The sequence below is a fragment of the Typopeltis vanoorti genome, chromosome 25 (assembly GCF_054136105.1).
Source record: "Typopeltis vanoorti isolate ZY-2024b chromosome 25, IOZ_Tvanoo_1.0, whole genome shotgun sequence".
Taxonomy (NCBI): domain Eukaryota; kingdom Metazoa; phylum Arthropoda; class Arachnida; order Uropygi; family Thelyphonidae; genus Typopeltis; species Typopeltis vanoorti.
The window spans coordinates 6705135-6814544 of NC_143573.1; the positions used below are offsets into that span (position 1 = coordinate 6705135).

Sequence of the window (109410 nt, forward strand, 5' to 3'; positions counted from 1 at the left end):
TCACTAGTTTCCAGAGCACACAAATTCTGCTCCTCTGAAGAATCTTTAAACCAGGAATTAGAAGTTATCAAATATGCAGCCATCCTAAATGGATATAATCCCAAAACAACTCAAAAAATCATCAGTCACTTCTGCATACATCAAACCAGACAGGAAGAAGTGCATAGGATTCCCATACCTTACGTTAAAGGCATCTCAGAAAGTTCCAAAGGACAAATTCTCACCCTTGATGTTACCTGGTGTTTATGAGATTCCATGCTTTGGACAGACAGGTAGGTCTGCTCAGAAACGCATCTCGGAACATCAAGACCACATTCGTCTTCTTAAACCGCAGAAATCTCGCCTCTCTCAACACGGAATTGAAAATCCAAACCATAGGATCCATTGGGAGAAGGCTAAACTTTTACATAGATCTTTATTTAAACATGAACGTTTATTCAAAGAAGGTTCTGAAGCCCTACTACACAGACCAGACCTAAACCGCAACGACGTTCTTACTATTCCTAAAGTATAGGAAATTATCATACAAAACTGTGTTAAATAATTAACGGTTTTTTTTTGTACTACTTTAGCACGTTATGCACGTTTTCATGAGATTCTATTGTAATCATGCGGCCTAACTGTATGTTATTCCTAATTTTTGTTTAAATACTGTACTGATGATGTCCTAAGATACTTAGGATGAAATATTTACAATTAAATAATTTTCACTGTGGTTTATACGTGTGTTTCTTCTAATTAAGTACAATCTGCTCCTTCATTTTGAATAATCCTGTATTTTTCACATATATTGCATTGCATATAAGTGCTTTTATGTATATAGGAGCTAAATCTTTCAGTTTGTATAGGTTGCTTGCTTGCTATTATCCAGAGTTTAATTTGTAGTTGTAGGAGGGCAGATATTGGATTGTTATATACTTATTGCGCACTGTATGGCCGAGTGGCCCGAAAACTCGATTTTTTCGTCGAGTTTTCGGGCAAACCCGCCTATGATTACATGCATCTACAGACGTAGGACATTCTGGGAGGCATAGAACTAATCACCTTATCCTCGTGTTGCGGTTGTGAAGTCCAAGAATACTTAGAAAGTTCATGGGCGCTTAAGCGCCTGCAAGGGCACTGATAGGATGGGATGGCCGAGTAGGTTTCTGAACATCATAGATTTTGTCTTGCCAGGGATTAGGAGAGTGGAGCTTAGGTTGGGTCACCTGGTGACTAGTTTGATATCGTATTGCATTTGCTTATGTGGTACTTATGTTGGTTTGGATGAATACCATTCATTCCTGTCATTTGAGTGCTGGGAAGGTGTTGCCTTTATTAGGTAGCTGATTGATATCGTGCATGTAGATACTGAAGAAGAAAAGAGAGAGAGAGAGAGCAGTTCTGTAGAACTCCGCAGGCTACTCGTACCTCTTGAATATGGGAATGATCAGATGAATGTCATTTGTTTTTTCTTTCGGATGTAATTTTTAAATCAAGTGTACACAAGGCCACCTATTCCAGTATGTCTTAGGTTTGCTAGGAGTGTTTTGCGTTTTATTTTATGAAATGCTTTAAACTGGTCCAGAAAGACCACCATAATATTTTTGTTTTTATTTAAGCTATATCTTCACAGCTCTGCATTTGTATTTGTATTAATGTCTGTCATTAATATTTTTCGGTCTCTGATCCATAAAAATTAACTTTTTATTGATTTTTTTTTCTAGCCTGCTACAATAGATTTTGGTAAAATGGCGTTAGATACTCAGACAAGAAGATTGGAATATTATTGGAATATTTAGATCTTTTGCAACTAGCCTTTCACTCTGCTAGCTCTTAAGTAACTGTCTATTGTGCACTTACTTGTTAGACGAACTATGACAAAAGCGGGTAGCGGCAAACTTTCTTGTTTCTGCTCTTTTTTTTTTAGGGAGCCGATTTACGGACTGAATGTCATTTAGCTACAGAAGTTCGCCAATACAATGCCCTAACTTTTGAAATGTGTCTATCAAATTTTCTATTGGTGTAGTTTCATGGAGACCGTCTATGATAATATCTTTCTTATGCTGTTGTTAATTTAAGTTCGTATTACAATTTTGAACAGTTAAGTTCTTGGCACAGTACAGTAGTCTCTTATTAGATTGTGTTGTCTGTCAGTTGTAACGTTGACACTATTTTTAATATCACTTACTGTTTGTCCGTCTTCTTCCACTGCTAAATTATTTAAAAAAATTAATATAAAATTTTTCTAATAATAATAATAATAGTAATTTTAGATATCAAATGTATTGTGTTTGAGAAAGTAAATTTAAGAGACAATTCTAAAGTTAAGGCAGAGAGAGTATTTTACTTGGCTATGTTTGGGCTACTTATTATTCTTCCGTTATTAATATTTCTTTGAATCTCTCTGGTGTTTGAAAGTTAAGTTTTAGCTTTTCCGAGCTACTTTGTGCGACCTTTGAGAGTTGTAGGATTATCAAATAAGAATTTATATTTGTCATCGTGACTTTGTTACTTTAGATTACTAAAAAGGTAATTAAAAGATTTTAATTGATGCTAATATAAGAAAGCTGAATAATTTTCGAAGTGGTAGAAAATATCTATAAAGGATGAAAACGTATGCTTGCCCTTAAAAATTCGTATTTTTAACTGTTTATTGTTTATAATATTGTGTTATTTTAGTACTGTATTGTGGTGTGTTTCTAGAAAGCATCAAATCGTGTTGTTTGCATAAAACATTTTTATTGAATACGTGTGCGTGCATGCATATATATATATATATATTCGTAGTAGTGGTTGAGACAGTTGTAGATATCCTCCCGCGATGAGTCTTCGGACTCCTTGGAGGTGTCAGGAATAATAATAATATATGTTTACCAGTATATCCTAGGTTTTGACAATTGTTTCATGATATCACTTCATTAAGTATAAAAACTTGTTGAACTATAAACCAAATATTTTTTTATTATTATCTGTACCAAAATAATATGTAAGATTTATTATTACTTGATCATCAGTATGAAAGTATATCATCTAATAGTTATCACCTCCAAAACTAGTCCTGCATCTAGAACGTCTTTGCTTCTCATAGGTCTTATGGGGCCTAACGCAAGAGTTTAAAGAGGTTGCAAATTATTATTATATCAACACCTCCTGGAGTTAAAACTCATCAAGGAAGGCAATAGTAATATTATTGCCTTCATTAAATTGGTTCAATGTTTGTGCACTTTCCACCTCATCTGACAATAAATTCCCCATACCAACCACTCTCCATGCTAAAAAGCAATGCTACACACTCTTATATATACCATACCTTTATATGACTTCCAAGAATAACCTCTTGTCTCTGCACCCCCCTCCCCCACCTCCTTCAACCCTTCGAAAAATATCTTGGGTATCTATTTTGATAAGTACCCTCTTAACAATTTATGTCTCAATCATGAGTCTTTGTGCTCCTTGGAGGTGTCACGTAATAATAATATCGCTTCTCTTCTGCTCGTTTGACTAGAATCTTAATTTACATTCTCTCGACCTGTCTTCATAGTCAGTATTCCACAATCCTGATATTGTGGAATACTAAAATAATATGTAAGATTTATTATTACTTGATCATCAGTATGAAAGTATATCATCTAATAGTTATCACCACCAAAACTCTAGTCCTGCAACTAGGGAGTCTTTGTTTCTCATAGGTCTTATGGGACCTAATGCAAGAGTTTAAAGAGGTTGCAAATTATTATTATATCACCACCTCCTGGAGTTAAAACTCATCAAGGGAGGCAATAGTAATTGTTATACATTTGTGAGTATTAATGTCGAGTTCTTTTCTAGTATAATTTTTATATGGTTCTGCCATCAATGTCATCTGTTTTTTTTTCCAAATTTTTTTCAGAATTCATATTTGTGGTTTCTATTTTGACCAAATGCTCTCTAATACAGATTTTATGCTAAAATTGGTTTGAACACTTGTATACTGCCAGTTTAGTGTTTTGGCTGATGTTTCCAGCCAATATCTTTCCCACTGTTGGGTCAAGACCTCTCCCATTGCCGGAGGGCTGGGTCCACTTCTCCCATGTTGGCCTTTTCCATTTTGGGAAAGTGTTTTTATAGTAGTTGTATGAATGAATGTATGAAGGTGAAAGACAATCACAAATATCTATATCCACAGCAGGATGTTTGTTATTGTTAAACCTGCCTCCTTTTGGCTTGAGAGTGGATACCCTGTCAACCAACCAGGCCAGCATGTATCTCTTATACCAGTGCTTTCCAAACTTATGGATGCCATGGCCCCATCGAAAAAAAAATTATAATATAGACATATATTATTATAATATTTATTGTATTTATATTCAATATTTTGCGTTTGTAATCTTTTTTGTGTTTCTTATCAATACCCCCTTTGAAATGAAACTTATATAAATAAGCATATATTTACTAATATTCATTAAACGCCAAAATACGCAAGAAGCAAAATTTGTCAGCCAACAACCAATGTTTTTTTTTCCATTAAAATATAAAAAAGAACTAAAAAGGAATAATAAAAATTAAATAAGTTTTTTTTTTTTTTTATTAAAAAAATCTACTTAGTCTTAAAACATTTTAAATTTGTTTTCATTATTTCACGGCCCCCCTTAACAGAACTTACGGCCCCAGGGGGCCGTGGCCCACAGTTTGGGAACCGCTGTCTTATACCATATAAATATGTTCAACTGCTTCCTTACCATACTAGCTTTTAAATATTTTCATATATTTAGTTCTGATGCTGATATCTGAAGACATCACTGATGTTGATCAGTAAAATTTCTTTTTTGTGCATGTTTTCTCCATGTGAATTTATGCATATTTTACTGTTATTATTAGCTTCTTCCTTTTCTCCAAAATTTTCTGATTTATCTTTACCTTAATGGTAATCTGTTTGGCTTGAATGCATTGGTCTTCACTAATTTTTTTTTTTTTTCACACATCAGTTTCTTAAGTATATGAAGAGAGTTCCTTATTGAGTGTTCTTTTCTGGAACACTCAATAAGGAACCCCTCTATAATTCTCACATTGTTTTATTTCCCTTTTTCTAAATTGTTATGATGAGGCTTCATCTTCAGCTATTTGGAATTTCACCTTGCAGTCGAGCCTTTTGGATTATCCCATATAGCCATTGCAAACTTCTGTAGTACCATAATTTAGGTAAACTCTCATTCGCTTTTGCTGTTTTATCAGATTTAAGGTTTCTGATGGCTTTTTCTATTCCAAGTATTGGTTTGCATTCTTTGGTAGTTTTTGTCACTTCACTTAATTTTTCTAAGTAATTATGCCTGCCATATAGTAATATCTTATGTTTTACATAACTTTATGCTAATTTCAGCAATACTAAATCAGTAATGCAGTTTGTTGCCAATGAGAGGATCTTTTTCTAGCAATTTTCTTTACGCTTGGTTTATGGTTTGGTTGAATTTTAGTGCTAGCAAATGGGGATATATCTAGCACTTAACCAATGAGGCTGGCAAATAGATATTTCTTTTATATCACCTTTAGAATCCTTGATTCTTTTGTGGTATCTTTCAATCATGTCTTGGCTTGCTAACTTTAATAAACTTTATTTTCTGCATTTTTTTCATGATTTATTTATATATAAGTAACTTTTCTACATTTATTAACTAGAACCTCTCCTGGGCTGCTTGTTTAACTTCTGTTCAGTGCTCAGTCTTTTTTCTCTTTACAGTATAACATATTTCCCTGTCTGAGTATTTTCCAGAATTTTGTCACTCTTTTTTAAAGGTTTGATTACTGTTTTAAAGCTCCACTCTTTTCCTGAGTATGTTTATGTTTGAGTTTGCAGTTCACATCTAAGTGTTCAACTTGAATGCTTAATTTGAATTTTAACAAGATATATTTATTCTGTCCACTCGTAATAGTGACTTCTTTTTAAAATCCCTTGTGTGCTTTAGTATCTTGGACAGATTTGATGATATTGTTAAGAGTGTAGGATCAAAAAAAAAAGACCTTTCTTCTTTTGTATGTTTCTCTACAGATAAATGTATTATTATTTTAGTTTTGTCCTGCCATGTGGTGAATGAACAAAAATTGCAAAATCTAGTCTCTCATACAACAAATATCAAATGGACTAGTCAATTCAGGGTGGCTGGAGAGGCCTAAGGGTTATGCTACAGTTTCTATATACTAGCATGATAAGCATCAAGAATAAGAGGGAGGGTAGGAGAGGAGTTTTGGACTTCGGGTAGTGTAACCTCACCACAAGTTACAGGCATTACTGAGATTTGTAACAGCAGATGACAGTGATAGGGATAGAATAAGATTAGTATTTTCAGGGAGGATAGAGAAGATAGGATGGTGGGATAGTGTATTGCTGATGATAGAAGATGAATTGCAGTGAACAAGAGCAAAATTCAGTTGAGCAGATAGCAGCTTTTCTGGGGCAACCTGTTATACAGTTGAGGTCAATAGGACAAAATATAAAATTAGTTACTGCTGTAGACTGGTTTGCCTGAGATGATGTGGAAGACATGCATCATCATTCAGTACAATTAGTGCAAGTTGCGTAATTATTATGAGGGACTTTGGAGGCATAGACTGGAAGGAGTAAAGATGCTATGCAGGAAGGAAATGACATTGATGCACTTACTGAGAGATTACTTGAAGCAGCATGTGATGGTGGGCACTCAGGGTTAGATGACCTATCCATAACTAAGATAGCCACATAGCCTCCAATTAGAGTAATCATGTGGTCTTGACCTGAGTGGCTGTGAAACAAGGAATTTTCACTTAAGAAGGGATATATATGGAACTACAAGGCAGGTGATTATGATAAGTTTGGGAGATAGCTTGAAGTAGTTCCATGGCATAAAATTCTGCAAAGGAAGAATGTTTACAAGGCATGGGGAATAGTCAAGGGGTATCAGGAGGAAGCAACATCAGACTATACACAAGGTCAGGAGGGTAAATCATCATGTAAAAGTTAGATGATGATTGAGTAGTATCAGGCAAGAAAGGTGACCAACATGGTAAGGAAGACAAAATTAGATTATGAGAAGAAATTAGTTGACTAGGCCAAAGGAAACCCCGGAATTCTTTCGTTATGTGGTAAGTAGGAGGAAGAATAAATTTGAATGAGTGCTGATGTTACGTAGAGAGGTGACAGGGACAAATGAAATGGTGAGCTACTGAGTGACCACTTTGCAAGGTTATATCATCCATGTGAAGTCACAGCTGTGAGATATGTGACAGGGACTGATGTGAGAACAGAGCTTGATAAATTGGAAGTGCTTAACATACTGCAGAAGCTCAATTCAGATACAGTTGTGGGATATCAGCTCGCATTTTATGAGAATGTGAAAAGAAACTGGTGACACCTTTGATTTTGACTGCTTAATTTAAAAACCTAAGCTCTGCCAGAGCTGAGGCCTAATCAAAGGCATCCATCTGCTCCCTTGAGACTAGTGGGAAGAGGACAAAATAATTGCTTTATATAAAGGAGGACTAAGTCTGTGGTAGCAGATTATAGGCCAATCAGTATCTCAAGACTGTTGGTAAAAGTAATGGAAAAGTTGGGCAAATGAAAATTCAGGAATTGGGTGGACTAGAATATGATATTCAGTTAGGGTCAGCATGTCTTTGCTAAGTGTCGGTCATGTGTTAGTAATTTACTAACTTGAAAGAATAGAGTGGCAGCTGAGTTGGATAAAGGGAATGGCTACGATAATACAGGTAGTCGTCGACTTACGACCACTTTAGGTTCCGACTGACTGGTGTCGTAAAGTTGATCTGGACGTAAGTCGGACCAGTTTAGGTAAATCAGACACTGTGTACAACACAATTTGTTTACTATTTACAAAAATAAAAAATATTATGAAAAAGATATCAAATACTGTATAAAACCTTTAAAATATTTTATTTTAAAGAACTAAACAAAACATATGTAGAAAATAAATAAGAAAGATTTTATCGACCACTCGTGCTTGGCTGTGAGTCAACAATACCGCCAATTGATGTACTAGGAGTTGTTTTTCTCGTAAACATGTTGAGTTTTGTCTGAATTGTTTGTTTCCGTTTCTGCTAGTAAATTTCACGGTATGGCGCTGAAAAGCATCTTGTACCATTCGTTCAATCCCTACAAATCGTTTGATGTTTGGGTCCATTTCCTCAAAATGTGTAAGAAGTTTATTTAGTAGAGAAAAACTTTCAGATAACCCTCTAGTGATGAATTTTCTTTCTGGTTCTTCCTCATCTTCATTTTTCTCTTCTTCAGCCATCTTTTCCTCTTCCAAAGCGATAAGTTCTTCATTCGTAAGTTCTCCAAATTCTTGCGCTAGCAGCTCCTCAACATCTTCCACTTCAATGTCTAAAGAAATTCCATTTGCCAGTGTTACAATATTTCTGTAACCATTTCAAGTTCATGTTCACTATCAAATTCATCATTAACAAAATACTGGACACAGTTTTTCCAGATTCCATTCATACATTTCTTTGTTACAACCTCCCACAATATTTTTGATGCATTTATAAATATCGTACGGTTTTCAAAACTCTCGCAAAGATAGTTCTGGGTCGGTGTCTATTGTGGCTATAACTTGGGCGAAAGTTGTTCGAAGATAGTGCACTTTAAATGTGGCAATTGGTCTGTAGGCTGAATGAGTGGAGTTGTATTTGGCGGCAAATAAAAAACTTTTACATCTGGATGGAGGTAGTCTAGGTCAGTGCTTCCCAAACTGGGCTGTGGGCCGTGGCCCCCTTGGGGGCCGTAAGTTTTGTTGAGGGGGCCGTGAAATAATGAAAACAAATTTAAAATGTTTCAAGACTAAGTAGAGTTTTTTCTAATCTTAAAAGAAATGCATTTAATTTTTATTATTTATTATTTCTTTTTTGTTCTTTTTCATATTTTAATGGAAAAAATCACACATCAGTGTTGGTTCACAAATTTTGCTTCTTGCGTATTTTGGTGATTAATGAACATTAGTAAATATATGCTTATTTATATAAGTTTAATTTCAAAGGTATTGATGAGAAATGCAAAAAAAGATTATAAACGCAAAATATTGAATATAAATTGTATTGAATATAAATACAATAAATATTATAATAATATATGTCTATATTATGATTTTTTTTCGAGAGGGGCCGTGAAATATTTTAATTTTTTCAAAGGGGGCTTTGGCATCCATAAGTTTGGGAAGCACTGGTCTAGGTGAGGTGGATGGCCAGGTGCATTATCTAAAATTAATACAATTTTGAAAGGAATTTCTTTCTTGAAACAATATTCACGAACTTGAGGTACAAAACAATTTAGAAACCAGTCTTCAAACAATGTTTGAATCATCCAGGCTTTTCAGTTTGAACGGAAGTATACAGGCAGAGTGTGCTTGTTTACATTCTTCAATGCACGGAGATTTTCAGAATGATAAATTAAAAAAGGCTTCAGTTTAAAACCTGCGATGTTCCTGCCAAGGAGCAAAGTCTACCTATCTTTAAGTGCCTTAAAACCACGCATGCTTTTGGCTTCTTGGCAAATGTAAGTGCGTTCTGGCATCCTTTTCCACAACAATCCAGTCTCATCCACGTTGAAAAGCTGCTCTGGTTGATACCCTCCTTCCGTAATTATTTCATCCAGACTTTTAACAAACTCTTGAGCTCCTTCCACATCTACACTTGCTGATTCTCCAGTGACTCGAACCCTATGAAGGTTGAACCTTCTTTTGAATCTTTTGAACCATCCTATACTTGCTATAAACGTCTGAGTGTAATCTTTTCTGGTGTGTTCCTTCAGCGTCTGAAAGAGACTTCTAGCCTTCGACTGTACTGTAAGAAGGCTTAAGGGTGTTCGTTTCGGTATTTGATCTTCCATCCAAAGAAACAATTTTTCCATTTCATGGATGGGCCCTGTATGTTGTTTCATTATCACTGTTACCCACATGGGTACCAAACCTTCAACAACTTCACAAATTCTTTCTTTGTCTTTCAAAATCGTCGACACTGTAGAATGAGATAACTTAAAATCACGTGCGATCGTGTTCACCTTCTTTCCTTCTTCTTGCTGCTTGATCACTTTCAATTTTGTGTCTAAATCAATGGCCTTTCTTGCTTTCTTGACAGGTCTAAAGTAGACAAAGGCACCTTCCTTTTGGTTGACATGTTTAGGGGTTTTAACAAAAATGCTAATTGTAACACAAATTATAACTGAACCAAAAATAGTGAACATAATATGTATGCAAACAGAGATCGACATGCATGAACCGTGCCAAACACACATTACTATGTAGTGGACTGAAGCTATGTGCACAGCTGTTTCCATTAGGCTATGGGGACCACACGGATAGGGCATGTGAGTGTAGTAGAAAAATCTGTTACAGTAGTTCATACTGAAACACAGTGCGAGATGCAGTAGCAGTCATAAAGCGCATAGGTCATAAGTCGACGACTACCTGTACTGGGTTCAGGCCAAACAGGCTGTCAGGATCAGATTTTCACTTTAAGACAAATAGTTGAGAAATCATGGGAATATAACAAGGCTCTCTATTTAATTTTTATATATTTGGAAAAGTCATATGACAAGGAGCCAAGACAAAAGCTGTTCAAAATGTTCTAGTTATATGGTGTAAATGGGGTATTATATCAAGCGATATATGACGGTGGTCTGAAAAGTTCTCAGCCTAACAATGAAAACACGAATTTATAATTTAAAAATTATTTTTAATTTTCAACATAATCTCCCTTAAGACTGATACATTTATTCCAGCGATGCCCCAGTGCCATCATTCCGTCCCTATAGTGTTCTCAGGAAGATCTGCAAAATACCCCTCTACAGCTTTAATCACCTCTTGATTAAAAAAAAAAAAAAAACGCTGACCAGCAAGGAAGAGTTTTAGTTTTGGGAAGAAATAGAAGTCAGAGGGAGCCAAATCTAGGGAATAGGGTGGATGTTCCAACAATTCATAGTGCAGATCCCTTAATCTTCCCATTGCCCAAACACCTTTGGGCAGGTGCATTGTCCTGATGAAAGATGATTTTTTTCTTCTGCAAACCAAGTCTTTTCTCACAAATTTTTTCGTCTAGTCAGGTTAAAAGATCAGAATAATATTCCCTGGTTATTGTTTTACCCTTTTCAAGATAATTAATAAACAAAATGCCTTTAGCATCCCAAAACACCGATGCCATAACCTTTCCTGCTGATGGAACCGACTTTATCTTCTTTGGCACTGAACAACCGGCTTCTGTCCACTGTTTTGACTGCCATTTGGATTCTGGTGTGTAATGGTGAATTCAAGTCTCATCTATAGTAATAAATCGATGCACAAACATTCTTATTCTTGTTTTATTCTTGTTAAAATGCTCCAAGCACTGTTCAGAGATTTTCACGGAGTGCGTTTTTGATCTGCTGTGAGCAAGCGCAGCACATCTTGCGCAAAGCTTTCATTTGCATTTCTTCATGCAAAATATACCCTACACATTCTTTTGAAATGCCTGTAGTCTAGTCTCAGCAATTCACACACTCTAACTCGTGCTGGTCATCCAATACTATATTGTGCACTTGATCGATGATTTCTGGTGGTGTTACACTTTTTGGACATCCTTCACATGGATCATCTTCAAGGCAGGTATGGCCATGTTTAAACTTGGCAGCCCATTTCTTAATTGTCGAAAACAAAGCAGAAGAGTGCCCATAAACTTTTATGAACTTTGAATGAATTTCTTTTGCCATTAAATCTTTTTTTACGAAGAATTTTATAACCACACGATACTCAATTTTATCTATTTCAAGGGATACAGACATCACTTTTGCTTCAGACAGCTGTATAAAACAAACTACTGGATAGAATGACTTGCAATTTCATAGGGATGCTTATGACAAATGTACCAACTCAGAAAAAAATCTTGCAGATAGTGCTGCCATCTGTGGTCAAGACTGAGAACTTTTCAGGCCAGCCTCGTATATAATCTCTATTTGAGTATAAATCAGCAGTTAGAATTGAAGGAAGATGGCTGGTTGTTAAGTCAGGTGTGCTACAAAGCTGTACATTATGTCCACCATTATTCATCATTCATATGGATTACATTATGAAATAAAGTGGTATTAAACCTGATATCAAAATTCGAGATGCTAATCTCAGTTCTTTACTTTATGCATATGATATTATTATTATTACGCAACATAACACCTGCAGGGAGTCCAAAGACTCATTGAGGAAGGACTCCTACTCTTCAACTCTCCGTCTCCACCAATCTGTCCACCGCAACTACCTTCCTCATCTGCACCAATGCCATCTACTGCCCATCACTACCACTAGTATTTTCACAGACAATCACAGACATCCATGCCCATGGTGGGATTTGAACCCACAGCATTTTATCTGGAGAGGGGATACGCTAACCACTCAGCCAACTTGGCCAGCAGTTATACTACTAAATAAATCCAAGACAAGTCTGCAGGATTCCCTAACAAAATTGAATAAGTGCTGTAATAAATTTCGTATGAAAATTGGCGTTAAAAAGACAAAGATAATCAAAATAGGCTGAAACATTGAAAATATCAACTGCATCCTGAATAGAGAACAAGTAAAACCAGAGAATTATTGGTCAAAACACTAAATTAGCTGTATATAAGACAGTGTTCAAACCAATTTTAACTTATTGACTGAGAACTGGGTTAGAAATAACTCTTGATCAAAGGTTTGAGACTACATATATGAGAGTCCTGAGAAAGATTGGGACTGAACAGATGGCATCAATGTTAGTATCATATTAAAAATGAGGATATTAGGAAGGAATGTGATATTGGTAGCATAATCCCAGGTGGTATGGCCACTTGAACAGAATGGGAGAGGAAAGATTAGCTAAAGAAGTATTTGTAAGGATGGCAGGAAAAAGATCTAGAGGAGACCAAGATGTAGGTGGATTGATACAGTAAAAAGCGACTTAGAAGCAGAAATATAAGATATGATAATATTGCAATGTTGGCCGATAACAGGCCAATCTGGATTAAATTGTTGATAGGAAGAAAGTAATGTTGGAAGTTTTTTTCACTTGGTTATACTATAAATGTCACCTGCCTGGTTGGCCAAGTCGTTAGCATATCCGCTTTGCAGCCAAAGGCTGCAGATTTGAATGGGCATGGATGTTTGTGATTGTCTGTGAAAATACTAGTGGTGGTTGTGGCTGGTAGATGGCATTGGTGTAGATGATAGTTGTTGGTGGATTGAGTGCTGGAGATGGAGAGTAGGTGCCCTCCCTTACTGAGTATTTGTATTCCTCGGTGGTGTCACATAATAATAATAAAACTAAAGATGCAAAAAAATAATATTCTTGGTTTCATCATTTATCCAAGTGTAAGCAAACGAAGTTTGCACATGAAGTTATTTCACAACTGGACTACTTGTATATAGAGGCTAATGACTTCACATCAATTCCCTCAGTATCCCATAATGCAAACGCGTAACCTTACAGACATGCTTAATGCTAAGCATTAAGCTACCCAGATACTATATACTATAAATGTCACCTGCCCGGGAATCAGACTCAGAACTGATCACCAAGGTTGAAGTAATGCAGAAGTCATATTTCCATATACCATATGTCACACCTTATTACTAAAATACTCTGGATTAGAGATAAATGTTGAAAGTTTTTTCACTTGGTTATGCTATAAATTAAAGATGCCAAAAAATTATATTCTTGGTTTCATCCTTCATCCAAGTGTAAGCAAACGAAGTTTGCATGTGAAGTCACTTCATGACTGGACTACTTGTATGTAGAGGCTAATGACTTTATTGGCTTCTTCTGATGGTTTCCTATGGATCTTCTCATAATGCTTATCATTATACTTGTCTAAAGATATGTGCTTTGCATTATGGAACACTAAGGCAATTGATGTGAAGTCATTTGCCTCTACATACAAGTATCCGAGTCGTGAAGTGACTTCGCTTGCAAACAAACTTCGTTTGTATACACTTCATGCACTTTCTGTATACTTTATCCAAGTGTAACAAACTTTGTTTGCACTTCGATAAAGGATGAAATGAAGAATGTAATTTCTTCATCATCATCAAATTCCTGACATGTACCCTCAAGGGGTGTACAGGGTGTACATAGTGCTACATGAAAAAGTTACATCACCACTAACTTCCTATCTATAATTTTCCTCCAAAACAATCTGTTACCTGTCAAGACACCAACATTATCAGATCTTATATTTCTGTCTTCTAAGACACTTTTTACTGTATCAATCCATCCAAAATCTTGGTCTTCCTCTAGGTCTTTTTTCCTGCCAATCTGGCAGAGAACACTTGTTTTGCTAATCTTTCTTCTCCCATTCTGTTGAAGTGACCATACCACCTGAGATTAGCTCTACTAACACATTTCCAAATGCTAGCACTGTCAAGTTCTTTCCTAATATCCTCATTTTTAAACTCCCAACCAGCTGAGGTGGATGAAATAGTCAGACCACCCTAGCTTTTTTCATAGATTAAAACTTCATCGGTATTCTATTCTACCTTTCATCATGCCATTACCTCCCTCCCCTGTTAATCTCTTTACAGCTATTTTAGAGCTGTTAGTGGATTAACTGTTGCCGAGCAAACTTTGTGTCACCTGTCTTTATGTGTACTGTGTTACTTGGAATTTCCTTTACTGTTCTATGATATTTGACCTTGTTTTGCCTCCCAATTGATTTACTGTGTCTCTTCCCAAAAATTGAAATGAATTTCACATGTGCAAAAATAATCAATCCTGAAATGACCACCAGTCAGCCTTTGCAGTGAATCTATTTAGTAATAGTAAATTCGCTGTATTTTATTCTTGAAATCAGTGCAATGGAACAGTTGCACAGATTCTTCTTTCACTTTACTTACAATATAGAAACAATTTTTGTTTTGAGAATTTTCAAATGTTTTGCATTGAAAATATTATGTCAAATATTTATATTTTTAAATAATATTTATTGAAATAAATATGAACTTTTGCTTTATTTCCTAGCAAAATACCATTATGTGGATCATCACTTTTCAGTTTTAGAAACAATTTTTAATTTTTTTTTTTTTTTTTGAACAACAAATGATATTAAATTGCATTACTCAGTTTCCGATTGTGACTTTTTTTTAGTATTAAAAATTTCCATCTAATGATATTTTAGCAGGGAGGACTCTACATTGTTTTTTGTAGGATGTACATTATGTTAATTTCCAGCGCATAGCCACTGTAGATATATTGAAAATATAATATGAAAGATGTCATATATGGAATGATTCAAAATTTATGCTCATTTTGAAGATTTTGTAATGCTTTCCCCCTTCCTTATCCTCTCCTGGAACTCACATAACTACTTTAAATTTCTACAGGTTTGAAAGCTTTTCCAGACAGCATTCAAAATCTATTACATATCACTGTTTTGACAAAAGAAATAAAGCAATAATATTATTGTACCGTGAAACTTCTAATTTTGTACTATTACTTTGCAATCTAAAATCAGATGTTCTACTGTCTGCTGAAATTATTTGAAAGTTTCACCATGTAAAACTGTTATATGCATACCACACAAAAGAAAGTTCAGTAGTATTATTTTTGTTCTTTTTCTTTAAAAAAATCTAAATATTACTACTACTACTGCTGGTTGCTATTTCTGAAATAATCTACATCTTAGAAATACTTGATAATAAATCTCTTAACTGGAGGAAAAGCTCTAAGCTTAGATTACTCTCACAGCTATTGAGAAAGAAAAGAGAGAACCTTTCCCAGAAGTCACACTAAAATGCCTCAAGCTGTAGTGCAGAATACATCAAGAATGTCTTGTTTTGTTTTGAATTGTTGATTAGCAGACATGCTAACACAGAAATACTGATATTTCTTTTACATGCTGATACATTATTTATGTCAAAATAATTTCTTAAATTTATAATGATCAGTTTTACATTTATTATTGAACAGTTATAAATTGTTTGATACAATTATCTTGAAAAAGAGGATTTGAATTATTTTAGAAGAAAAAGAGCATATGCATTACATAATCTCCTTTTGGAGGGGTGGATATAGACATATTCAATCTGCAGATATTTCAGAGAATTTATTTTATAAATCATTCGCAAGACAACTGTTACAAATGTAAATCACTTGGGGAACATGCCCATTCATTTTAGTGTAAAATAGTAGCAATGGTTTAGCTACTTCAACAATGCTATGTATCTAAACTAGAAGAAAATGTCGTTATATCTGCTGATGTTAGAACTCTTACATAAATAATTTTTTCTGACGTGATTTCTATATTAATTATAATGTAATCAATTTACGGATTTTTGCCCTCTTACATTTTCCCATGTTATATGCATTGATCTCTTCTTTGTACTACAGGGGAAAAAAATCAGATAACAGAAGAAAAATATGTAGTATTTTGTTTTTCATTGGGTGAATTTACAATGTTCTTTCTTTGTGTTTTGAAAAGAAAGTGCAAATGAGTTTTTCTTACTATTTTTACATTATAACATGATATAATTATAAGAGTAACATTTTGCGGTTTTTGTAATAAAAATTTCCACATGTGGAAATTTTTATTACAAAATTTTGTCATAAATGATATATAGAAAAAAAATTTAGTGATATGATTAAAGAATGTGATGTATAAAGCAAAGTAGCCCAAGCACGTCATTCAGGAAATCTGGGAAGTATGCTTCGAAATATGATTTTGAACAAAAATGAAAATAACATAATCTAGAACGCCGGCAGCCAGTTTTTTTTTCAATAATATTTCAAATAATTATCTTGAATTAATTTCTTCAAGAACAAAGAAAATGTTTTGTCAAGTAAGCAATTAGAAAAAAATTAGTGCAAAAAAATTTAAAATGACATTGGTTCTCCAAGGATAGTCAATATTTAAGTGCAAACTATGCAAGGATCTTTATTTTATCCAGAGTGCCATCTCCTATCAGAGGTCGGCGACCACCTTGGCAAATTTTGAGTGATTCTTAGCCACTCAAAACAGTCTTCAGATTTCATGCCAGTCTGATGTCTGCCATCCAAGATTTTCTTCATCTTCCTTGTCCTCTTCTTCCATTGTCTTCCCTTTTATAATCAATTGAAGTATGTTATATTTTTCATTATGAAGTAGATGACCAAGATATGCATTTTTCCTTCTTTTTATGGTATCTAAAAGTTCATGTGATTTCCCCATTGTAGAATAAAAAGAGAAAATAAAAATAATTTCTATATTTTTAGTCTATCCAATATAACTAAGATCCTGTTGCTAAGCATAGAACAAGGAGCTGTGTTTCTTGTTATAGGCAACTGAGACGCATCAATGTGAGCTATGAATGTGAGATAATCTGATTAAGTGTTCTCTTTAGTGTGAGGAATTATCACACTCTCTAAACAACATGAAGGCCAAATTGCACTTCTTATCCATGTTCTTTTAACAGGTAGTCTGAACCATATCCAGATTTAGCTGGACATCTATAGACGTCCGGTTGGGAGATTAATATGATATTGCCATTGATGCCATCTGTTCATGCCCTTAATCTTTCTCAGGACTCATATCTACTGGCTCTAGTCTTTGGTCAAGTGTTTTATTTCTAACCCAGCTCTCAGACCCATAAGTTAAAATCGGCTTCAAAGCTGTCTTGTATACAGCTAATTTAGTGTTTTGACTAATTTCTCTCTTGTTCCACATAAATTTATTCAGTTGACTTCTTACCATGCAAGCTTTGTTGATTCTGTTGTCTATTTCCATATTTAATTTACCATCTTCACTTGTTCTATAGTTCTCCATTCACAACAGTATATATCTTTGATACTTCTGCCTATTTTTATTGTCTTCGTCTTGTTATTGCTGACCTTCGTACCATATCTGTTACAGCAGTTATGCAGTTTAGTCAGGGAATCTTGCATTATATTGGGTTTATTTAAGAGTATAACATCACCTGCACAAAGTAAAGAGCTGAGATTAACATCTCCAATTTTGATGTCAGGTTTAATACCACTTTCCTTCATAATGTGATCCATATAGATAATAACAGAGGGGATAATGTCCATTCTTGTCTGACACCAGATTTAATATCAAACCATCTTCCTGTACTTCCTTCATTTCTAACTACTGACTTACAACTCAAATAAAGACAAAGTATTGCTTGATATAATGCCCCATTGGCACCATACAACTGTAGTGTTTTGAATAGCTTTTCTCTTGGCACCTTCTCATATGCCTTTTCCAGATCTACAAAGCTTAAATACAAATCTTTGTTACATTTCCATGATTTCTGAACTATTCATCGTAAAGTGAAAATTTGATCCTGACAGTCTCTATTTGATCTGAATCCAGCTTATTCTTCACCAAGCTTTCCTTCCACAATCTTTCCAAACTGTTTCTCAAGTATACTTGCATAAATCTTACCAGAAACACTCAGTAGGGAAATTCTTCTGTAATTATCACATTCAGTTTTATTTCCCTTTTTATATATGGGTACTATGAGAGCTCTGCTCCAATCATCTGGAATCCCTTTTCTGGTTCATTTACAGCCAAATTAATGTGTAATAACATCAAAAAGATTGAAGAGGGACATTTGGCGCATTAAAGTTCCTTAAGAACTGATTGCCCAGACAAAACAAATGCTGAATGAGGATGGTGTCATCAGAGATGTTGAATTTGCTGAAACTCAACAATTTCTATGATATTTTCCTAGAATATGTGGAAAACTGAGCCAACCCTTTTGCAGAACGATGTGACCTTAAATGAATTTTGTTAAATATCCCTCCATCTTGGTGTGTGTGTTCAACAGTGTCTGAAATTTGACATCATCATACTAAAAGTAATAGATGAAGATGAACTGAGCCTCCATAGCTCAGTCGATATAGACAAAGTCCTTTGGTCAGAAAGACCTGGTTCAATTCCCATCCATTGCGTGAGAAACCTTTATCTGGTCTCTTTCAACTAAAGGTGAGTTAACTAGTCTCATAAGGAGGTAGAGGGTTTTCTTGTCCCTGAGAACAGGCAAACTGGCCCCATGAACACACACACACACACACACACACAGATCTATAGCAATGAATAATTGTCCTTAGGGGATGCAGCAGACGAGTGATGAACCAGCTGCATTAATTCATTGTAAATGCTGATTAGGGGACTCAACTCATCCTAAGGGATGGATGAGAAAAGAAGAGGAAGATGAACTGCTCACTGAAGGGAATCATGTAAAGTATATATGTGAATTTAAAGTTGATCATTGGAAGAAATATTGGAAGATCATTGAGAGGTGAAACTGAGACAATTCAGATCATGAAAAATTGAAGGCATTAGTTTTCTGATCATAATACACATTGCGAGTTTCGTGTTGGAATGATGAAAATGCATCACTAGAGTGTTTTCTTTAATGAATGCATTTTGGACATCATGATGAAAGAAACCAGTTATCCTAATAAATTTAGTTTAATTCTTTATCCAAGTGTAAGCAAAAAAAGTTTGCGCCTGAAAATATCTTCAGGACTGAGGTAAGGTGGTGCAACTCCAAGCAAAGGTGACTAAGCGATCATCACTCCTTGTCTCAGTATCTCCCATAATGCAAAGCACATCTCCTTGCGGACATGTATACTGCTATGCATTAAGGGAAGGGCCACTACCCAGACCGGTTTCCCTGTGTTTAAGTGTGGGGATACCTTTCCAAAAACTTGTAAAATATCCCGAATCACTCAATAATGAGCGACCCCCAGGATCAGAAAGTCAGAAACGCTCATTTGCTCATCTGGAAGGGCAACAGCAACGGTCGTGCCTCAGTCAACTTCACAGGCTACAGCATTGCCATTCATTACCCCACCACACAGGTCCTGGGTGACAGCAACAGTCGAGCCTCAGTTAAAATTTCACGGGCTACAGCATTGCCATTCATCACCCAAGCTTCTAACCGGTTTCGACCTTTATTGAGGTCTCGTCAGTGGAAGGCAGACCCAAATGTGGAGATACTAAGGCAGAAGCAATAGGAGAGGTCATATTCACCTATACAAGTTTCCAACAGGTGTACCATCTTATTATTGAATTACTCTGGATTTAGAGAAAGATGTTGGAAGTTTATTTTGCACTTGGTTAAATTATAATAAATTTAGTTTAATCCTTTATCCAAGTGTAAGCAAACAAAGTTTGCACCTGAAAATATCTTCAGGACTGAGGTAAGGTGGTGCAACACCAGGCAACTCCAAGCAAAGATGGACCAAGACAAGGAGTGGTGAGAACTTAGTCCACCTTTGCTTGGAGTTGCCTGTTGTTGCACCACCTTACCTCAGTCCTGAAATATTTTCAGATGCAAACTTTGTTTGCTTACACTTGGATAAAGGATTAAACTAAATTTATTATAATTTAACCAAGTGCAAAATAAACTTCCAACATCTTTCTCTAAATCCAGAGTAATTCAATAATAAGATGGTACACCTGTTGGCAACTTGTATAGGTAAATATGACCTCTCCTATTGCTTCTGCCTTAGTATCTCCACGTTTGGATCTGCCTCCCACTGACGAGACCTCAATAAAGGTCGAAACCAGTCTGGGTAGTGACCCTTCCCTTAATGCATAGCAGTATACATGGAAGGAGATATGCTTTGCATTATGGGAGATTCTGAGACAAGGAGTGATGAGAGCTTGGCCCACCTTTGCTTGGAGTTGCCTGGTGTTGCACCACCTTACCTCAGTCCTGAAGATATTTTCTGGCACAAACTTTGTTTGCTTACACTTGGATAAAGGATTAAACTAAATTTATTATAGTCTAACCAAGCGCAAAATAAACTTCCAACAAAACCAGTTTTCCATTAAAATGGTTCAGGCATTATTAATAACAAAAACCTTTGGAAGAAATTCAGTTATTTAAAAATATGCAAAGATATTAGCATCTTTTCGATAAACATTTGTATAATTTCATCATGTGAGACTGGCACGTCTGTCTAGCTGTATGGCTTAACATACATGAGGAGATTATGAGAACCAAGTAGCTATAATAGCACTTCACAAGGTTGGAATGCAGCCAGCTGTTATTTTCAACACTCCAAAAACACTCAGGAGCAGTAGGATGTTTATGTATCAGACTATTAACTGTTATAATGATACAGAAGACATATTTGACTGGCAAAGAACAGGTTGACCTTGCTGCATTAGGATGCAACAGTTTGTGAGGGCTGTGAAGGCACGCCTCCAACGTAATCCTGTGAGAACACAAAGTGATGTTGCAAGAGTTGAACATTTTGCAGAGAATGATGTCACATGTAATAACTGATGACCCGGTAGTGAGAGCCGATTGTTGTTCTGCTGGACACTTCATAACACCACATCTTATGTGGCAGAAGGTTATAAAATCAAAGGCACTTCTGTTGGTAGAACAACAGACACAGATATCCTCTTCACAGTTGAGAAAATTTTCACAATTGAAGAGTCATTTCCCCCCCCCCCCCAAACGTTTGGATATATGTCCCCAGATGGTTGCACAGTATGTGCAATACCACCTGGGATTCAGAGAGGTCATCACCCTGCATCAGTGATGTTTCAGGGGTATCCAAGTTACATTTCTGTAAGGGGTCAAAACTTCTGCCAAAGTGCTAGGACCTGTGGTATGGCCCCTGAACAATACCTTGTTTCATGGTAGGACCATACAACAATGGTTGCAGGCAAATGTGTTTTTACCACATTGCTTCTATAAGGGGGACCAGAAAGTAATCAATTTTTTGAACTACATTTTTAATATAAATTTTATTAAAGCACAGATTAACATTATTCATTTCTATAATTGCCATTGTTAATTATAACCTTATTCCAACGATCTACTAAGTTTACAATTCCTTTTTTGAAAAAAGTTTTTTCTTCGGACGCAAATAATGATATCAAACTCCTTTGGACATCATCTTGCAAATGGAAGGTTTTATTTCTTATGCTGTGTTCTAAGGACCTGAATAAGTGATAGTCACTAGGGGCAATATCCGGAAAATATGGAGGATGTGGTAAAAGTTCCCATCCTAACTGCCTAATTTTTTCTTGAGTCATTCTTGCATTATCTTGCTGCAAAATTACCCCTTTTCGATTGACAAGTGCAAGACGTTTGATTAACAATGCTTGATATAGTCACTCTAATTGTTCATAGTAGATGGCTGCTGTGATAGTCTTACCTTGGTCCATGAGTTCTTAATGAATAATTCCATGAATATCCCACCAAATGCACAACAGAACCTTTTGTGGATGAAGTCCATCTTTGGGTGTTGGAATTGGAGTTTGATTTGGAGAAAGTCGCTTTTTTTTGCGTTTATTATTCTTATACACCACCCATTTTTCGTCACCAGTTACGACTTATTCCAAAAAGGGGTCATTTTGTTTGGTCAACAATGAATTGCAAATCGCCCATCTCTGTGCTTTATTGTTTTCTGACAGTTCATGTGGTACCCATACACCCTGTTTAAGAACTTTGCCACTCTTATCTAAGTGCTCTTGAACAGTTGACTATGATGAATTAAGTTTCTCTGCTAATTCTTGTATGGTTGGTTTTGGATCTGATTCAACGAGAGTCTTAGGAGCATCGTCATCTAGAGTAAGAGGTCTTCCAGATCGACGACGATCAGAGAGATCAAAATTTTTTTCTGCAAATCTCCTAAACCATCGCTGACATTTGTTAACCTTCAATACATCTCCATAAGTTGAGCAAATGATTTGGTAGCCTCGGTAGCATTCTTTCCTTAATGAAACAAAAACAGCATACAATGATGTAAATGGAGCTCTTCAACTTTAAAGTCTGCCATATTAAAAAAAAAAAAACAATCTAAAATTAAAAAAAAAAACAGATTTTTTAAATAGACAAGTAATGCTGATATTAAATAAAAATCAAATTGAATAATTTATGTGTTATTTAAGAAAAAAACAATTGGCTAAAAATGACCTATTTAAAATAATTGATTACTTTCCGGTCCCCCTTATACATATTAACAGAAACCGTGCTAGATATTTTTTGCCATTATTAGTATTATTCATTCGTTTATATTCATTTGAAGAATATAAACTAATAGTTTATGTATAATGGTTATATTAAAATGTGATCTGATGTCATGCTACATACTGAAGGATGGAGACTGGCAATCTCCCTGGGATTCAGAGAGGTCATCACTGATGTTTCAGGGATATCCAAGTTACATTTCTGTAAGGGATCAAAACTTCTGCCAAAGTGCTAGGATCTGTGCTTTGGCCCTTGAACAACACCTTGTTTCATGGTAGGACCATACAACAGTGGTTGCAGGCAAATGTGCCCAACCACATATTGGAATGTGATTGGCCATCTGGAAGTCCCGATTTGAATCTCTTGGACTTCAAATTGTGGTTGGAGCATGAGAGAGTAGCCTGTAAGAAATGACACCCCAACATCACCAGTCTGAAGATGGATTTGGAGCAAGCAGTGGCAGTGTTTCCATTGGATGTTGTCATCATCGCACAGATTTCGGGCATGCCTGAAATATATGAACATTGAGTGCTGTTATATGCACTTGTCAAATTATACATGTTCTGAAAGCTGTAAATGATTTACTGATAGATTAAAGGTTTATGTGCTGTTCAAGTTGTAACAGTATATTATTATTAAGAGAGACTTCCAAGGAATCAGGGATTGATCAAGGGAGACCACATACTAAATGCACCAGCTATCATACTTATTCTTGAATTCATTCATGCTGCTTGCACTCACACCCAATGGCAATCCATGCACTCGTGCACCACCCTATGAGAGAAGAATCTAGCCCTCACTGGAAACATTGATTTCATTCTCATTCTCAGCTTCCAAGGATGCCCTCTTGACCTTTCCCTACCCTCCATAAATCAAAAAATTCCATCAACTGAAATCCTGTATGACCCTTTCAGAAGTTAAGTCTCAATCATATCATCCCTCTTTCTTCTGTTTGCTAGTGTCTGCAGTCTACAAATTCTTAATCTGCCTTCAAAATCAGTATTCCACAATCCTGGTATCATTTTTAACATTCTCTCCACTATATCAGAATCACAACGGAAACCAGGTGAGCAGACCTGCACACAATAGTCCAAGTGAGGTCTTATCAAGACTTTGTAAAGAGACTAAACGACATTCTTATCTTTACATGTGAATGTTTGTTTCAACATTGCAAATATCTTTTCAGTTGTATTTGCAATCTTTGCTACATGGGCCCCTGAACTTCAACTTCCTATCCACTAACACTCCAAGATCCCTAGCCTCATCAGTTTCTTCTAGCATAATCCCACCAATATAATACACTGAAATGAATGATTTTACATTTACTGACATCCATTTTCCCATGCCTGCAATTCCAGCCTATTCAAATCATTCTGCAAGTAATGCAGTATTCTGATTACCCTGCCTATCTTGGCATCATCAGCAAATAGCTGTATGTCGCTTGTCAAATCCTTTCCAATATCATTAATGTACAGATTGAATAACAGTGGACCAAGTACTGATCCATGTGGTACACCATCGGTTACCTTACATCTTGGAGACTCACATCCTCCATAGACCACTTTTTGATATCTGTTCAGCCATCCTCTTATCCATGCTAATATGCTATTATCCAAACCCATATTCTCCAATTTATGCAACAGTCTACCATGCTGTAATCTGTCAAAAGACTTAAATTCAAAATGCAAAATTCAAAAGTATCATGGTGTATTCATTCTCCTTTTCTAACATTGTTATAGAATGTGAACAAGTTGCTAAAACATGGCCTTCTCTTAGTAAACTCATTTCCGAATGCAAACCCTAACCTATTATCCCAAAATCTTCACCACCACCACCACTCCTGAGATACGATTTGTGATTAGTTGGATACATCGGTTTTTGCATCAACTCTTGTGCAATGGAATTACCATACATTCTTTCCATTCCTGTGGAATCTTCTCTTTTCTGAGACTCATATTAAACTGCCTGCTCAAAGGAATAGCCAGTTCAGTCGAACACTTTTTTAGCACGTGCTGATATCCCATCATCCCTATTGCTGAATTCTTATTCAGTTTGGGCAACATATCTAATACCTTGTCCTCATACACCTCAGTTTCTTCATCCAGTGAAGAGGTAGCAATGAGCTCAATCTTGCATGCACCAGGTTGATAGCTTTTAATAAAATGGGCACTCATTAGTCCAACAACATCTTTTTAGAAGAGTTATTCTTTCATATTCATTCTTTTACTTGCAGAATATTGATAGAATTCTTGTGGGTTGTCTTTGGCACGCAGAGCCAGTTTCTTTTCATACTCAGACTTTTTATACAACAGTTGTGACTATTGTAGCCTACTGCTTATTTTCATAATTTCATTGTCAGTTTTCATAATGGACATCATCCTTATGCATGTGATATTCCTTCCACATCATCCTTTTTATTACAAATCTCTTGCTTAATAAGAGTACACATCCATTTGACTTCTACCTTATTTGTTCTTCGAACTCTCAGGACACATTCTGATATCACAACATTTATTGTTTAAATGCTTCCCAGAAATGCAGTGTCAATATTCTTCCCATCCAGCAACCAATCCCATTCCACTGAACTCAGTGTACTCCTCAGTTGGTCATAATTTCCTGCTTTGTAGTTCAGCATGTACTATTTTCTGAATGGAACATTCATAAACTTAGTCACTTTCCAAGTGAGTACTGCATGATCACTGTCACCCACCGGAGGCAGAATACATCTTTAACTGAAACACTGTCTGACACTAATCAAGTAAGGTAGAAGTTGTCATGCAACAGCTCAATAAATTCATTTTCCTTATGAGATTCAACTACTACCCAATCAATATTTGGATAATTAAAGTCTCCCATTATAATTACTCTTTTCATGCTCATTTTTTCTCTTTTGTGATGCATTTTTTCATTATTAGCAACCAACCCACCAGGCCTAACAAAACTCCACTATGTAATTGATCTTGTCCACCTCATGCCAGATTGTCTTTGGACTCATTGGAGATGTCAGGAATAATAGTAATACCAGATTGCTTCAAACTCAATGCCACATTAAATACTGTTAGTAGTAGTACTACAATCATTGGTATATGTGGCTAGACTAGGTACTTCTTCCGGTAGTCAGTCAGTCAACATTAATGACATGGTCAGTGACTTACCATGTCACGAGTATTTACACTCTGAAATCTATCACCATTGTGATTACTTTTATCAGTAATGTTATCGTTGTTGTAATGATGAAAATGTATATGCATAGTCATTGGATGGAAGATGGATCTTGAAAAACTGTGTGTGTGTGTATCAGTGATGAAACAGAAAACGATTTTCCCCAAAAGTATCAGCACTATAACAGTTTGTATTCTTGTTATTCAATCCTTGGATGGAAGATGGATCTTGAAAAACTGTGTGTGTGTGTGTGTGTGTGTGTGTGTGTGTGTGTGTGTGTATATATATATCGGTGATGAAACAGAAAAAGATTTTCCCTAAAAGTATCAGCACTATAACAGTTTGTATTCTTGTTATTCAATCTTTATTCAGTGTTATTCAATTGCCATCAGTAATGGATTAGTATTCATGTGGAGATAATCAGAGAGAACTTCTTAAATAAGAGGATGCCTAATTCTCATCTCTACCTGTCTAATGTGCTGTTATTTATTTCAGAGTTATTTTTATTAAGAAATGTTGAAAGAGGCAAATTACTGATTTCATATAAGATTATTGAACTTATAATAAATTTAGTTTAATCCTTTATCCAAGTGCGAGCAAACAAAGTTTGCGCCTGAAAGGACTGGGTTAAGGTGGTACAACACCAGGTTGGTATCTTGCTCCACCTTTGCAACACTCGTTGCAAAGGTGGAGCAAGTGACCAACACTCCTATCTCAGTATCTCCTATAATGCAAAACACATCTCCTTGCGGATATGTCTAATGTTATGCATTAAGGGAAGGGCCACTACCCTGGGTTAAGGTGTTGTACCACCTTAACCCAGTCCTGAAGATACTTTCAGGCGCAAACTTTGTTTGCTCACACTTGGATAGAGGATTAAACTAAATTTATTATACTCTAACCAAGTGAAAAATAAACTTTCATCATTATTGAACTTACTTTTAAATTTTGATAATGCTCAACATTTGAAACAGTTTTGTCAGAAAGTATTGGCAGCTTGTGAAAAACTTATTGAGTTTATTATATAAATAAATACTCAATAAATACTTATTGAGTATAAGAAGAAAAGATTTTGCATCCATTCTCCGGCAGTTTTGTGATTGTCACCTTGCATGGATGTCAGGACACATTTTTTAAGTATTAGAATTTATATCCAGTTCACATTGCTGATATCATTCCATTTTTATCAAAATCTGTTGAAATAATTGAACAGAAAAGAGGGGTGGGTTTGAATCATTCTTTACTTCAAAGACTTTTGAAATTACTTAGCAAATTACAGTAATTAATTACTAATTATATGAAGAGCCAAAGCTTCAATTCGGCAACATGATCTTATTTAGGTTAAGGGATATTACATCCCATATTATTTCTTAGCCAAATAAGAAACTCAGAGTTTCATGCCGAATATAGAATATAGGTATTTGCTTACGCTTGGAATCGCCAAACTTTATATAGTTTCTTATTCGGCTAAGAAACAATATGGGATGTAATATCCCTTAACTTAAATAAGTTCATGTCACCGAATTGAAGCCTTTGGCTCTTCATATAATTAGTAATTTATTAGGACACCTTCTTGGCAATTCTCATAATAGGATAAGTCAGTTCTGTTCACTACAAACTTGGTATTAACTAGGTCTACCTACTCACTGATGAGACCTCAATAAAGGTTGAAACCGGTCTGGGTAGTGACCTTTTCTCATAATGTAGAACAGTAATACAGCTCCTAGGAGCTAAGTTCACATTATGGGTAAATACCAAGAATAGTGATTGGAGCTTGCCCCACCCTTACTATGAGTTGCCTCAGTTTGCCCTACCAAATGGGTCAGGTGTTGCACTATCCAGGTATTTGCTTACGCTTGGAATAGCCGAACTTTATATAGTTTCTATATTCAGCTAAGAAACAATATGGGATGTAATATCCCTTAACTTAAATACAGTAATTAATTTTGACAAGTAGGAAGTGAGGAATATTCTTTCTGATAAAGAAAACTGTATGAAATTGTTTTACCACATTACTTCTACATATTAACAGAAACCATGCTAAACATTTTTTGCCATTAGATATGAGTATTATTCATTCGTTTATATTCATTTGAAGAATATAAACTAATAGTTTATGTATGATGGTTATATTAAAATGTGATCTGATATCATGTTACATACTGAAGGATGGAGACTGGCAATCTCCATCTGAGCATCAGAAGAAAGATCTTCTCATATGAAAATATTGTTAAAAATATTCATGTATGTTTTATAATGAACAGAAATTTATTTTCATGTAAGATTTTACTGCTAGTGAATGTTCATTACTTAATAATTTCTTATTGCTAATTTCTGTAAAGAATGTCACGCCACAGGGAATGGAGTCTTGAATGCAAAGTATTTGTTGGCAATTTGGGTAGTGGTGTTGCAAAGCATGAACTGGAAGCAGCATTCAGCAAGTTTGGACCACTGCGTAATGTTTGGGTTGCTCGCAATCCTCCTGGATTTGCTTTTGTTGAATTTGAAGATCCTAGAGATGCAGAGGATGCAGTATCAGCACTTGATGGCATGTAAGTAATAAGTTTATTTTATTATTCTTGTTGATGCTGTTTTCTTTTTTTTATAAGTTTTATATATTTATACACTTTCATAATTACAGTGTTTAGTTTGTCAGTTAAGTATACTTATTTGTTACTGTAATGGTATAATATGTAAAATGTTGAATAAAATTACTGCTAAAAAGTTTTAATAGAATATGGCTGTATTCAAAATTCTCTCTTTTAAGCTTACACGGTGATCCGAATACATTTTTGAAAATTATGGAGACAACTACCGTGTTTGAATAAAAATTTTAGTTGAATATAACTAAAATCTACATTCGACGTTTCGTCCTTTATGTCAAGGTCATCTTCTGGAGCATATAACTATATACAGAAAACAAGCTACACTACAATCAAACTAATATATATATAATATATAATAATTTAGTTATATTATACTAAAGTTTTTATTAAAACACGGTAGTTGTCTCCATAATTTTCAAAAATGCATCAAAATTCTCTGTTTGTTAATTTTGTTTTAAGTATATGTTTATACATCTGAATTATTATTTTTTACTTATTTTTGAATTGTGAAAAAAGTTTTGTCATGATCTTTTTATCTCCAGTATATTATTTTAGAGATATGCTGATTTCAGTTCGTGATCTAAATTTAATGCTGATTAATTTTAAACTACTATAGTAATAGATAATTTTTTTTTAAAATATTGATCATATTAAATCATTAGGATTAAATTTTTGGAGAAATTAGTTTGAAAATGCTGATCCACAGGGGGGGAAAAAGTAAGAGATGGCAAGTTTCCTTGGTTTTCCTTGTGCATTGGACCTATCTCATTATAGGCGAGGAATAAAAATTATAAAATATTAAACTATGATGGGGGAAAATAGTAACCAGTGTTACAAATGTTTTTTTGTATATCCATAAAAGAAGCTTCCTAATGTTATTTGTTATGAGATTAATTGTATTATTTAATCTGTTTCTAACAATTATTTTTTTTTATTTTTGAGTGTACCTATATATGCACAAGGGTTCACTCCGATTGGTGCAGTGACTTTAACTCTTTCTTTCAGAATCCAAAAAAAATCAGACTCAAGACTAAATACAAAATAAACACATTTAATAAAACACAAAACAATATATACACTTCAAATAAAGTTACATAATTAACTACAAATTAATTGGATCCAAAGGCTTTTTAAATAAACTTAGTTAAGAGAATCGCCATTCTCTGACTCACTCTAATTACTGATTTGTTTAACATATACTTCATCTCATTTTACTAGATTAAACACTTTGTTTACACAATAACAAAATGTACCTAGCCAGTTTCTCTGTTAAGGCCTCATGTAGTACACATTAATTCTTCTTGACACTGAAATGTAGATATTCTGAATTCACCTAAGTATAAACACTTTCACTTCATGGAATTCTTTCCAATCAGTGTTTCTTCGAACATTCCTTTAGAACATCATTAACAATATCCTCTTTTATTTGCGAATACTTATTGACAGTCTTCCACCTTAAAACTCAGTTCTACAATTCTCTTTTAGGAATCCACTATTAATCTTCCAATCAGCGTTTCTTCGAACATTCCTTTAGAATGTCGAATGCAATATCTCCCTTTATTTACTAACAATTGTTGATAGTCTTAAATCTTTAAAAACTCATAACTCTACGATTCCCTTTTCGGAATTTATTATTAATTTTCCTCCAACTGTCACATAAAAACATAAGTTCCTCCTAACCTAAATATTTACCAGCCAGCATTCTCCTTTCTTCCCAAACGCTCTCTTGTTTACTTGCTGTTACCTCAATACTGAACGCTCTGTCAGCTGTCAATCATCCATTCAACTCCTCGGCGAGCATGCACACTCCATGAAAGTGGCAAGCGAGAAGCTAAATATAATGACTGACATGTTGTCTCCGTTAGCGACAAGAGAATGTCTTCATAAAACACAACACTTAATATTTTAAACTACAATAAAATTTCTGAAAGTAACATAGCTCTCAAAATCCAGTAAGTACATAAATTTTTTTTAACTGCTTTACATTTCATTTTGACAAAATAATATCAATAACGTGCACATCGCAAGTGCCGACAGTACGTATTATGAAACCAAAACTAATAATGTCCTAACATAAACAATTTGTAAAAATATCCAGAATTTTAAATTATGATTATTTTTACACTAAGATGCACACTTTTTTCAACTATGGAACAAATACCTGTTACTCAGTTTTGAAGACATTACAACATTTGACTAGGTTGGAAATGTGATATGAGTGCAAAGAGAGCTTTATAAGGGCTTTTTCAACAGAATGTGAGTTTGCTAGCCTCATGTACTTAATTATATCAATCAGAGTTTTATTCTCCTAGCATTTTGGTGTTTTATTCTATAATATGTACAGACTTGCCAGAGAATATGTGATGAATAGACACAATATGCTGGCTTGTTAGTTTTTCAGAAATAATTTAAAAATAACTGCATAGTAATTAGAAATACCCGTAAATCAATAATAATAGTAGTGTATGCATTACCGAAGGCAGTTGAAATGTGGTTTGAAGGTGATAGTGGTGGGAAAGTGTGCCGAAAATGCGATGAGAGTGAGGATCAAAAGTATTTCTCAGGTCGTGAGATTGAAGTAGTGAATGAAACTCAGAATACGATTGAAAATGTGTGTGAAGTAACACCAGATAGAATTGAGAGAAAGCAAAAGTGTTGAACAAAAGAATAGTATGACTGATGTAAAGAATGAACAGTTGGCTGCAATGAGGGAGATAGCTTGGTTGCGTGGAGTGAAATACAGGGTGAAGTAGGAGCTGGACTTGACTGCAGAAATGTCTGGCGAGTGGGTCAGCTGATAACAGAAAGAAAGACATTCAAGATAAGAGAAATGAGGGCTTGACCAAGAGAGAAAGAAAAATCAAGGAGCGAGTGTTTGGCAATTCAATCATAAAATGTGTGATTGTTGAGAGTTTGACAAAATCATGCTTTCCATGTGCAAAAATTAATGATTGTTAGTGAGGCTATTAGAGCACGAAAGGGTAGGGTGAAAGAAATAATCATAGTGGCTGGAACTAATGATTTAAAAGGAGACAAGTATGGCATGATAAGGAACATGAAAGAATTACTGGAAGTAGCAAAAGAAAAGAGTGAGAGAGTTAAGATAGTGAGTCTGTTGCTGTGGTATGACAGAGTAGAGCTGAGAAAGAAGGCTATAATAGCGAATGACTCGATGCATAGATTATGCAGGAGGAGTGGTGTGGAGTGAGTTTGGGCGAAAGGATTTATGCAAGAAGGATGGTTTGCATCTGAATAGATTTGGTGTTTGGAGACTGGAAAAAGTGCTGAATGAAGTGAAAGTGGATGCGCAGAATCAGGGAAACTAGAGATTTTAGAGGGGGGAGGTAAAGCTGTTGAGTGGATATGCAGACATTAGTGAGGCAGTTGAGTGTAAGAATATGCCTAAGTCAGTACCACTGGTAATAAACCAGAATGGGATAGTTAGTATTAAGCGGCAGGATAGCAGTGGGCCTAAGGGGCGAGGCTTTGGCACTTTATATACACTAATGCCAGGAGCATTCAGAACAAGCAGCAGGAATTTTTGGCATTGGTTGGCTCATCCTGGACAAAGGTTATTGACATTAGTGAGACATGGCTAACAGAAGATGTTATAGTTAGTGAAATGGATTGTGAAGGATATAGTGTTTATGGAAGTTTTTTCACTTGGCTATGCTACTAATTATATATTGGGTTTTATCCTTTATCCAAGTGTAAGCAATCAAAGTTTGCGCCTGAAGTACTCTCAGGACTGGGGCAACTCGTGGTATAAGTTCTTATCACTTGCCTTAGTATCTCCCATAATGCAAAGCACATCTTCTTGCGGACATGTATAATGCTATGCATTAAAGAAAGGGCCACTACCCAGACCGATTTCAACCATTATTGAGGTCTCATCAGTGGGAGCCAGACCCAGAGGTGGTGATACCAAGGTGGAAGTAATGAAGAAGTCATATAAAGGATAAAACTCAATGTATAATTAGTAGTGGCCATATCAGCCTATCAGTATATGGAGTGGTGGGGAAGATTCTGGAAAAGTCTGTAAGAGCTTACATACAGAAATGGGTTTATTAAGGGAAGGTCATGTTTGAGCAACTTGCTCATATTTTATAATAATGTTATCGTTGAGTTAGACAAGGTAATGGATACATCACACTTTTGGACTCTGCTATGGCTTCTGACAGAATACAGCATCATTAGACACATCAATCTTTGCAGCAGCACTGCACAGTGAGATTATCATACATTCATTCCATTCTTGTGGTAATTTTCCCTGTTCTGAGACTCAAATAATATAATCTAGTCAAGGAAATAGCTAGTTTTGCTGAACACTCTTTAAGCATTCATGCTGATATCCCAATTGTCCCTATTGCTGAATTCTTATTCAGTTTGTGTAAGAACTCTTCTACCTCACACACTTGAGTTTCTTCATCCAGTTGCACACACCAGTTGATAGCTTTTAGCAATATGTGCACTCATTAGTTGAAAATCTCTTGCATCTGCCACCCACATAACATCGGCATTCAGTCAAGTTATTCTTTTATGCTTATTGTAATGATAGAAAAGTATAATGATAGAATTCTTTTGGGAGTCTATCATTGTTTGGCTCTCTGTACATAGCTGTAGTTAGCTGTTCTCATGCAGGAGAGCAGGGTTTTTCATTCAGCAAAACAGAGAAACCACCCAAAAAGAACACACAATTTACAAATATAATATACTGGCTTCATAGCCTGAGTTGATTTGGACGTTTAAAAAAAAAAAAAAAAAAAAAAAACAGTAGTTGTAACTCTTCTGGCCTGCTCCTTATAATTTAAATGACTGACATTCTTATGCACATGGTATTCCTTCCACATAATCTTTTTCTCGATAATCTCTTGATTAATAAGAATGCACATTCTGATATTTCATAAGTACTTTTTAAATGCTTTCCCAGTACTGCCAATCTAGCAAGTGATACCATGGGACAGAACCTTGCATAATCCTCAGTTGGTCATAATTTTCTGTTTTGTAGTTAATCATATAGCCTTTTCTAAATGGAGTCAATTCCCAAGTCAATACAAAATGATCACTGTTCATCAACTTGAAGTCTTCAACTGAAAACCTCCTGACACTATAATCAGATCTAACGCTCTTTGACCTCAAGTTCCTTCTGTCACATGCTGCTTGAGAAAGTTCTTAAGAATTTATTCAGCTTCATTCTTCTCATGAGATTTCACTGCTGTGTCCATTCAGCATTCGGATAATTAGCCATTATGAGGATTATCTGTTTTGCATCATCATCTTTATTTGGTGATGCGTTTCATCACCTGCAACCAAATTAACATGTTTGTAATAACATCCCACTATGTATTTGATTTTGTTTGACTCCATCTCATACCAGATAGCTTCAAATTTGCTGCTATAGAAAAATTGTTACTAGTATTGCAGCCATAGCTTTCTACCTTAACTGGACTCATCATCCATATTATTAGCAGAACATCTCCTCCTCTTCTATCGTGTTTATCTCTTCTTCTTCCCCTCATGCCTTATCCAATCTAATTTAGGATCAACCTTCTTACATGATGCAACCTTATGCATGCAATCCTAACCAGCTTGTTGCAGAGCCTGATGTTGGGGGGGGGGGATATTTTGGTCTCTAGAAGTGTATGTTCATGGGGAGAGTTTCTGGGAGGGGAAAAACCCTCCATCTCCATATGAGACCGGTTAACTCACCTTTAACTGAAGAGACCAGATAAAGGTTACTCACGTCATGGACGGGAATTAAGCCCAGGTCTTTCTGACCAAAGGGCTTTGTCTGTACCAACTGAGCTATAGAGGCTCTCTCTTCTATCCTGTCTATCTTTCCTAAAAATACTGTACCCTTTACACTCATTACCAGTTAGTATATTTACTTCTAGTAGCCACTAATGCCTGCAATCTGAGGCTCCAGCATATTTACCAAGACAGCAAACTCCACCTCCTTAGTTTCTGATACTCATGGCATTTGTGCATACTTGTCATATAAAAGTGAAAAACTAAATGTGAAAATGGCAGAGGAATTTTCCTACTAGTGTTCTGGGTAAAGTTTATGCATCGTATTTAAAAAAAGGCTAAGAAAATTTGTGGAAGGGAAGCTTGGAGAAGAGCAGGCTGATTTCAGACCAAATAGAGGTTGTCCAAATGAGATTTTCACTTTAAGACAAATAGTTGAAGACAAATCATGAAAATATAACAAAAATCTGTATTTAAGTTTTGTAAATCTAGAAGGCATATGAAAAAGTTCCAAGAGGAAAGCTGCTCAAAACATCGTATAGTGTAAATGAGGCATTATGAACAGTACAAAGTCTGTTTCAGTTGTAAGTCAGCAATTAGAATCGGAGGTACAGGAAGATGGTTTGATGTTAAATCAAGAGTGAGACAAGGTTGCACATTATCTCCACTATTATCATCTGCATGAATCATGTTATGAAAGAAAATGTCATTGTATCTGATATAAGAATTGGAGGTGTTAATTGTGCTGTTTACTTTATTACATATGATGCTATACTGCTAAATTAATCCAGAACAAGTATGCAAATTCCATAACTAAATTTAATAACTGCTATAATAAGTTTGGTAAGCAAATCGGGAGTAAAAAAGAGACGGACAGAAAAGTAGGCAGAAACATTGAAAATATCAACCATGTCTTGAATAGAGAATTACAGAACAAATAAAACATTTTAACTATTTAGGCACAATTTTTAGTGAAGTTAAATTAAATATGGAAATAAGCAACAGAATTAGTCAACATGTTGAAGTTTTAATGGGGTATTGACATTGCTTACTGAAAAAGGATTATGAACTAATTTTAATGCTTCCGATATTTCATCTGTTAGCGAGACATCTTCAGGGATTGCAAATAACACTTGTAACACACACACAAAGACAACACAATATTCAATGAAACAAAACGTGTTTGACTTTAAAGTCCTATATAGGTGCCTACAAATGCCCTCTATAGGCATTTGTAGGCACCTATAGATATTATTGTTTCCCAAGTTTTTTGCACCCATGTTTGTTTAAATTAGGTTGATTCCAAGTACTGCTGAAGATTCCAAAAATAGTCTTTCTTTTTTAAATTTACTATGATGGGGAATGGTTTTCTTCCAGAAATTCCTGTGAGTAGTATCCAATACACAGTCTGCAAGACCAAATTGATCATAGTCATGATTGCAGATGTAAGTTTTGTGTTCATCTAAAAGGATGGTGACTGATTTACTTGGTTGTCTGAAATAAGCCAACTTGCAGGAACAGGTACTTTATATACTCAGAAGGAGCATATGAAGTACCTGTTCATTTCTGGTAGAACGGATAAGGGTAGCAATTTTCCAGTGGGACTTAAAGGATTGCAGAAGTACTTTTTTAAAGACCTGGATATTTTGAACAATGTACTTCAGGCATAGGCAGTGATGGCATTTCTGAAGGGATGGCTGAGGAGTGGGTGGATTGATTATTTTTTTTTAATTCTGTAAGCACTGTAGCCATTGGATAGGGGGATGTTGTGTATATGGTTTAGTTCTGTGGAAAGAGAGATTCCACTGGAACAAAGGTTATAGGCTCTATTGGTTAGTTTTAATGATACCATATTGTTGAGATAGGTAGTGGTAGGAAAGTTTGGGAATGTATCTGTATGTGAGTGGGTTTTCTATATACAGTGCAGGAGAGGTTACTATTTGGAAGGATGCCACTAAGTTGTCTAGGAGTGCAAACTATTGTTATTTTCCTTTCCATTATAAACTGGATTCTTGGATGCAGACTATTGAGGTGACTGAGGAAGGATTAATGTGTCTGGGCCATGAGGCTAAATAGAGAACACATCTACCTATGTTAGCCACACAGAAGGTTGGCAGGGGGTTGAATCTGTGACTTGTTTTTTGAAGTTTTTCATTTAAATTTGGTAAGTGGAGGTGAGAGGGGGAAACCCATAGCAGTTCCCTCTGTCTGTAAATTTTTCTCCTCCAAGAAAAATAACCAGAATTCATGGCATAGGGAAAGAGATCTAAGATATCAGAAGGAAAACCATTTTTTTATGTTAAGGTATCATGCAAGGGAATATTGGTAAACAGTGAGGTGATGTCAAAGTTTATGAATATATCTATTATTTAGTTAGATTTTCAATTCAGGTTTTAAAATGGGTAGAGTTTTTTTTATATACGATGTGGTAAGTCCAGCGAAGGGGATAAGAGAGTTTGCCAGCTATTTTGACAATTTTGAAATCAGAGACATCTACTATAGGTCTTGGGGTGGTGAAATTGGATTTATTATGGATTTTAAGTAAAGCATATATCTGGGGAGGGGGACAAGAACCAAATGGTTTGAGTTTTTTGTGATGTCAAGTGGCCAGTAAAATACTTTTTTTAAGTAGGAATTTTAATTTTTTTAACCTGCATGTTAGTGGAATTGTATTCTAATAAGATGTAGATAGAGCAATCTCGGAGAATAATATCCATTTTCTGATTATATTCTGTGGCATTACTGTTATCCACTCTGGTGTTTATTTATTTCATATGATGATACGATGGCCGTGAGCCCCTTTTACAGGAAATAGTACGACACCATTTCAATCCTCCCTAATTTTATCTGGGCTTGGGACCAACATAGCTTAAGGCCAAGCCGTAGGCCTGATGAATCAGGCCTATGACTTGGCCTTAAGTATTCCTGACTGATTTCATGGATGGGAATGAAACCCAGGTCTTTCTGACAAAAGGGCTTCGTCTATACTGACTGAGCTACGAAGGCTCAGTTGTCGACAATACTTTTATCTTTTTGTAACTTTCTGAGAGCAGCAAGTTGACTAGAAGATAGATTACTTTTCAGAGGGAAAGACTGGGAGAGGATATTGGTGACATCAAACCTGATGTCGGCTATTTCCAGAGCTAAGTGACAGATTCCATGTTCTACATTGTATGTTAGTTCTAGCACTTCTTCCAGTACAGTTGCAAAATTGTGGCTGAGGCTTAGGGTGCTGGCAGCATCTTCTTTGAACCTTTTTGAAAGCAGATTCACTATGGTATGGAGAGGTTGAATTTGCAGTTGTGATTTAGAAGTGCTCAGAATATTATATTTTTGGATATGCTTATTTTTTATTTTTAGGAATTTCTTTTGTGCAGATGCTTCTGAAATGTCTGAGAGAATGGACCATACCTCAAGGTTGAGGATTGCTGAGAGCTCCGATTATAAGAGAAATTAGTGAAATACTATGCCAGTTCCCCCACCCCAAAAGGGAATCTTAAAAAAAATCTTAGAAGATAAACTGTACATGAGCTATATTCGTAGCAATTTTAATGTGTGGATCTGAGAGCTAGTTAGAAATACAACCCTTGATCAAAAACTGGAGAACATAGATATGATATTTTTGACAAAGATTAGGAAAGTGAACAGGTGATATCAGTGGTAGATCATATTAAATATGAGAATATTAAGAAGGAACTGGCTAATATTGAGCAACATGTGAGCAGAGCTATTCTCAAGTAGTATGGCCACTCAAACACAGAAAGACAGACAAAAAGGTAGCAAAATAAGTGTTTGCCAGGATGGCACAGGAAACCTAGAGGAAGATCAAGATCTGGGTGGATCGATACAGTGAGAAGTGCCTTAGAAGACCAGAATATAAGATCTAATAATAAGAGTCCTGGCAATTATCAGATTAATTTGGAGGGAAATTTTCAATAGGGCATTACTAATTATGTAAACTTTTCATGTTGTGCTATCAAAATATCTTGTACACCACTGAGAATACATGTCAGGAATTTGATGATGAATTGCCATCTTCAGTAATTTTCCCTAAATAGCTTTACTGGTATAAGTTCTCCATTCAAGATGCAGTGATGTCTTCAGTGATTCTTCCTGTTTTCATGGTCTTTGTCTATTTGTAGATTAAATTATTATAAATTGAAATTTTAAATGCATTATCTATCTATCAGTGACTTTAACAGGCACTTAAGTGCCCACAGCCTTCCAAGTATACTTGGATTTCCTAACTGTAATACGAGGATAAGGCGGTTACCCCATGCTTCTAAGTATTCTTGTCTGTAAATTGTGTGCGTTCTACTGGCCAGTTTGCCGGTTCTAAGGGACGAAAAACCCGAATTTCTGTGAGGGGAAAAACCCTCTACCTCTGTATGAGACCGGCTAACTCACCTTTAGTCAAAAGAGGCCAGATAAAGGTTCCTCACATCACTGAGGGGAATCGAACCCAGGTCTTTCCGACCAAAGGACTTTGTCTATATTAACTGAGCTACGGAGGCTCTTTAAATATATTATAAAGGGTATAAATTTGCACATCAGGGACATCTTGGAGGCTTGGTGATTTTAATATTGTACTCAGTTTTCAATTGAGACAAAAATTATTATAAGATTGAAACTTGTTGGTATTAGATGTTTATAAATCATGGTCAATTAAAGATCAATATACATATCAATTTAATTATATGTTTGAATGACCAAATATAATCTAAACAATGAACTAAACATTTCTCTTGTTTTTGCCTTTTAGAAGAATGTGTGGTACTAGAGTTCGTGTGGAGATGTCCCATGGCCGATCTCGAAGAGATGGGGGAGGAAGAAATCCCCCACCCCAAAGGTAATCTTAAAAAAAAAGGCTTCTTGGTATTTATTTATTTACTGTTTATCAGAATTTGATGAATTTAATCTTTACATGCATTCATGCATAAAATAATTTTTCCTGAATTATAAGTTCTGTGATTTCCAATATAAAAAAAAATCTAGTGGAATGGCAGTATTATGTTTATAAGTTTTATTTCATTATAATTATATATGCTTTGCTTTAATAAAGAAATGTTTGACAGTCATTATCCCCCAAACTGATGCCAGTGTCATGAAGATTTTTCCTGAGACAAGATTTGTTTGCTCTTTTTCTTTAAATTTTTGTAATTATCTACTAGTGTATGCATTTAGTAACAGAAATTCACTGCAGATGTAATTTATCTAAATATCAGTAATAACTTGTAATTTTAGCTTTCAGCAAAGATGTATGCATCCTTCTTGGGGAGCATCTTCTCCAATGAATGGTAATATTATTCTTTCAGATAAAGTTAATTAGGTTGGGTTTATCATACTTATGGTGTTCATTAAAAGAAGTTAAGCAATTAAAAGCATACATTGGTCAATAGAAAGACCCCATAAACGCAAATATTTTTGCAAATATGTGTTGTTTAAAAATTGGTGAATAACGAGCTCATTGAAAATATTCTCATAATATTCTCATAATATTTAGTTTATATACATAATTAATGTATATAAACATAATATATACATAATATTATCTGAAATATTATTATGTATAATAAAAAAAAGTTAATAAATGACTGAACTCTTGCACTTTCATTTGAGTGTCATGCTTGGTTCTTTATCAGTGACTTCAAAAAATTACTTAACAGGTTTGCTAGAAAATTGAGCATCTCAGTGCTTTTATTCCTTGATGTGAAGAGATGCTCTCTTTAATTTCTCTCATGTTGATGTTTAGTGGAGAAAACACATGTTCAATGATAATAAGTAACTAAATGTATTTGGCTGATTAGGTTATTAAGTGAGTATCTTGCCTTGGTCACCAAGGCATCTTCATGAGCACAAAGAAATGTATTAAGTACATATATGTAGCCACATCACAAGAAGACAAAGGCAAACTAATTGCAAAAGATGGACTCCAAATGTCCTGTTTACTGATGGGTTGCAGTTGAACTTATTTACGTTTGGAGACTGTTGTATTTACTGTGGCAGATTCCAGAAATAGTCTGTCTGATTTATATTTTGTTTAATGTTTAAAAAAAATTATGAATGAAACTGGCTGCAAACCATAGCTTGATATGTTCTGCCACTCAGGCTGTAATCTAGTGGACATAGTTGTGTTTTTCTAGATAGATAGATAAATATTAACTGTTGACCATTAGCATGAAAATGCCTTGGTGATCAAGGCAGTATTGTCTTAATCGAATTAGCTAAATAAATTTAGTTAATTATAATCTTTATGTGTGTTTTTCCATTAAATGTTGACATGTGATAATCAGCATCTAAGCATCCATACCAAATTAGCAAGCGCTTTAGTTTCATCTAGTAATTGGTGGTTGGCTCCAAAAGATAACTGTATAGAAAGGAATCCATTGTTACTACAGCAACCTCAATGATCTCAGGAAGCGAATAGTTTCAGGATATTGTTTAGAAGATCACTTGCAGTCCTCTGAAGACTTCTATTGTGTAATTTTAGGTGCTTAATATGGAGTGCATGAATTAATTTTTATTATCAGTTAAATTACTTTAATCTTTTTCATTCATCTTGCTAAGCAAACTATAAATTTAATTTCAGTACATTTGTTTTATGTAATATAATGTGATTGCTTTGGATCTCAGTTGAAATAATGCATTTCAGTTTATTTTATAAACTGAAATACATATTTACTGTGGAATTTATCTGTGTTATAAAACATTAACATTATAAATTATTTTATATATGTTAGCATTATAAATTATTTTAAGGAAATGTTATGCTGTAGTAAATTCTAAGTCAAACATATCCTTTTGAAATGCATACTTTCTTTTTGTATATATACTGTTTTCCATTTTGTTATGTGAATTCTTAGAATATTAACAGTCTTGGTATAACTATGATAGTAGGCTTTTAAATGACACTTATCAAGATATTTATTCAGTTGAAATTGATAATTTTATATTATAGTTTAAATACCTAATCAAGCAGTATTGTTAGCTTTTGACTTCTCATTTTCTTTTGGATAGTATTTGTTAATTTTCTTAAGTAATACCGATTATGTGATTATTAACATTCTTTCATCAAGGCAAGTTAAAAACTTGTGCTGCAAACTTGACTTTCTGGCAGGACAAGGAGCATTATCTTGTCCCACCACAATTTGATGTTTGTGTAATAAATTAAATGTGCCATATATCATAATGACACATTTAATTCTTTGATTGTGACCAAATCAGTATGGAGGAATGGGGGGTGTTTTGTTTCAGTATTTATATTAGAAAACAATAGTTAAGAATAATGCTATATTTGGTTAGCATATTTAAATTACTAAAAGGTGTAAATATGTGAATCAATATGTGTGCCATGTGAAAATGGTAAATATAACAAGAGAGGTTAGGTGTGATTAGTTGTGGCATTTTTGGCATCTTCCATTTCTAGCAAATGAATTATTAATAATTTACAGTTACGATATCTGTGTGTGTCCAATAAGTTCAAGGGTGGAGTGAATTACACATGATCTTATAAACTAATCATGCATGTTTGCATTTATGATGGACATAATTTAAAAAAAAATATGAGGAGAGAAAAAGAGATATGTTTGCAAAATATAAATATAACCAATAATAAATAGCAGCTGTATACATTGGTAGCTTACCGAATTGCAATACGGAAGGGTTTATCTAATGAACTAATAATATTGGTTCATATAGGTGTAGCGGGAATGCATGTCAGTTAATAGGAGAAACAAGCACAGGAAGTCATCTTGTACAATTTATTGTGCTTGTTACATGTATTTTTCTATTTTACCTTGTTTTCTAAGAATTTTATTTTCTAATGATAAATGTATTTTTTTACATAGTAATATAATATATACATAAATAATTTCTTTCTTTATGCACAGAAAAATTGTATTTATGAATACTATTACATTTTACAAGTAAATTATTCATATGTATGAGTGACATTAACACATGTTAAACACATGTGAGGCTGCCCATCACAGTTTGATGATTAGGTGTGATTAGTTTATATTCTGTGTATAAACATCAGAGTTTATACACAGAGTATAAACTCTGATGGGAATCACCTTAGATTTCTACCAATCCTTGAAAATTATTGATAACACTTATTGACATTCCATTTTTCTCATCTGGTGAATTTTGGGCCTTTTCACTGTAACCTCTTTAGGTATAGTCTCCCCTGTATCTAAAAATTCTTTTATGATTATCTCCCTGAATTGTAGAATGGAAAGATTTTCTTTGGAACTGGATTTTTTGTGAATTCCATGGCATTTTTTTATACCACTTGTGATAGTCTTTCAATATAATAAAAATAAACTTCCTGAGTCCACCATGGAATTCTGATTTTTCTATCCTTGAGAAAACCTAACTATATACCTCTGACTGAGTCATTCAATGTTTTCTTCCAGGTTTGCCACTGAATCTTCAAAGTTTGGTTCCTGTTTTTAGACTTATTTTTTCTTGAATAATGTTTGCATATTATAGTCTACTGTTCACATCTGAAAGTTGCTCAACTTTGATTCATTTTAAAACTTTCTTACACGCTCTTCTTTTCAGTATGAAATTCAGTTTTATCCTACTTAACACTAAATAGTTCCATTTCTTTTCAATTTCAAATCCTCTGTATATCTTGTCTCCTGAACCAGTATCAACTACAACATAGTCAGTGAGACTTTTCTTATTTCTTGCAAATTATCTCCATGTGAATTTGTGCACATTTTTATGTTGGAACATTGTGTTAGTAATAAGAAATCCAACAGGTAATTTGCCATTATTATTAGCTTTGCTCTTTTCTCCAAATTTTCCCAATATTTTTCTGTTTGTCTGGCAATTTTTCATTTTCTACTCTGCTATTTAGATCTCCAACAAGGACCAACTTTTCCTTTTTCATTGTGCCAGTTGCTTTCTCTAATGCTTCAAAAAATTCTTCCACTTCTTCCTTAGCAGAACCTTCTGTGGGGACCATAGGCACAAATGTTTCATTGTCTGTCCAGCTTTACCCTTTCTGATGTATACCCACATCACTGTACTTGATATTGCCTGCCATTCAAGATTATCCTCATATTTAGGGTTGAATACTATAGCTACTCTTTCTTTTCCCTGATGATTATTTCCTGAATATAACATTCTTTGTTTGTTGCTTAAAAAGATCTCACTTTTTTTTGTTTCATGACATTTATTATGTCAATCTGGTATTTATCCAGTTTTTCTGCTAGTTCCATTTCTTTCCCATTGATGCTTTTTATGTTGATAGTACCAATATTGAACTCTATTGATATTGAGTTGGGATTTGTTCTAGTAGCTGACTTTTTTGCTGTTCATCCTGCTTCCCTGATGAAAACAACAGGGAACCTTGTTTAAGATTCCAAATTTAACCAAGCATACTCTTCAGTTAATTTGAAGAGTATGCTTGGTTAAATTTAACTTGGTTAAACATGAAATTCTGTTCTTTTCATCATTTTGCACTATAGTTTAAACCAGTAAGAATACTATTTGGTCAGCTAAATCCTGGTTCTTCATGTTCTCATTCTAGTAGACTACATTACAGTGAACTTGCTCACTGTAAAAAAACTAATGAAAAGTCTCTGCACCATTACTGCTGTGTTAAAGAAAATTCTCCATAGAAACTATCCACCATAATAAATTATTTCTTTGGTCCTAATGAATTTTGTGTGTTCAGAGTTAACTATCTCTAGGCCATTGCATTATAAATGTATTATATAATGTAATATAACACTCCATAAGTTTTGGAGTGCATTAGAAACAAACATTCCTCAAACATCAACAAGTGTAATGATGCATTCGTGTAATTAAATATTACAATGCGATATTCTTTTGCTATCTCTTAATAGACTATCACAATTTGCCACTTATTCTTCTGTTGGATGTTGCCATTGCAAAATCCAGAAAAAATACTGTAAATGCATCTATTCTTTCTGCTGACGTCATTACCCTGTTATAGAATGTAAACAGATTACTGAAACAAGACTGTCCTTTAACAAACATGCAGAGATTCAGTTTTCACTCCTTCTTTGTATCCTTACCATAACTGAGTTCACAGGCACTCACCACTACCTAGATTGACACTGTTTTGAATTTCCCCTTTGAAAAAACTCAGGAAGAACTTGCCCATTTCTAAGTCTCACTGAACAACCAAGGGACCTTTTGTTCTTTATGTATTCTATTAATGCATGTGGCAGTATTCTATTCTTTTCAGTAACCCTACTAACATCAAGATAACTTGATCAAACGCTGATTTCAATGTTTAGTCTTCTGTTATCTTTACCTACTGTTAGATTGTACCACCCCCTAATATGAAGTATATTGATATATTCATTGAACATTTCCACTGTATCATCTGATGCCAGCATCCTAGTACAATCTTCAGCACTCAGAGCCATTCTTCCCTATTCACCCTTTTATTATCTACATTATGAATAAACTCTTTAGGATTGCTCTTGGCCTGTTTAGACAGTTTCTTTTCTTATTCCATTTCTTCTTCTTTACCAAACTCATTGTTTCTTATCTGTTGTTTTATTCATATCTAGATGCTGACAGTTTCCCTGCTTATGCTCCAAGGATCATCTTCATTTGCATCTTATTCAGTCTCATTATTCATCCTTTCATTCCTACTCTCTCTCGACCCTCCTAGCACTAGGAATGCAGTCCATTAACTGCGTACAAATGAACTTGAGCTTGCTTCCAGGTACTGTTGATCACCTTCCTAACTAGTTACTCATGCCATGATATATCCCCAAGTTCTAATTAGTTTGTTGTAACCTGGTTTTGGAGTTCAGCATAGCTCCCATTTCTCACTGAATCATGCACCTACTTTGTCATTCCCATGTAAACTGCATTATCACTATTTTCCACAAGAAATAGTATGGATACTTCATTTACTGTCACTTACTGTGTTGGGTAATAATCCTTAAAAAATATGAAAAAAAAACAACAACTCATGAGTCCTATCTTTATGCACTCTATTCAGTCAGTGTCACCGTAATTAGAATCTCCCATGACCATATGCTTACCCCGTAATCATATCTGCCTAACTCTATATCCATTCTCAAGCATATAGAAAAGGTACAGATGTAAAATATTCAAACAGAACAGACTACCTATGTAATTATAAAATATTGTAAAATTTTGTTTTAAAAAAAAAAGCAATAACTGTATCCAATAATTAATATTTATTAAAGGAATTTGTTTCATTTTGAAAATTTTACAAATGTTTTATTTTCTTCACTTCAGCTTCATACATCAACAATCACATAGTCTCAGAGCAGTTTTCAGCATTGCCCTATTGGATCACTATTCTAACAGGATGTGACAGTTTCATTCCTCTCTGTAACTTCAGTTTTTGCTGTGCATCGTCTCCCCATCCTTTACAAGGGAATTGTCACATAGTGCATCATCAGTGTTCTTCACATTCTGAGTGGGATGGAAAAAGCTCTTCATTCTAACCAGGATATTTTGGTAACTCACCTAGAACAAGTGTTTAGATCAGGAAAGTGGAAACAGTAATCTGACTATAAAGAAGATTAAAAAAATTATAGTATTTCCAAGTGGTCAGCATCTTTGCTTACCCTCCTACTGGCCATGCATTGAAATTCCACAATGATATACATTATTGTGGGATTGGACAGAAGTGGCTAAAAAAGTACCATGGTTGGTCTTTTAGGACAAGGAGACCCGCTTGGAAAAAATATTGCTAAAAAAAAAAAAAAAAAACTAGTAATACCATCTTGTATTGGATTATCATAGTACATAAGTTATATCTTTTGAAGATGTATTTCGGAAAATGTCAGGATTTGTTTAAATGATAGGTGCTTTCCTAAGTGGCTGCAGAATTTTTTCCCATAATGTTTGTCATAGAAATATTATAATTTGCATAAATTAATACTTCATCTAATAGTGTTTTTCTTTAGAAAACTTAGTTTCTTAAAGAAAAATCCCATTAAATTATGGAAGGACTGAAAATTCACTGAATTCAATTGTTATAACTTCAGTATAATTTGCTTGCTTAATTCTTACCCATTCTAACCATGAGAAGTGGTCAGATGCACAAAAAACGAGTGAAAAAGTACCATTTTATAAAAAAAAAAAAGATTCCTCTTTGATTGTTGTTATTGGCCTGCCTTTATTAAGTGTTACTGAGGCTTTTATAAATTAAAGGTTTATATCTATAGATACCCCTCCTCCATTCAACACGGGTTCAGCTATGTGAAGCTACACTGATGTTATGAAATTGGAATTTTCTAGTTTGTTATTTTGAAGTAACACCCCTTGAGGGTACATATCAGGAATCTGATGATGATGATTCACTATAACGATTGTTATGAGTGTAGCTATGTTAACACTGGCCATTAACTTTTGATCATTTAACATGTGAAATAGTTGAGTATGTATTTCCCCATTATAATGTAAAATTAGCCACTTTTTCCTGTAGCACATCAGTTGGATTTTGAAGTCCTACATATTTCTATCATTTTTATTAATATGAATGTATTAAATGTTTATATGAAACAATTTTGATCAACTTTGACTTTCATTTTATTTATTCACCAAACTGACAGTGTGGATTCACCGAAGCACAGGGCAGGCACAGTGTTGACTTATTTCCATTTCTGAATTGATGACTTTTTCAACAGATTCTCGCATATTAATTATTGCTTACTTAGGACTTACGATAGTGTTATATAAATAAGAAGCAATATAAAAATGTGCTGGTTTAGATGTGCTGACTGAGCAGTCTATTTTGACAAGCCTAAACTGTGTGCTAACTATTTTTGACTTAATAACTGCCAATATAACTGATAAGGTATATTGGTAGTTATTTAACTAGTTTTTTTTTTTTTTTTTAATTCAGAATCATACTAAGATGAAATAGACATAAGTTAGGATGGGAGGAGAGATGTTTATTTTCCAATTATATTTTAGACTAACGAAATATTATGGTGAAATGGAGAAGTTCTTCAAACATACAAGTTTAAATGTAGCTGTTTGGTGAAATAAGTATCAGTAGAAGACACGTTAATAAATAAAAAATTGAGATATGCATTTTAAAACATAACTTAGACAAAAGTTATTCATTACTTGTGATATTCATATAATTATCACCTGTTTTCAAAATATTCTTACAAAAAATTATTTTTCCATCCTAATTATTACGGTGATTAATATGAAATCGTTATTTTATTTGAAGTATGGTCAAGTGTTTTGCAAAATTTAACTGAAGATTACAGGTTAGCTATATTTTTACTGGAAAAAGTTTTCCATAGTTCTAATCATAAGACAATTTTTTACTGTAATTTTACACTGTTTACTGTTCTTTTAGAATTATCATTTGTTCATTAATTCCATAGATGTTATAGGTAGCTTATGTAAAGCTTTCAGTTTGATGGTTCATTACTAATACTGTTAAGTGTAAGCATTTAGAACAGTAAACATTGTTACTTGAAGGTGACTACTGAGAATTTTAGCAGATAGATATAAAGAAAATGGTAATAATTGTACCCTTGCAGGATATGTCCAACTTTCTGCTTCTCATCTCAGTGGGCCATTCTGGCTGACAGCTTCGTATAATCTCACTTAGCCTCCACCAACATATGCCATTGGTCCTTACGAGGACCATTCCATCAGTCAACTAACCAGCTTGACTCCAAACTTTGGACGCAGCACCAACCAAATAAAGCGATCGATCAGCTGAGGTGTGTTTGCTGTCCTCCAATTCCACCACCACCATCACCACCACCAACAACAACCACCATCACCACCACCACCACCAGTTCACTAGCAGCTTGCAACCAGCCAGCAAACATCTATCCATCCATACGTCCGTCTCTTGAGTTGTAGACATACAGTTGATCACTAAGGGTACTTCTGCCATATCAGTCCATTCACCTCACTTCCTCCTCCTCCTCTCCTCCTCCACCATGACTGGCAGATGCTTTCTTCAGTAGCTGTCATTCACTCCTCATCCAACAATTGGTTTCTTCTCTCCGTGTATGAAAGCTTAATTTCTTTCATCATGTCACCTCCATCAACTCCGCCGTTTCCGAGGTATTATTACATTCTTACAATTATATTACAATAATTTTAACATATTTCGCATATATATCACGAGACAGTTTAAAAAATGTTTATAATTTAGTTGTTTTAATTAATCCATCTGTCTCAGATCTACAACTAAAGAATTGTGAGTTTCTGATTGTATATTTTGAAATAAATATATATATTTAATAAATTTTTTCCCAAATTTTGTATGATATTTGTGTGTTTATTGTCTGGTAATGTTATTATATTTGTTTGTATGTGAAATATACTTGAATGTTTTGAAGTTATATTTCATCACCTATATAGAATATGAGTATTGCATATCATTTGGACTCTAGTTATTCATCATATCAGTTTTAGTTACTGTAAATCACAAGTATTTTAGAAAATAGTATGCTGTTTTCTAATAATTCAAATATTCATAGATCTCGTTCTCCAAGAAGACGCTATTCACCAAGCAGAAGTCGTTCTCGCAGTCCACGCAAGAATTATGGCCGTTCTCTTTCAAGAGATAGAAGATAAATATATGAGGTATGTCCATGAAATTTTTTGATAATAGTAAGCATTGCATGTAAAATTTTTAGGTTTGTCACAAAAATGAAAAAAGTGACAGTTTATTTTCAACCTCAAATGAGATATGGTCATTAATTTTATAATATAATATAAAATATGGTCATAAGGGTTTAAGATAGGCAGATGTATCATTATTTTTATTAAAATAAAAGTCAATATATATTCTTACTTCTGCTTAGGTGTTAACATTTCTTTGCTGATATATATTCATAGTTAACATTGAAGCTTGGAATAAAATGTTTACTTCTTAGCTGTTTGTTTGTAATCACAGCTTGTTTTTGTATTTTGTGTTAAACCTTTTCTTAATGATTGGGGACAGGAAAATAACTCAAAACATTTTATTCAATTTTAATCCTTGTTTTTGCATTACACAGCGGACTCAAGTTTTTCATGTAGTGCTCCCCAGACCTTTACATTGAATGTAAAGGTCTGCTAACTCTTTTAACCACCCAGTTATCATTAGAGTGTCAAAAATAAATAAATAAATAAATCCAGTATTGAAAATGTTTATTTTAATAAAGAATTTTGAAATTAACCCATATTAAATATATCAAAATACATATACATTTAAAAGCATCCTTTACATAAGTAACTATTGCTGAAGTTTATATATATAGTGTTTTTTTGGGATAGTATGGCATATTGGTGCCATATTAACAGTGAATTAGTTTTCTTTTCACATCATCTTAATTTTCAATAATTTTTTGCTAGCATTTAGAAGAAAAAAAAAAGCAATGTACACACATAACTGTTTTCCATAAATTAAGGAACAAAGAGAAAAATTGCAATAACTTGGATGGTGGAAGAAAATTTGTGAAAGTCAGGTACATTTTATAAAAAGTGATGTTGAGTCTAGTTATCATATGCAAATGAGTGGCACTGTCAGTGGTGTATACAAATGAGCCATAGCATAAAAGCAGGCATTTTGCAATGGTTTCTATTTTAAGTCTAGAGTGAGAACAAGACATCTAACCAATGAATTTGAATGGCAGGTCATTGTAAGACTACAGGCCAGCCAAAGTCTTTACTGATGGCAGAACCAAATCTAACAGTCACGAACAGCATCCTGGATTTACAGTGAAGGGGTAATCCTGTCAGTTGTGCCATTATTATATTACTCCCTCCATTCCAAGTGAATTAACCCTGAACTTCAAAATAAATAGAAAACACTGAACTGAACTACAAATTAACCTCGCATCCTAGGATATCGCATATGTAACTTAACCTTTTGATTAACCTTAATAACTATTTAACTTTATTCATGCATATGTTATGTAAAGTTCTGGAGAGCACTACATGAAATTTTTTCAGTAACATTAACATAAAAGATTATGTTAATTGAAATGTATCAAGAGATTGACTCTTCAGTCATAACCAAAAGAAAAATTTTTAATTTACAAGAAACACAAATACAGTCAAACTTTGTAAAGAGCATAGAAATAACAAGGTCATGGTTGTGACGAGCAAAAAGTCATAATGATTTTAATTTATGCATATTCCCATACTGTTGCTCACTTTTATAACACAGATATACCATATAAATTTTGGTAACTGCAAAATTCTTACTTTTTAAAAACAAACTATGCTAGCAATTTATTCTTAATTGCTAGGGTAGTTCTTGGAATACCCAATTTTCAGAAAAGACAAAAATGAAAGCAGTGACTTAGCTTTTATGATCATCTGCATCGGATTATGGACTGTTTTATAGCCTAATCTTGTCCTTGGGCATCATCCCCACTCTGCCTAGCTTCTGGCCTTCTTATCTTACTTTACCCAAACACTGCCATGAATCTAAAATCAGTTGATAATGAACCCTTCCATCGGAAACATGTCTACTAAAATGAAAGTCTCTCAGTTCAGGAAAAAGTCAAAATTATTAACGAGCTAGAACATGGTGTGTAAAAAAGTTTTCTTTGCTCTCTTCAACACTGTCACATTGTGGAGGAATACAGATGCTTACATATCAGCACTGGCAAGCAACATAAAAAAAAAATAATAGAAAGTGTAAGCTTGCAAATGTCAATGAAGCATTGCTTCAATGGGTCGTGACACACAGAAGTGCTGGATTCTCAACAGAGTCCAATCTTGAATACTCGAGTGGAAAAATTTGTTAAACAATTTGGATGTGATGATTTTGTGTGTTGCAACAGCAGTTGGCTGGGTGATTGAAACTGTGTTTAGTATTAAGTGTATGGTTTTAAAATTATGGAAAAATAAATTTTTAATGTACTGTAGTTTATACAAGCATATTCATACATATTAATCTAGGTATATTATTTCTTTCTAATGCTTTTGGTTTTTGAATCTATTTTTTTTATTGAGTTAACGAGAAATAAAAAAAAAAAAATAGGAGGCAGATTTAACTCATCACTGATATAGCGAGTAATGGTTATAATTCGAAATGTTTGTCAGTCCCCTGGTGCTCATTATAACAGTTGAACTGTATAAGCACACATAAAATCAGTATAACTCAACTAACAAGCACCAATGTATTCTTCAGATCATAACATAAAAAAAAAGTCTTGTCTACACAGTTTCTCTTCAATTATCATAAATTAGCAGTTCCTATATGGACAAAACTTCTGGAATTTCAGTGTCTTGTTTCTTACAGAAACTCATTCTTTCTTGAATTTAAACAGAAGGAAAACTAATGCTTGGTGGCAACATAAGTCAAATTCTTCCTGCATCCTGAATCACAGATTACTGACTTTCATTCAAGACACTTCAATAATTAACTTTTTATATAAAGTTAATGACAACAAACTCCACTGACTAAACTATTAAAACTATACCAGCATTTTATCACTGATTGAATTCACTCTCTATATGAATGTCTCATCATACCTCACTGAAGAAAATAAACTATATCAACAGTTTCAAATCATTTATCAGCTGAGAATCCTAAATCAGTCTGCTAGGTTAGCCTAGTGGCTGTGCGCTTCGCAACCATATGCCTGGGGAAGGAATGTCCTAGGTGCTATTCCCGTTGGAGACGTGAGGAGCTGAAGGATCTTCCTCACTATAGCCAAGTTAGCTGGTCTTGGGCGTGGGCAGTAGGGTTTTTCATCCCACAAAGCAGGAAAATCGGCCTTGAAAACTCAACACCACTGTGTATCCTATGTCCGCAGTGGTGTTGAGTTTTCGGCCTTGAAAACTCAACACCACTGTGGACATAGGATACACCGGGGCGTAGGGCTTGACCACCTTATCCTGTGAACTGTTGAGGTCTGATGATTAATAAACTCTCGACACTGCAAGGTAACAGAGGGGGAAAGGAAATGAAGGGAATCCTAAATAAATGGGTCCATTTGATATGAACTGGTCAGCAATAAAGTTTCCTCCAGTTTTTACTGAATAAATCTTATGGATTATTGACCATAGAATTTCACTTTCTCTTTATCAAAGGAATTCCTCTTGCAATCTTCCATTTCTAACTGTTCTTCTAATATCTGCTTGGTCTTCGGTATTGAAGAAACTACAATTCTCCTCTGCTGTGCTCTCTCTCCTCTTTTGAACAGCTGGATGCCTAGTGACATTCAGTAATATTCTTCTCACTTCTGTGCATGTTTGGAAATACAGTAAAGCAACTTCCACTCCAGTCCACTATTGTGGATTGCCATTACTGGTTTCAGTACTGTGCTTAAAACACTGATGAATATCTTCATAGTAGTTTATTTATAATTTTATATGAAACAAAATTTATAACAGTTCTTTATTTTTACAATCTTTTATGCACTGAGGTGAGTTCATTTAATTACTTTCAAGACATGAATACAGCAGCAACTTTGCTTCTGTTAAGTGATGTTTTTTATGTTTGTCTGGATATAAACAGCATGAACATTTCAACATTTGGCAGCTCGTTCACAAATATAATTATGTTTGAATATCTAATTTAAATAATTTTATTTGTATCTAAGCAATACTTAGTTACCAAAAATAAAATTAACATATCAAAATGTCTTGCTCATGACACATACAAAAAGAATCAAGTTTAAATAACTATAGAATAATACCATTCTTAGCTTTAAATTCATTATTTTTAATTAGTGAGATATCTGAAATTTAATACAGATATCCTATAATGCACTTCTCAGGTTGGCTCCAGGTGCCCATTCCATCACCTTACTATTCTGAAATGTGGTATTTTTATGGTAAATCCAGTGTTCTACCTTAAATTCAGATCCTCAATCCATTTATTATTATTATTATCTGAACCTCCAGGGAGTCAAGGACTCATCAAGGGAGGCTGTAAATCATCCAAACCAGCTATCATACCTTCCCTTAAATTTATTCACACTAGATGTGCTCACTACCCCTAAGGGCAAATTATTCCACTCACTCACTGTTCTCTGGGAGAAAAACCTAGCTCTTACCCCTTTCTTGACTGTGAACAAACTGAACTTCCACGGAAGGCCCTGTTCTCTCCCCATCTTCCATATAACGAAAAATTTCGTCAGTTGATATCCTATAAACCCATTCAAAAGTTTATAGACCTCTATCATATCACCTCTCTTTCTCCTCTTAACTAGAGTCTGCAATCCACATATTCGCAATCTGTCCTCATAATCTAAACCCATAATTCAGATATAATCTTTATAACTGTTCTTTGCATCCTTTCCACAGCTTCTTTATCTCCTTGGAACCCAGGAGACCAAATCTGCGCACAATAATTCAGGTGTGGTCTTATCAAAGCCTTATAAAGAGGCAAAATTGACTTCCTTATCCTTACATGTCAAAGTTCACTTCGACATTGCGATTATCCTCTGAGTTATATTTGCAACTTTTGCTATGTGACCTTTGAACTTTAAATTCCTATCCACCAATATGCCAAGATCCCCTGCTTCAGTTTCTTGTAGCATAACCCCGCGAATATAATATGCCACTCGAACTCTAATCACGCCAAAGCTTGACTTAACTTTTTTTAATCTTAACCAGTACTCTGCACCCAAGCCACTTACCAGACATATTGTTCAAAGCTGAATTTGCTCTATATTCTCATGCTAGTTTGTCAGCTTGTCACCTTCAGTGGGACCAGCAAACTTGCCTTCAGTTTAAAAGCCCTTTTATTTCAGAGAAGAAAAACAATCCTCATCCTTGTCATCTTTCACATTAAAAAATCTAGAAACACTTTCATTGCTTGCAATCTACAGGAAAGCTAGATTTTTGGCTTTAACGAAGCAGATCACTAACAGATCCAAAAACTGTGGACATATTTCTTTACCTTGTTATTTCTTAAACTATATGACAGGATGATCCTAAACAGATAGCCTTTCCTTGAGAATTATTTTATTCCAGAAGAATCTGGTTTGACCTGGAAAATCTCGCACATCACAGATGAATTTTACACTGTACATCGAAAATGGATTTTCAAGAGAAGCTTAAGAAAGGAGTTGTCCTGGTTGATCTCATTGCTGCCCATGATACTATCTCTCTCTCACACACATACACACATGCGATTCTCTTTCTCACCAGCAGCAAGGTGTACAGCATTACCAAGAACTACAAATTCGTGCACCTTTTTGCTATAGTTATTGGAAAATACATGGTTCTTTGTGAGTTTATTTGACAAAATAATCTTGTATATACAAACAGAATGGACTACTTCAAGGAGTGTGTTAACCTCTCTTCTTTTTTAACATTTATAATATTTATTATATTTATAATACTTATACTAACATTTATAATTACCGGAATATTTACATATTCCGATAATTGGACCACATTTTTTTATTAAGCTAAAGACACAAAGAAATAAAATCCGACAAGTTTCGTAAGTCGTTTGACTTACATCTTCAGGGGTAAAAGGTAACTTAAAGTTTAAAACACAAAAAAGAGAAATTATTCAAAAATAGTTCATACTATACAGTTGTAGCCGTCTGACTGTTCATAAAATTAAAAAATCAGAATGCAGATTCAAAGCAGTGCTAAGTTTAAACAATGCTGGATGATGCCACGTTCTGTTGTTCACATTCATAATGTCTGAGGTATACATTATGAACGTGAACAACAGAACATGGCATCATCCAGCATTGTTTAAACTTAGCACTGCTTTGAATTTGCATTCTGATTTTTTTAATTTTATGAACAGTCAGGCAGCTACAACTGTATAGTATGAACTATTTTTCAATAATTTCTCTTTTTTTGTGTTTTAAACTTTACCTTTTATCCCTGAAGATGTAAGTCAAACGACTTATGAAACTTGTCGGGTTTTATTTCTTTATTGTGTTTTTAGCTTAATAAAAAAAAAATGTGGTCCAATTACCGGAATATGCCTTATGAAGTGTAACTGTATCAGGGTGAAACGACTGCAACAATGAAACTGATGGAGTTTGAAAGAGGCATTGTGATAGGATGCCATGTTACAGGCCTATCTGTTGTTGACAAACTGGGCCATTCCAGGTCAACAGTCAATGATACCATACTGAGATCTAAGAACAGGTAAACTACAATTGCTGTCCACAGGGGGCTACAAAGGATAATACGAAAAACCGTCATTCATTGGGCAACATGTTGAATGTGGAGTTCTGGGCATTGACTGGAACACAAATCTGCACAAAAACATTCAGAACCGAGGCTCACAACATGGGTTTCCCATGGTAATCCCTCATCACCCAAACCAACATGCTGCATCTTCTTCAGTGGTGCAAAGAGCATATATACAGTGGGACTTAAAAGCTTTGAAAATTGTATTATGGAGCAATGAATCATGCTACACCCTCTACTGAGCAGATGGATTGTCCTGGTGTGACTTCAGACCTCTGTTTGTGGTGCCACAAACAGTTAACTCTGATAGATATTCAGACAATGTAGTTCTTCCTGCTTTATGGTGTTTCTATGGAAGTGACTATTGTTTCTTTCAACAAGACAATTCACTGTGTCATAAGGCTACTGCTGTGACTGCATGATTTGTGGACATGAACGTCACTGCACTTGACTGGCCTCCACAGAGCCCTGATTTCAAACCTATTGAACACGTGGGATGAACTGGAGCATCAGGTGAGGTCAAGGGACACAACAGTTCAGGACTCTGTTCACTTACAAGAAGAATGGTGTAAAATTCCTATTGATCGCTGTCGAATGCTTGTGGAAAGTATGCCTCATATGATTGCTGCAGTCATTGCTGCTAAAGGAGTTCCTACATCTTATTAAGGTGGGCACCATGGCTGTTTGTTCCTCACACTCTGGTGCCTGTTGTCATACATTTCTTTCCAAGTAGTGTACATTCAGTGCCTTACCCTTTGTCATATTTTTCCATCTTAAGATGTCTGTGGTACAGAATGGATGCTTTACTAAAATTCACGCATTTCCACGATGAACCCATTTTCGAGTCTTGGTTTCTCCATGATTGCAGGTTGCAAAGATGCCAACTTTCTCATTTCCGCACCATCTCCCTCCATTTCCCTCTTGCTGACTTTAATATACGATCCTCCCATCTCCTAGGTGGTCTATTAGGTTTTCTTTTTATATTTCTGGGATTGCCAGTCTGTTATTCCTGAAATCCATCTATTCTTTCACACATGCTATATGTCCTGCCCACCTTTTTTTGTTATAGATAGCTTTTGCCACATCTTTAAATTGAGATTTTTTTTCTTTATTTCAACGTCTTATGTGGTCTTTCTTGCTTATATTACAGACTTTTCTTTTTGTTGTCTTTGTTTGTTATTAAGCATTGCTCTTCCTTATTTGTTATGTTCCATTTCTCGCTGCTGTAGGTCATCTGGTGTTAAAAAGGTTTGATCTTATTTTGATATCTATTTTTTGGCTTTTATGATAGTGTCTTATATCTTGTTAGAAGCTTTTCAAGATGCAACCTTTCTTAATCTATTAATTTCATCTGATATATCACTCCATTTTGATTGCTTGTTCTAAGTAAATGTAGCTCTCCACTCTGACTATTTGCAATTTCATTTGTTGGTCATGATAGCATTCATTTTTCATCCACTTTGTCTTGTCAGGTGGATTTGTAATCCTGCCATCAACATTATTTCTTGTTCAGTTTGTTGAGATATCAGAACCCCATCATCAACAAATAGGAATATTTTAAGATTCTCTCCATCTGTATTTAAGCCTCCATCCAGGTTTTTGTTTTTGAGAATTTTCTGGAGTTGCTGTAAAGAGATTTTGACTGGAGTTGACTGTAATGAAGAGTAAGACAAAGAGATTACATCTCTTTGTCTTACTCCTCTCCTGAGCAGCATTTCAAAGAATTTATTAAAAAGAGTAATCTGGGTTTTGCTGCTTGCATATATTTTGAATTAACTTGATATATGGTTGCTCAGTGCCTTGATCTTTTAGCGCCTCGAAAACTGCATATGTTCTGTGTTTAATGTTTTTGAAATCAGTAAATAGCAGACAAAAGTGGAAGATGATATTCTTTACATTTTTTAGTTGATTTATTGTATGTATATGATCATTTATGATTGAATCCTGTTTGCTCTTTGTTGCTATTTTCATTTAGTGTCCTTTTGATTGTATTTAGTGTGGATCTTGTGAATGTTTTATAGAGGTAGGACAGGAGACGTTGGTTCAAAAGATTTTCATTCCTTGGATATTCTACTTTCATTTAGGTACCAAGTGGACCTTGTTTCTGGAGCTTTATAAACAGTATTTCCTCCTGCCTATTTCATTTGTTCCTGGTGCTCTATCTACTTTCATCTGATTGACTGTATATTCTCCCTCTTCTGGCAGTATTTTTGGCATTTTATACTCAAAATCGACATCGACATGGTGTAGCTGTAATAGTAGATGAAGAAATCTATAAATCAGTAATAAATTGGATTCCATTTTCTGAAAGGATAATGCTGTTACAACTTAAGGGAAACCCCGTTAACATAAATATCATCCAAGCTTATGCACCCACAGCTGACAAAAGTGAAGAAGATGTTGAAGAGTTTTATGAACACCTAAAAGAGATTAAAAACCTAACAAAGAAACATGATATAAACATAGTGATGGGTGACTTCAATGCAAAAGTAGGAAGAGAGGGTGATGGAAAAATTGTTAGCGAACATGGCTTAGGCACCAGAAATGACAGAGGAGATCGCCTAGTCCAGTTCTGTCAGGAAGAAGATCTAACAATAGCAAATACCTGGTTTAAACTTCCACCCAGAAGACTGTACACTTGGAAATCGCCTCAAGATAACCAACATAACATTGTCCGAAATCAAATTGATTATATACTGATAAATAAAAGATTCCACAGTAGTATAAAGAGTGCAAAGACTTATCCTGGAGCAGATATCTCATCAGACCACAATCCCATAGTTGCAGAAGTACGTCTTAGATTAAAATCAGCTAAAAAATCACAAAAGAAGAAAAAGAAAATTGATGTAGAAAAACTGAAAGACCCGAACATAAATAAAAGTGCCAAGACACAACTTAACCTGCGATTACAACAGATTAACATAGAAGAAAATAAAAGTGTGGAATCTCTTTGGAATAGCTTAAAGAATGCCATCGTAACAACAAGTATTGGAGAGGTAGGTTATGTGAATAATATAAAACAACAGGAATGGATGACAGATGAGATTCTTTCTCTTATTGATACAAGAAGAATGTACAAAAACAAAGACCTAGCCAGGTATACAGAAACACATAACATCATCAAGAAAAAAATAAAAGAAGCCAAGGAAAATTGGATGAAAAATTTATGTACTGAAATTGAACTGCTTCAGAAGAAACATGATAATTTCAATCTGTATAAAAAAAATCAACGAAATTTCCGGAAAACTGAGGAAAAAGCAAATAGTGTTTCTAAGAGACGAAAATGGAAAAATAGTTCTAGAAGAAGAGAATAAAGCACAGATTTGGATAAAATATGTAACAGAACTTTTCAATGATACTAGACAGAAGCCTATAAATATAAAAGATAACATTCAAGGACCAGCAATCATGAAATGTGAAATAGAGAATGCTATACGAACAAGTAAAACAGGAAAAGCCAGTGGACCAGATGGTGTGCTAACAGAATTTTTAAAATTAATAGAACCAGATAACATCAAACTTCTTGAAAAACTATTTAATGAAATATATGAAAGTGATGAATTTCCATCAGATTGGCTCAAATCTACATTTATCACTATCCAAAAGAAACCCAAAGCGAATTCCTGTGGTGACTTCCGACTTATTAGTCTAATGAGCCAAACATTAAAAATATTTTTGAAAGTAATTCAGAATCGCATTTATAGAAAAAGTGAAGAAACTCTAAGTGAAACACAATTCGGCTTTCGGAATGGTTTTGGTACTAGAGATGCCCTTTTCTGTACCCAAATATTGATACAAAAATGCATAGAAAAACAGAAATCTGTCTTTATGTATTTCATAGATTTTGAAAAAACATTCGACAAAGTCAGACACACTAACTTAATAGAAGTCCTTCACCAAATAAGGCTAGACGAACAAGACATAAGACTAATAACAAATCTGTATTGGAATCAGTCAGCTACCGTTCAATTAGACAACATTACCACCAGTGATATTAACATCAAAAGAGGAGTGAGACAAGGATGTGTGCTCTCACCACTCCTGTTCAACATATACGCAGAGGTAATCTTTAAAAAAGCATTGGAAGAATGTCCAGAGGGAATCACAATAAATGGAAAGATTGTTAACAACCTACGATATGCAGATGACACGATGCTAATTGCAGATAACATTATGGATCTCCAAAAACTCATTGACAGAGTATACATAGAAAGCCAAAGAATGGGAATAAATATAAACATCAACAAGACAAAATACATGATCATCAGCAAACATCCAGCCTCATCAATGAAACTGACACTCAATGGGAAAAATATCGATCAAGTGTCAAGATATAAATATCTTGGTTGTTGGCTTAATGAACGGTGGGATCCAGAAATAGATATAAAGACAAGGATTGAAGTTGCACAGCAGTCCTTCATGAAAATGAGAACACTATTCTGCAATAAAGACCTAAACATGGAAGTCAGATGCCGAATGCTGAAATATTACGTGTGGTCTATTCTGCTATACGGAGTTGAAACATGGACATTGAAGGCGACAACCATCAAGAAAATCGAAGCCTTTGAGATGTGGCTATACAGAAGAATGCTAAAGATATCATGGACAGAAAAAATTACCAATGAAGATGTCTTAAAATCCATTGGCAAAGCTAAACATCTTGTACAAATAATCAAGACACGAAAAACATCATATCTTGGCCACATCATGAGAAACAGCAAATACCAACTTCTACAAACTATTTTGGTAGGAAGAATTGATGACAAAGGAACTAGAGGAAGAAAAAGAATATCATGGTTTGACAACATCAAGATGTGGACAGGAAAGAGCAGTGCACAACTGCTCAGATTAGCAGAAGACCGCAGTTTGTTCGCCAAGATGGTCGCTGACCTTCAATAGAAGATACTCAAAATATAACTCTGTTGGAGTGACAAGAGTTATATTTTGTAGTAATTCTGGACTGTTCTTTCCATTTCTCTTCTGTTTGGTTTCCTGATATTATGTTCATCCAAGAGAGCTGGTATTATTTTTTGTTTCATCTTAATTCCATTTCTACCCTTTTTCTGCTTCCTCTTGTAGTTTGTTTACCATATCTACTCGAATATAATTTGCCCTCACGTATACCTCGCACCCCTGATTTTACTTTATGAAAAAGAAATTAAAAAGTTTTGCATATAGTTCGCACAGAAAAGAAATTTAAAACTTTAAGAAAAAGATAGTGAATGTAGTTATGGCAGTTTCAGATATTTTGGAATTCGGTTTAACAGAATCAGCATTTCAACTCAACAATCATCAGCTTGCCTTTGTCGTTGAGTTGCACGATCTTTTGTTAATACAGCATTAATCATATGCATAGAGATGGAATCAACCAGTAGAGGAAATGTGGGAGTGAGGGCATTGACTTCTTCTCGATCTTGGATTGCATGAGGGTAAATTAAGATTTAGAGACCATCATTAAAACTGTTGTTTAACTGGATTTTGAGAGCTTGGGATATGATTTCACCAGAAATAATTAAGTTAATTACGGAAGCAATATCTCTAAAATATTCAGATCAGCTAACGTTATTTACTCGATTCTGATCGTAAATAACATTTATAATTAAAATTTAAATGCATTCATTTCATAAATAATGCAAGCAATTATAAATTACGAATACTGAGGATTTAATTATAAATGTCAATTTGGGTTATTACTGAAAAACTAGTTTCTAAAAATCCCCACATATACCACATTTACTCGAGTTATATTCGAGTAAATATGGTATTTTAAGTTTTATGTAATCTTTTTGTATCTTTATTCTTAGTTATCATTAGTATGACCTAAATCTTTTAACTGTTTTGCATAACACTTCAAGAGTTTCTTGGATGAGATGCTCCCTTTGATTCTTTTGTCATATATGTGGAAACTGTTATCTGCATCTAATTCCCTTAGCATTGTAGCATGCTAAGGGAATACTAAGTTTGTCAAGTATGACAAACTGGTCTTCCTTCGAATTATGGTATTTCACAAATGATTCACTCATGTTGTGCCATAAGTAAAGGCACACGAGAACAAAGCATTGGACTAACCTTGAATTTTCAGTAAACATTGTCATAATTTTTTTAGTATTGTAGTTTGTTGTTTAGTTGGTTGCATTGCTGATTTTGAATATATACTTTTTTTCTGAAGCAGAAATATTCCCCGGTGTTAGTTTATGAGAAATAAAACTATTAGTTATATTCAAGATTTGCTCGCCCCTATTAGACCATTTTTGTTGTCACTAATTCTGGTCAGTGTTCTTCCTGTGTATATATCTCCTTCCTCCAACCATGCTTGATATTTCATTTCTCATTTCTGACAAAGGTCAGAAGTATGTGTTCATTAACCTCTCTATCAGGCTTGTGTTTCCATTGTTGCCAAAATATGGATGTTAAGCATATGATAGAACAAGAGCCATGCAGTTCCTTTAGTATGCAAAGTAGCTCTGGTTTTAAACTGAGATGTTAATATGCATACAATATATTTTTATATTTATAGTCCTCCAGTCATATAATTATAGTTGTTAAGGATAGGACAAAATAGACAAACTTCCATACTGTTATATATATATATATAGTGGCTTTTATCTCTGGGGGGAAAAAAAAAGGAGAGGGGAGCACTGATGGTTATAGGAAATGATTATAATCATTTACTCCACATATGTACCTATAAAAGCTATCAGAATTAGTCTTTTTAGAAATACAATTTTATTAATACAGACCAGTATTTTACAATAAAAACATTTATTCAAACCTACCAGTTTCGCTGGCGAAACTGGTAGGTTTGAATAAATGTTTTTATTGTAAAATACTGGTCTGTATTAATAAAATTGTATTTCTATTATAAAACGACCAAAAATGCATAATTTAAATTAGTCTTTTTGTTAATTTTGCCTAATTATGTCAGCTAACAGTGTTTTTTTGCTCTCAGAGAACTGAAGTGAAAATAATTACTTTCATGATGTAATTTATTTTATAGATTAGTCCTGTTTTAAGAAATTGACTGTTCTAAATTAAGTTTTGTTTATTCATAATCCTAATCAGGAATCACTTCATAGAATGCTTACAGTTTCTGCACTTATAATTTTATATATATATATATATATATATATAGAAAACAAAACATAAATCTTCATACATATCATATTTGTAAAGTACTCTGAGCTACAATCTCCCACCCCTTTTTTGTAGATGTAGAAACATCCACCATGAATAAAAATAAACAGTTATGATGATATACATTATGGTGATACTTTCTGCATAACATGCAAATAAATCAATAATGATGTTCTTATGATTTTCAATGCAGTTCCACTGAAAATGATAAGATTGGCAGTTCCTCAAATATCCCTTATTTATAGAAGTTCTCGTATAATTGGCTGCAACCCAAGTGATCATTTCATGATTACTCTCACCAACAAGAGGAAGATTACTTCATTCACCATCACATCCTCTGATGATATAACCAAATCTAAGTCACTTAAACCTTGTGTGCCCTCCGTTACATATTGCCTAAGACTATTCTCCTTAGGAACCCAAGAAATTCATTCTCCTTATTCTCTGATGCAATCTCTTCATTCTAATCAGTATTGCTGTAATTGAAACCCCCCCCCCCCTCCCCAATGATAATTGCCCTTTGCTTGCTCACTAAGTCAAATTGCCTATACATTTCTTTATCTCCACCTTTCACAATCCCTGGCCTGTAGCAACACTCCACCAAATATCTCATTCTATCAACCACTTCACACCATACTGCTGCAAAACTACTGCCACTTTTTTCCCTTTGTAGCTGAACCTTGTGTGGACATAATTCCCCTGCTGTCATCAGCAGCACTCCTGCCTTTTCTATCATCATGAAAAACATCATGTGTGTCTGTGTTATGTTCCATCGAGTCATTTCCGACTCCTGGCGACTCCACAAACATACACTCTCCATTCCGATCTGTCCCTGACCATGTCTTTCAGAACCTCCAAGTGCACCCTAGTTGCTTCTTTAACTCCATCCACCCATCTAATTCTTGGTCTTCTTCATCTCCTGCTTCCATCAACTTTAGCAAGCATCATCATCATCTCCAGACTATCATTTGCTCTCATATGTCCGAAGTATGACAATTTTTGCTTGATGATCATAGCTTTGAGGGAGCAATCTGGCTTTATGAAAAACATCATATCCTTCCATTTTTATTCCTCTCACAATGTCAATCTCATCCAACCATGCTTCACTTATTCAACTATTTTCAGGCACATAAACTCAATCGATGCAACAATTTTATCTCCCTTATTTCTGATACTCCTAACATTCATAAATAAGTGGAACAATTCATTTCTTGATCTATAACCAGTCCTACTCATGCTGTCCCCATCTGTGGCTTCTCCTCACCTGCTCTGTCTGCTTGCTTTCTGCCCAGTATACCCCCTTTACCCAGATTCTACTCCCATATGTTTCAGGCCATTTCTTTGCTGACCATCCATGTGCATTCATTACTGATTTCAGAATCTATTCACTTTATACCATATCTTCCCGACCTGGCCTACCCTGTTACCCTATCCAACTTGTATTCTTGTTCTCACATTCTCCTCTCTATTTGCAACCACATCAATCTCACCTGGTTTACTCTCTGTCTGATTCACATCATCTGACTTCCACCGATACCTTATTTAGATCACTCATTACATTTCCTTCCAGCAGCAACCTTACAAATTATTCACTCCAAAACCATTCAGATGCAGTCCATCGCTCTTATAATTCCATTCATCCCTCAAACTTATCCCACACGTTCACAAACTGCACTCCTTTCTCTTTGCACATTTCTGCTAACATTCCATTCAAGATCTTTGCTGTCTGTTGCAGCTCATCATTGTCATACCTGAACAACACACTATCCTTTGTACCACCCTGATGTCTTTCACTTCCTCAATGATCTCCCAACATCCAGTCTCACATTCTCCCTATGCTCAACCAAATCATTTGTTACAACCACTAACTCCCTCGCATACTTACTTCTCATATCCAGTGTCTCAATCACCCTGTTCATTATCCCTCCTGGAAAACAGACCTCGTGCACTCTCTCTCATCCACCACAACTTTTTTCATATCTCCATATAGTGCTATTCTTAGGTCATTTGCTCTTTCATTTTATTCTTTCGCATTCTTCAGTTCTTGCATTCTGTCAGTCAGACTTCCATTCTCTGTCACACCAGCTCTTGCTTTGTCAGACACACTTCTGTTTCCATGATCATACCGGGTTTTTCTTTATTTTAATCATTTCTGTATTCACAATCATATTCTCATGCTCATTCTTCTGGATATCATTTTTAGTCTTACATCTATCGCTGCCTTTTGTCTGGTTCCCAACTTTCATTCAAGTCATTGTAGTCCTTAACATATCGCACTTTCTACAGCTCCTCACTCTTTCACTTTTCTTGTTTAATCTATCAACAAACACATCAGTCATATTTGCCTACACATACATATTACACTATTGACAATGAACCATCTTAGTGAATCCACACCACTCAACACACACTTGATTTTTGCACTGTGCATCTGTTTGACCTAGTTCTTGCTGCCATTTTTGACTGGCTGACTTTCGTTATACTCTTCCTTGCAGTTCAGAAAAAATACTTCAAACCAAATGACTTCCAAATGCAATCATGCCACACACAATCGCAACCAAACCAGACTAAAATTATGCTAAAGTTATAAAATATCGCTAATAATGAATATCTATACTTTCTTTTTTTTTTTCTAAGACTACATCTCAGGAGACTGAATTTTTTTACCTTTCTACTGGCAAAAAAAATGACAGATGATATACAACTATTTGCTGATGATGCAAAGATGGCAGGATAATCAAGAATGCAACTGATATTCAGTACGTGCAGAATGGTTTAAATAGGCTGGAATTGTGGGCATGTGAAAATGGTTGACATTTCAATGTTAGTAAATGTAAATCATGCACTTGGGTGTGATTAGATCTGCCCAGCCTAGCAATGCTACTCTCACATTTGGGATGTACACATGAGACCTAAAAATTTCTTAATGCAGTTCAGAAGAGAATGGTTTGGTTGATTGATGACCCTTGCTTACAGGCTCTCTTCAGCCACTTTCATAGTTTCTGCATTGTCTCCTTAGAAATACTTTTCAATAGAACTAGCATCCATTATGTTTCTCACTTCTGCTAAACCGACAGGGACACAAGCAATATCTGCTGAGTATCCTTTTGCGGTTGAAATGCAGACTCGCTGAACTTGTTACCTCTAGTCATCTGTTATTCCCATTTACCTTAGTTTTGTGAAACAACCTTTCCTGTGAAGTATTTCCCAAGGACTACAACTAGCTATATTATGGACAGATTACTTTACTCTTGACCCTAGGTCACAAACATGAGGCATTTTTTTTGCTATAGACCTTGTAGTCTCGTGTTGGGGGGAGGTGATAAAAACTGACATTGAACAGGATTATTCATTAACTGATTGGAAAGTCTCCCAGTACACTGCCATCAACTTTGTTTTGTGTATGTACTAATAGTGACTGGCATGTGGAACCACTTGATTGTAGCAACCTCAAGTGAGAAAAGGGGTAAGGGGTTTGGAAAAGAACTCCGGAGTGTATAAAGAAAATCCCATAGTTTTCCATTTTCAGTGGAAAAGTGTGGAACGTTACACACTGTGCTTTTCTTTCAGGTTCTTCTTCGATCATAATTATCCTGTACACTTCCTGCCCCTGAGGATTCATATCAGGAATTTGATGTGTGATGAAAAGATGACAATATATATATATATATATATATATATATATATACATTCTCATTAAAGACTCCCTTAATTGTTTCCAAATTTCGTTATTCCTAAAAGTAAACACAATATGCTAATGCTTCATGAAGAGGATGTTTTTCTATGCTTAAATATTGCATCACATTCGCATTAATAGCCCAGGTGTGCATTCAAAATACATACACCTTTGAGCCCTTTAGATAGCACAGTGGGTCAAATTCTTAATATTCTAGTAGTTTTGAACTGCACAGAAGGCAAGGCAGGGTGAGCTCCGAGACAATAGCACCTACAGGCTGTCATCTGTCACGAGTTGGTGTTTTTGTTTTCTGAGTTTCGTCTGTTTTACGTGTGTGAAGATAGGCAAGTTTTTATATATAAGACAAGTTTTTAATATATAATTTTAGATAAATTTATAACTTTTTTGCCCATATTTGCAATGGGGAAACAGTATTGTAGTCGAAGGAGGTAAGCACCTTTGAGTAATTCAAATATACCAACCAAATATCGCATTCTCCTTCATTTTTGTTTTTTAATATATACAGTGTCTTAAAAGAAACACATTAAATTAAATATGCACAGATTACATAGACTAAATGTTCTCTGTAACTAGCCATTATACTCAGTAAAGGCCAGTGGTGAGCTATAAGGGGCTCGCGTGAGCCCTTTGTTAAATTTTTCTCAAATTTGCGAGCCCCTTGTTCTTGTTTACTTTTTTATTTTTTTCAAAAAAAAAACACAATTTTTTGAAATATATTAAGCAACAAACTCATACGGTAACCTAATAAAAATTTGTCTATTTGGCAGTGTATAGATTATTTGGAATTATTGTTTCAACTCCTCTATAACGAATGCGCCCAAGTTTGAAAATAAAATGTGCTATGTTTAGATAATATTTGTTATTTATAGATTGTTTGTCGTAAAAATTTCTATCGCAAACAAAACAAATTTATTTTCTTTATAAAAAAATGCAGACTTTTGCATACGTGCAACTATAAAAGATTTTATTCTTATTATATTTTGATAGTTAAAAAATGTTTTTCTTATGTAAGATAAATTAACATAGATGATTGTGTGCAAATATTTGTTTAAAATGATAGCCTTTACAGGTTGATTGTCCCCTCATACCTTTTGATTGGCATTTGTACATAAGCTGTATTAATAAAAGTTCATCATCATCATCAACTTCCTGCCATGTACCCTCAAGGGGTGTACAGGATATGATAGTACTACATGAAAAAAATTACATCATTATTAATTTCCTATCTACAATTTTCCTCCAAATCAGTCTGTTACTTGTCAAGACTCCAACATTATCAGATCTTATATTTCTATCGTCTAAAGAACTTTGTACCGTATCAATCCACCTATATCTTGGTCTTCCTCTGGGTCGTTTTGCTGCCAACCTGGCAGAGAACACTTGTTTTGCTAATCTTTCCTCGCCCATTCTGTTTAAGTGACCATACCACCTGAGATTAGCTCTGCTAACGCATTCCTGGATGCTGACAATGTCAAGTTCTTTCCCAATATCCTCGTTTTTAATATGCTATTGCCATTGATGCCACCTGTTCACGCCTATAATCTTTCTCAGGACTCTCATATCTGCGGTCTCTAGTCTTTGGTCAAGTGTTTTACTTCTGACCCAGCTCTCAGATCCATAAGTTAAAACTGGTTTGAACACTGTCTTGTACACAGCTAATTTAGTGTTCCAACTAATTTCTCTCTTATTCCATATGAATTTATTCAATTGACTTCCCACCATACCAGCTTTGCTGATTCTGTTGTCTATTTCTATATTTAATTTACCATCTTCAGTAAAAATCGTGCCTAAATAGCTAAAATGTTTTACTTGTTCCACAGGTTCTCCATTCACAACACAGTTGACATTTTCAATGATTCTGCCTATTTTCATTGTCTTTGTCTTTTTATTGCTGACCTTCATACCATATCTATTACAACAGCTATTCAATTTAGTCAGAGTCTTGCAGACTTGTAGCAGATTTATTTAGAATTATAACATCATCCGCATAAAGCAAAGAGCTGACATTAACATCTCCAATTTTGATATCATGTTTAATACCACTTTCCTTCATAATGTGATCCATATAGATAATGAATAACAGAGGGGATAATGTACATCCTTGTCTCACACCAGATTTAACATTAACATCTTCCTGTACTTCCTTCAATTCTAACTGCTGACTTACAACTCAAATAAAGACTAAGTATTGCTTGATATAATGCCCCATTGACACCATATAACTGCAGCATATTGAATAGCCTCTCTCTCTTGGCTCCTTGTCATATGCCTTTTCCAGATCGACAAAACTTAAATACAGATCTTTGTTATATTCCCATGCTTTCTCGACTAATTGTCGTAAAGTGAAGATCTGATCCTGACAGCCTCTATTTGGCCTGAATCCTGCTTGTTCTTCACCAAGCTTTTCTTCCACAATTCTTCTCAACCGTTTCTCAAGTATACTTGCATAGATCTTGCCAGGAACTAGTAGGGAAATACCTCTGTAATTCTCACATGCAGTTTTATTTCCCTTTTTATATATGGGTACTATGAGAGCTCTACTCCAATCATCGGGAATTCGTCCCTCTGTCCAGGCTTTCTGAACTATGCAGTGCAGCCACTGTAAGACTCTTATACCACCATACTTCGGCATTTCTGGTCGAATATCATATACTCCTGCTGCCTTTCCACATTTCAAGCCTTTGATGGCTTTTTCTACTTCAAGTATGGATATGTATTCCTGACTGCATACCTGGTCAGTGTTTTTTACCACTGTGCTGCCATCACTGCTTGTTTCATTTAGCAGTTTTTCAAAGTAATTACTCCATACTTCAAGGATATCTTTTTCTCCCGTTTTCATGTCACCTTTATCATCTCTAATTCCTTTTACAGCACTCTTTCCTCCATTCTTAAGCTTCTTCAACATCCTCCAGAATATTTTGCCACCTTCTTGATATTTATTTTCTATATTCTTGCCAAAGTCCTCCCATGACTTTTGTTTAGCTAGTTTTACACAGTGTTTAGCATTCTTGCATTTGTCTCTATATTCTCTAAGAGCACAAGCCGACTTATTTGACAGGAACTTTTGGTATGCTTTCTTCTTTTCCTTCACTGCCTCTTTAACTTCCTGTGTCCACCAGGGAGTTCTGATTTTTTTATCCTTACAGATAACCTCACCACATGCCTCTCTGGCAGAATCAATCAATGTTTTCTTCAGAGTTTGCCACTGAATCTCCAAGGTTTGATTCCTGTTCTCAAACTCTTTCATTTTTTCTTCAATAATCTTTGTGTATTTTAGCCTACAGTTCACATCTGAGAGCTGCTCAACTTTTATTCGCTTTAAAACTTTCTTACATGTTATTCTTTTGAATATGAAATTCAATTTTATCCTGCTCAAGACTAAATAGTGATCACTTCCAATTTCAAATCCTCTGTACACTCTGGTGTCCTGCACCAGGGAGAAAACATCACTATCAACAATAACATAGTCAATGAGACTTTTCTTATTCCTACCCTCTTCTTTCCATGTGAATTTGTGCACATTTTTATGTTGGAACATGGTGTTAGTAATAACCAGTCCATGTCCTGAGCAGAAATCCAACAGATATTTGCCATTATTATTAGCTTTGCTCTTTTCTCCAAATTTTCCCAAAATATTTTTGTATGTCTCACAATCATTTCCTACTCTGCTATTTAGATCCCCAACAAGGACCAACTTTTCATTTTTCATTGTGTCAGTTGCTTTTTCTAAAGCCTCAAATAATTCCTCCAGTTCCCCATTCTCATATTTACCCACATTACTCTACTTGAGACTGACTGCCATTCAAGAAGATTAGCCTCGTATTTTGTGTTGAATACTATGGCTACTCCTTCTTTTCCTTGATTGTCATTGCCTGAATATAATATTTTGTATTTATTGCTCAGAAAGATCTCACCAGTTTTGGTCTTTTTTTGTTTCAGTCACTCCTATTATGTCGATCTGGTACTTATCTAATTCCTCAGCTAGCTCCATTTCTTTGCCATTCAGGCTTCTTATGTTGATAGTACCGATCTTTAACTCTGGTGATATTGAGTTGGGGTTTATTTTCAGATTTGTTCCAGTAGCTGACTTTTCGCTGTTCGCCCTGGTTCCCTGGCGAAAACAACGGGGGCCTTGTTTAACCGGGCGACGCCCCAGCCGGCATGAAATTTTGTCATGTTGTACCATCATTCTATATTTTGGTTTAACCAATAAGAATACAATTTGGTCGGCTAAATCCCAAATTGCCAGCCCATCCTCATCTGTTCAGTATCCAAGTAGATACCCAACAGGGTGCACCCCGAGAAGGTGAGGATTGGACATTAGGTCAGAAGCCCTGGTCGTTGGTTCTCCGCATTCCTTTAAAGGCTATGTGGAGGTCTCCTCTCAGTTATACAGCTTTGACCCTTAAGCACCCCATTAATAAAAAAAAAAAAAAAAAATTAATAAAAGTTTTGGTGTGAAATACGGCTTTTTTTTCGCTCGATGATGCGAGCCCTTTGTTAAAATTTCCATAGCTCACCACTGGTAAAGGTCAAGTATATATAGTGAGGCCGCTTGACAATAGCAATAATATATACATATATATAACTTTTTTAAATTATTATTATTATTTATTTTATTTATTTTTTTAAATAAGCCTGCATTATTTGATTCATTCTGCATTCCAACCAGAAAAAAAATTAAAGAAGTATCATTAGGAAATCACAGATAGTTTCAGCTCTCAAGTGTTTTATTGAATTTTTTAAGTAAAATCTTTATAAATGTTTATGTAGTGTATTCAATGCCAGTGAAACAGTATTAAAATTGAGAACTCAGAGAATAGTACATTACAGAGGATAGTTTGCTATTGTGTATTTCTTGGGATTTGTCTGTGGGTGCTTCATTCTAAACTTTCATTAATTTGTTTCATTGGTGGTTGCTGTAGCAAGGAATGTAGTATGTTTAAAAAATATCCTTGGATTTTTTTTTTTTATCTTCATTGAATTTTTTTCCCAGTTGTGTGAGCTAACATGCGTAATCTGGATGCCTATTTATTATACCACCTGCTGACCAAAGCTGTCACCATTATACTCTCACTCAAGTATACAAATGGCAATCTGTTTCTCTCTCTCTCTCTCTACAAATTCCAAAGTGCAAGGGGACAAAACTCCTCTGTCTATAAATGATCTTGTTCAGTGAATTGTAATTTCAGTCTAATTGAAATGCATGCTGGTACCAAACCCACCTACTGTAGCAAATTTACATCCATGTGCAATTATTCTGTTACTTGTAAGAGAATCATAAGCTGAGTTCCAAGTGTAACACACTTTCCTATGCACAAAGAACAGTTTTTTGGAGCTATAATAGATAAGCTGTTAAATTCTTTTAGGCTTTGTTGAAAGTGAGGAAAAAAATTAGCATTCCTAGGTGTGAACTATATTTTTGCTAAAGAGAAAGATATCTTTGCAGCTGCTTTAATTAAGACAACTATAATGTTCTGGAAACTATCAACCCTTAAGAGATGGCAGTTTTCCTCCATATTAGCCTGGTATGTCAGGACTCCAATATTGTCAAATGTTATCTTTCACTTTTCCCAGCTGCTTCTAACTGTATCAATCCACATAGATCTTAGCCGTCCTACCATCCTGCTTATTGGAGACTTCAAATGTCTTGGAAAAAGTCTTTTTTGGTCTGTAGAGCAGCATATCCAAAATATGTAAAAATTAATACATTTTTAAATAAAGAACAAAAAACCAACCCAACTGCAGTAATAGTTTTAGTGCTTTTTTTTTTTATATAGTGAGGATGGATTGCTATTGGCATTAATTTTCTTATAAAACAGTACTTGAATGATTAGTGATTAATTGCATCAGTGTATTGTGCACTTTTTTAAGATCTTAAATAGTTGTTAAAATTCATTATTGTGATTGTGTTTTAAATAAAATGGATTCACATTAACCATATGTGGAAAAGAATTTCACTGTCATCCACTGTGAGTGACATGATACTGTTATTTTATTTTGATGCACCCTCAAGTCTGACATTACATTTAGGCTGTAATCTGAATATATGCTATGAACATTGGTAGGTAGATCCAAAATTGAGATATGGCAGGGGACAGAGGCATGCAGACATGTTGCATGTGCTCGAGAGGTGTAAAACGTTTTACATTGATGTGCCATTTAATGTATGACAAATTGTTCCTGAAGCAGTTGGGATTTGGCCATAAAATTGTAACTAAGATCTTCCTGGGGCTTTGTAGCTCACATATTGCATTCATGTGCTATGGGATTGATTGACGACCCAACCAGCCATGACGTATATATATGTCCAGGTTACCATGGATGCAAAGTGCATAATAAAATTGTAATAACATTGATATAGAAAATAAATATCAAGAAGGTGGCAAAATATTCTGGAGGTTGTTGAAGAAGCTTAGGAATGGAGGAAAGAGTGCTGTAAAAGGAATTAGAGATGATAAAGGTGAAATGAAAACAGGAGAAAAAGATATCCTTGAAGTATGGAGTAATTACTTTGAAAAACTGCTAAATGAAACAAGCAGTGATGACAGCACAGTGATAAAAAACACTGACCAGGCATGCAGTCAGGAATACATATCCATACTTGAGGTAGAAAAAGCCATCAAAGGCTTGAAATGTGGAAAGGCAGCAGGAGTAGATGATATTCGACCAGAAATGCTGAAGTATGGTGGTATAAGAGTCTTACAGTGGCTGCACTGCATAGTTCAGAAAGCCTGGACAGAGGGACGAATTCCCGATGATTGGAGTAGAGCTCTCATAGTACCCATATATAAAAAGGGAAATAAAACTGAATGTGAGAATTACAGAGGTATTTCCCTACTGAGTGTTCCTGGCAAGATCTATGCAAGTATACTTGAGAAACGGTTGAGAAGAATTGTGGAAGAAAAGCTTGGTGAAGAACAAGCTGGATTCAGGCCAAATAGAGGCTGTCAGGATCAGATCTTCACTTTACGACAAATAGTCGAGAAAGCATGGGAATATAACAAAGATCTGTATTTAAGTTTTGTCGATTTGGAAAAGGCATATGACAAGGTGCCAAGAGAGAAGCTATTCAATATGCTGCAGTTATATGGTGTCAATGGGGCATTATATCAAGCAATACTTAGTCTTTATTTGAGTTGTGAGTCAGCAGTTAGAATTGAAGGAAGTACAGGAAGATGGTTTAATGTTAAATCTGGTGTGAGACAAGGATGTACATTATCCCCTCTGTTATTCATTATCTATATGGATCACATTATGAAGGAATGTGGTATTAAACCTGATATCAAAATTGGAGATGTTAATGTCAGCTCTTTGCTTTATGCGGATGATGTTATACTTCTAAATAAATCCGCTACAAGTCTGCAAGATTCTCTGACTAAATTGAATAGCTGTTGTAATAGATATGGTATGAAGGTCAGCAATAAAAAGACAAAGACAATGAAAATAGGCAGAATCATTGAAAATGTCAACTGTGTTGTGAATGGAGAACCTGTGGAACAAGTAAAACATTTCAGCTACTTAGGCACAATTTTTACTGAAGATGGTAAACTAAATATAGAAATAGACAACAGAATCAGCAAAGCTGGTATGGTGGGAAGTCAATTGAATAAATTCATATGGAATAAGAGAGAAATTAGTCGGAACACTAAATTAGCTGTATACAAGACTGTGTTCAAACCAATTTTAACTTATGGATCTGAGAGCTGGGTCAGAAGTAAAACACTTGACCAAAGACTAGAGACCGCAGATATGAGAGTCCTGAGAAAGATTAGAGGCGTGAACAGATGGCATCAATGGCAATATCATATTAAAAATGAGGATATTAGGAAAGAACTTGACATTGTCAGCATTCAGGAATGCGTTAGCAGAGCTAATCTCAGATGGTATGGTCACTTAAATAGAATGGGAGAGGAAAGATTAGCAAAACAAGTGTTCTCTGCCAGGTTGGCAGGAAAACGACCCAGAGGAAGACCAAGATATAGGTGGATTGATACTGTACAAAGTGCCTTAGACGATAGAAATATAAGATCTGATAATGTTGGAGTCTTGACAAGTAACAGACTGATTTGGAGGAAAATTGTAGATAGGAAGTTAGTAATGATGTAATTTTTTCGTGTAGTACTGTCATATCCTGTACACCCCTTGAGGGTACATGGCAGGAATTTGATGATGATGATGATAACATTGATATTACAATTTTATAATATTGAAATATATGATAGATACGAAGTGTAGAGGAATGATGTATTTTATCCATATTGACGGCGACATAATAAAAAAACAACACCAGATTTGATTATAATCAAATCATTATTTATTTTTGCACATTTTTACTTGCTATATTAATATTAGATAATTGTGCAGTGTTTTTTTGGCAGGATCACTACAGCATTTCTTCCAAGATAATCTCGAGTTCACGTGCATTTTGTGGAACATGAAGGACTGAAATTGGTGCCTTGCAAAACATTTCTGAGAGTGTAGGAAGTGCCAACCATAATGATTAATAATTTCCATCTAGAATTGGTGGCTGTTCTATTTTTATTTTAGGTTTATTTATTTATTTATTATTATTTTTTAAATTATCTTAACAGTGGTAACTATACTGTGATATATAACCAAGTAACTTTGTTTCCTTAAAAATTGCATGACTATAAATTCACTAATGAATTTAGAGCCATTGTCTATCTACAGTTGGATCCCATCCACATGAAACTAACTTGTTGAATTTTTTAATGTCATTAGTGGAAAAGTGAAACAGAAATATTCACAGCTTAGTTCATGTATTATACTTATTTTGGGCAGCAAAAAAATTGATTCTAGAAATGCATATATATTACCCACTTTTTTTTTGAAAAAAGAATTCATGATAATTTTTTTTTTTTACAGGTCACCTCAAGATTAAAGTAATGCCTTTTGTGCTGTTCTGGAGGTTAAGCCTTATATATTCAATCAATTTAACTATGGTTTTAGTGAGTTTTTTTTATGTACGTCTCATCTTTATATCAAATTTTCAGATCTTAAATAAAGGACTGAAATTGGTGTCTTGTGTAAAATTTGTTTTCAAGAGTTGTAATCTTGTTATTAATAGTCAGATATTTTTCACTTATTTCATTCAAAAAAGTTCTCATTTAGCTCTGGTAAATCAAAGTTAATAATAAAAAGACAAAGAACTAAAACTGTAATGGCTTAAATGTTCAAATTGAAGATTTTCAACTTCTCACCGAATTTGGATCACCCAGTTTAATTGTGATTCTTGTGATTATCAGAGATTAACTTAAATGATTTTATTTCATTCTATCTTGATAAAAAGGAAAAATAATCCAAATAAGTACAACGCAACACACTGATTATTATATATGGCTTGACATAATATATCTATCATTTAAGTGTGTAGTATATAACTGATTACACATCATAACCCAAGGTAAGATGGCAAAACTACTGCTAAAGTTCAAAAGACAGAACAGATATTCCATTCTTAAATTGAGCAGTGTTTGAATGGTATGTTTTGAATCTGAAACATGTAGAATTGGGCTTCATTAATAAAATAGAATAGAAAATTTCTTGCAATTGATCCATTGTAATTTGTTTAGGCTTCCTGATTTTTTTTAATGGAGGAAAAATTAACTATTTTAGTCAGCTTCGTTTATTGCACATATTCTAGAGAGTTGCAATTTATCTGTATATTTTCCTTTTTTTGATGTTCTCTTACATATATAGACATTTTTATCATGAAAATCTTGAGTTTAAATATAAAAATAACAGTTTAGTAGGTAATGGAGTTACCTTGTATCTGCAACTAGAGGTCAAGTGAACAAGACTAATATGAAATTTTTATTAATGCTAATTATGAAATATGACTAATATGAAATTTTTATTAATGCTGAAGAGTAATTTAAAAGACATAATTGGTTGTATATTTTTGCAGGCAAGGATGACAAAATATTTGGAGCCAAACTTGATTGAAATGAGAACATGTGGTAAGAGAATAGCATTGATAATGATGCATAAATAAGATCAGTAAACAAGGGAAATGATAAATCAAATGTAACTATAAATTTTGAATATTAAAAAAAGACCAAAAAGAAACAAACTAGTGAAATAACACCAACATTACCATCATGTTGCTGGTCCTGTATATATTTCACTGATATATATATATATAGGCTCAGTCAAGTTTGACTCCAAATGTTTTGTCATCCACACTTTCCAAAAATATACAACCAAGTATGTCTTTTAAATTGCTTTTCAATCATCATCATCAAATTTCTGACATGTACCCACAAGGTGTGTATAGGATATTATGATAGTACTACATGAAACACATCATTACTAACTTCCTATCAACAATTTTACTCCAAATCAATCTGCTATCTGTCAAGACTCCAGCGTTATCAGATCTTATATTTCTGTCCTCAAATGCATTTTTTACTGAATCAATCCACCTATATCTTAGTCTTTTCCCTGCCAACCTGGCAGAGAACAATTCTTTTGCTAATCTTTCCTCTCCCATTCTGTTTAAGTGACCATACCACCTGAGATTAGCTCTGCTAACACATTCCTGAATGCTAACAATGTCAAGTTCTTTCCTAATATCCTTGTTTTTAATATGATATTGCCATTAATGCCATCTGTTCATGCCCCTAATCTTTCTCAGGACTCTCATATGAGTGGTCAAGTGTTTTCTTACTAACCCTGCTCTCAGATCCATAAGTTTGAACACCGCCTTGTATACAGCTAATTTAGTGTTGTGACTAATCTCTTATTTTATATAAATTTATTCATCTGAATTCCTACCATACCAATTTTACTAATTCTGTTGTCTATTTCCATATTTAGATTACATCATCATCATCATCATCATCATCATCAAATTCCTGCCATGTACCCTCAAGGGGTGTACAGGATATGACAGTACTACATGAAAAAATTACATCATTACTAACTTCCTATCTACAATTTTCCTCCAAATCAGTCTGTTACTTGTCAAGACTCCAACATTATCAGATCTTATATTTCTATCGTCCAAGGCACTTTGTACCGTATCAATCCACCTATATCTTGGTCTTCCTCTGGGTCGTTTTCCTGCCAACCTGGCAGAGAACACTTGTTTTGCTAATCTTTCCTCTCCCATTCTATTTAAGTGACCATACCATCTGAGATTAGCTCTGTTAACGCATTCCTGGATGCTGACAATGTCAAGTTCTTTCCTAATATCCTCATTTTTAATATGATATTGCCATTGATGCCATCTGTTCACGCCTCTAATCTTTCTCAGGACTCTCATATCTGCGGTCTCTAGTCTTTGGTCAAGTGTTTTACTTCTGACCCAGCTCTCAGATCCATAAGTTAAAATTGGTTTGAACACAGTCTTGTATACAGCTAATTTAGTGTTCCGACTAATTTCTTTCTTATGCCATATGAATTTATTCAATTGACTGCCCACGATACCAGCTTTGCTGATTCTGTTGTCTATTTCTATATTTAGTTTACCATCTTCAGTAAAAATTGTGCCTAAGTAGCTGAAATGTTTTACTTGTTCCACAGGTTCTCCATTCACAACACAGTTGACATTTTCAATGATTCTGCCTATTTTCATTGTCTTTGTCTTTTTATTGCTGACCTTCATACCATATCTATTACAACAGCTATTCAATTTAGTCAGAGAATCTTGCAGACTTGTAGCGGATTTATTTAGAAGTATAACATCATCCGCATAAAGCAAAGAGCTGACATTAACATCTCCAATTTTGATATCAGGTTTAATACCACATCCCTTCATAATGTGATCCATATAGATAATGAATAACAGAGGGGATAATGTACATCCTTGTCTCACACCAGATTTAACATTAAACCATCTTCCTGTACTTCCTTCAATTCTAACTGCTGACTCACAACTCAAATAAAGACTAAGTATTGCTTGATATAATGCCCCATTGACACCATATAACTGCAGCGTATTGAATAGCTTCTCTCTTGGCACCTTGTCATATGCCTTTTCCAAATCGACAAAACTTAAATACAGATCTTTGTTATATTCCCATGCTTTCTCGACTATTTGTCGTAAAGTGAAGATCTGATCCTGACAGCCTCTATTTGGCCTGAATCCAGCTTGTTCTTCACCAAGCTTTTCTTCCACAATTCTTCTCAACCGTTTCTCAAGTATACTTGCATAGATCTTGCCAGGAACACTCAGTAGGGAAATACCTCTGTAATTCTCACATTCAGTTTTATTTCCCTTTTTATATATGGGTACTATGAGAGCTCTACTCCAATCATCGGGAATTCGTCCCTCTGTCCAGGCTTTCTGAACTATGCAGTGCAGCCACTGTAAGACTCTTATACCACCATACTTCAGCATTTCTGGTCGAATATCATCTACTCCTGCTGCCTTTCCACATTTCAAGCCTTTGATGGCTTTTTCTACTTCAAGTATGGATATGTATTCCTGACTGCATGCCTGGTCAGTGTTTTTTATCACTGTGCTGTCATCACTGCTTGTTTCATTTAGCAGTTTTTCAAAGTAATTACTCCATACTTCAAGGATATCTTTTTCTCCTGTTTTCATTTCACCTTTATCATCTCTAATTCCTTTTACAGCACTCTTTCCTCCATTCCTAAGCTTCTTCAACAACCTCCAGAATATTTTGCCACCTTCTTGATATTTATTTTCTATATTCTTGCCAAAGTCCTCCCATGACTTTTGTTTAGCTAGTTTTACACACTGTTTAGCTTTCTTACATTTGTTTCTGTATTCTGTAAGAGTAAAAGCTGACTTATTTGCCAGGAACTTTTGATATGCTTTCTTCTTCTCCTTCACTGCCTCTTTAACTTCCTGTGTCCACCAGGGAGTTCTGATTTTTTTATCCTTGCACACAACCTCACCACATGCCTCTCTGGCAGAATCAATCAATGTTTCCTTCAGAGTTTGCCACTGAATCTCCAAGGTTTGATTCCTGTTCTCAAACTCTTTCATTTTCTTTTCAATAATATTTCTGTATTTTAGTCTACAGTTCACATCTGAGAGCTGCTCAACTTTTATTCGCTTTAAAACTTTCTTACATGTTATTCTTTTCAATATGAAATTCAATTTTATCCTGCTCAAGACTAAATAGTGATCACTTCCAATTTCAAATCCTCTGTACACTCTGGTGTCCTGCACCAGGGAGAAAACATCACTATCAACAATAACATAGTCAATGAGACTTTTCTTATTCCTAGCCTCTTCTCTCCATGTGAATTTGTGCACATTTTTATGTTGGAACATGGTGTTAGTAATAACCAGTCCATGTCCTGAGCAGAAATCCAACAGATATTTGCCATTATTATTAGCTTTGCTCTTTTCTCCAAATTTTCCCAAAATATTTTTGTATGTCTCACAATCATTTCCTACTCTACTATTTAGATCCCCAACAAGGACCAACTTTTCCTTTTTCATTGTGTCAGTTGCTTTTTCTAAAGCCTCAAAAAATTCCTCCACTTCTACCTTAGTAGAACCTTCTGTGGGACCATAGGCACAAATAAGTCTCATTGTCCAGTTCCCCATTCTCATATTTGCCCACATTACTCTACTTGAGACTGACTGCCATTCAAGAAGATTAGCCTCGTATTTTGTGTTGAATACTATGGCTACTCCTTCTTTTCCTTGATTGTCATTGCCTGAATATAACATTTTGTATTTATTGCTCAGAAAGATCTCACCAGTTTTGGTCTTTTTTGTTTCAGTCACCCCTATTATGTCGATCTGGTACTTATCTAATTCCTCAGCTAGCTCCATTTCTTAGCCATTCAGGCTTCTTACGTTGATAGTACCGATCTTTAACTCTGGTGATGTTGAGTTGGGGTTTATTTTCAGATTTGTTCCAGTAGCTGACTTTTCGCTGTTCGCCCTGGTTCCCTGGCGAAAACAACGGGGGCCTTGTTTAACCGGGTGACGCCCCAGCCGGCATGAAATTTTGTCATGTTGTACCATCATTTTTTATTTTGGTTTAACCAATAAGAATACAATTTGGTCGGCTAAATCCCAAATTGCCAGCCCATCCTCGTTCGTTCAGTATCAAAGTAGATACCCAACAGGGTGCACCACGAGAAGGTGAGGATTGGACATTAGGTCAGAAGCCCTGGTCGGTTCTCCGCATTCCTTTAAAGGCTATGTGGAGGTCTCCTCTCAGTTATACAGCTTTGACCCTTAAGCACCCCTTCACTAAAGAATTTGCCTAAATAGCTGAAATGTTTTTCTTGTTTTATAGGTTCGTCATTCCCAATGCAGTTGATATTTTCAATATTTCTGCCTATTTTCATTGTCTTGTTATAGCTGATTTTCATACCAAATTTATTACAACAGTTATTCAGTTTAGTCAGGAAATCTTGCAGACTTGTACTGGATTTATTTAAAAGTATAAAATAATTATGTTATACTGCGATTAACATCTCCAATTTTGATATTAAGTTTAATAATTGCTTTCCTTCATTCATTATCCATATGGATAATGAATAAGAGAGGGGATAATATACATCCTTGTCTTCTGACACCAGATTTAACATCAAACTGTATTCCTGTACTTCCTTCAATTCTAACTGCTGACTTACAACTCAAATAAAGACTAAGTATTGCTTGATATAATGCCCCATCGATACCATATAACTGTAGTGTTTTGAGTAGCTTTTCTCTCAGCACCTTTTCATATGCCTTTTGCAGGTCTACAAAAGTTTATTATATTCCCATAATTTTTCAGCTATTTGTCATAAAGTGAAAATCAGATCCTGACAGCCTCTGTTTGGCCTGAATCCAGCTTGTTCTTCAAAATGCTTCCCTTCCATAATCCTTCTCAACTGATCAAGTATATTTGCATAAATTTTACCTGGAACATTCAGTAGGGAAATACGTCTGTAATTCTAACATTCCATTTTATTTCCCTTTTTGTATTTGGGTACTATGAAAGCTCCACTCCAATCATCTGGAATTTGTCCCTCTGTTCAGGCCTTCTGAACTATACAGTGCAGCCACTGTAAGACTTTTATACCACCATATTTCAGCATTTCTGGTCGAATATCATCTACTCCTGCTGCCTTTCCACATTCCAGGCTTTTGATGGCTTTTTCTACTTCAAGTACGGATATGTATTCCAGATTGCATGCCTGTTGAGTGTTTTTTACTGTGCAGTCACTGATTGTTTCATTTAGCAATTTTTCGAAGTAATTACTTCATACATCAAGGATATCTTTTTCTCCAGTTTCATGTCACCTTTATCATCTCTAATTCCATTTCTGAACTTTTTCAACAGCCTGCAAAATATCTTGCCACCTTCCTAATATTTATATTTTATGTTCTTACCAAAGTCAGTCTTCCCATGACTTTTGTTTAGCTAGTTTTACACAGTGTTTAGCTTTCTTGCATTTGTCTCTGTATTCTCTACAAGCACAAGTTGACTTATTTGCCAGGAACTTTCGATATGCTTTCTTCTTTTCCTTCACTGCCTCTTTAACCTCCTGAGTCTACCGTGGATTTCTGATTTTTCTATCCTTGCAGACTACCTCATAGCATACCTCTCTTGCTGAATCAGTCAATGTTTTCCTCAGGGCTTTTCACTTAATCTTCAAAGTTTGGTTTCTGTTCTCAAACTCTTTAATTTTAGTTTGCAGTTCACATCTGAGAGCTGCTCAACTTTTATTTGCTTTAAAACTTTCTTACACACCCTTCTTTTCAATATGAAGTTCGTTTTTGTCCTGTTCAACATTAAATAGTGATCTTCCTATTTCAAATCCTCTGTATACTCCTGTGTCCTGAACCAGTGGGGAAACATCACTGTCTGCAATAACATAGTAAATGAGACTTTCTTATTCCTTCCCTCTTCTCTCCATGTGAATTTGTGCACATTTTTATGTTGGAACATTGTGTTAGTAATAACTATTCCATGTCCTGACCAGAAATCCAACAGGTATTTGCCATTATTAGCTTTTCTCAATATATTTCTGTATAAGTCTGACAATCATTTCCTACTCTGCTATTTAGATCCCTAACAAGGACCAACTTTTCCTTTTTCATTGTGTGTTTCTTTCTCTGATGCCTCAAAAAATTCCTCCACTTCTACATTAGTAGAACCTTCTGTGGGACCATAGGCACAAATACGTCTCAATTATCCAGTTCCCCATTATGATATTTGCCCACGTCTCTACTTGATATTGCCTGCCATTCAAGAAGATTAGTCTCGTATTTAGTGTTGAATACTATAACTATTCCTTTTCTCTGATTGTTATTACCTGAATATAACATTTTGTCTTTTTTGTTTCAGTCACCCCCATTATGTCGATCTGGTACTTATCCAGTTCTTCTGCTAGTTCCTTTTCTTTGCCATTAAAGCTTATATTGATAATACTGATCTTGAACTCTGGTGATGTTAAGTTGGGAGTTGTTCCAGTAGCTGACTTTTTGCTCTTTATCCCCTGGTTCCCCGACAAAACAACAGGGGCCTTGTTTAACTGGGTGACACCCCAGCTGGCATGAAATTCTGTCATGTTGTACCATCATTTTACATTATGGTTTAAAGCAATAAGAATACAATTTGGTCAACTTATTCCCAAATTGTGAGCTCATCCTCGTTTGTTCAGTATCCTGGTAGATACCTAACAGGGTGCATGCACCACAGGAAGGTTGAGGGTTGAACATTAGGTCAGAAGCCCTGGTTGGTTCTCTGCATTCCTTTAAAAGTTATGTGGAAGTCTCCTCTCAGTTATATACAGTTTTGTCCCTTAAGTGCCCCATTGCCTTTCAGTATTTATTAAAATTTTATTTATATTAGTCTTTTAACTTAGCCTTTGGTTGGATATATGGGATAGCTCCATTAACTACTAAGCTTTATTTTTACATATCCAATATCAAGAGTGACATGAAACCTTAGTTTCAGAAAATCCACGTATTCTTAAGTTTTAATTTATCTCTGCCTGGGGGTAAAAAAAAAAAAATTTCAATTTTTAAAGGAAACTTACCTAATTTTTTTTTTCCTGCTTGATTATCATTTTTAGTATTAGGACATAAATTATCTACATCTCAAATGAGCTCAATGGCATCCTAGGAATTTTTGTCAAGTGTTATGCTTGATAGAATGGGGATTTCTTGTGTAAAGATGTGTATAAATATTATGATAAATTAATTGAATCAAGCTCTGCATGTCAAAGTACATTTCAGTGGCCTTTCAATATTCTTATAAGCTTAGCACTTTCAGGCAGTTATTCTTGTAAGTTTCTGATATTATCTGCCCTATGGAAATGTCTCAGGATCTCATCATCGTCAATTTCTTATGTACCCAAGAGGTGTTCAGGATACTATGACAACACTACATGGTTAAATTTACATTATTATTAATCTCCTATTCAGAATTTTCCTCCAAATTAGTCTATTACTTGTCAGCACCCCAATATTTGTCATATCTAACATTTTGTGCTTTTAAGGACACATCTGACTGAATTAATCCACCTGGACCTTAGTGCAGTGCTTCCCAAACTTCTGGATGTCAGGGTCCCCTTTGGAAAAATTAAAATATTTCACGTCCCCTCGAAAAAAATTGTAATATAAACATATATTATTATGATATTTATATTCAATACAAAACATACACAGCGAATATTGCAAATATTACATGAAAATTAACTATTATTTAGATATTGGTCAAGTGTAGGTGAATAACTAATTTAATTACCAACTAGTTTCGCCAGCTTGTGCTGTCGGCTTCTTCAGGGTACAATCAGAAAAGCAAAGAAACGAAAATTACAAGCTATACGTTAACTGACAATTCTATTTCAATAATAAAATAGTAGTGCGCGTGAAACAATACACATGTCATGGATACATGATTTACTTGTTGAGATGCATTTGGTAGTTTGCACTGAAGTTCATTTCTTGTGTGTTTATTGATCTGATTAAAGTCTTCCATATATCTGGTAGGATTAAACCCTGGTTCCTGTTGAGGTTATTTGTGGAACAAGCAACTGTAGCAGCTTCTTTGAAGATTCTAGAATAGTAGTTTTCCTCTATATATGGCATAAGACTTTTATTCCATTCAATAATGTGGTTGGTTGTAGAGAAGTGGGAAGAAAGACCAGAAATATCTTGTCTGTTGTTTCTAACATAGCTGATATGTTCCTTTTGGCTCACTTCGAAGCTTCTAGATGTCTGCCCAATGTAACTTACACCACAGGAACAAGGGATTTTATAAACTCCTGCATGTTTGTAGAAAGGATTGAAATCTTTTGGTGATCTTAGAAATTTCTGGATAGTTTCAACTGGCTTGAGGGTCACTCTAATATTGTGTGTTTTTAGGAGGCGAGCTAGTTTTTTGGAGATGGCAAAAACTTATGGAATAGTTATAGTAGTTATATATTGGGTATCATCACGTTGTCTTTGTGGTATATCAGAGAAGAAAATCTTGTTAACAAGTTCTCTAGGGTAGCCATTTAGGAGTAGATCGTTTGATATATTATTTATTTCTTCTTATAGATCATTATGGTCCGTGGTGAATTGTATAGCTCTTTTCTTTAGCATATGAATAATGCTGAGTTTTTGGGAGATGTGATGTCATGAGCTAAAGTTTAGATAACGTCCAGTATTTGTTGGTTTTCTATAAACTGATAAGTTGACACTGTTATTTTCTTTTTTCTTTATTATAATGTCTAGGAATGATAGTTGTTTGTCCTTTTCAAGATCTAATGTGAATTTGATAGTATGGTGGAACATATTGATTTTGTTAACAGTGTCAACTTATCAGTTTATAGAAAACCAACAAATACTGGATGTTATCTAAACTTTAGCTCATCACATCTCCCAAAATCTCAGCATTATTCATATGCTAAAGAAAAGAGCTATACAATTCACCACGAACCATAATGATCTACAAGAAGAAATAAATACAATATCAAACAATCTACTCCTAAATGGCTACCCTAGAGGACTTGTTAACAAGATTATCTTCTCTAATATACCACAAAGACAACGTGATGACACCCAATATATAACTACTATAACTATTCCATTGGTACCATCTCCAGGAAACTAGCTCGCCTCTTAAAACCACTCAATATTAGAGTGACCTTCAAGCCAGTTGAAACTATCCAGAAATTTTTAAGATCACCAAAAGATTTCAATCCCTTCTATAAACATGCAGGAGTTTATAACATCCCTTGTTCCTGTGCTCTGAGTTACATTGGTCAGACGTCTAGAAGCTTCGAAGTGAGACAAAAGGAACACATCAGCTATGTTAGAAACAACAGACAAGATATTTCTGGTCTTTCTTCACACTTCTCTACAACCAACCACATTATTGAATGGAATAAAAGTCTTAGCTAAACAAAAGTCATGGGAGGACTTTGGCAAGAATATAGAAAATAAATATCAAGAAGGTGGCAAAATATTCTGGAGGTTGTTGAAGAAGCTTAGGAATGGATGAAAGAGTGCTGTAAAAGGAGTTAGAGATGATAAAGGTGACATGAAAACTGGAGAAAAAGATATCCTTGAAGTATGGAGTAATTACTTTGAAAAACTGCTAAATGAAACAAGCAGTGATGACAGCACAGTGGTAAAAAACATGCAGTCAGGAATACATATCCATACTTGAAGTAGAAAAAGCCATCAAAGGCTTGAAATGTGGAAAGGCAGCTGGAGTAGATGATATTCGACCAGAAATGCTGAAGTATGGTGGTATAAGAGTCTTACAGTGGCTGCACTGCATAGTTCAGAAAGCCTGGACAGAGGGACGAATTCCCAATGATTGGAGTAGAGCTCTCATAGTACCCATATATAAAAAGGGAAATAAAACTGAATGTGAGAATTACAGAGGTATTTCCCTATTGAGTGTTCCTGGCAAGATCTATGCAAGTATACTTGAGAAACGGTTGAGAAGAATTGTGGAAGAAAAGCTTGGTGAAGAACAAGCTGGATTCAGGCCAAACAGAGGCTGTCAGGATCAGATCTTCACTTTACGACAATTAGTCGAGAAAGCATGGGAATATAACAAAGATCTGTATTTAAGTTTTGTCGATTTGGAAAAGGCATACGATAAGGTGCCAAGAGAGAAGCTATTCAGTACGCTACAGTTATATGGTGTCAATGGGGCATTATATCAAGCAATACTTAGTCTTTATTTGAGTTGTAAGTCAGCAGTTAGAATTGAAGAAAGTACAGGAAGATGTTAATGTTAAATCTGGTGTGAGACAAGGATGTACATTATCCCCTCTGTTATTCATTATCTATATGGATCACATTATGAAGGAAAGTGGTATTGAACATGATATCAAAATTGGAGATGTTAATGTCAGCTCTTTGCTTTATGCGAATGATGTTATACTTCTAAATAAATCTGCTACAAGTCTGCAAGATTCTCTGACTAAATTAAATAGCTGTTGTAAGAGATATGGTATGAAGGTCAGCAATAAAAAGACAAAGACAATGAAAATAGGCAGAATCATTGAAAATGTCAACTGTGTTGTGAATGGAGAACCTGTGGAACAAGTAAAACATTTCAGCTATTTAGGCACGATTTTTACTGAAGATGGTAAATTAAATATAGAAATAGACAACAGAATCAGCGAAGTTGGTATGGTGGGAAGTCAAGTGAATAAATTCATATGGAATAAGAGAGAAATTAGTTGGAACACTAAATTAGCTGTATACAAGACAGTGTTCAAACCAGTTTTAACTTATGGTTCTGAGAGCTGGGTCAGAAGTAAAACACTTGACTGACCAAGACTAGAGACCGCAGATATAAGAGTCCTGAGAAAGATTAGAGGCGTGAACAGATGGCATCAATGGCAATATCCTATTAAAAACGAGGATATTAGGAAAGAACTTGACATTGTCAGCATCCAGGAATGCGTTAGCAGATCTAATCTCAGGTGGTATGGTCACCTAAACAGAATGGGCGAGGAAAGATTAGCAAAACAAGTGTTCTTTGCCAGGTTGGCAGCAAAACGACCCAGAGGAAGACCAAGATATAGGTGGATTGATACGGTACAAAGTGCCTTAGACGATAGAAATATAAGATCTGATAATGTTGGAGTCTTGACAAGTAACAGACTGATTTGGAGGAAAATTGTTGATAGGAAGTTAGTAATGATATAATTTTTTCATGTGGTACTATCATATCCTGTACATCCCTTGTGGGTACATGGCAGGAATTTGATGATGATGATGATAAAAGTCATCATCATCATCATCATCAAATTCCTGCCATGTACCCTCAAGGGGTGTACAGGATATGACAGTACTACATGAAAAAATTACATCATTACTAACTTCCTATCTACAATTTTCCTCCAAATCAGTCTGTTACTTGTCAAGACTCCAACATTATCAGATCTTATATTTCTATCGTCTAAGGCACTTTGTACCGTATCAATCCACCTATATCTTGGTCTTCCTCTGGGTCGTTTTCCTGCCAACCTGGCAGAGAACACTTGTTTTGCTAATCTTTCCTCTCCCATTCTATTTAAGTGACCATACCATCTGAGATTAGCTCTGCTAACGCATTCCTGGATGCTGACAATGTCAAGTTCTTTCCTAATATCCTCATTTTTAATATGATATTGCCATTGATGCCATCTGTTCACGCCTCTAATCTTTCTCAGGACTCTCATATCTGCAGTCTCTAGTCTTTGGTCAAGTGTTTTACTTCTGACCCAGCTCTCAGATCCATAAGTTAAAATTGGTTTGAACACAGTCTTGTATACAGCTAATTTAGTGTTCCGACTAATTTCTTTCTTATTCCATATGAATTTATTCAATTGACTTCCCACGATACCAGCTTTGCTGATTCTGTTGTCTATTTCTATATTTAGTTTACCATCTTCAGTAAAAATTGTGCCTAAGTAGCTGAAATGTTTTACTTGTTCCACAGGTTTTCCATTCACAACACAGTTGACATTTTCAATGATTCTGCCTATTTTCATTGTCTTTGTCTTTTTATTGCTGACCTTCATACCATATCTATTACAACAGGTATTCAATTTAGTCAGAGAATCTTGCAGACTTGTAGCGGATTTATTTAGAAGTATAACATCATCCGCATAAAGCAAAGAGCTGACAAGAACATCTCCAATTTTGATATCAGGTTTAATACCACATTCCTTCATAATGTGATCCATATAGATAATGAATAACAGAGGGGTTAACGTACATCCTTGTCTCACACCAGATTTAACATTAAACCATCTTCCTGTACTTCCTTCAATTCTAACTGCAGACTCACAACTCAAATAAAGACTAAGTATTGCTTAATATAATGCCCCATTGACACCATATAACTGCAGCGTATTGAATAGCTTCTCTCTTGGCACCTTGTCATATGCCTTTTCCAAATCGACAAAACTTAAATACAGATCTTTGTTATATTCCCATGCTTTCTCGACTATTTGTCGTAAAGTGAAGATCTGATCCTGACAGCCTCTATTTGGCCTGAATCCAGCTTGTTCTTCACCAAGCTTTTCTTCCATAATTCTTCTCAACCGTTTCTCAAGTATACTTGCATAGATCTTGCCAGGAACACTCAGTAGGGAAATACCTCTGTAATTCTCTCACATTCAGTTTTATTTCCCTTTTTATATATGGGTACTATGAGAGCTCTACTCCAATCATCGGGAATTCGTCCCTCTGTCCAGGCTTTCTGAACTATGCAGTGCAGCCACTGTAAGACTCTTATACCACCATACTTCAGCATTTCTGGTCGAATATCATCTACTCCTGCTGCCTTTCCACATTTCAAGCCTTTGATGGCTTTTTCTACTTCAAGTATGGATATCTATTCCTGACTGCATGCCTGGTCAGTGTTTTTTATCACTGTGCTGTCATCACTGCTTGTTTCATTTAGCAGTTTTTCAAAGTAATTACTCCATACTTCAAGGATATCTTTTTCTCCTGTTTTCATTTCACCTTTATCATCTCTAATTCCTTTTACAGCACTCTTTCCTCCATTCCTAAGCTTCTTCAACAACCTCCAGAATATTTTGCCACCTTCTTGATATTTATTTTCTATATTCTTGCCAAAGTCCTCCCATGACTTTTGTTTAGCTAGTTTTACACACTGTTTAGCTTTCTTACATTTGTCTCTGTATTCTGTAAGAGTAAAAGCTGACTTATTTGCCAGGAACTTTTGATATGCTTTCTTCTTTTCCTTCACTGCCTCTTTAACTTCCTGTGTCCACCAGGGAGTTCTGATTTTTTTATCCTTACAGATAACCTCACCACATGCCTCTCTGGCAGAATCAATCAATGTTTTCTTCAGAGTTTGCCACTGAATCTCCAAGGTTTGATTCCTGTTCTCAAACTCTTTCATTTTCTTTTCAATAATATTTCTGTATTTTAGTCTACAGTTTACATCTGAGAGCTGCTCAACTTTTATTCGCTTTAAAACTTTCTTACATGTTATTCTTTTCAATATGAAATTCAATTTTATCCTGCTCAAGACTAAATAGTGATCACTTCCAATTTCAAATCCTCTGTACACTCTGGTGTCCTGCACCAGGGAGAAAACATCACTATCAACAATAACATAGTCAATGAGACTTTTCTTATTCCTTGCCTCTTCTCTCCATGTGAATTTGTGCACATTTTTATGTTGGAACATGGTGTTAGTAATAACCAGTCCATGTCCTGAGCAGAAATCCAACAGATATTTGCCATTATTATTAGCTTTGCTCTTTTCTCCAAATTTTCCCAAAATATTTTTGTATGTCTCACAATCATTTCCTACTCTACTATTTAGATCCCCAACAAGGACCAACTTTTCCTTTTTCATTGTGTCAGTTGCTTTTTCTAAAGCCTCAAAAAATTCCTCCACTTCTACCTTAGTAGAACCTTCTGTGGGACCATAGGCACAAATAAGTCTCATTGTCCAGTTCCCCATTCTCATATTTGCCCACATTACTCTACTTGAGACTGACTGCCATTCAAGAAGATTAGCCTCGTATTTTGTGTTGAATACTATGGCTACTCCTTCTTTTCCTTGATTGTTATTGCCTGAATATAACATTTTGTATTTATTGCTCAGAAAGATCTCACCAGTTTTGGTCTTTTTTGTTTCAGTCACCCCTATTATGTCGATCTGGTACTTATCTAATTCCTCAGCTAGCTCCATTTCTTTGCCATTCAGGCTTCTTACGTTGATAGTACCGATCTTTAACTCTGGTGATGTTGAGTTGGGGTTTGTTTTCAGATTTGTTCCAGTAGCTGACTTTTCGCTGTTCGCCCTGGTTCCCTGGCAAAAACAACGGGGGCCTTGTTTAACCGGGCGACGCCCCAGCTGGCATGAAATTTTGTCATGTTGTACCATCATTTTTTATTTTGGTTTAACCAATAAGAATACAATTTGGTCGGCTAAATCCCAAATTGCCAGCCCATCCTCGTTCGTTCAGTATCAAAGTAGATACCCAACAGGGTGCACCACGAGAAGGTGAGGATTGGACATTAGGTCAGAAGCCCTGGTCGTCGGTTCTCCGCATTCCTTTAAAGGCTATGTGGAGGTCTCCTCTCAGTTATACAGCTTTGACCCTTAAGCACCCCTTGATAAAAGTCTTATGCTAAAAAACTCTAAAACTCTTGATGATAAAAGTCTTATGCCATATATAGAGGAAAACTACCGTTCCAGAATCTTCAAAAAAGCTGCTACAGTTGCTCGTTCCACAAATGACCTCAACAGGAACCCGGGTTTAATCCTACCAGATATATGGAAGACTTTAATCAGATCAATAAACACACAAGAAATGAACTTCAGTGCAAACTACCAAATGCATCTCAACAAGTAAATCATGTATCCATGACACGCATATTGTTTCACGCACACTGCTATTTTGTTATTGAAATAGAATTGTCAGTTAACTTATAGCTTGTAATTTTCATTTCTTTGCTTTCCTGATTGTAACTTGAAGAAACCGACAGCACAAGCTGGCAAAACTAGTTGGTAATTAAATTAGTTATTCACCTACTCTTGACCAATATCTAAATAATAGTTAGTTTTCATTAATCTTTGTGGTCAAGAATTAACAGTGTCAGCATCTTACATACACATTTGACATGGCACATTATCTAATTTTTTTATATAGTTAGATATATTGTTATTGTTGTGCATTTACAGTACAAGCACATGAAACGTAAAACGATTAGTAATAAAGAAAGAATTAAAAACATAAAGGAAGTTTAATAACAATTTAATGTGATGGATGTTTTTCAATACCCTTACACAAAAAGTCAATATCAGGTGAAATATTTGAAACTGCAGTTCTTAGATTCTGCTTTGAAATGAAACTTATATGAATAAGCATATATTTACTAATATTCATTAAGTGCAGAAATACGCAGGAAGCAAAATTTGTGATACCACACCAATGTGTGATTTATTTCCATTAAAATATAAATAAAAAGAAATAATAAAAATTAAATACGTTTCTTTTAAAATAAAAAAAAAATCTACTTAGTCTTAAAACATTTTAAATTTGTTTTCATTATTTCACGACTCTTCTCAACAAAACCTGTGGTCCCCAAGGGGGGGTTGTGGCCCACAGTTTGGGAAGTGCTGCCTTAGTGTTCTTCTGGATCACTTTGCTACAATCTTGGCATCAAACACTTGTTTTGGTAACCAAATTAGTCTCATATTTGTCGGTACTCCAATCGAAGACACTTCTGACTGAATCAATCCTACCTAGACCTTGGTCTTTCTCTGGGTCTCTTTCCCACTATCTTAGCATGAAACATGTTTTGCTAATCTTTCCTCTTCCGTTCTATTTAAGTGACCATGCCACCTAACATTTTGCATGCTCACACATGCAAAAAAAAATGTCAAGTTCCTTCCTGATGTCTTCATTTTTAATGATTCTGCCCCTAATTTTTCTAAGAACTCCCATGATGTCTGTTATCTTTGATGAAGTGCTTTATTTCTAACCCAATTCTCAGATCCATAACATAAAACTGGTTTCAACACTGTCTTGTATACTGTTAATTTCTCTCTTATTCCATATAAATTTATTTAACTTGCTGTCACCATACCAGCTTTACTTATTGTGCTGTCCATTTCCAGATTTAATTTGCCATCTTCACTAAACTGTTCCTAAATAGCTGAAATATTTTACTTGTTCTTTGGGCTCTCCACTGAGAATGCAGCTGAAATTTTCTATGCTCCTGCTAATTTTAATAGTTATGGTCTTTTTATTACTGATTTACATGCCAAACTTGTTACAGCTGTTATTCAATTTAGTTAGAGAATCCTGGAGATTTGCACCAGATCATCCACATAAAGCAAAGAGCTAAGTTTGATATCTCCATTTCTAATATCCAGTTTCATGACAATTTCTTTCATAATATGATTCATATAGATAATGAATCAATACACAGGTTGTGCAGAAGGAATCATGTAGAATTTGTGGATCTGTGGTCTGAGTTTGAATGGAAAGATTTGTTCTGATGGACTGAACTTAAATGGATTTGGAGTTAGGTGTGTACAGAGAGAATGAGAGAGAACTTTGTTCATTGAGAGTGGAAGTGCACAGTAAAGAAACCTAAAGAAATTAGGGTGGATACAAATGAGTGTGTGGGAAGGCACTCATGAAGTAAATGAACAAAAATGAGGATAGTCTCAGTCAACAATATCTAATATAGTAGTCAGTTCAGGCTTTAAAGGTAGTTGGGCTTCCAAGGGGATGCTACAGTTTTTATATACTAGTTCTAGAAGCATCAGGAATAAGAGGAAGGAGTTTTGGCATTGGCTAGTGCAACCTTGCCAAAAGTTATAGGCATTGGTTAGACTTGGCTAACAGCAGATGATGTAGTTACAGGGATAGAGTGTGATGGATTTAGGATAGAGTAGACACGGGCAGAAGATATCAGATGAATTGAGTCAATCTATTATGAGATTGAGGTCAGTAGAAGAAAATATAAATTTGGTTGCTGCTATAGGCCAGGGGATCCAAGGATAATGTGGAAGCCATGCATTAGCAAATTACTACAATGAATGCAAATCTAGTAATTATTATGGGAAACTTCAGCTTTGGGGGACATAGATTGGAAGGATCACATGGCAGGAAGCAGATGGAATTTGTACACTTATTGAGAGATAATAATCTGAAATAGAATGTGACAGAGGGGACTCTGGTTATAGGATCAGAAGACCTATCCATAACTAAGGTGACTACATTGCCTCCAATTGGAGAATGTGATCATGTGGTCTTGACTTGGGTGGTAAGAAGGGGGTGTATGTGGAACTACAAGGCTGGTGATTGTGCTACACTTAGGAGCAGTACCATGGCATAAAGATGTGCAAGAGAAGAATGTTCACAGTGTATGAGGGATAGTCAAGAGGATGTAACATTACACTGTATACCCACGATGAGGAGGGTAAATAGAGTAGGAGTTAGATGGATGAGTTGTATCATTAAGCATGAGCTGCAAAAAAAGAAAATGTCATGGAGGATATATAAGGAGAAAGTTGACCAGCAAGATGGCAAAATCTGATTATGAGAAGAAATTAATCGAACATGCAAAAGGAAATCCCATACAGTTTTTTCATTATGTTGCAAGCAGGAGGAAGAATGACTATAGAAGGATATTTTAGTAAGTGCAGATGGTAGAGAGGTAACAGAGGCAGAATTGTTTGTTGAACTACTGAGTGACCACTTTGCAAGGGTATATCATGCAGTTGAAAATATTGTTATGTGAGAATGGAAGTTAATGAATTGGAGGTACTTAGGATATTGAAGAATCTGAATGCAAATACAGCTGTGAGATTGGATGGGAATACTGGCTCATGTATTATAATTTTTTTTTTTTTTTTAATGTGTGTTTCTATTTTTCGTTGCACTAATTTTTTTTTCTTATTATTAATTTTGTTATTAAATTTTATTCATACTCGACTGCGCCTTTGTTAACTTTATAGGCGTTACTATTCCAGCTCCTTATGCCTTACCTAACTTTGTTCTACTTCACTCTTAATCTAACCCTAACCTACTTATCAAGTATCTCTCGGTTAAGCCTTCAGCGTATCTTCAAAAAACAGGTCACCTAATCTCTCACACTTCTCAGTTGGAATAATTTATTTGATTTTACGACTCTGCCATTCTAATTAAATTTTATATAGTCTGAGAATTTAAGGAAGGAACACAGGCAAAATCAAAAGTAAATTACATATATTCATGCAGCTAAATTGTATCGGTTCTCTAATTGACACAGGTTTGCTAAAAAATTTTTAGAGATAATGCATTGGCAAATGATCAGGCAAGATTATTAAATCAAACATAGCATTTTATTTTAAATAGTAAGAGACTACAATTCACATACTCAAAGGGAGAAAATATTTCTCTCAGGCGATCTGTACTTAATAGGTATAATATACAATTGACTATTTTTCATTTAATATTCACTTAATCTCACCACATTACTAAACTATCCCTTGAGTTACAATTTAAACTAAATACTTCAATCTTATGTACAAATATACAATCATTTCACCCATACATAACGATAACACAACGTCTGACATTTCACTAACACTTTCCCGTAAGCACTTTCATTACACATGCTAATTCTGATTATACCTATCTTAAACATTAACAAAACGTGCTCACTTACAGTACTCCTTTACATTGTCCGTCCAGTCAATTGAACAAAGCTTCAACATGGATAGCTTGACTCTGTGTCTTCATCCTTAGTTATGATTGTCGCTTGGATGATGTGGTGGTTCTTGCTATGGAAACTGTCCGATACAGTCGAGGTGATTTGCCATCGACACGGCCACTGCAATTCCTCATTGGATTACTGGGAAGGATCAGCAGATAGTCGCATTCTCCTGGCACATCCAAGCAGGAGTTCTCCCAATTACGGTCTCGCCTCCACACACCTAGTGGAACCGGATCTTCCGAGATAAGGAAAAACTAAGAGCCCAAAAGTGTTCTCCATTCCGTCTCAGATATAAATATCTTTTATATCTGAGATATAAAATAGATATCATCTTAAATATCTTTTCTAATCCTTTGTTCCAATGCTGCAGTATCCGGGATTACCTGTCGGCAAGATGACATCACTTTCGAGTATCTCTATCTTGGGCACTTATTTATTATTCGCAAGACTTCTTGAATGTTTGTTTTTGCTGATTCATCATGCTAATCTAGATTAATCCACTCTCTTTGGGTTTACATACAACTTTCAATGGGAACTAATTAATGCATTTTACAAAAAAAAAAAAAAAAAAAAAAAAAAAACACCTTTATTCAATCACTACATAATTTCTATTATAAAAATGTCTGAAAACCTCTGTAAAATTGAGCTTGATAAATTAATTTAACTTATTGTGCGAGAATTTTATATGCATTAAGGAAACTGGCAATGCCTTTGACTAGGCTGTTTCATTTAATTCTCAGTGCTTGCAAAATCCCAAGAGAGTGGAAGGAGGGCAAAATAATTCCTTGGCATAAAGCAGGTTCTATGGTAGCAAATCTTAGGCCAATCAGTATCTCAGGAGAGGTTGTAAAAGTACTGGAAAAGTTGGTCAAAAAGAGAATTCAAGAATGGATGGATAAGAATATGATACTCTGGGGGACAGCATGGCTTTGTGGGGTTTATTCATGCCTTAGTAATCTGTTAACCTTTTATGATAGTGAGAGCTATTATAAAACGTTATAATAGCTTTTTATAATTGAGTTCGATATAAGGAATAGATACACAATGGTATTGTTGGATTTTGCAAAGGCGTTTGACAGAATATCACATGAAACTTACATGAACTGCAACAAATAGAGTGAGTTATGAAACTGGCAATAACTGCCCATCAGCCACCCTGTTATCCATATGGATAACAGGGTGGCTGATGGGCAGATACTAAAAAGTAGTATATGGAGAAGCAGAATCCAGTAGAAAGCAAGTGACTAGTGAAGTGCCACAGAGCTCTATGCTTGGACCACTGCTGTTTATTTGCATATAAATGATATAGGGAATACCCAACTTTGCATCAGTTGTTTGTTGCAAAGTTGGATATGGTAATAGATAATCAGGGTGATGTAGAGAGCTTGCAGGATTATTTAAATAGGTTGACATTATTGGCAAAACATAATGGATGTCAATTAATGTGGATAAGTGTAAATTTATTCATTTTAGAATAAATAGATTACAAGCTAAAACTATGAAGCCAGTAATTTTGGAGTACTGGTAGATAGAAAGCTGAAGTTTAGAGGGCATATTGCTAAAGTAGTCAGAGTAGTTCACCAGATTACTTGGTTATAGAAGAACACACAACAAGAAGAGATAAGAGAGTTCTCGTTATAAAGCCTTGATATGACCACATCTGGATTATGTGCTCATTTCATTTTGGTCATATGGGTTTCTTGGGAACGAGGAAGTGGTGGAGAGGATCCAGAGGTGACTGAGCAGTCTCCCTATGAGAATAGATTCAGTGTTCGTGGATTGCAGAAGTTGGTTGGCAGGCAAAAAAGGGAGATATGATAGACACATTTAAGCTACTTAAAAGATTTTATAGGATTGATGCAGGGGAAATGTTTTAGCACTTGGTTAAAGATGATAGAACAAGAGGTCATCCCTGGAAGTTGGGTAACAGTGTGGTTAGCAAGGGCATGAGGATTAGATTTTTCACTTGGAGAGTGGTGAATGAATGGGTTGCCTTTACTAGCATCTTAAAAACTGGACTATTTTTAAAATCTGGGATGGTTGGTATCCCTATTATTATCCTAGATATGGTTTGAATCCAGGTCTTTCCGACCAAAGGGAATCTTCTGCTAAGAGGTTCTTGCAAAGAAATATTTCATATAAATATAGAATAGAATAATTTAGAACATTGCACAAAATTATTTTCAAAATTGTACATACCTCAATAGCACATGGGCTCTTCTTTGACTCTAAGCATAATCCCCATCAATTTGTGATGAATCTAATACTGGTCTGCACTCTGAGTCACAGTAGCATATGCAATGTCATGTGATGCATTGTTTTGAAAGAGATGTGTGGGTCTGTCTCACACACAACATTTTATCATAGAGTCACCATATTTGGTATACAGCTTCCTCCCATGATAATATAAAAGTTCCCCTTAATTTATAACTTGTGTATTCATGGTTTTCATGATGGAAAAAGAGTGAATTTAGTAGTTGACAGTACAGTGGTACCTTGGATTGCGAGTAACTTGGTCATGCGAGTGTTTTGCAAGACAAGCAAATATTTTTTAATAAATTTTAACTTGATACACGAGTGAGGTCTTGTAATACAAGTATTACCTACACGCTTTGTCTGCTGAGCGTCACGTGATCACAAGCTGCTCGGGATTGCGGGTAATCATCTCGCATGCTCGGTCTCAGTCGGCATACCTCATTCGTGCTAGCGTTGTGACCACTTGTGTGTGTGTGTGTGTGTGTAAAGAATTTTATTTTGTGTCCAAATGTAGTGACTGTTCTTTATTAACTGTATTATGACAATGGCCCCAATGAAGAAAAGGGTTGAAAAGGAAGGCGTTAAGAAGAAGGAGATGATTACGGTGGAACTTAAGAAGGAAATCATCAGGAAGCATGAACAAGGTATGTGAGTGGCCGCCATCGCAAGATTTTATAAGAAGTCTACGTCAATGATTTACACAGTATTAAAGAAGAACTAAGGGGGCTAGATGTAGCAAAAGGAGTCACGAGAGTATCAAAGCAACGGCCATTCCGGAAGGTGTAGAAAAGTTGCTTTTGGTGTAGATAAACGAGAAGCAACTAGCATTGTAAAAAACAATCACCAGGCATGCAGTCAGGAATACATATCCATACTTGAAGTAGAAAAAGCCATCAAAGGCTTGAAATGTGGAAAGGCAGCAGGAGTAGATGATATTCGACCAAAAAGGCTAAAGTATGGTGGTATGAGTCTTACAGTGGCTGCACTGCATAGTTCAGAAAGCCTGGACAGAGGGGCGAATTCCAGACGATTGGAGTAGAGCTCTCATAGTACCCGTATATAAAAAGGGAAATAAAACCGAATGTGAGAATTACAGAGGTATTTCCCTACTGAGTGTTCCTGGCAAGATCTATGCAAGTATACTTGAGAAACGGTTGAGAAGAATTGTGGAAGAAAAGCTTGGTGAAGAACAAGCTGGATTCAGGCCAAATAGAGGCCTGTCAGGATCAGAACTTCACTTTACGACAAATAGTCAAGAAAGCATGGGAATATGACAAAGATCTGTATTTAAGTTTTGTCAATTTGGAAAAGGCTTATGACAAGGTGCCAAGAGAGAAGCTATTCAATACGCTGCAGTTATATGGTGTCAATGGGGCATTATATCAAGCAATACTTAGTCTTTATTTGAGTTGTAAGTCAGCAGTTAGAATTGAAGGAAGTACAGGGAGATGGTTTAATGTTAAATCTGGTGTGAGACAAGGATGTACATTATCCCCTCTGTTATTCATTATCTATATGGATCACATTATGAAGGAAAGTGGTATTGAACATGATATCAAAATTGGACATGTTAATGTCAGCTCTTTGCTTTATGCAGATGATGTTATACTTCTAAATAAATCCGCTACAAGTCTGCAATATTCTCTGACTAAATTGAATAGCTGTTGTAATAGATATGGTATGAAGGTCAGCAATAAAAAGACAAAGACAATGAAAATAGGCAGAATCATTGAAAATGCCAACTGTGTTGTGAATGGAGAACCTGTGGAACAAGTAAAACATTTCAGTTACTTAGGCATGATTTTTACTGAAGATGGTAAATTAAATATAGAAATAGACAACAGAATCAGCAAAGCTGGTATGGTGGGAAGTCAATTGAATAAATTCATATGGAATAAGAGAGAAATTAGTCGTAACACTAAATTAGCTGTATACAAGACAGTGTTCAAACCAGTTTTAACTTATGGATCTGAGAGCTGGGTCAGAAGTAAAACACTTGACCAAAGACTAGAGACCGCAGATATGAGAGTCCTGAGAAAGATTATAGGCGTGAACAGGTGGCATCAATGGCAATAGCATATTAAAAACGAGGATATTGGGAAAGAACTTGACATTGTCAGCATCCAGGAATGCGTTAGCAGAGCTAATCTCAGGTGGTATGGTCACCTAAACAGAATGGGCGAGGAAAGATTAGCAAAACAAGTGTTCTCTGCCAGGTTGGCAGCAAAACGACCCAGAGGAAGACCAAGATATAGGTGGATTGATACGGTACAAAGTGCCTTAGATGATAGAAACATAAGATCTGATAATGTTGGAGTCTTGACAAGTAACAGACCGATTTGGAGAAAAATTGTAGATAGGAAGTTAGTAATAATATAGTTTTTTTCATGTAGTACTATCATATCCTGTACACCCCTTGAGGGTACATGGCAGGAATTTGATGATGCAATAGCAGGTGATACTGTGACCGAGAACTTGATCTGTGAGAAGGCAAAGGCCTTGTATGCCGACCTCGTAAGTAAACTGCCAGGTATGTCTACAGAAAATGAAGAAGGCGAGCAAGGGATGGTTTGATAACTTTAAGAGGAGAAGTGGCATCCATAGTGTTGTGAGGCACGGAGAGGCTGCGAGTTCGGATGCAAAGGCAGCTGACGTAGTGTTGCTAAATGAAAATGACTTAAAACAGCTAAATCTTTAAAAAAAAAAAAAAAAAAAAAAAAAAAAAGTGCTGAAAAGAGCTAAAAAGGAGTTACAAATAAAAATTTGAAGCTAAAATTTTAAAAGTAGTAGCTGATACTTTTAAGTTAGTTACTTTATTCAAGTTGAAGTGATACTTGCATGTAAGTGACTAAATGCATCTTCCATGTGGTCTTCTGCACTTAATTCACCTACATTTTTAGCTTTATTATATGTGGCCATCGTTCCAGTATTACTCAGTGTAGATGCTGGTAAATGATAGTCTGTACAGCACTTGTTGTTACGCCTGAGGCCATACTTGATTGACAAAATAGCTGTCAGCATTGGCAATTCCATCTTGTTTCTTAATTTAGTTTTAACTACCTTCATGGAACTAAAAATTCGTTCAATTTCTGCATTAGAATTTGGCAGTATTAATAAATTTATTGCACACCGCAATTTCTTTAAATGGATTCATTCCAGATGTATCTTTATATTCTCGTACTTCAGTCCAGAATAGCTCGGTGTTTTCTATATTTGTCCATTTATTTAAGTGGATAGTATTGTACTGGTATTCAGCAGCAGCAACATCTATTTCTGTTTTCAGCATTATTTATAAGATGGGATTAGCAAGATCTTTTATATGACTGAAATGTTTCAGGGTATTGTCAACAGAAAAAGAAGACATCATTAAAATATTCGAGTTTTCAGGCAACTTTTGCTTAAGCTGTTTAAAGAAACCAAGAAGAAACTGTTTTGCTCTACTTCTAAGATTTCGCTCATCATTTTGCATTATTTTCTTTTGTATCATCAACTCTGAAATTTTTCTTTCAAACCTGTAACCAAGATTTAGATTGGGATCCAAATAGTCATCAATCTGACTCTAGAGGGTCGACTGTGGATGATGGTAGCACTAACATATTAGCAATAGAGTGAATCAAACGAGAAAGGTCTTCAAATCTCATCTTATCCGCACTATTACATTCGAAAATGTTGTTAACTTGCTGAACTAGAACGGGATGCAAAAATAAGAGGTACAACAGATTCCTTTCATCTTTGTTACATCTTCCACAAAATTTGAGCTTTGTAACATTTCTCAGTCACACTCACGACTTCGAAGTGAGTTTCAATTCCAACTACTGGCTGAGAATTCTATCTACTGCAGATTCAATGGAGAGCCACCTTGTTGCACAATTGTTTACAATTTTCAGAGGTGCATCATTTTCATTGATAGTTTGATAAAGCTCTTTGTATGCTGCTTGTCTTGAAGAATGTGAAAACCACTTATACGTTTCAGCAACTTGTGCAGAATCCCTCCCAAGAAAATTAGAATTTTCTTGAGAGAGATTCTGCACAAGTGTGAAACATTGCCAGTTGTAATGAATGGCATACGCATCTAATTAAAATTAAGGAGGGAATATATGCCTTCAGTTGTTCATAAATGCCATTATTGACACTAACCATAATATTCGTGTTGTCTGTACCAATTGCAATGAGATTTTTAATGTCCAGTTTCTTGGTTAAGAGTTTTTTTCAGTGCAACCACTAGCATCACACTTTTCTAGAACCACCATGCTCAGAAATGTATGGATAATTGTGTTGAATTTCTTGTTATAATAAATGATGGAAATTCCTAAAATCTTATTCACTGTGATATCATTCGATTCGTCTATTAGCAAGATGAAATTTTCATCTCCAATGTCCACAATTAGATCTTCAAAATGCTCATTTAGAATATTCTTTACAAGTGCAGAGCACTTAGTTCGGTGCATTTGTATCTTTGGCATAATTTGACTGTCTGGGATGATATTTTTGCAAATATCTACTAGATGATCGCAACTGTTGAATGATGAGTGACAACAAAGAATTAATGCTAACCTACCCTTCAAAGTTCGTGGTCTCAGACTTTTTCACAAGCATATTTGTAATATGAACAGCCTTATATGGAACTGCAGCAAGATGTTCCTTAGTAAGTGGAGGTTTCTGTGGTTTAGAAGTTCACATGGCATATTCCGGTAATTGGACCACATTTTTTGCACATCCTTTTGGTGTTCATTCATGCGAATTTCCCCAGATCTTCCTGTCTGTCCTACGTAACAGATGCCGCAAGAACAATAAATTATCTTCTTTCGTCAAGAACAGTACACATTTTATTGAAAAAGTAAAAGATATTTATATCTTTATTTTCAAAGTTTTCCATAAATAGGTTAGCTAAAACTGGAGAGAGGGAAGAGCCCATAGCCAATCCTTTTAGTTCCCAAAATTTGTCTTGATACGTGAAAAATGTATTATTTATACAATGTTTATAAAGATCTACGATGTCCAGAGGAAAAAGGTCTTCCAGGAGATTCACACTTTCATTTCTTGGAACATTTGTAAATAGGCTGATAACATCCAAACTTGCTAAGATGTCTGAAGGTCCAATATAAATATCTTTTACTTTTTCAATAAAATGTGTACTATTCTTGATGAAAGAAGATGTTTTTCCTGTATGAGGTGAAATCATGTTGGTGAGATGTTTTACTAAATTAGAGGTCGGAGAGTCTTTACCATCTACTTAGGAATGATTTCGTTATCTCTGCATCGGATTAAGAATATAAGACGGTTGATGAAATTAAGATGGTTATTTCGTAATTTCTCTAGTTGCGTAACTTTATACCAAAAGAACTCACCGTAAGAGGAGGTTTCTGTGATTTAGAAGTTCACATGGCGTATTCCGGTAATTGGACCACATTTTTTTAATAAGCTACATAAAACACAATGAATTAATAAAAGACCCGACAAGTTTCGTAAGTCATTTAACTTACATCTTCAGGGATTAAAGGTAACTTAAAGTTTAAAACACAAAGAAAAGAGAAATTATTAGTAACAGTTCATACTATACAGTTGTAGCCGTCTGACTATTCATAAAATTAAAAATCAGAATGCAGATTCAAAGCAGTGCTGAGTTTAAACAATGCTGGATGATGCCACGTTCTGTTGTTCACATTCATAATGTCCGAGGTCTGATTGAGGTATATTTTTTATTAAAGCTGACCAAACTTGGTGGAGAATTAATCCTTGATTTTTATTGCATTGTGTTGGTATTTTAAGCATGTTTGCAGCTTCTTTAAATTTCTTTATGTAGCAGTTTTTTTCTATGTACGACATGTTTGTTTTCTGCCAGAGTACATTGTGGTCAGTGGAAGTGGTATGGAAAGCTAGACCTGATTTGTGTTCTCTTCTGTTTTGCACATCCTTTTGGTGTTCGTTCATGCAAATTTCCCCAGATCTTCCTGTCTGTCCTATGTAGCAGATGTCGCAAGAACAATAAATTTTGTAAACACCTGGTTTTTTTAAAGGATGATGAGGAGATTTCAGGGGATGTAGAAATCTCAAAATTTTTTCTAGCAGCAGAAAGGCTACTTTGATGTTATATTTGTTAAGTAATTTAGCATTTTGTCTGTAACATTTTTGATATGGAAGTGTGATAGCGTTTTTGAAATCTTGTTTCTGAGAGATGCTTGTAGGAGGTGTGTGGAGGATTTTTTTGATAGTCTTGGTTTCATAACCATTCTTTTGAAAGATCTGTATTAGATATTCTAATTCTTCATTTCTCTGTTTTTCTGTGCTGGAAATATTATACGCTCTGTCCCTTAGGGTTTTTATTAGATCTATTTTTTGCGAAGGGTGGTGGTGTGAGGCTGCATTAAGAAATCTTCCTGTGTTGGTGGGTTTCTATATATTGAGAAAGAAAGTTTATTATCCTTTTCATTGACTTCTAATAGAATGTGTAGAAAAGGCAGTTTCCTAAGTTCTTGTTCTGAAGTATATATTATTATGCAAATTATTTAGGTAATCTTTGAAAGCAATGAGTTCATCTGTTGTTCCTGGCCATATGATGAATATATCGTCTACATAGCGTAGCCAGATTTTTGGTTTTTTTATGATAATTGTTTAAAGCATTATTTTCAAAGTTTTCCATAAATAGGTTAGCTAAAGCTGGAGAGAGGGAAGAGTCCATAGTCAATCCTTCTTTTTGTTCCCAAAATTTGTCTTGATACATGAAAAAAGTATTATTTATACAATGTTTATAAAGATCTACGATGTCTGGAGGAAAAAGGTCTTCCAGGAGATTCAGTTTCGTTTCTTGGAACATTTGTAAATAGGCTGATAACATCCAAACTTACTATGATGTCTGAAGGTCCAATATAAATATCTTTTACTTTTTCAATAAAATGTGTACTGTTCTTGATGAAAGAAGATAATTTATTGTTCTTGCGGCATCTGCTACGTAGGACAGACAGAAAGATCTGGGGAAATTCGCATGAACAAACACCAAAAGGATGTGCAAAACAGAAGAGAACACAAATCAGGTCTAGCTTTCCATACCACTTCCACCGACCACAATGTACTCTGGCAGAAAACAAAGATGTCGTACATAGAAAAAAACTGTTACATAAGGAAATTTAAAGAAGTTGCAAACATGCTTAAAATACCAACACAATGCAATAAAAATCAAGGATTAATTCTCCACCAAGTTTGGTCAGCTTTAATAAAAAATATACCTCAATCAGATCTCGGACATTAAAAATGAACAACAGAACGTGGCATCATCCAGCATTGTTTAAACTCAGCACTGCTTTGAATCTGCATTCTGATTTTTAATTTTATGAATAGTCAGATGGCTACAACTGTATAGTATGAACTGTTACTAATAATGTCTCTTTTCTTTGTGTTTTAAACTTTAAGTTACCTTTTATCCCTGAAGATGTAAGTCAAACGACTTACGAAACTTGTCGGGTCTTTTATTAATTCATTGTGTTTTATATAGCTCATTAAAAAAATGTGGTCCAATTACCGGAATATGCCATGTGAAGAGGTTTCTTAGTTTCGCTATGCTTTACAAGCTGACAATATTTAGCAGCTATATCATATCTGCATAACTTACAGTGGCCTTTTGTAGCGTCACCAGGAACTTCACACAAACATTTACTAAACATTCCATTTGCAACCACTCCCTCCTAAATTTTTGCTTGTAAGCTTTATTTTTCTCTTTGCTCATTTTTGAAAAAGGGTATACAAATCTTTACTGCAACGAATTACGATCAGTCTTTAAAAACTTCCCACTTGCTATCTTAACTACCAACCAGAACACTGTGCAAAGACTAACTTGTAGAGGTGCTATCAACTTTAAGGCAACAAAATGGCAGGCTGTTGGGTGGTCACATGATTGATTGGCATCATCATGCATTTGAAACGTGTACGGTGCTCACACCAAACGTACAATACAATTCCTTATCAAATGTGAATACCTGGAAAACTTTCAAAACAATTTCTTTAACAATAAGTTATAAAAACAACTAAAAAGAGCTGAAACTAGTTCTGAAGGAGCTAGATTTGGAGCTAGGTGCTAGATTAAGATTTTTGGAGCTAAGAAAGAAAAAAGAGAGCTAGATCTAGCTCCAAAAGAGCTAAATTGGCAACACTGCAGCTGAGGCATTTGTTGCCGAGTTTTAGAAGCTCATGGTTTCTGAGTGTTACCTGCCGCAGCAAGTTTTTAATTGCGATGAGACAGGGCTTTTTTGGAAAAAGATGCCAAAGAGGACCTACATTACAGCACAAGAGAATGCAATGCTCAGTCACAAGCCCACGAAAGACTGTCTCATCCTCTTGCTGTGTGCTAATGCTAGTGGTGATTTCAAAGTCAAGCCCCCTGCTCGTATCATTCTGAGAATCCACGAGCCTTCAAGAAATGCAAGGTGCAGAAGAGCCAGTTAAACGTTATGTGGAGGTCCAACAGCAAGGCTTGGGTCACTCGTATCTTGTTCGTTGAGTGGATTAACGAGGTCTTCGGTCCTGCAGTGAAGAAATACCTTTTAGGAAAAAAATTGCCACTCAAAGTCTTGCTGGTTATGGATAATGCTCCTGCTCATCCTCCAGGCCTTGAGGACGACTTACTGGAAGAATTTGAGTTCATTAAGGTCAAGTTCCTTCCTCCCAACACTACTCCACTCCAGCCCATGGATCAGCAGGTCATTTCAAACTTTAAAAAGCTTTACACCAAGACACTATTTCAGTGATGCTTCGAGGTGACTGAAGGAACTAACCTAACCATCCAAGAGTTTTGGAAAAATCATTTCCACATCGTAAACTGCGTCAAGATCATCGATAAAGCCTGGGATGTGATCACCAAGAAAACCCTTAATTCTGCTTGGAGTAAACTGTGGTCTGATTGTGTTGAGGAGTTTGCTCATGAACAGGAGCTGCCAGTTGTCGATGAAATTGTGTCCTTGGATAAGACCATGGACTGGAGGTGAATGAGGACGACATTCAAGAGCTGGTGGAGGAGCATGGCCAGGAGTTTACCACCGATGAACTGATGGATCTGCATTGCAAGCAACAGCAAGAGGTTATGGAAGAGATCTTGTCTGAGGAGGAGGAGAAAAAGACGGCGACATCCCTCTCTTTAAATGAGATTAGGGTGGTGTGTAAAATGTGGGAAACAGCGCAAAATTTTGTAGAAAAGCACCACCTGGGTAAGGCTGTGGCAGTGCTAGCAATGAATCTATTTAACGACAATGCAATGTCATATTTCTGTGAAATCCTCAAAAGGAGGCAAAAGCAAGTGTCATTGGATAGGTTCCTTGTTAAAGTTGCACAAAAAGAAAAAGAGTCAACAGATAGCAGTGATTCCGTTAGTGACAATGAAAGTCGTCCTACCCAATACAATTACTGTAATATGTAATTGTAATGTAATTAATAAATTCGATTACTTAATGTATACAGTATTACATTTAAATACATAATAAAAATATAAAAAGGGATACATATATAGGGTATATGTATTTTGTATTAATCATTTTTATATGAATTTTTTGAGTTTTGGAACGAATCATCCGAGTTTCCATTATTTCTTATGGGGAAATTTGCTTGGATATACGAGTGCTTTGGATTACAAGCACGTTTCCGGAACGAATTATGCTCGCAAACCAAGGTACCATTGTATTTGTAAGAGCACAGACAGGTTTGACTTTTCCATGCAGTTTAGCACTTACATACTAATTGAGAAACTGGTAATGCTTCTTCAGAAGTACATTTTTATTCACCACAATATTTCATAACTACTATTTTATCAGCAATATCTTTCCAAATAGGTCTATTATTTGACAGGTTCCTGATTTTTGATCTTGTAAAACACTCCTTGTTGCATCAACCTTGATCTCAGTCTTTCTCTGGGTCGTTAATCTGCAGTTCCTGCTAGAGACACCTGGTTTTCTAATCTCTTATTTCTCATTATTATTATATGGGCATATCCATGGAGTCCGAAGACTCATTGTGCAAGATCCAGTCTATCCACACAATTTATCATTACCCTTGTACCCATTAACCATTAACAGACAAAGCACTCAGCTGACTGGCAACTCGTTCCACTTATTCACAAGCAAAAAATCTAGTCCTCACACCCGTACTAACCACAACTTTATTCAACTTCCAGGGATGACTTCATTCAGTTCTCGTCTCTATCCAAGTACTGAAACATTTCACTTGCATCTATCCTGTAAAATCTTTTAAGCAACTTAAATGTTTCTATCATATCTCCTCTCTTTTTTTCTCATATCAACCAACTTCTACAGTCCACACACCTTCAGTCTGTCCTCATAGGGAACATTCCACAGGCCACTCACCACCTTCGTCACTTGCCTCTGAATCCTCTCCACCTCTTTCTCATTCTCAAGAAACCCAGGGGACCAGATGTGGGCATATCAAGGCCTTATAAAGAGGAATAACAACTGCCTTATCTCTATTTGTTAATGTCCTAAGGAACAGTTGAGGAATGGGGGGAACCCCCATACGAATAAATAAAAAATGTGTTCTAATGGGCTATCTTAGCAACCTTAGCATTATGTTCTCTAAACTTTAACTCTCTGTCCACCACCACCCCTAAATCACTAGCTTCATTTATTTCCCGGAGTATACTGCCATCAATGTGATACACTGTTTGTAATCTATTTATCCCAAAATGCATAACTTTACATTTCTCGACATTTCCTTTATCCAACTTGGCTCTTACTCTGTTATAAAAAGTTAGTAATTTACTAAGGCATGACCTAACCCTTCAAGAGCCATGTTGACCCTCATATAGTATCATATTTTTATCTGCTCATTCTTGACTTCTCTTTTTGACTAATTTTTCTAGTACTTTATTATGCTTAAATGACCATTTCATCTTAGAACTTTATACAATCTTGGTTATTAAATTTTCTTTTCCGATATCAATGATAGGCCTATGTTCCAAAGCAGAGTTGGCATATCTGTGAATCCATTATTTAATTTTCCATCACTGAAATGTATAATCAGTTCTATAGGTTTGCTAATTTTCATTCCAAATTTGTCACAGTAATTTTTTAAATAATTCTACTGAATTATTTAAGAGGATAATATTACCTCTGCACAGAGTTTAACACATCCATAATGATTATGAAGAACAGTGGAGATGGTGAACAATTGTGCCTTACACCTGATTTAGCATTATATTATCTTATTGTATATATATATATATATATATATCTCACTTCTAATATCAAATTGCATCCTATATTTAATGGATTTTAATGTTTTTTGGGTTAACATTGTTTTTAACAAAGTTCATTTTTATCTTAATAGGTCCAAAATCCATTTGGTAGTTAGTTTACTCTTCAGGAATTTTTAATGGCCTTTTCTGAAACATGCTTCCATGAATCTTTCCTGGGACACCGAAAATTAATAGGAATATTCTTCAGTCATTTTTTTTTTGTAATGAATAGAAAAACTATCACTCAAGATCATATAGGATTTGGCCATTTAACCAAGCTTTCTGAATTATGCAGTGTAGCCATTGTAAGATTTTATATTGCCATATTTTTTGTCTGTTTGGGTTAAGCATCTCTTTCAGTATTTCAGGTTTCTCGTTCCCCCTACTTGTCACATTTTATGCACTGTTCTGTTACTTTATTATTGTATTATATAATTTTCAAATAATCACTCCAGACATTCCAAATATCCTTAACTTTGGTTTTTAATATCATATATTTATGAAGAATGCAAAACGTATTATGATATCATTTTCACAGGCAGCAAGAGATTAAGAAGACTGTTTCCAAAGAAGGTAAATGGAATATACAAGAAGTTTTTCAGTTGGTTTGAAATGGATGCTGACCAACAGCTATTTGTGTTCTTTCAGACTTAAAGAAATGGTGGTATATTTGTAGTTAGTTCAGAATACTGTCAGAAACATCTAAAGAATGCTCTCTCCATAGCTATATAATGAATATTGGATGTCTGTGAAAAAGTGATTGGAGTGAAATTATTGAAGCATGTATCATTTTTGAGCTTATCACTTTAGAGCTTAAACTCAAGCCTGAAATAGACGCAAAAAACTATCAATGCTTTGAAAAAGCAGGAAACTAGCAGCCAAACCTTTTGGTC

General features: G+C 35.1%; 1 protein-coding gene across 2 annotated transcripts; it reads left to right on the forward strand.

Annotated features, from left to right (window-relative positions):
* The first annotated feature begins 2400 nt into the window (after positions 1 to 2400).
* LOC150092512 (RNA-binding protein 1-like) lies at positions 2401 to 75422 on the forward strand. 2 transcript variants are annotated; one of them, XR_016550514.1, is made up of 6 exons: positions 2401 to 2511; positions 28418 to 28627; positions 39192 to 39278; positions 47962 to 48499; positions 48919 to 49024; positions 75270 to 75422. XR_016550514.1 is itself a non-coding variant. In XM_090414593.1 (5 exons), the coding sequence occupies exons 2-4, from the start codon at positions 28419 to 28421 to the stop codon at positions 49013 to 49015; spliced, it is 393 nt and encodes a 130-aa protein (XP_090270719.1). In that variant the 5' UTR covers positions 2401 to 2511; position 28418; the 3' UTR covers positions 49016 to 49024; positions 75270 to 75422. The 2 variants fall into 2 exon arrangements, 1 of the variants encoding a protein (XP_090270719.1); XM_090414593.1 differs by lacking the exon at positions 47962 to 48499.
* Positions 75423 to 109410: the final 33988 nt, after the last annotated feature.

What these genes read in the sequence shown, in the direction of transcription:
- LOC150092512 (XM_090414593.1), top strand. Translation starts at nt 28,419, where the DNA reads ATGTCACGCCACAGGGAATGGAGTCTTGAATGCAAAGTATTTGTTGGC. An exon ending in GTATCAGCACTTGATGGCAT is followed by an intron (nt 28,628 to 39,191) that starts GTAAGTAATAAG and finishes TTTGCCTTTTAG; the next exon opens with AAGAATGTGTGGTACTAGAG. An exon ending in AGAAATCCCCCACCCCAAAG is followed by an intron (nt 39,279 to 48,918) that starts GTAATCTTAAAA and finishes AAATATTCATAG; the next exon opens with ATCTCGTTCTCCAAGAAGAC.